The sequence below is a fragment of the Macaca mulatta genome, chromosome 17, assembly GCF_049350105.2.
Source record: "Macaca mulatta isolate MMU2019108-1 chromosome 17, T2T-MMU8v2.0, whole genome shotgun sequence".
NCBI lineage: Eukaryota > Metazoa > Chordata > Mammalia > Primates > Cercopithecidae > Macaca > Macaca mulatta.
This window is the reverse complement of record NC_133422.1, coordinates 84690541-84834719: the sequence shown is the minus strand read 5'-3', so window position 1 is coordinate 84834719 and position 144179 is coordinate 84690541. Positions and strand designations below refer to the sequence as shown.

The 144179-nt window shown below is 34.9% G+C and overlaps 1 long non-coding RNA gene across 3 annotated transcripts; it reads right to left on the bottom strand.

The window, feature by feature from the left end:
- Positions 1-46224: 46224 nt before the first annotated feature.
- LOC144336166 (uncharacterized) lies at positions 46225-113648 on the bottom strand. 3 transcript variants are annotated; one of them, XR_013407687.1, is made up of 8 exons: positions 113599-113648; positions 111597-111649; positions 92292-92363; positions 89358-91172; positions 84349-84456; positions 64835-64972; positions 63537-63684; positions 46225-46652 (listed from the first exon to the last, which is right to left on the bottom strand). It is a non-coding gene; the product is annotated as an uncharacterized LOC144336166 (long non-coding RNA). The 3 variants fall into 3 exon arrangements; XR_013407686.1 differs by lacking the exon at positions 46225-46652 and adding an exon at positions 58202-58800; XR_013407688.1 differs by lacking the exons at positions 46225-46652; positions 63537-63684 and adding an exon at positions 58202-58800.
- Positions 113649-144179: the final 30531 nt, after the last annotated feature.

The following is a 144179-nucleotide window of genomic DNA, read 5'->3' as shown; positions in this document are numbered from 1 at the left end:
AAATTAAAATCTGGGGATTTCCTTTTCAACATCGAAAAGTTTTAGTAAATTAGAAAACTAATCTAAACCACTTGAAGGTGTTCTATGTCTGTAAACACTAAAGAAAGCCTTATGCAAACTATCACAAGAAAATAGTATTCAAATTTTAAGCAAAATAATACACGATTTTTATTTTTTTACCAACTAACATTGATTTTAATTTTCTGTTTATAATGTTTATACTTTCAGCAAAACCCACAGCATATCTTTTTTGGACGACTGTATTTTCTTTTCATCCAGATAAGTTGCATTTAGCTCTAACTATTTCTAATGTGCTGCCAAGATATTTTAATATTTATTAATTTTGTAATATTTAGAAAATGTTTTTCTCCCGAACGAAGACTAAATTTCCCCATTAAGAATATGAACTTCAAAAATATATTTAACTTGTTACTTTTTCTCTTTTTCTCTATATGTAGTTTTTCCCATTTTTCACCCACAGGAAATGTTTATTAAACTTCTAGTATTATTACCTTTGTACATGCAACAGATATTGCTTGTTACTCATCACTTACAGCCTAGGCACTGATATTACAGTGATAAATGCAAGATACTACCCCCATGTTTGGCTTACAAAATTTGGGGAGCTACATAGAAAACATGAATATACAGTTGATCATGTAATTTTAATTGTGATTACTTCAGAGAACACATGCAGAAATTCCTGATGTGGCCAGACGCGGTAGCTCACGCCTGTAAGCCCAGCACTTTGGGAGGCAGAGGTAGGTGGATCACCTGAGTTCAGGAGTTCGAGACCAGCCTGACCAATATGGTGAAATCCCATCTCTACCAAAAATACAAAAATCAGGGCTGGTCGCGGTGGCTCACGCCTGTAATCCCAGCACTTTGGGAGGCCGAGGCAGGCGGATGACGAGGTCAGGAGATCGACACCATCCCGGCAAACATGGTGAAACCCCTTCTGTACTAAAAATACAAAAAAACTAGCCGGCGAGGTGGCGGGCGCCTGTAGTCCCAGCTACTCGGGAGGCTGAGGCAGGAGAATGGCGTGAACCCGGGGGGCGGAGCTCGCAGTGAGCCGAGATCGCGCCACTGCACTTCAGCCTGGGCCACAGAGCGAAATCACGTCTCAAAACTCCGTTTCCCAAAAACAAAACAAAACAAAAACAAAAATTAGCCAGGCATGGAGGTGTGCACCTGTAATCCCAGCTACTCAGGAGGCCGAGACAGGAGAAACGTTTGAACTTGGGAGGTGGAGGTTGCGGTGAGCCGAGATTGCGCCACTGCACTCCGGAGCGACAGAGTGAGAATCTGTCTGGAAAAAAAAAAGAACAGAACAAAACTCCCTTCTCTTGTGTTACATTTCAGGTACCCAAAACATAGTCCATCAATATTTTAAGACAAATGATTTTAAAAGGCAAAGTGCTGTTTGATTCCAAAGAATACAGAACTGAATCTTTTCTATTCAGAAAGAAAAGAAAACATCATCCCCCTATAGAAACAAGACAAATATACAAAATTAAAGAACAGTCTGGGAGATAAATTATATCAAAACAATAGCAAAATGTGAACAAAAGACATTTCCCAAGAATCGGTTCCACATGAATTAGTCTGAAAGTAATTTATCTGGCATTTATAAGATGAAGAGCTCTATTCAAGTTCAAGGGCTGAGGAACTGCTTGTTCCAAAAATTGACATATCTGAGTTGTAATTTGATGGCAGAGAAGAATTTATATGGGTGGAAAGGACATTTCTGGGCGTATTTCAGGACGGTGAAATGCAAGAAGGGGAAATCAAAGATAAATTGACAAAATAAACTTAAACAATATTACTGCGACGTAGCAAAGGGATGATTTTTCAGTTTGTTGCTCCTGCTGAAAGTGGCATTTCCTAAGAAGTAAGAATTACCTGTAGAATACAATAAAAATAAGCAGTTTTACATAGCAGTCAATATGTTTCTTACAAAAGCATGGGAAGCAAATTTCTTCCATCAGAGAAGCTCTGAAATAAGCAGCAAATGTGAAGATAATTCAGTAAAGAAGAATCAGACCTCTTCCATTTGTATATATGAGGTAATAGAAATAACAGAATATATAGCTAAACTTACAAAAATAACATTTGTAAAGGCCCTGTACTATAAAATCTCAATGGAGATAAAAGGAAAGCTGAAACATTGAAAACAATTGACTCTGATGCAAGACTAGCAGAGAAGACTAGTGGAGAGATACAAAACAGAGTAAACAAATAATGGGCAGCAAGGAATGTAGCAGAAATTTTCCAAACTACACTTAATTTATAAAACACGTGAAAACTGTTTTTAAGTGTGGATCACATAGGAATTACGCTGTTATTATATCTGATTATGTAAACTGTTAGTGTCAAACTATTTAATTATATCTGTTGTATTTCAAATTTGTCATAATCCTCAATGAAAAATAGTGGTTTTATAAAGTCTCAGGTTTTAAAAACACTGACTTTTTAAAGGAGCTATGTACTGAAGCATGTAGATTAAGTAACCGATGCTAAAATATTTCTAGTTAAATAATGTACACAGTAGCGTTTTGAAGAAGAAAATTATACATAACAGAAAGCAGATATATTTTGGGGTAGAAACACACATGTTTATCCTAGATGTTCCATTTTGGAAACTTCTTTGTTTTTGAGCCTTAATATCTTCAAAGAAGAAATATTTAAAATTGGTAATGCATACTTAAAAGTCTGAGGATCATATATAATATTTTTATCTTGAAACATAGAATATGCTGATATTGAAATACGATATTGAGTATATAGAAAATTCAAAAATTAATAATAGCAAATGGTATTAAGAAGCAACAGAACTCACAGGTTTCTGACTTTTGAACTGACTTACATGAAAGTTAATACTGCTCAAAACAGTATAAAAGAGAATGTGAATTTTATTATTTTAAGCCACTGCTTCTTAAGGACAAATTTGTCTTTTGATACAGTCTCTCAAACAAATGTAGAAATATGATAAATATATAAATAAACAAAACAAACAAATAAATAAAAGCAACAACAAGTTTAGGCTCATTTCTAAGCCTAAAGACAAACTTAAAAATTATTTTCATACAATTTTTGCTAAGCCTTCTAACCTAGTCCTGCTCTTTCATGTGACCTAGGTTATGAACTCAGCAAATATCCAAATTTTTAACTTTTCTCTATTTTTGGAGTATAGTTTTGCTAATGAAACTCAGGGGGGAAAGAGCTTATATTTAAGATATTTATTTGAGATATTTAGATTTTCAAAAATTTTTACAAGACAATTATCATTAAAGGTTATTTTTAAAATATAGCATCTAGCTATTGTCAAAGTAGTCTCTCCAGGATTACCTATTGAACTATAAACCGAAAGAAGAAAAAACTTTCAGTCTCCAACACTTAATTTTTATTCCTACAATTTTGCTGTTCCAAAATTTTGCTTGTGTTTATATACTTCTATATTTAAGTCATGTATTATTCACATAGGCCTTAAGGGAAAACTGCTCTATTATCATAAAGGCAAAGTCCATAAAAACTAATTAGAAAATAATTACCAAGAAGACAAAGACATAAGAAATGTTTCAAGCTTTGAAAAATACCCCTTCCATATTAGTCTTCCATTTAGTCTTAGTAAGCTCAGGCTATTATAATAACATACTAGAAGTTGGGTGGCTTAAACAACATACTTTTTTTTCTCATATTTCTGGACATTGGAAGTTAGAGTGTCAGCAGTGTCAAAGTTCTTGCTGAGGACCCAGTTCTGGTTTAAAAAACTTCTTCTTGTGTCCTCAAATGGCAGAAAGAGTCAGCTTACTCTATGGGTTCCTTTCATAAGGGCATTAATTCCACTCACGAAGACTCCATTCTCATGACCTGATCACTTCCTAAGAACCTCACCTCCAAATACTATCATACTGGGATTAGGGTTTAAACATATGAATTTGGGAAGACGAGGGTACATTCAGTCCACTGCAATTTGGTTATGAGTATGTCCTGGGAAATTCAATATTTAATGTTGATTTACTACAAGATTAAAATTTTAGAGTCATTTCCTCCTTTATATGAAGTGCACTCTAATTTTATTAACTTAGGAATTTGTCTTCCGTAATATTCCATTGAAGAAACAGGTAAGCCCATCATAAAAATAATCTTCCATTGTACTTTGTAAAGGCACATCCATTTTGATAATAAATTGAACAAGTGTTTTAATTTTAGAATGCTACATTTGTCTCTATTGCCAAAGACAAGTTATAGTTTAAACATAAGATGATAACATTATCAAAAAAGATTTGATAAACATTTGGACAAAGAGCATACATATAAAATTAAAAATATCATTTCTTAATTTATGTAACATCCGAAGTAATTATATTTGTTTTGGCACATCAGCAAATTCAGAACTATGGTAGTGCCAAATGTCTGAACATTTTATAAAAAATATAGTCTATATAATTAATATTAATAATACTATTAGTGATACCATATTATTATATATCTTATATAGATACTAAATATAAAATGTCTAAACATTTTATAAAGAATATCCTATACTCAGCCTTAAGCCAAAAAGTGAAAAATAATTTTGGCAAGTTTCAGAGCTTTTTTGTGTCTACTTTTTGTTTGTTTCTGTGTTTTATAAATAACCAATTTTTACATTTATTTCTGGTTATCTTAGTTATTTATTCTGATTTACTATTGAGACTATATATCCCTATTTGGTGTAATAATATTTTAATTATTTTAGTTGGAACTGGTAAAAACCTTTTTTTTCCAAATATATTTTTTGATTACTATTTTTCACATGGTATGTATGAGTTTAATATGCATGAGTTTAAGCTTCAAAAGCTACAACAGGGATTTAGTTTAAAATTTCTAACTACAGCTGAGGATGGTGGTTCATGCCTGTAGTCCTAGCACTTTGGGAGGTCAAGGCGGGCGGATCACGAGCTCAGGAGATTGAGACCATCTTGACCAACATGGTGAAACCCCGTCCCTACTAAAATACAAAAAAAACTAGCCAGGCGTGGTGGCCCATGCCTGTAATCCCAACTACTTGGGAAGCTGAGGCGGGGAAATCCCTTGAACCCGGAAGGCGGAGGTTGCCGTGGGCTGAGATGTTGCCGTGGGCTGAGATGGTGCCACTGCACTCCAGTCTGGCGACGGAGCAAGACTCCGTCTCAAAAAAAAAAAAAAAAAGAAAGAAAGAAATTCTAATCATGACATAATATGTAGACATATTGTTTCTACCATTCTCAGAATTTCCTCCCAGGAATAATGTCTCTTTCCCATTATTAAATTCATAAATTATAATCCCTGGTAAATTTTGGTATTATCAGTTCCCTCTATCAAATACATTTTTCTTTGGCTGTTTCAGAAGTATTTTACTTTTGTTATTTAGTGATAGAAATATTTTTAAAAGAGTTCTCTTTATGTCATAAAGCTCTGTATTTTGGCTCATTTTTGTCAAATCATGCTATTGGAAATGCATTACTTCTATGGGCATTCGAATGGGTTTCCACATCATGTATATTTTATGATCATTATGTATTTTATGACCATTCTCTTTCGTTTCATGTTTTAACATAATCACCTTAGCATTTCATATTTTAATTGAATTAACATTGATATATTTTAATGTTTATTTTTTCAACTTCCAAGGATTTTAAAAAAGGTATGTTGCATTTTATCAAATGCTTTTAATCCCATTTTTAAATTGTCTAATTTTTGTATTTTATGATAGACCAAATTTATGTAATCCTTAAATATAATTATTACTTGTATTTCTATGAAAAAAGTTATATGAAAAATTTATCAGCTTTGTAAAGCTTCTGCCCATACACTACTAAGCTATTTTAAACATTTTATTATTTTTTATCTATATGGATAATAAAAACTATCATTTTTTAAAGTGACTACTATATAGCAAGTACTTTCTCAAAAATCAGACAAGGAGTTACACAAATAATTATTAACAGGGCAAGCACTGGTTTGCATTATGAATTAGAGTTGGACAGGTGTGGTGGCTCACATCTGTAATTCCAGCACCTTTCCAGCATGGCTGTAATTCCTAGGCAGGTGGATTGGGGCAACATGGTGAAACCCCATCTTTAAAAAAAGAAAAAATTTACCAGGGCATAGTGGCATGTGCCTGTAGTCGCTGCCACCCTGGGAGGCTGAGGTGAAAGGATCAGTTGAGCCCAGGAGGTCAAGGCTGTAGTGGGCTGTGATTGCACCATCGCACTCCAGCCTAGACAACAGAGCAAGACTCTGTCCAAAAAAAAAAAAAAAAAAAAAAAAAGAAGGAAAGAAAGAAAATAAGAAAAGCAATTTAGAGTCTAGAAGAATGGTGTTAACCAGACTTCAGATGATTGAGGAAGAAACATATGTGGCAATTGTTCCATATTCTAAACTGAGCCACTAGGTTTTCTTCAGAGCATTAGGAAAGAAAAGGTAATTCTTTTTGTATTTATTTTTAAGGTAAAGAATAGAGAAGAAAATATATTTGGAAGGAAACGTGAGACATTTCCTATCATTTTTCTTCCCATTTTTTAGTGGAAGGAGTAGATAAAAATACCTCGTCACACTGACATATCCTTTTTGAATTTGGGTACAGTGGACACTGTCTATTTCACACAAGATTAGCTTGAGGTTTTGCTATCTACCTGAGATGGCAAAACAGGAGAGAGAAAATACTTCATTGGGAGCTAGCTACACGTACATAAATTTGGATTGTACCAGATATGTGCTATGCAAAAAGGGAGCCAAGCTGATACCATTTAAAATGCTCCTTAGAAATACTATCTGAAGGAATTACATAATGCCAACAACAGAGTAGACATCTGGAAGTCCAGGCACTCAGTCCGGCAAACTAAATTTAGACATCCTTTGAGCTGGCATGTCTTAAAGTTAAGAAACTTAAAATGTACCTTACTATAGAGTAATATTTGGCCAGATTCCAAGCTCCAAGAGATAGAAATCAAATCATTATGCAACCAAGCAAGTGAAAATGGTTTTGCCCTTTAAACATATTTTCTAATCTCCTCCTGGCTGTTTCCCTGGGAGGTCATACGCCATGATTAATAAGCAACGGAGAAAATCAGGAGAGCAATGTGGGGGATGAAAAAGTCTACCAAATGTCCATTTTCAGATTGGATCTCCAGCCTCATATAAGGCCAAGTCAGTGAAATGAGGAATCTTTAAATAAAACTTGGAGTTTCACTATTATACAGGATAATTCAATTTTTGATTAGATAGATCTTTTGTGAGACTGAAAGTAACTGGAAAAATGGTTATGTTGTCATTTTGTTGATTAACTACTGAAGTCACAGGAAATTCCTTTAATATCATAAAACAGAAGGGAATAATTAGCCCCTCAGAATGGGTTTAATCAAGAAGAGAAGAAAAAATGTTTCCTTGTTTATTTTGCATCATATGGAGTCCCACTCTAACTCTTGACTTAGAATACAGTGGAAAATATGACATAGTATTTCTAATACACCAAGATCGATATATTGCAAAATTATAATATGCTTCAGCAATAAAAAGAGGTGTCTGGGACTCAGATAGCTTATAATTTGAGTAAAAAGTGTGTCTTCAATTTATAATGCCATCCATCTTCTCCTGACTGCTCGACATGATTACTGAACTTACTGTGGATTTCACAAAAGCCTAGAAACTTTTAAAAAGTTCACATGCATTAACTAGTCTAATCTTCACAAGGATGCTTTTAGATATAAGGAAACTGAGATAAGGGAAATTAAATGGCTTTACAAAGATTACATAAGTGGTAAATGTTAGAGCCACCATTTGAGCAATGTAAGGGTGGACCCATACCATTTCTTAAACTCTGTGCTTTACTGTTTCATCTTGTGATATCAGATAGCCACAAATTGGTTCAAAAAATGATTCTTAACCAAGTTGGAATGTCTCTTTATGAAAATTTATTCTTTCGGCTTCTTTTCACAATATATTCTTGCAATTTGAATTCAAATAAACCATGGAGCCCCCCCTTCTCCAAAATAGCCTTTTCAGCACCATTGCCTGATATATTTCAACTAGATCAAGGGTGTCTAATCTTTTGGCTTCCCTGGGCCATGTTGGAATAAGAATTTTCTTGGGCCACACATACAATACACTAACACTTTTGATAGTTGATAAGCTTTAAAAAATAACAAAAATCTCATAGAGTTTTAAGAAAGTTTATGAATTTGTGTTGGGCCTCATTCGAAGCCATTATAGGCTGCATGCAGACTGTGGGTGGTGGGTTGGACAAGCTTGAACCAGACCTTCTTTAGACATATACTATATTTGTAAAACTCTCAGTGTCCTCAGGTGTTTGTTTGTTTTTTGCTTGTTTTATCTGATAGGCTAAAATATTTTTAAAATTATCTAACAAAATTTTTATTTTTGGTCAAATTTCCTTGTAGTTTGAAAAAAATATGTGATTATTGAGATGATAAGGTATTAATTGCTTAAAACTTCAAAACCCTATTGTGACTTTTTTTTTAACTTATGTATAAACTACCCTCTTATTCTACTAAATGCATTTTTACTTTAAGTATTGTTTAGTGGATATAATTAACCCCTTTGATTTATGTTTGTTTTTACCTGACACACTTTTAGTATCTTTAAAAGAAATTACTTATTAAATGTTCCTTACACATCTGTGACAGGTTAATGTCCCACTAAAGATGTGTATATCCTAATCCCTGTGAATATTTTAACTTCTTTTTTTTTTTTTTTCAGACTGAGTCTTGCTCTGCTCCCAGGCTGGAGTGCAGTGACATGATCTCATCTCACCACAACCTCTGCTTCCCAGGTTCAAGCTATTCTCCTGGCTCAGCCTTCTGAATAGATGGGATTACAGGTGTGTGCCACCATGCCTTGTTAATTTTTGTATTTTTAGTCAAGACGGGGTTTCACACTGTTGGCCAAGCTGGTCCCGAGTTCCTGGCCTAGTGATCTGCCACCTCGCCTCCCAAAGTGCTGGGATTACAGGCGTGAGCCACCGCGCCCGGCTGTTTTAACATCTTATGTAAAATAGGGAATTAAATTTCTCCATGAAATTACATTTGTTAATCAGTTAATCTTTAGGAAGATTACAGGGGATTATCAGGGAGGTCCCAATGTAATCCTGTGTTCCCTTAAGTGTAGAAGACAAAGGCAGAAAATGGCAACAGAGAGATTTAACAGAAGCGCAACAGAGGAGAGATTAAAAGTGTGAGAGGGACTCATCTCATCCTTACTGGTTCGGAAGATAAAATACTGGAGATGGGAGCCAAAGAACGCAGGGAGGCTCCAAAGGCTGGGAATGACCTCAGATTACACCTTATAGGAAACTGACTTCTACAACCAGAAGAGTGTGAAATGAAACTAATGTTGGCCTGAGGCTGTCTCATTACTTTGAGTTTCTACGGAGGAACTGCAACCTCAGTTTGTAAACAAACCGCAACCTAACTTGAGTACCTCTTGTAGCAAGAATCTCAGCCAATCACAGGAGCCAAGCTTCAGCCAATCACAAACTGCCAACTGCTCACACCCTGCCCACTAAGGGAAATGTCAAGTTGTAACCAATCAAGCTATAATTTTAGGTGACTTTTTAATCTTCTCTTTATACTCACTGTCCACCCACAGCGCTGAGTAGAGCTCTCTGTACCACTCCTAGTTCTGAGTGCTGACCAATTTATGAATCATTCTTGGCTAAAATAAACTCTGTGAATTTAATTTATTTACAGTTTTTATTTTAACAACAGGGAACTCAGCTTACATCCTATAACTCAATTCTGTAATTAGAGGGAATTGAATTCTTTCAACCACTTGAATGAGCAACGAAATACATTTTCTCCAATAGCTCCCAGGGAGGAATACAGCCTTGCTCTTGGTTTTAGCACTGTGAGACCCATGTGAGATTTCTAACCTATAAGAACTATGAAATAATAAACTTGCTATTTTTAAGTAATTTGATACAATAGGAACAAAAACTAATATAACATCAGCACACATGAAATGCAATAGAATTTTTAAATGGTACCCTTTTTGCTTCACTTTTGAATGCAGTATGAATATGATCGATATCAGATACCAAAGTAAGTATAACAATTATACTCATGTAGAATTTACAACTAACATTAATAAAAATTAATTTCATAATTCTTAGAATTCTCAGATAGATCAAGAGCATAAAAAGTAAGGCAGAGGGCAGAGAATAAAATTCAGAAAAGTTCAGGACTATTTCTTAGGAGAAACCTCTGCCATAATCCTAATTCCTCCTTCATGGCGGGAAAGTAGTGCTTACAGTGAGGCGGCCTTCAAACAATTGCAGAGAATACTTCATATATGATGCTTGTATTTGTAGAGAGCATGGGCTAGTTTTGCACGCAAAGCTGGAAAAACATTGGACAGAAAATAATTGGCCAGGTGCTTCAGCAGTAGAAAAGAGAAGGAGAGCTTAAAAGCACAGTCTCTTCAAGCTTGATCTAAGATAAGTAAATCCCCAAAACATGTATGGAACTTGTAGTGAAAATATTTACTTAGGGTCATTTAAAAAGAATCTTGTATCAAACAGGCTGTACTGGTGGTAAGGTGATTTCCAAAATGAAAGTTCTCATGGGGTAGACACTGCCGAAGCAGATCTTAGGGAATGTTATAAAGGAAAATATGATTTGCCTATGTTATGGTATAGTGTTGACAAGTCTCAAAGATATCAGTATTACCAAAAGTGAAAATAAAAAAAAAAATTAAAAGACGAAAACAAAAACTATACACACACACACACACACACACACACACACACACACGGTTTCCCACTAAAGGAAACAAGAGTTTAAACTGTCTTTGAGACCTAGAAACAGTGAAGAGACTCACCCATTTAATAAGTGTCCAGTCCCCTAAAGCCTTTCTTTTCACTCTGTAGGGAAGAATTGTTTCAAGTAGGAAATTGAGATTGAGAGAAACTAGGAGAGAAAGCCAAACAAACCAAAAACCTTTTCCAGATAAAAGGTGGTCACCACTAATCAGCTTAGCAAAAGGAATAGACTTATCTGGAAGTAAAGATTGAAGCATGCAGCATGGAGGTTTTAATTTGTATACTGAGACTGTGCTACAACATAAAGATCTTTCAGCGATGTATATTGTCTAAGATTAATGGAAAATTAATGGAACTTGCCCTGGAAAAACTACTATGGGGTAGGGGAGGAGAAAGAGGGGAAATTTACTAAAATTAAAGTATGACAAGAAAAGATTAATTTGCATTATGATTAAATCAAAAGATATGCTTCTTCATGCAAGATGTAATTAAGTAAAATATATTTTAATAAGTAAGAAAAAATGAAAACCTAAAAAAATGAAATTCCTTGTGGAGTATTGTTACCCAAGTGCCTATCCCTCTCATTCCACAGGGCTAACTATTACCATGGGTTTGCTTTTACTTTTTTTCTCCGTTTTTAATATTATGCATATGTGTGATATGGATTGGCTGTGTCCCTACCCTCTTGAATTGCAGTTCCCATAATCCCCACATGTCATGGAAAGGACACAGTGGGAGGTAATTTAATCATGAGGGTGCCTACCCCTATGCTGCTGTTCTTGTGATAGTGAATGAGTTTTCACAAGATCTGATGGTTTTATAAGCAGCTTTTTCCCCATTGCTAGGGATTTCTCCTGCTGTCATGTGAAGAAGGACATGTTTGCTTCCACTTCTGCCCTGATTGTAAGCTTCCTGAAGCATCCCCAGCTGTGTGGAACTGTAGCAGTTCAGTCAGGGTGGTGGGAAAAAGTTGTAAGAAGAAGATAGGGAAAGAAGCAAACCTTCTTGGAAGGCTGGAAGGTTTTGCAAAACCTTCAGAACGAGATTATGGTTGAAGGCAGTCAAATTTTCTTATCTGGAGCCTGAGAGCAAAGGGCAGATAAGAAGGTAATGTAAAGGAACTTATCTAGATACATTTGTTTACTCCTGTCTCCAGAAACCAACCTTTGATCATTCGTGTGCAGGACTGCCCTCTATTCAGGGGTTTGATAATGTTAATTACCTACAAATTGTGTTTGCTCCAAGCCTTTGTCGTTAAATCTGTACTAAAATAAATATGAGTGTCTCTGGCATATGGGAGCTGCACTGTCTCAGTGGCTGCTGTACTGTCTCATTGGAGGTGCTGTGCCATGCGGTCCCCTAGCTGCACTGTTAGGCAAAATACCTGTGTCAGCATACTTCTTTCATCTGTCACTCAGCCCAGGGTCTGTGGGACAGACTCAGCATGGAACTGTGAGTTCACTAAACCTCTTTCCTTTTATAAATTACTCAGTTTTGGGTGTGTTCCTATAGCAGTGTGAGAATGAACTAATACAGTAAATTGATACCACAGAGAGTGGGGTACTGCTATAAAGAAACCCAAAAATGTGGAAGCATTTTTGAAACTGGGTAACAGGGAGAGGTTGAAACAGTTTAGAAGGCTCAGAAGAAGACAGGAAGATATGGGAAAGTTTGGAACTTCCTAGAGACTTGTCGAAAGGCTTTCACCAAAATGTTGATAGTTATATGGACAATGAAGTTAAAGCTGAGGTAGTCTCAGATGGAGACAAGGAACTTGTTAGGAACTGGAGGAAAGGTCACTCTTGCTATGCTTTAGCAAAGAGACTGGTGACATTTTGTCCCTGCCCTAGAGATCTGTGGAACTTTGAACTTGAGAGAGATAATTCACGGTATGTGGCAGAAGAAATTTCTAAGCAGCAAAGTGTTCAAGAAGTAAATTGGGTGCTCTTAAAAGCATTTAGTTCTATGCATTCACAAAGATATGGCTTGGAATTGTAATTTATGTTTAAAAGGAAAACAGACCAGAAACTTTGGAGTCTGGAAAATTTGCAGCCTGATAATGAGATAGAAAAAAAAAAAAAACCCAGCAGAAATTTCTGAGCAGACATTCAAGCTGGCTGCAGAAATTTGCATAAGTAATGAAGAGCCAAATGTTAATCACCAAGACAATGACAAAATGTCCCCATGGCATGTCAGAGGTCTTCATGGCAGTGTTTCCTATCACAGGTCAAGAGGACTGTGAGGGAAAAATGCTTTTGTGGGCTGGGCCCAGGGTCTTGGTGCTTTGTGCAGTCATGGGACTTGGTGCCCTGCTTTCCAGTTGTGGCTAAAAGGGACCAATATACAGCTCAGGCTGTTTCTTCAGAGGGTGCAAGCCCCAAGCCTTGGTAGCCTACACATGGTTTGGAGCCTGTGGGTGCACAGAAGCCTAGATTTCAGATGTATGAAAATGCCTGAATGCCCAGGCAGAAGTTTGCTGCAGGAGCAGAGCCTTCATAGAGAACCTCTGCTAGGGCAGTGTGGAAGGGAAATGTGAGATTGCAGCTCCCACACAGAGTCCCTACTGGGGCACTGCCTAGTGGAGCTATGAGAAGAGAGCCACTGACCTCCAGACCCCAGAATAGTAGATCTACTGACAGCTTACACCGTGCACCTGGAAAAGCTGCAGACAATGCCAGCCCATGAAAGCAGCTGAGAGGAGCCTGTACCCTGCAAAGCCACAGGGGCACAGCTGTCCAAGGCTGTGGGAGCTTACTTCTTACATAAGTGTGACCTGGGTGTAAGACATGAAGACTGCTCTACAGGAGTTTGGGTTTGTATGGGTCTTATAGCCCCTTTGTTTTGGCCAATTTCTCCCATTTGGAATGGGTATGTTTACCCAATGCCTGTACTCCCATTGTATCTATAAAGTAACTAAGTTGCTTTTGATTTTACAGTCGCATGGGCAGAAGGGACTTATCTTGTCTGTGAGGAGATTTTGGACTTGGACTTTTGGGTTAATGCTGGAATGAGCTAACACTTTGGGGGACTGTTGGAAAGGCATGATTGGGTTTTGAAATGTGAGTGCATGAGATTTGGCAGGGGCCAGGGGATGAACAATATGGTTTGGCTGTGTCCCTACCCAAATTCCATTTTTAGTTGTAGTTCCCATAATGCCTATATGTTTTGGGAGGGATCTTGTGGGAGGTAATTGCATCATGGGGCATTTTCTTCCATGGTGACTTTCTTATGATAGTGAGTGAGTTCTCACAAGATCTGATGGTTTTATAGGGGCTTTTTCCCCTTTGCTTGGTACTTTTATCTCCTACCATTATGTGAAGAATGATGTGCTTCCCCATGCACCATCATTGTAAGTTTCCTGAGGCTTCCCCAGCCATGAGGAACTGTTAGTCAATTAAACCTCTTTCCTTTCTAAATTACCCAGTCTTGGGTATGTCCTTATAACACCATGAGAATGGAATATTCTATATATAATGTGTATTCTACTAAAAAGTCATTCTTATATTTTGCATATTCTTAAGATTTATGTAAGTTAACAAAACATAACTCATTTTATTATGATTTCTATATTTGTCTCTTCTTGACTACAAATTTATTTTTGACAATCATCAATCTTGGTCCCTGAACCTGTAATTCATTTACTTTATTTTATTTTATTTTTATTTATTTATTTATTTTTAGATGGTGTCTCGCTCTGTTGCCAGGCTGGAGTGCAGTGGCACGACCTTGGCTCACTGCAGCCTCTGCCTCCCAGGTTCAAACAGTTCTTCTGCCTCAGCCTCCTGAGTAGCTGGGTCTGTGGGCACCTGCCACCATGCTCAGCTAATTTTTTTTTGTATTTTATTAGAGACGGGGTTTCACCATGTTGGCCAGGATGATCTCAATCTCCTGACCTCATGATGCACCTGCTTTGGCCTCCCAAAGGGCTGGGATTACAGGCATGAGCCACTGCGCCCGGCCCATCTACCTTTACTTTCAAAAATATATATATAGTATTTTCTTGCTTAATTGCACCATACTAAATATAGTCATTCTTTTTTTAGTAGAAGTTTGGATGACATCTTTTTTCTTTCTAATGTTACAAACAAGGCAGTCATGAATATTTATATACACATCTCTTGTTGAAAATGTTAAGTTTTATTTAGAATGCCTGACATATGTTCATTCATTTTCCTTATTAAAAATATTAACACATTTTGTTTTAAATTTAATTATTCTATAAAAAATGTAATTAGACCAGTTTTACACTATTATATATATATTTTAAATGTATCAGTTTCAGAACACATGATTTTTTGTTCTCATAGTGGTCTTTTCTTCTCTGTGTCATTTATTTCTAAAAATAAATTTCTTTTGTGTACTTTTTATTGTTTAGACTATATTGTTCTGCTTTTATTTACTTAGAAATTATCATTATACATAAAGTTTTTAATTTTATCATTGTTACATGTGTAAAACATGCATTTAAGATTAACTGTTCTTGTCAAACAAGAGGAGTATCTTTTTATTTTCTCCTCAACAGTATAAGGATATCTTTAGGTTTTTGCAATTTCCAAATATCTTTCAATACAATTTGAAGTATTAGATAAATATCATGTTTACTAAATGTTAGACACTCTATATCTTCTTTCCTAAGACAAGTGATTTAAAGTGTACTTTGTCATTATGTTTTCACTTTATCATTTGTTTGGATGTATTTATCTATTGGTTGCAACTTACTTAACACTGTATGTGTGTGCAACAGGAAGAAGAAATGAAAGTGATCAAGAGCAGTACAATACCCGACTTTCTGTTTATTTGAAAATGCCTTGTGTTTGATTTTCTACGTGGGTGACTCTTCCCCTGAGCATAACATTCTTACTGTAGAATTCTTTAAGTATTAAAAAGATGCTATCACATTGCTGTCTGACATTTAATGTGAGTGAGTCTAGCCTGATTTTATTTCTTGGCAAATAAAGGAAATACAGGTCAATGCTAATAAAATACTGTAGTTAATTTAAATTTTTTTTCTGATATTTATTTAGATGTTATACATTATTTGTTAAACTAGATTAACTGGCTTTTCTTTCTTCCAAAAAATACATTAATATAATGCTCAAATATCATTACTTACTTTTTTCCTTTTTTATTGTTTGGTCTGAATACATATGCAAAGTTCAGTAAAATAGCATTTTACTGCCAAAGAAAAATAAAAAGCACTAGATGCAAACAACATTATTTTCCTCTTCATATATATAACCAAACTTCTATTAAGAAAAATTTTATTCAATTATATTTAGGTTATTTCTTCTAGTCTGAGAATTAAGTTTTTACGGCATGTATTCTTCAAATCAATAAAAATTATAATATACAGATTGATTTTTTTACATATGTATTATTATATATATATTATTTTCTTTTATTATTTTTTCTGTTCTTCTTAAACTATCTTGTGAAGATTTGCCTTTTTTAAACACTATTTTACTCTTCTAAAATTTCACATTTATAGCTGGGCATGGTGGCTCACACCTGTAATCCCAGCACTTTGGGAGGCCGAGGCAGGTGGATCACTTGGTCGGGAGATCAAGACCATCCTGACTCACATGGTGAAACCCCTTGTCTACTAAAAATACAAAAAATTAGCTGAGTGCGGTGTCTACTAAAAATACAAAAAAAGTAGTCCCAGCTACTTGGGAGGCTGAGGCAGGAGAATAGCATGAACCCAGGAGGTGGAACTTTCAGTGAGCCAAGATTGCACCACTGCACTCCAGACTGGGCAAAAGAGCCAGACTCCATCTCAAAAAAAAAAAAAAAATTCACATTTATTTTCAACTTCACTCAATGACTATTTTGACCTATTTAATTTTCAATTCTACTTCTATTGTTCCTTTGATTGGACAATATGTTATTGTTTTTACATTTATTATCATGCCTCTGTAAAATAAATATCAAAATACTTATTAATCAGCTGTTTGTTTGTAATTTACCTTCTTGTATTTTTAAAATAATTCTTGTAGATGTACTGATCCTATTACAATAAGACATTTGTCACCTCCCTATGAGTATACCAAGACATTTTTTCCTAATATTTTTATATAATTTTATAGTAAATTGTGTGATTATAGCATGATCTCATTTTCATTATTGTGACAGTCATCCTTTTCTGGAGACTTAGTTCATCTCCCTTTGTCTGTTTTATCTATTTTTTCTGTTTATTCATTGATACTATTATTTGTAATAATCAAAGGCAATATTGACCAAGAGATAAAATCTTTGAATTGTTCTTGATAATGCTCACATTAATTTTATTCTAGTAACTTTATTTGTCAGAAGGGGAGCAAGGGGAGGAGTTTGCTGTGAAAACTTGTGTTAACCTTCATCATTCAACCTCACAGTTTAAATATCTATACACTAATTTAGCGAATATTTTCAGAGGATTTGTCTTCTGATGACTTAGACACATGGAATACTAAATGCTGGACCACTTTGTAAAAAAAACTTCTTATGTTACAGTGCTCAGTTAGTATCAAATGTATCTTGTTTCCAGTAATATTGATGCTAGGAAAGGTAATATTTTACATAGTTATTAAAAAAAAAAAAGATGTTTTTGTGGATTGGTGACTATAGGAGTAGATCACTAACAACTTTTCAACTGCCCTCTAGCTAATTTAGAAGCTCCTTGAATTAAAAATTAGATAAATGCCTACTTATTTGTTGAGTAAAGATAACATGATTCATGGCTTATTCTGTTCAGGCTGCTGTAGCAAAATATTATAAAACAGGTGGATTACAAATAACAGAAATTTATTTCTTATAGCTGTGAAGGCTGGCAAGTCTATGATCAAGGTGCTGGCAGATTCAATGTTTGAGAGTATGATGAGCTTTCTGGCTCACTGACAGCCATCATCTCGCTGTTTCACCACTGGTAGTATCAACAAAAACAGGCGAACTCTGTAAAATATTTGAAGAGGTTTATTCTGAGCCAAACATGAGTGACTAATGGCTCACGAAACAGCCCTAGAAAATCCTGAGAACATGTGCCCAGGGTGGTAGGGTTACAGCATGGTTTTATACATTTTAGGGAGATACAAGACATCAAACAATACATTTAAGATGTACATTGGTTCTGTCAAGAAAGGTGGGATAACTGTAAGCAGGAGCTTCCAAGTCATAGGTAGATTCAAAGATTTTCTGATTGGCAATTGGCAATTGATTGAAAGAGATTTTATCTGAAGATCAAGAATCAAATAGAAGGGAGTGTCTGGAATTAAGACAAAGGCTCATGGAGACCAAGGTTCTTATTACGTAGATGAAGCTTCTAGGTAGCAGGCTTCAGAGAGAATAGATTGTAAATGTAAATGTTTCTTATCAGACTTAAAATGGTGCCAGACTCTTAGGTAATTCTCTCCTGGGTTTGAACAAAGACCTGAAAAGGGCAGGTCATTTTCTACATAATGTAGATTTTCCCAAGATACAGCTTTGCAGGGCCATTTCAAAGTATGTCAAAAATATGCATATATTGGGTTAAAATACTTAAGTTTCTTTCAGGGCCTGCTATTTGTCATGTTGGTATCTTATTGCTACAAATAATCTACTTTGTTAGTCTTAAGGTCTCTGTTTTCGTGTTAATACTAGTCAACTGTGCCTGAAATCTAAAGAGAGGGAAGTATAATGAGGTGTGTCCAAATACTCATTCCCATTATTATCTGAACTAGTGTTTCAAGTTTACTTTAGAATGTCCTTCAAGAAAAAGTGTCCATTCAGGTGACTGAGGAACTTAGAATTTTGTTTTTTTGTTTACAGTGGAAGGGTGAGGAAGCTCTCTCAATCCTCTTTTATAAGGGCTCCGCAATTATAATGTAATCCCCTCCCAAAGGCCCCACCTTCTAATACCATACCTTGAGGGTTACAACTTCAACATATGAATTTGGGGTTGGGTTTGTGGTTAAGGGGCACAAATCTTCAGACTATAGCAGCTCAGGACAAAACAAAGGAGATGTAAAAGTTTTCCAGGACTGTAACACAACAGTGCTACAGAGGACAAGTCATACACTGGTTAACAGTTTTGCTAATTGTTTCATTTTCATGTCCATTATGTGTCTTGCAGCCAGATTTCATTAATAGTTTGCAGTTTTGTCTTTTTTTTTTTTTTTTCTTGAGACGGAATCTTGCTCTGTCACCCAGGTTGGAGTGCAGTTGTGTAATCTCGACCCACCGCAACTTCTGTCTCCCGGTTACATGCAATTCTCCTGCCTCAGCCTCCAGAGTAGGTGCGACTACAGGCGTGTGCGACCATGCATGGCTATTTTTTTTTCTTTTTTGTATTTTTAGTAGAGATGGGATTTCACCGTGTTAGCCAGGATGGTCTCGATCTCCGGACCTTGTGATTCGCCCACCTCGTCCTTCCAAAGTGCGGGGATTACGGGCGTGAGTCATCGCACCTGGCCTGGAGTTATTTTTTTAATATTGTGTATTGTATATTTTTTTCTGTTTTCATAGATTTATTTAGGAGAATGTATGACATGACGAAACAGTGAGATAGTAATTGGTAGAGCTTAGTAGAGGCAACCTTAAATAGCAATCTCATTCTTTCTAGTTTTTCAGTCAAAGAAGAAAAAGTACAAATGAAATATTTGATCGCACTAATCAAAACACATAGGAAAAATTCTGAGCAAAAGTGTCTCTGAAAAATTAGAGAACATTTAAATTTATTTCCCAGGTGAAAGAATAAGTTCGATAGTACAAGAATAGTAATTGGTATTTGTTTACACAGACACACACGTCAGAAGCGTGTGAACAAGAACAACTCCATCTTAAATAGGAGCTGGGTAAAATGAGGCTGAAACACTGGGCTGCATTCCCAGATGGCTAAGGCATTCTAAGTCATAGGATGAGACGGGAGGTCAACACAAAATACAGGTCACAAAAGCCTTGCTGATAAAACAGGTTGCAGGAAAGGAGCTTGCCAAAACCCACGAAAAACAAAATGGTGAGGAAAGTGACCTCTGGTCGTCCTCACTGCTACACTCCCTTCAGTACTGTGACAGTTTACAAATGTCATGGCAACATCAGGAAGTTACTCTATATGGTCTAAAAAGGGGAGGGGTAAATAATCCACCCCTTGTTTAGCATATCATCAAGAAATTACCACAAAAATGGGCAACCGACAGCCGACAGCCCTCGGGGCTGCTCTGACTATGGAGTAGCTATTCTTTGATTCCTTTACTTTCTTAAGAAACTAGTTATCACTTTGCACTGTGGACTAGCCCTGAATTCTTTCTTGAGCGAGATCCAAGAGCCCTCTCTTGGGGTCTGGATCAGGATCCTTTCCTGTAACACATAAAGCACCATCATCACCCACAAAGCATTGCTTCTTTATAAAGATACACTTCCAGGTGTATACCTTGGTGTGGATATTTTTATATTTGGGTGGTCTGCTGTAGTAAGGTAATAATAATTAAGAAGTTCCAAAACAAAGAGATGATAAGGACTCAAGGTGACAGATAGCGAAAATGCCTGACTTGGACATAACATGTTCTATGCATGTAGAGAGCTCTTACATGTACCCCAGAAATATGTAAAACATTATGCATCAATAACAGAAAAAAATGTAAAATAAAATAATTTTTGAAAAGCAGTTACATACAAAATAAGACCCTATTGATTTTTATTGTTGTTGTTTTACGAATTAGACAAGCAAAGACCATCATTGGCTTATAGTAACACAACTAACTAGCGATAAATTAGAAAAAAAAATCTATTTTTTTGTCACAGATATCAAGTTGTTTATTCAACAACTACAATGTAAGAGGACCATAATTACCAAACATTTCTGGATTTGTGACAACCGTATGGCCCTAATTTGACATGCAGACATTTTAGTAAACTCCTGTTTTTAAAATCTAGTAAATGTATTTAATATGACAGTGTTATTAAATGAATACTTACAATCAACTGGATCTTAGAATCACAGAAAATTTCATTTGCTCAATGAACTATCAATAGAAACTAAAGTTAGGTAAGTAATTATTCTTCATTATAAGAAAGTTTTGGTCTACTTGAAAATATATATGCATGTATTATATTTAGATTCTTTATAGATATGTTTGATATATGTGTATATATACATATATGTATTTTTATATATGTATTTGTGTATATATGCATATATGTAATAATGAAAGAATAAAACCTAAAAATGCATTAAGATGAATACTTTAAAATGCTATCTATATTTTAAAGGAAATCTTTTCTACTGAGAAAAATATCCTGGTAAAATATTAGTCTATGTTCTAAAAATTCAAACTAAATCACTAAAGCTACATGTTGGGTTAAGATAAAATAAGCAGACTCTTTCTCTGAGTTTTATTAGACTGAGTTGAGATTGGTAACAATACACAAAGACAAATTGAGAAAATGTTATTATTTCAAAAATTGATGATTATTCCTCCAATAAATAATGTGATATAGATTCATTTAATTACTCCTCAAAATTTCATGAGACTATGAAGTACTTAATGACTGTCTTTAGATATCATTTCTTCTACTCCTTCAAAAGAATTTCCACCAAGATGCAATCAGTATTTGTAAAGTTATCAATCATTTTATCATTCCAATGCTTGTAAACATTTGAACATTATATCATATCTCACTTAAATTATTTATAAAAATGCTTAACTTGAAGAAACTGTAGATATTACATTATATGTTTGTCAACGAATACTACATTGTTGACAACTTAAATTTTATTATTTAATTTATGCTCTGTAAGATCATTTTAATTGTTTATAAATATTTATTTAGGAAATGTTTTTGGCTATTTAGAGTTTTATTTACTTTCTCTTATTTTAAAGTTAGTACTTTTCTCTAAAATATCATTTTGAACATAATATCTATTAATCATGGAATCAAAATGTGTGTACACATGTACATTGATTTATCATCAACATTTTTAGCAGTTCCTCCCTCCAAGATCCAGACAATATGGTATTCACTAGGAAAAAAATTGAACAAAAATAAAATATAGGCCATAATATTATTAAAATTAAGATGACTGGTAAATGTCAGTGTAGTTAAAAGCCTAATCACGTTACACTCGATATGAATAATATTTATCAGATTATTTATTCATTCAGCAAAACAAATTATTTGACATGTATTACATATCAGGAAAATATTGTATATTATAAAACCTGTTCATTAATTGTCTCTTTAAGAACAGATTATTCTGTTTTCAGGATCGTTCTACTAATCAAAGTATTATGCTGGAGAGCAGAAAGAATGCATATGTCATTTGCAAATAAATGGTTAGTGATTCTCAGTTCCCCACAATAGAAAATTATTTACTATTATCACATAGTTACTATACATTTTGCAAGGAGAGAGTAACTCCATCTGGGACAATCTTCAGCATCTCTGCAGCTATTTACACACATTCAGTAAAAAAAGTAGAGGACTTCCAATATTTTCCTTCAGAGAGATATAATGACTGGCATTATCACAGACTGGGATATCTTTTTCCAAATGATTATTGATATTGTTTGGATCTGTGTCCCCATCCAAATCTCATGTTGGATGGTAATCCCAATGTAAGAGGTGGGGCCTGGTAGAAGGTGATTGGATCATAGGGACAGATTTCCTCCTTTGGGGCTGATCTGGTGATACGAGTTCTCATGAGATCTGGTTGTTTAAAAGTCTGTGACACCTACCCTCTCACTCTTCCTTCTGCTTCAACCATATAAGCGCTTGACTGCTTTCCCTTTGCCTTCTGCCATGAGTAAATGCTCCCTGAGGCCTCCTTAGGCATGCTTCCTGTACAGCCTTCAAAATCATGAGACAATTAAACTTCCATCTTTTTAAATAAATTACCCAGTCTCGGCCATTTCTTTATAGCAATGCAAAATCAAACTAATACAATTATAGTTTACTATGTAATCCACATTTACTGATGTTCCCATTGTTAACTATGGTTTCAAGGATGATGGAACTAGACATTAAAATATAAATTTTTAACTTTAAAATTATGAATTTCTCCGATGAAATGTTTTCTTCTCTTCAGTATATAGTTATCAGATAAGTAATCACATAATTGGCATTATTTCAAAGATGTACAATGGAACAAGTGTGATTGTAATACTTAATGAGGAAAAACAAGTCACCATCTAATTTTTGACTCTATAAGGAAAATCAGTTTTTAAAAATGCACATTCCAATATCCAAAACCGTATTTAATTTTATTTTTGTGCTTATTTTTCAATATTATATGCTTTAAAGATTTTGTTAACTTTCTAACTAGAGTATTACTTCTTTTAGAATAATTCTTTCCATGCAGTATTAAACCTAAATATAAAAGAATAATTCTTGTTTGAACATGTTATATTATTTAAATATAGATATATTGGTTCTTGCACTTACTGGCTTTTGCTTCATTAATACATATCAAAGTAACATGTAAAATTCATATATTATTGTCTCAGTTTAATAAATTATAGAGCAGAACACTTTTAATGACACAAATCCATTAATCTATATCCACATCTACAGTACTTCTTACCTAGTAACTTCTCTGTCTTTTCTTACATTTCTAATATATAAAACTCCACAGCATCATTTTCACAAAGAAAACATTGCATCTATATTTTTGGATGCTGAGTTTCACTCTTAAGTGGTCAAAAATAGTGTTTTACTTTAATCAAGGAAAATAAAATCTAGATAGACAGGGTAAATATCTAGGTAAATTAAGACACAGCCATAAACGTAAAACTTAAGGCCAAACTACTAAAAAAATTCCAGTTAGCATGTCTGGAATGTAAAAAATATAATTTAGATATGTGATAAAATATGTTCATCAAATGAAATTAATAAATGATCATTGTGTTATGCTAACTAACAAGGGCTTATGAATTATATTTACCACATGGAAGAAGAAATAGAAAATGTGTTAATTCTAACTGTATTCAGAGCTGCACAGTTGGACACATTCAATAAACATCTTTCACATCTCAGTCCATATGGAAGGCAGTGTCTGAAGTTGGAAGACATAAAGTTTGTAGCTGCGCACAGTGACCTTCTATACTAAAAAATTTGGGTGCAGTAGATCACACCTACGAGTGCAAATGTAATCTAAACTCCTCAATTTGCAAACACCTGTTCTTCCCCGAAGTATTGGTTTAAGATTGAGCAATACATTTAACCACCACAAATTAGTTCATTAATTTGCAAAATGGAAATAAAATTAGTGTAGTATTACAAGCATTCTTGTAAAAGTTAAATTAAATAATGCCTACCAACTACTTGATTCAGACCATATAAATAATTGAAAGCATAAGTGTTAATTTGTTACCACTAAATTAATTAAATTATTTTAATTTCATATAATTGTTATTCAGTGACATAAGCCAAAAGTTTTCATTGCAAAATGAACCAATATGCTTTATATATTTATAGAGTGATAACAATTTTAAAACATATTTTAAAATACTACTGGGTGCTCACAATAAAGAAAATATTACTTCAAGGACCCCAAACAAATGATTGATGTGCAAGCTGAAGAAAAACACATTAAATCATACATACTATTTTATTTTCTTAAATATTGAAGAGTATGCAGAGTATGCCTCTTTTGGAAAACAGAATGTAAACAGATTCTTGATGTGTCATCACCAAGTCATGTCGGAACAATGTAAAATCAGTCCAGAGTGTTTCAGAGCAAACCTCTAAAAGTAATGATGTGTAATTCCTATACAGCATACACAGCTTACTCCTAGGAAATCTCATTTCTCTTTATCACAAAAGAAAGAATTCGGAAAAATAATTGTCAGTGTCAGTAAGATAACCTGAAGCTATAACAGAAAAGCGGTTAACAGGCAGAGGGGAAAACTTTAAAAAAAGAGAAAAAATGACTGATAAGAATATATATGAAAGAATGCAAATGGTTCATTATTAAGAGGACATAAGGATTTCTAAGTAAGCCTGATGTATTTTCATTGGTAAAATCGCATTTTATATGTCAAAATGCTGTTTGATCAATTATTTTTACAGTACAACTAATTAGAGTTAAAGGTACACCAAGAGACACAGACATTATTTCTTCAAAATGAATTTCACTGATTATGTCACAGAATTTTATATTTAGAACCAACCAACTCAATTAGGTTTCTCAAATTTAGATTTATCTGTCTTAGTAGTTAAATGCATTAGTTCATTTTCACTCTGCTATGAAGAAATACATAAGACTGGGTAATTTATAAAGGAAAGAGGTTTAATCGACTCACAGTTGGGCTGCAGAGGCCTCAGGAAGCTTACAGTCATGGTGAAAGGGGAAGGAAGCATGTCCTTCTTCACACAGCAGCAGGAGATTAAATTGCCAAGTAAAGCATGAGAAGCCCCCTATAAAACCATCAGAACTTGTGAGAATCCACTTACTATCACCAGAACAGCATGAGGGTAACTGACCTTATGATTAAATTACCTCCCACAGGGTCACTCCCATGACACATGGGGATTATGGGAACTACAATTCAAGATGAGATTTGGGTAGGGACACAATTAAACTATATCACTAAATGTATTTCATTTCTCTCTATTTTACTCCTTCATACTTTAGCATTCAGGAAATTTAAAAGAAATTTGGCTGATTCAGAAGATACTTATTCAATTTTTATTCATGTATTTAACAGACATTTATTGAGCCTTCATTGTGCTAGGCACAACTTTAAACACTAGGAATATACTGATGAGGAAAACATACTCTTTCATGAAGCTTGCTTTCTACTGAAGGAGTTTGAAAGTAATCAAGATAAATATATTAAATATGCAACATGTTATATGGCCATAAAAACAAAAGAGAAAAGTAAAGCAGGAAAAGGAAAATATGAAATGTTGAAAAGGTTTTGCAATAGCTTCAAATCTGGATCCTGAACTACTGAAAGATCATTGTCACCATTTACCAAAATGAGAAAGACTATGAAAAGACAAGGCGTGGCGGGAATATCAGAAGCTCAGTTCTAGATGCATTGTTTTTGATGTTTGTTTATTATTCCTTAAGATTCAAGGTTCTGTGATTCCTGGGAGAGATCGAGGCTAGAAAGGTAAACTTGAGAAAAATTAGTATATGTATGTATTTAATATGGAAAACCAGGAAGCTGTCTGACATCACCGAAGGAGTAAAATGGATAGAAAGAGACTCAGTCGAAGGACTGAGCCCTAACACACTCCAGTATTAAGAGGCTGGAATATTTAGATGAAGAGAATCCAGCAAAGCATACTGAGGTACATCGTTTAAAATAGAAGGAAAACAGGATGAGTGTGGTAAACTAAAAACCAAGTGAAGAAAGTGCTCCAATGACAGTTGAATGTGCTAAATGTTGTTGGTATTAAATACAGATTAATATTGACAAATAATAATAGGATTCAGCAACATGCGTATCATTAGAAAACATGATGGGAAAAAGTCTTGTGGTTGGCTGGAATAGGTGGAGTAGGTTCAAAAATTTCAAAATGTTAAATGAAATGAGTGAATGGGTCCAATTCAATCAGTTGAGGTTAATCAAGCCAGCTTTCACACAAGTCACAGACACAACCATGACTGTTTTTTTCCAGAGGTTCTCAGAAGGTTTAGTATTTATACATTTTCCTAAAAAGAGGGGAGGATGCAGTGAGACAAATCCTTACATACTTGTGAGACTTTAGTTAATGTGCAGTAAATCTACATTTTACATAAGATAAAGTGAACATTTGAAGAAAAAGGAAATAGAATAAGAAAATAATTATGCAGATTTCTGGGTAGGGAGTGAAGGAACAATTGATCTCATCTTACCTTTGTTTTGCACCAGAAATATAAACTAATAATGGACATCTATCAGTGTGGAAGCTAAAAGACTTTGGTTTTAGGAGCTAGACATCTGTTGCAGATCTAGAGTTTCAATTTACGTGACCTTGTTTTGTGGGAAGATATACATTAGAAGGTTTTGAGGCTAGTAAAGAATTTACTTATGAGTGTTTTTGTGGTGAGTAGTCAGCAGGAAATGTCTGAGGTTTTTGCCTTACTGTGGGGTCTGTCTAATATATAAAGGGTTTTGCTTGTTTGTTTGTTTTTTTTTCGAGATGGGATCTCCACTAGAGTGCAGTGGCATGACCATGGCTCACTGCAGCTTCTGCCTCCTGAGCTCCAGCGATCCTTCTACCTCAGCTTCCCGAGTAGCTGGGACCACAGGCACATGCCACCACACCCAGCTAATTTTGGTATTATTTGCAGAGAAGGGGTTTTGCCATGTTGCCCAGGCTGGTCTCACACTCCTGGGCTGAAGCCATCTAATCACCTTTGCCTCCCAAAGTCCTGGGATTACAGGCATGAGCCACCACTGTATAATGTTTTGACACCAGATTGGGAAGTAAAAGTTATTCATGTTATTCATCAGGGAAGATGATGGCAACATAGGGTGACTCAGCCTCCAAGCTTAACTTTCCCTTTGTCATAAGGAGTTTTGGTGTCCCGTGATTGTATTTTCCAAGAGAAATTGGAAGCAGTTTTAATAGACAAATCTTTATAGAGTCTTGAGCAAAGTGAAGGACTATAATCGTAAGAGGATGGAAAGACAATAGTGCATCATAGTTTGTGTTTTTATTTTTTGGTTGAGACAGAAATTATGGCACATTTATATGTTTATGGAAACAATCCAGAACAGGAATATTTGATGCTAGAGAAGAAAAAAAGAGAGAGTATTGTAAGAGTAAATACAAATCCGAAGAAAAATAATAATAATTTTTCCTTTCTGTAAGAAAGAAAAGAAACTAGTCCTTTCTTTTTTCTTAGAGCAGTTTCTTTAGAGAGTTGGTCATTGTAAATTCTTTTTCTGCTTCTTTGATATGTATGTAAATCATTATAAATGCCAAATAAACATCTTGCTGGTTTTATGGCCCAGGGATGTTTTTCTCAAGGACCTGGGAGGTATGTCTTTGAAATGCAAACATTAAGGAATATAGAGCCTCTATCTCCAGTTTCTCTGGGAGTGTGGGAGCCTACCTTCAGTGGGTACCTTGCTCCAAGTTGCAAAACTACTATCCATCATGAATGTATTGTTTACTTTTCCTTTAAATAAAGTCAATTAGGTGACACAGTCACCACAAGTACCAGGTGAATTTAGGATGAAGAATGTGTAACAAATGTTGCTGTCACATCCTCTTGAAAACAAGTATAGCTTGATCATATGTATGTAAAGAGTTGTATCTGCTCGGCTTAACAAAGGATAAGAGTTCTTTCTCCCTTTGTATTCTCTTTAGCAGGCTGCCTATGATATGCATCACATTCTGATTTAAGGTTTATTCCGTAATAAAACTTTTCTTTCTGTTCTTTTGTGAGGGTGTTTCTGAGTTGGCAGGAAATTTTGTTTGTAATTATATTTTCCTGACAACATTCAGTGAGTCAGTACAGGGGATGGTTTCAGCTAGGAGCTCAGGTAGTTCATCTTTGGAAAGCTGGAATAGAACAGAAGGTACAGTACATCGTTACAGAAAAGAAAAGCGTGTAGGAATAGTGATGGAAACTCTTTTGATTGCTCCTCTTTTCTCAGTGGAAAAAAGGAAGTGATATCAACAATAAGAGATAGGATGTGGTTCGTTGTTTGAAGTGCAAAAGGAATCTAAGATCACAAATTCTCACCTAGTAGAGTAGAGCGATAAAGGTGATGGAATATAAAATTTATTCTAGGCATTGCTAAGGGCCAGAGAAGAGTAGTGTTGATTAATTTAAACTTAAACCAGTCAGGATAAAGGCATTTTCTCCATATATCTTGAAGCACACTAGTTCCTGCGCTAACTTGGGGAAGAGTTGCTGGGCTAAGTTTTAGACAAGTAAGCCTGAAAAACAATGAAAAGAAGAGGAAATAATTGAGAGTTTTAAGTAAGTGAATAATTCTAATGATTGATCGTAGAATTTACCTGATATACATAACAAGCAGAATAAAACATCAACAACAGAATATCCCTTATGTTCCATGACAGACAGCACTGTGAATTTATGTAAACACATTAGCAAGTGAGCATTTATCAGAAGTATTAAGTGCAGGGAACAATATAAAATAGAAGGCTATCATAGAGATAGAGCTGAAAATGGTCTTTGATCTTAATGGTCAGGGTAAGTCTGACTGCAGGTGGTGCATTTGAATTGAGACCTGAACCCAGAAGGCTACACTTGGAAGATTCAAGGGAATTATATCTGCCCTCCCTCCTGGCCAAATAGGCAGTGAAAACAAAGGTAGAATGAGTTTGACATATTTAGGGAGATCAAGTGTTTATAGCATAATCAATGAGGGTTAGCTGGTGTAGGACGAGGGGATTGGAGGGGTTGGTGGGAGCCAGATTAGGGAAGAGACTAGCTAGGATCTTATTCAGAATACAGTGGAAAGACTTTGGATACATTTAAGCCGGAGATACATGCCTTAAAAAATGTACCCCTTAACAATATCTCCATGGGTGTTACATGGTAAATGGATGTCAGAGGCTAGAGTAGAGGAAGAAAGACGTGAACAGGATTCTTATGCAGTGCAGGTAGGAAATAATCCTGTTTCAGACTAGGGCTTTAGGACTAGAGGTGATAAAAGTGACCAAATTCAAGAGGTTTCCTGGAAAGTGACCTGTCAAGTATTCCTAATGAATGGGTAATGTGGGTAAAGTCAATAAGGGGATGAATCTAAGATGAAAAATGAGTGTTGCCTTCAGGAGGTGGGTGTGGGTTAGTGCTATTTCCCTGAGCTCAGCAACAATTGCGATGAAAGCCAGTTAGATCCCCAAAATGATTTCATGTGACTTCTCTCAATTTCATACTTAGGCAGACATTTTTTTTTTTTTCTGTGCTCCTTGCCAAATGCTCACCCCTGATTGCTACTCTTGAGTATTTTCTTAAAAGTTGTAGGAGCCCCTGTATAGCATCTAAGAAAATATTAAATGTACAAGAAAATTAAACATCTAGAAGAAGTCCTCGCCTGATGGATAATGGTTGGGGTGGGCAAGTATCCCAACCTCTTGTCCTTCAGATGAACAGTCATAAAAGGCATTTTCTTTCAAAGGTTCTGGTAAAATTGAGCACCCAGTGGCCCATATGAACAATCTCACTAATATACCCTGTATTGCCTTTCCCCTTTCTGTCTCACACTCTGTGTCCCCTCATTCTTCCTTCATGGTGTCATCTTCCAAATAAACTAGCTATAATTAAATCATTGTAATCATGTGGTTTCAGGGTAAGCCAAACTAAATCCTATTGTTGCAGGACTTTTCCTTACTTCAGCTAAAGATGGGGTCCTTGTCCATTCCACGGCCACAAAGATTTAGGTGTGCAGACGGTTTGAAGGGTGAGTAAGGTAGCGTTTTATTTCGTGAAAAGGAAGAAAAGGGGGAAACAGGGACTCTCACAAAGCCAGAGTCCCTGCTGGAGAGCTTCCCACCCGCCATTCAAATCTCACGTTCCACACAGGAAGGGAGGGAGCCTGACTCCTGCCAGCTGCAAAGGGTGTCAACTTCTGTGGCTCTGCCCCAGCGTGCAGGCTGCTTGGAGTTTCTCCAGGGACACTTTCCCATCTTGGTGTCTCAATATACTTTTATAAAAATTCCAATAATAAAAAAAAAAAAGTCCAGAGATTCAAATGAGAGGGAGAAAGATAGAAGAAAATCAAATGAGCCTCAGAAAAGCAATTAGATGTAGAAAATGTGGGACCTGGAACTTTATGTTTAGCCTGAGTATACAACTAATATGAAGGAAAAATCCTTTTTTAGACATGCAGCACTTCAGGATATGCAGTTTTTTATCATCTGTCTGAAATATGGATGCATTCAGCAAACCATCAACAAAAATTAGTTAAAAACTATGATTACAAAAGAGCATCGATGTGCTCTGGTGGTATTTAGGGTCTGGTTGCGACTGCTTATAACTGTAGAGTATCTGAGATATCTTAGTAGCGGTACAGGATACACATTTGAAGATCTGCTTGGAGGAAACTCAAAGATCAAAGATGTCTGCCTATATTTAGTGAGGCTCAATCTGTGGTCAAGTGTTCATTTTGCTTCATTTTGCTTACGTCCTGAGATAAAAACATAGCAGGAAAAAAAAATAAGCTTTTGAGTCTTAACTTTTTAGTATTTTCCAGTAGTAACAAAAAAATTAAGTATGTTTTTTTCAGATACTATTCCAATATACAGTGCATATTGCAATATTGATTTGAAAGATACAATATAAATTACAAGATAAATGCTAAATAGAAATAATAAGCTGGGGGTGGTAACTCATGCCTGTAATCCCAGCCCTCTGGAAGGCTGAGCCCAGGAGTTCAAGGCTGAAGCGAGCTACAATTGCACTACTACACTCCAGCCTGGGAAACCCTGTTTCAAAAAAAAAAAAAAAAAAAAAAAGAGAGAAAGAAAAAGAAAAGGAAAGAAATAGTAATCCTTTTTATTATTAATTTCAAAACAGCAATGCACTATCATATGAACTCTGCTTTGGATATCTCTGCTACCCAGTATTAAATTTAAAAACAAATTCCCAAAGTAGATTGGGTCGGACAACTTTATAGTGCAAAAGAGTTTTTACATATAAAAATATATTTCTTCTTTGATATCTTCTTTATCCATAGGCAACATGCTGCCCAATAGGCTAAGAATGCAGCTCTGTGCTTCTTAACATTTAGGAAAATTTTTTTTGACAAGTACATTGCAAAAATAGTATCTTAAGATAATTTATCTTCTGTTTTTTTGTTTGTTTGTTCCCCAATTATACAATGTTAGAGGAGAACAGGGCTGAAGAAAGAGGGAATACAGTGATGGAGGCAGGCAAGGGGAGAAGAGGGAAGCCAGGGGGAGCACGAGGATCAAGAAGGAAAAGAAAAGGAAGAAAGAGAAAGGGAAGGGAGAGGAAGAGAAAGGAGAAAGACTGTTAGTTTAAGATGTCCTCAGACTGAAAAGAAATTTTTCAGAAACACCCAGAGATATTTAGAATTCTTCCCTAATTCTCAGCTGCTCTCTGAAGGCCTGGCAGGACTGCAAAGTGTTCATGTGGTACAAGGGAGGCTCTCAAATGCTGGATTTTGCCAAACAATTTGGTAACCCATGTGGAACAGCAGAAGAAAACTCAGGGGCTTTAATGAAAGCGATAATATCTGTAACTGTTCAACTAACAACAACTGACGGGACATTCAGACACTGAGGACCCAAGAAATCAGGTTCTGCCCTTAAGGCTAATGAAGACTAATGAAAGTGAAGATAAAATGCCCCATTCCCCTGTTGGGAATAAATGCTTAAAATCAAGATCTACTCGTTTTATCAAAAATACATAGATGAGGCAACCTAGAAAGACCTCTTCTCTGGAAAATAATTTTTAAAAACGATTAGCTGGGCATGGTGGCATCTACCTGTAATGCCAGTGTTTTGGGAGGCGGAGGTAGGAGGATTGTTTGAGGTCAGGAGGTCGAGACCAGCTCAGGCAAAAAACAAGACTCCAAGTCTACAATAAATAAATAAATAAATAAATAAATAAATAAATAAATAAAACAAATTAGCCAGGCATGGTGATATGTGCCAGCTCCTTGGGAGGCTGAGACAGGAGGATCGCTTGAGCCCAGGAGTACGAGGCTGCACGAGCTAGGATCGTGCCACTGCACTCCAGAATGCACTCTTAAAAAATAAACAAATAAACACTAAATAGGTAGATTAAATATGTTTGTACGTAGAGTTTATAAGCTAAAATTCATGCCAATTTTACTGATTGCCTCTTTTCTGGGCATTTAGGCATAGGAGTGAAAATAAAGTCAAATCCAGGATATATGAGCCTAAAAGTGATTTTAGTTTGAGTAGAAATTAGGCCAATGTGCTTTAACCTCTTCTGTGACAACAGTTCCAAATGGAGTCTGCTAACTGAACCATGTGTGCAGGTAGTGACTAAAATGTTTTAGTAACGATGTAAGAAGTGTAGCAAAATGACAGTAAGTGTGCATTTCATCTTGTCCTTTATAAGTTCTTATTTATTTTAAACACATTTAGTCAGATATGTACGTTCTCAGTTCTTCTAGAAGCATATGCCGAGGCGAATATATGAATGGAAGTAGTTTATTTCAGGAGTGATCCAAGAAACACTGACAAGGAATAAGGAAGTGAGACAAGGAAGGATAAAAGACCAACATTATCGCATTAGCAGACAAGCTACTGCAGTGGGTAATTGGAGCTTAATCTTTCAGGCGAACTGTGAGAGCAGATACAGAACAAGCACTTCAGTTGTTCCTCCCACAGGACAAGGGAGCTGGGATGTCAGTGCTAGGGCTGCTCCTGGGATGCCTTAATGTGAGCACATCTGGTTGGCTCTGTGTGTGCTGAAAATTGGGCCCCAATAGCCAGAGAAAGCCCTCAGGCAAAAACAATGAACACTGACATTTGGAAGTCCAGCTCAAATACACTGAAGTGATAAGTGTAAAGAATTAAGGAGAGCATAGGCAATATTTTGTGTCATAGACCCACCAATGTTTATTTTTCAATGCCTGCCTGCTTGATTTATTCATATATACACTAACTGCATGGCCTTAATACACCTTTGAATTCATAACTTTTGACATCACAACTCCTCGAGAGTTGTGACTACAAATTTCTCACTTGTAAAACAATGCTTAAATGATGTCTTGTAGGAATTTTTAAGGGAAAATCAAATTCAAATGAACTTGTGTTAAGTTACCATTCTGTAAGCATTTGCAGGCAATCCAAACTTTATTTGTGTGGAGGAAGAAATGTCTCAGACATTTTCAAATGTGAATAAGTAATTGATGACTTAGAAAACATAAAAAAACTTTTTTTTTTCATTTTTTCACATTATGAGTTTATTTGTTTAAATAATAAATTGGAAGGTTTTTATATTCTATTTTTCATCTTAAGGTTTTTATACTACTTGTATAATTGACCTAAAATTATAGGTTATTCAGAAAGTTAACAGGAGAAAGAAAGAAGTAATTCAAATTTAGTAGTCCTTGCTTTGATGGTTAATTGATTTGGAACTTTGTAGAGCGATAGACTAGGGAATAGTTCTTAAGTCCTATGCTCATTCTAGTGCCATCTAATACAATTAATACTCAGACAAGTGAAACAAAACTGGGTCAAATCATTTATTTATTAAATTCTTAACAATAAACCCAAAAATCAAATCAAATGAACAAAATGTACAACATGAATCAGGGCTAAATCTATCATCTATTTATTACCTATTTTTAAAAGTCCATTATTTACCAAACATGTACTTATTCAAAACCCACACATGCTTACAACATTATAGACCTTAAGAATGTTGTGCCTTCTTTGGCTAGGCCATCTAAATGCAAATTCCAGGCATGTATCCTAAAAATCCATGTGTGATGTAATCATTTCTTTCTAGCGTTTTAAAAATATGACCCCAGTTATCTACATATTAATTTGTGCTGGTGTGTACATAAGTGAATACTAGAAATTTCAACATTTGAATTACAAATAATGGGCACAATGATAGTATTTAAGCCTCACTGCTTCCAAAAACAGCTTGTTAAGAAATTAAGATGATCATTTAAAGCTAAAAGTTCTGATTGTAATTTCAGATCTTAACCTTGATTACGGAAGATAAAAGAATGCCACACACTTTTATTGTATGTTGTTCTACAACATTTATTGAAATACACTGCAAAGAAAACATAATTAGAAACAAGTAATTCATTTTACAATATTAAATAAAAAAAGAAAAGTCACTGAATTTTAGAATTTGAGTAGATTTTAGAAATAATGTTTTTGGAATTATTATTTTTGCAAGTGATAAAAGCGACCCTTCGTTTTATTGATATACCAAGCTGAAATAGTCACAATCAGTAGCAGTGCTGACATTTGAGCACAGGAATATGTCCTTTCTCCGGAGTTTATGCACAATATGTCATTACTTCATTAAGCATGACAAGGAATCTACTCTTCTGCAAATACCTTTAATTATGTTTTTCAACTAGGAGAGTCAACATCTCTGTATTCCCCGAACTATGCGGTGCTGGTGATCCTGCATCTACAGCCCTGATTACAGTCCTATTGTAAATGGAGCAGACTATGTTAAAAGTTTATTGGGAACACAGCAGGGATTTGAGCTGTTTGTGGATGTGTATGCTCTAGATTATAAATAAATCCCTGCACAGCACAACATAGCAACATAACAACACTCAGCCCTCGCAGTGACCTTAAATGAAAAGCCCCAGGCATCTCTGCCCAGCCAGTTACTCATTCCACTTGATAACATTTTGGCTGATAGAATGAAAGAGGAAAAAGCTTTTTCTGTGTAGTCCATGAAAATATTATAAATGAAAAGTAGAGAAAACATGACTGTACTGGGAGTGAAATAATAGTGGATGATCCTTCCACTGAAAATCATGAATGAACAATTCTCCTAGAGAATTATTTGTTAGACTAAATGTCAAAGATGCTAATATATGCTAATATATATTATATGGAGCCAGTTATATCCCAAATTCAAGTTTCTCTCTGAGTTTGTTGTTCATCTCTTAAACATATATTAATCAGTTGAGGGTTTAATTTGATACAATTTTTTGGTTTTAAATTTAGTTTGAGTACTGGGCAGTGACTTTTGTACTACACAGTTATTGCATTCTATATGACTAAGTAAATGCATTCTATACCCATAATAGTACCTTAAATGTACCAGTATAACATGTGATAAAATACATGACTTAAAGATAGTTACTTCGAAACATGTGCATACTACAAAGATAATTAAATGTACTTGCATTTATAAAACGATTCTCAATCGTCTGTACAAAGCTAACTTGTTAATATCTGATGTGAATTTTAAAAATACATTATAAGTAGTCATAGTCCTCAAACATTGTGTTGTATTTCAACAAAAGAATCATATTGCAATGTTTGATTTGAGAGGAACTTGCCAGTAGCTGCAAGATATAGTTTTTATCTAAACCTCGTTCATTAAATACCAGTGAATACGTAAATATTTCACATACATTTTCTCTTAACATATCAAAGTCAGCACCTGCAAGATGAAGTTAAACCTTATTAAATGTAACTCAGAGTATTATAAGAGAATGGCATTAGGTGAAACACGTGAGAGCATTTTGAAAATAAAAACTAGTCTGTAAATGTTACCTCTATCTAAATGCTGAAGTCATAGATAGTTAAAAAAAATATATATATATCAAATGTACTTGCATTTACAAAAAGATTCTCAATTGTGTGTAAAAAGTTAACTTCTTAATATCTGATTCGAATTTTAAAATTACATTATAAGTAGTCACAACCCTCATTGTGTTATAGCTCAACAAAAGAACCATATTGCAATGTTTGATTTCAGGGGAGCTTGCCAGTTGCTGCAAGACCTACATATATAAAAATATATACATTTATAGTATAATATATATTATAATTATATATTATATTAATTAATTAATATAATTATATATTCTATTATATATTTATAATTATATATTCTATAATTATATTTATAATATATTATATATCTTATAACATATTTATAATATATATTATATGTCATATAATATATAATTATAATATATATACTTAAATCTCTTGATTTATTTAACCTTACAGTTCAGGTATCAAATATCATCTCCAAATCAGAATGAGCTAGGAACAATAAGACATAGATTTCAAATTTATCCAAACCACTAGGAAACTTTGGATTTTAAATGAGATCACAACAATTATGCATAGAAAGGTTGTTAATTGAAAAGGCACATTACTTCTGCTAGCTCTATTCCAGCAGACATGCCTAATGGGAGTAATGTGGCTTTCACAGATTTGGAAAATCAAGATTTTCTTAGTTTACATAAACATTAAAACTTTTTCAGAACAATACAAAACAAATGTGCATATGACATGATACGAAATACAGTGTTACAGTCCAAATTGCTTTTAGAACACCATTAAAAATAACTGTTTTTAGGACTAACATAGTGGCTTATGTCTGTAATTCCAGCATTTTCTGAAGTTGAGGCAGGAGGATTGTTTGAGTCCAAGAGTTCATGACCAGTCTGGGCAATGTAGAGAGGCCTTGTATCTCCAAAAAAAAAAAAAAAAAAAATATTTTAAAATTAACCAGAGTCGGGTGCAGTGGCTCCTTGCAAGGCCAAGGTAAGGCAATTGCTTGAGCTAAGGATGAGTACTTCGTGGCACATGCCTGTGGACCCAGCTACTTGGGAGACTGAAGTGGGAGAATTGTTTGAGCCCGAGAGTTTGAGGCTAAGTGAGCTATGATCATGCCACTGCACTCCAGCCTGGGCAACAGAGCAAGACTCCATCTCAAAATAAATGAATGAATAAATAAATAAATAAATAAACAGACAAACAAATAAATAACTACCCAGATGTAGTGGGTAGTGTAGTGGCACACATATGTATTCCTAGCTACTCAAGAGGCTGAGATGGAAGGATTGCTTGAGCTTGGGTGTTTAAGGCTGCGGTGAGCTGTGATCATGCTACTGCACTCCAGCCTGGGGAACAGAGTGAGATCCCATGTGAAAAATAGTCGAAAACAAAAACAGAAAATAATGCTGCTGTTACAAGCAAATAAATGGTTTTATGTAGGAACTTTTCCATGCAAAACTTTTTGGTGCAATGTTGTGATTTGGTGCAATATGCTACGATTGTGAACTCGAAATAAATTTTGGCATATTTCCATTTGGGGAATTGCACACTTAAACAATATTATATAGCTATCAATTTAGCTTACAAAGAGCTGCCAGATAGAATTTACATAATGTTTCCAGAGACATCCTTGTCAATTAATTCTGGCAAGCAAACCAATTAGGTAACAAACATGAACAGTTCAGCCAATGAAGAGAAAAATGATTTTTCCCATGGCAGAATACTCATCTTAGTAAACAAAATGTATAGAAAACTTGATATCAGAAAGATTACAAGGTTAATGATTTCTCCATTTTTAACTCACATTCATATTTTCTAGAAAGTCATCGTTAATATTACTTAAATTAGGAAACCAATTGTTTTTAAATGTACATGAAATGTACTTTTAAATAATATTTAAAAATTAAAATAATTTTCATTCCTTAGTAAATACATAGAAATGAATAAAATTGGAAAAACTAGAGAGAAGCAGAGTCAAGGATAACAAAAATAAATTTTTCTATAGTTCATTTAATTGATAAAAATGTATACATAGTTTTATACATATTAATGTATGGCTGGTCAATAAAACATAGAAAATCAATACTTTCTAGAAAGATACGTATTCTGGTGGAGAATGAGAAATATGTCAATCAGTACAAACATGCACACACACACATACATGTGCAGATCCATACCAAAATATATACCACATATATACCACATATTTTATGCAAATATATCTGGCAAATATGTGGTACATACTTTTGGCAAATATATCTCATCAGCCAAAAGTATATACCACATATTCTAGGCAAATATATCTGATAAGATCAGCTAAGTTTAGCTAAATCTACTTAATAAAACTTAGTTTTGATAGAATTTCCAAAATAAAAATACAACAATTTTTGTTGTTAATTTATTTTTAAAAAAAAAAACAAAATAAGAATATGCCTTACACCTTACACAACACACAATAATCCTTTCAAAATGTCATTGGTTCTTCTTGGCATTCAGGCTCCCAAGTGAGCATGTTCAGCAATGAAATAAATAAGGACAATGATCCCTCATTATACATGTACTTGAAAGTTCTAATCTAGTGGAATAAAAGCCTTGTACTTAAAATATATATCTATATGCCTTCATTCATTATTACAGGGAGATACATGTTATTTCTATCTTGAGTTCAATGTTTCACTGCACAAATAGAAACATCAATGCATATGAAAGCTATCATAATAGAAACTCATTTACATATAAGATGGTTCCAGAAAATTAAAAATGTCATGAGGAAAAGACCAAGCTTAAATTCCTTTACACTGAATTTGAATAAGCTCATACTATTCCTCTGATTGTAATTATATATTATTGTCTCTAATGTATCACAATTTCCAGTAGGATTACTTTTTTTTTCCATTTTACATTTGTGTGAATTATACTGTTTCTGAACTTTGATTTTGACCTTCCTTAAATTATAATCAGAAAGAGTGGAGTTACATCATGAAATATTCATATTTACATTGGGCAGCATCATTGGATGAGCAGATGAGCTCATATTTACTAGTCTCCTTCAAACACAGTTTTGTTTTGTAAACAAAATCTAAAAGTAACTGGAAAGTAGGGTATCACTCTGGTTAAAGGTCTGGTAATTAGAGTCAAACAAACTTACTTTCCAAAGTGTGCTGTGATCCTTAATGACTATGTAGAATTTTTCAATGTAATTGAATTTGCCAAGATGTATAACTTCATCAACTGTTCCTTATATGAAAATATCAGGATAATGACAACTATTTCCATTTAATAATCTTGAAAAAAAAGAACAAAGATGGAAACATATCACATCCTGACCTCAAAATATATTACAAAGCTACAGTAATGAAACAGTATGGCACTGACATACACACAAAAGACAGACATAAAACCAATGGGACAAAATGGAGGGTCCAGAAATAAATTCATGCACGTAATGTCAGCTGCTCTTAGACAAAGGTGCCAGGAACACACAATGGGGAAATGACACTGTCTTCATCAAATGGTGTTTGGCAAACTAGATATCTACATGCAAAAGAATAAGTTCAGACCCTTATCTCACCCCATACACAAAATTCAACACAAAATGGAATAAAGACTTAAACTTAAGACCTGCAACTGTGAAACTCCCACAAAGAATAATGGAGGAAGAGCTTTATGACATTGGTCTTGGCAATTGTTTCTTGGATATGACACCAATATCCACCAATATGCTCAGGCAACAAAAGGAAAATAGCAAGTGAGACTACATCAAACTAAAAAGATTCTATACAGTAAAGTAAACCATCAACAGAATGAAAAGGCAACCTATGGAATAGGAGAAAATATTTCAAGCCAAATATCTGATAAGGAAGTTAGTTTTCAAACTATATAACGAACCTCTACAACTAAGCAAAACAAACAACCTGATTAAACATGGGAAAAGCACATGAATGGATATTTCTTAAAAGAAGACATGCCAATGGCCAAAACATATACCAAAAAAAATGCTCAACATCATTAATTATCGGGCAAATATAGTTGAAAACTACAATACAATGAAGTATCACCTTACATATGCTAGGATGGTTATTATAAAATAGAAAATATCAGAACTGGTGAGAATGTGAAGAAATTGGAATCCTTGTACACTGTTGGTGGGAATGTAAGATGGTTTGGCAGCTATGGAACACAGTATGGATGTTCCCAGAAAAATTGAAAATGAAACTATGGTATGATCCTGCCATCTTTCTCCTGGGTAAATATGCAAGGGAATAGGAATCAGGATCTCAAAGGGATATCTTCATGCCAATGTTTACTGCAGCATTATTCACAATAGCCAAGATATGAAAACAGTCCATGTGTCCATGGGCCAATGAATAAAAATGGATAAAGAAACTGTGGTATCTACACATCATAGAACATAATTCATCCTTAAAGAAGAACGAAATCTATCCTTCCATTAGTAGCAACATAGTGGGACCTGGATGATATTATGCTAAGTGAACTCAGTCAGTCACAGAAGAAAAATGCCACTTACAGAAAACATATAAAATAGTTAAAATTATAGAAGCCAAAAATAGAATGTTGGTTTTTCAGGGGCTGGGTGGTGGGAGAAATGGTGAGATGTTATTCAACCTGTATAAAGTTACAATTATACACCTGAGTATGATCTCAATATCTGTTGTACAAAATAGTGCCTACAGTTAACCAAGATGGTACTGCGTATTTCAAAATTTGCTAAGAGCATAGATTTCATGTCGTGTTCTTACCATAGAAACAAAACAAAAAGACACAAGGAAACAAAAAGAAACAAGAATACTTTGGGAGGTGTCAGATATGCCTGCTTCCTTGATCGTGGTGATGTTGTCACAGTTGTTTGCATATGTCCAAACTCATCAGTTTTGTACACATTAAATAAGTACAGTTTTTGTACATCAATTTTATCCCAATAGAACTACTAAAATTTTTTAAAATGTGTCTATGAAAGTAATCACCTTTTTCCATACTTAGAGAAATGTATATTCAAGATTTAATGATCAGGGAGATGAAATGGCTCAGATTGAAGTAAGTGAGACAAAACCAGATATTAAATAAATATAAATAATAATATATTAACTAAATAGAAAAGGCAAACTGTGGGATGGAGGCTGGGCAGGACAATGAGAGTAAGAGGATACACAAATTGAGAAAAGGACACAGTTGAAAACGGAGACTCAAACAGTAGAAAAGAATCCAACTATTCGTGTGTATCAGATGTAGCAGGATTTAACAGAAATACAGCTCAAACTTTTGAGTTAGACAGATATGAGGTCTATTTAATTGACTATTCAATTATTCAATTAAATTCTTATTTGTGTAAATGTGGTTACCACTCAGTCCACTCAATTGTACAATTGAAGAAATAATATTCTCTATGGTTCTTAACAAACGGTAATTATTAGCATAGATACTTTGCAGAGATATAGGCAAGGGACGATCTAGAGTTTGTGGTTTCTGAAACATATGCAATTTGTGGAGTCCTCTTAGAAAAATAATTCAAAATTAATGTTACTAGCTTACATAAGAATAAAAGTTTTGCATGAGAAAGTAAATCACCACCAATTACAAATACCACAAATTTCATGTAGTTCCAAAAAATAACAAAACATTTTTATTAATTAACAGCTCAACACAGCTGTAGAATACATTTTTCTAAAATATTGGTGGCATATTTCATGACTACTTCATAGGACAATGATTTCATAATATAGTTTCCTATATAAATTACAGAAAACTAGTTTTCTCTTTCCTCTGGCATGCTTGTAAAAATTTGTTACATTTATTACTATTATTATTATTAAAAGGAAGCAAGTTTAGAAAGTGTTTGATTCAGGTTCACAGCTTAATACTGAAATTATTATCAAATATTCAGAATTATTGTTAAATTTGGGAAAACTATTACCAGGTTTCTTCCACTTAGAATACAAAACTACAAGTCATTGAAAATTTTCATTTGGGGTGACATTTTATATACTAGCTGAATTGATGCTACCAATTAGCCAGTTTGTCACTGATGCTCTTATAATGTTATTTGTATTATGAATTGTCTATTATCTTTGTTAATGTCAGTATTTTGTGTCAAACAAACAAGAAACAAATCTTTGGCTAATGAGCTGACACAACACAATAATAAGTTGTAATATATAAAATGTGTGATCTCACACGCAGACATACTCAATATTTGTTTTAATGATACAAACTTGTGCCCTATAAATACGAGGTTTCTGATAAATTCTACTTTATGTAATGCCCCCACAAAGAAAAATACCTATTTTTTTTTCTTATCTGGCATATGATGCATTATAGTGTATATGCCTGACAGAACATTTCTTCCTTTTTGATTAGACATCAATAAGAATCAATCTTTTGCATATTATTTTATATTCCTGATGATTAGTATAATTTTTCACAGACTATCTTCTGACTCCAAACATGTGGAATCTTGTTTCTTCTATTTAATCAACTCCTCATAACTGACGCTAGGCAGTTTTTTGTATCATGTTGATGTTGTGATACTTCTTCTAGACCTACTTCTTTTGCACTATAGTGACGGACTAGGGATTGTGGGCAGTAGAATGACTTCTGCAAGCACTCCTAGATTAAACAGAGAGTAAAATTTGACTTTCTGTGTGTCTGTGATACAGAAAAATATTTTTTTCCACAAAATCCAGACTATCTCAGCTCAGCTTCTTCTGAACCAGATCCTAAAATTGTCTGGAAGCACTGTAGCAACATCGACAGTAGGAAAAGTGGGATGGAAAACAAATAAGAGGTGTAATAAAGTTGGTTGAAGCAAATGCAAATAAAATATTTTAAAACGTAGAAATTGTTATGTAAACATAGCACCATATATATTAGTCAGCTCAGCATTCCATAACAAAATATCACAGACTGGTTGACTTCAAAAAATTAATTTTCTCAAAGTTCTGGAAGCTGGAATTCCACTGACAGAGGTGCTAACAAACTCTGTTTCTGGTGAAGGCCTCTTTCCTGGTTTGCAGATGGCTGCATCTCACTATGTCCTCATGTTGCCCTTTCCTCAGTGTGGGTGCGTGGGGAGAGAGAGCTCTCTGCTGTCTCTTCTTATAATGACATTATTAGATCAGTGTCCAACCTCATGACCTCATTTAACCTTAGTTACTTTCTCATAGGCTCTGTCTCCAAATAGAGTCACATTGATGGTCAGGGCTTCAGTGAATTTATGGGAGGTGAAGGTAGGGAACAATTCATTTTATGAAACCATTCTTAATACCTCTCCTAGGGTCTTGTAGGGAGTTTGTGTAAATGAAGGTCTTTAAATCTTAAAATTCTTCAACTTTATCTAATGCCACTGGTCACCCATGGGTTCTACCATTTCACGAGCATGCTGCTCATGTGCCTATCTTAATATAGTATTGTTATTAATAGTGCCACTTTAATTTTTATTAAGTTTATTATTTTAAAAATGAAAACTCTAAAATGCATAGTATTTAAAATAGAAAATCTATTAGTCACTTTGCCTATTTTAAAATATATGTTTATACGTGTTTAAATACATACATATATATGCATTTCAAAAGCTATATTTACAAAGAAACCAGTAAATTAGGTAATAAATTATTCAACTGCAAACTTCCTAAGCTTAAAGTCATGGTCTCTGTCATGGTTTCATATATAAAGATGTAGTATTTTCTACATGTGCATAGGATACTTCAAAAATAATCAGACTGTATAGAGAAAATATAATTTCATAAAAGTCTGTAATCAAATCTAACACTAAAAATATTTGCTACAGTTTAATATTGTTTTCAACTATTTGTAATGTTTTGAAAAAGTTATTTTGATAGTTACAAATACAGAAAATTGTTTTTATATATGTCTTATTTTAAATAAGTTATGCTTAGAGGAGTCTATAAACATAAATAAAAATAAGTATTCTATAGCAAATTTTTTCTATAAATAAGTAAAAAATGAATTTTTTTCCAGATCTGATTTTCAAATTATAAGTTCATTTATTGCTGCTATTAGTAGTAATATTAGGCAACAATTTAAGGAAAGTCACTAGAAAAATCATCCAGCTTTCATAATCGAACTGTGAGTAAATAAGAAATTAAGTGACAAAATAAATAGAAGTGAGAAATTGAAGAAGCTGAAGAAAACAAAGCAAAACTTAATAGAAGAACAAGTGCTTTAGACTTCTGTGCAGAAATCTTACTAAGTATATAATTAGAATAGCAAATCCATTTGGCATTTGACTGTCAAAGTAAATAAAAGGGTAACATTTAAAATTGAGTGCCTCCAATAAGTGTTTAATTTAGATTTAATATGATAGTAAAAGTTGAAAATGAAAAACAAAAATGCTTTCAATTAAAGAACTGACAGTTCATATTTAATTCAGATATCGTGACTAAATAGTAAAACGGCTGTTCTCTTAAATTTGTTTTCCACAGATATCTGGAGAGGTTTATAATTAGAATACTCAAAAATATTTTTAAAGTATAATTCATTTATAAAATTTTTCTTCCATAATTATTAATGAATACATATATTAAAATATATTACTAAATTTTGTTGGAGCTATATGTGTGTAGATATGTATATACATGTGTACATATATTTATATGTATAGATACACAATTCCCCATTTTTTTATACATAGAATTTCAGGTTCTTCAACAAATGAGTTAATTTTTCTCTTTTCATCCTCTAGAGACACTTATTCATAAGTATTATTTGTGTCAAGTGTGTTCAGAAGTTCTTACACACTTTAAATAATTTAGTTCCTTCATTAAAAAGTCTATGCTCGGCCAGGCACGGTAGCTCACTCCTGTAATCCCAGCACTTTGGGAGGCTGAGGCAGGCAGATCACCTGAGGGCAGGAGTTCGAGACCAGCCTGATCAACATGGAGAAACCCCGTCTCTACTAAAAATACAAAATTGGCTGGGCGTGGTGGCACATATCTGTCATCCCAGCTATTTGGGAGGCTTAGGCAGGAGAATCGCTTGAACCCTGGAGGGGGAGGTTGCAGTCAGTCAAGGTCATGCCATTGCACTCCAGCCTGGGCAACAAGAGCAAAACTCTGTCTCAATAATAATAATAATAATAATAAAAGCCTGTGCTCCAATTTTATGCCAAAGAGATTCTTCATGTTTTCAAATTGTAACTTGGTATAGAGCATACTACCATGTAGTTGCCTACCCATGTGTGAATATTCATAGAAAATAGTTTATATTTCTCACTCTGTGTGTGTGTGTTTGTATATATATAAATACATAGTTCCCCCATGTTAAATAACCATAGGGCTATTATAAGTAGCATCTGCCTATTTTAAAAATTACTAATTAAAAGCAGTAAGAGAATCTGCTACTGGTATGGAAGAGTGAGGGCTTCAACAAAGAAAAGCTGAAGGAGAAATGCCTTCTCTGTTTTAATCAAGGCTTTAAAAGAAATTAACATCATTACTTCTCAAACTATTCTATAAAATAAAATGAGAAAATACTTTCCAAATTATTTTATGAGGGCAATATTACCCTGCCATCAAAGCCAGACAAAGACATCACAAGAAATAAAAACTACACACCAGCATACCCTATAAATATAGATACAAGTATCTTCAACAAAATACTAGCAAACAAAATCCAGCAGCATATTAAAGGATTATACACTGTGATCAAATGGAATTTACCCCAATAATGCAACGTAGGCACAAAATATGAAATCAATCAAGGTAATATCTGATATTACTAAAATAAAGGAAAATAGTTATTTCAATTGATTTTTAAGAATTGACAAAATACACACTTCAACATGATAAAACATTCATCAAAGTAGAAATGGAAGGAAACTTTCTTGGATCTCCAAAATCCCACAGTTAACATTATATATAATATTGAAAAAAGCTTTCCCCACTAACCAGGAATAAGACAAGAGTGTCCACCCTTGCCAATTCTATTCCACATTATACTAGAAGTTCTAGCCAGATAAGACAAGAAAAAGACATAAAAGGTATTCCAATTGGAATCAAAGAAGTAAAATTATCTCAATTCACAATTCATATATAACTTTATTGATAGAATACCTTAATAATACATGTACATGGAAATCTATACGTCTTAATAAAGAAGTTCAGCAAAGTAACAGATACAAGCTCAATATGAAAATCAGTTTAATTTCTGTACAATGATAATGAACAATCTATAAAAGAACAATTTCACCTATAACAACATAAACAAATGTGTAATTATATAGTCAACAAGGAAGTGTAAGATATAAAACATTGTGAGAGATTAAATAAGACCAACAAATGAAAAGTCATGTCTTATTCATCGATTGGAAGATATGATGTTGTACGATAGCAAGTCACTGAATTGACCTACAGATTCAATGCTGTCCCAAATCAAAATTGCAACAGGCTTTTTGGCCTACAAGCTGCTCCTGAAATGCATATAAAAATAAGGGACCTGAAGAGCCAAAACAGTTTTTAAAATAGAAACAAAATTGTAGGACTCCGATGTCCGATTTCCAAACTTACTGCAAAGCTGCAGTAATTAAAGCAGTGTGGGATTGGCATAAGGATAAACATAGAAATCAATGGATTATAATTGAAAGTTCAGAAGTAAACACATCAGGGACGTATGATTATTCAATAAGGGAAGAATAGTCTTTTCCACAAATGGTGCTGGGACAACTGGACATCTGCATGGAAAATAAAAATGTGGATCACTATCACATGCTATACACAAACATTAGCTCAAATGGATGAAAGATTTATACATAAAACTCTTAGAAGAAAACATAGGTGTAAAATTTTGTGATCTTGAATTAGGTAATGGCTTCCTAAATACGTCACCAAAAGAACAAAGATAAAAAGAATTTAAAAATAAATTGGATGTCATCACAATTAGAAAACAAAACAAAAACTTACGTTATTCAGAGGACCCTATCAAAAAAGTAAAAATGACCACCAACTTATAGAATGAGAGGAAATATTTTTAAATTGTGTATCTAATAAGTTTTTAGTATCTAAAATATATTTCTTTTCTTTTCTTTTTTTTGAGATGGAGTCTTGCTCTGTCACCCAGGCTGGAGTGCAGTGGCCGGATCTCAGCTCACTGCAAGCTCCGTCTCCCAGGTTCACGCCATTCTCCTGCCTCAGCCTCCCAAGTAGCTGGGACTACAGGCACCCGCCACCTCGCCCAGCTAGTTTTTTGTATTTTTTAGTAGAGACGGGGTTTCACCGTGTTAGCCAGTGGGTGTACTAAAATAATAAAATCATTTAAAAAAATAAAATAATTTAACAAATATTTCTGCAAAGAAAATACACATACGGCCAATAGACACAGGAAAAGATACTCAACATCAATGGTCATTACAGAAATGCAAACAAAACTGCAATAAAACACCACTTTATGCCTACCAACATGAGTATAACCAAACCAAATCTAACCAACTGAGCAACCAACAAAAAATATAAAAAATCGACTGGAGGCAAAGATGTGGAGAAACCGCAACCTTTATACTACTGCTAGTGGAAATGCAAAATGCAAATGCGCAGCTGCTGTGAAAACCTTTTTGTCAGTCCTTCAAAAATGTAGGCAGAACTTACAATATATCCATGCATTTCACTGCCAGTCTGATATCGTAGGGCACTGAAACCATGTTAACATGCAAAAAGTGGCGTACACACTTTTAAGAGAATTTCACCAAGTTCTAATATTTACATGATTTGAGTCACAAAGGGAGAAGAGAAAAATAAAATTATGGCCAACATTTTCCAACTCTGGCAAAAGACATAAAGTTACAGATACAAGAAAATCCCCAAATGAGAGGAATTCAAAGAGAATCATCCTAGGCACATCATATTTAAACTTCTAAAAACCAAAAATAATACGAAAAATCTTGAAAAGAATCAGTGATTTTAATTACCACAAATGTAGAAACTATGGTGACCACAGAGAGAGGGACAACAGCTTTAAGAGACAGAAGAAAAAAATAAAAATGAAGACTTTCAACTGGTAATTCTGTATTCATTTAAATCTCCTTCAAAAGTGAATTTAAAATAGAAACACTTTCAGATAAAGAAAAAAATAATAAAATTTGCTGTCACTAGATATGTGATACAGGAAATGCTAAGTGAAGTTTTTCAAGCTGAAGGGAAATACACAGGAGTGAAAATCTGGCCATTAAAATAAGAAAATGAGGAGCATCAGAAATAGTAAATACAGTTTTATATATACAATAATATTTTTAATCTTCATTTAAAATTTACACGACTGTTTAAAGTAAACATTTTAACCCTTTTTTTGTGGGAGTAAGATATATGTGGTAGCAATACATATGACACCTATAGTATAAAGATTGATATGGTGGATAAATGAATTTACATCATTGAAGGTTATCAGTAAACATATTACATAAAAAGGTACACTATAAATATTAATCCCTAAGCAAATCCCGAAAAGATATAATGCAAAGAGATTGAGCTGAAAGGTCAACAGAAAAGTTAAAAAATTAAATTTTAGGGCCGGGCGCAGTGCCTGCCTCACGCCTGTAATCCCGGCATTTTGCGAGGCCGAGGCGGGTGGATTTCGAGGTCAGGTGATCGAGACCTTTCTGGCTAACACGGTGAAACCCCGTCTCTGCTAAAAAAAAAATACAAAAAATTAGCCAGGCGTAGTTGCATGCTTCTATAGTCCCAGCTACTCCGGAGGCTGAGGCAGGAGAATCGCTTGAACCTAAGAGCCGAAGGTTGCAGTGAGCTGAGATCACGCCACTGCACTCCAGCCTGCGTGAGAAAGCGAGGCTCTATCTAAAAAAATAAAATAAAATAAAAAATAATTTTAGGAGTGTCCAAATAATTTAAAATAGCCAGAAGTGGGACAGAAAGGAACATAAAATAAAAACAGCAGTCAGAAAAAAAAAAAAAAAAAAAAAGGCAGACCAAAATTCAATCATATAAATATTTTCATTAAATGTTAGTAAACTAAGCACTTCAAATGAAAGGCAGGGATTATAAGAACTCATTTAAAAAAAATCTTATAATTTGCATTCGTTTAAGCATTTCTTATTCTTTGCATCACTTGAATATCCACCAGCTTCTTCATTGCGTCTTCTAGTATTTGGTGGTCAGAACTGAGCCCTGAATTCAGAGGCAGTGTAACTGAGCCAAAATGGTTGAGTAAAAATTAACAGAGGACAACAGCACTCAGAATGGGGAGGCAGCAAGTTAATTTATACGTGTTGACTCTCTCTGAAGAAATATATTGGAAGTTGTGTTTTTATTTGTTTTCATACTTACTTTTATGTTTTTCCTCAAAATGTGTTCAACCAAAACAAAAAAGAAAACTTTGTTAAATAACCAGATTATTCAGCTAAATTTCTTGACATAAATTGCTATGACTATAACTTGAATAACAAAAATTATTTACTTTGTCTGTCTGAATGAAGCCTATCATTTAGAGTATGTAGAGATTTTTTTTTTTTTTTTTTTTTTTTTTTTTTTTTTTTTTTTTTGAGACCGAGTCTTGCTCCGTTACCAAGCTGGAGTGCAGTTGTGCGACCTCGGCTCATTACAACTTCTGCGTCCCGGGTTCAAACAATTTTCCTGCCTCAGTCTCCCGAGTAGCTGGGACTATAGGCATGTGACACACGCCTAGCTAATTTTTGTATTTTGAGTACAGACTAGGTTTCACCATGTTGGCCAGGATGGTCTCGATCTCTTGACCTTGTGATCTACCTGCCTTAGCCTCCCAAAGTGCTGGGATTACAGGCGTCAGTCACCGCGCCCCACCAAGAATATGTAGAGATTTTTAAAAATATTTTTCATTGAAAATTAAACAAAACATACACTAAAATCACATCCTGTTGGTAAAGAAAATATTTCTGGGGAAAAAATACCCTATGCCTCAGACATTGATACATTGTCAAGTGGAGTTGAACCTAGGAAGTGATTTACTACTTCAATGATAATTTGATCACATCAGGAGATCATAAGTATGTATTTTGGTAAATAAGAGAATTTGGCTCTTAAACTTGCAAGCCAATACTGTGATGACAAATAACAGACCTTGTATATCCAAGTTCCCATGGAGAATTCAATTGCTTTCTATTCATTTCTGAATAGTAATGGTATATTGAAAGTATTTTATTTAAATGAACAACCAAGTTGCGAATTCTATAACATGGTGATTTTGTACAGGGTTAAAGATGCACACTTTACACTCTAATAATTTCAAAAACTGTTCTATAAATACTCATTTTCAGTTAGCCACTATTCAGAGAATTATAGTCACTCTAAGAATGTGTTTGAAAAACCATTGCTGAATTTAGCAGTGAGTGTTTAGTTATGTTATTAGAGGAGTGCTGAGTTTTAGTCATTGAAATTTAACACACTTCTGCAACCCATTGCTGGGAGTACTTCATTTCATTCCCATAGAAACTGATGCTTCTTTGACAAATAGACTGTAAGTAGCTTTTGACAAATGAGCGTTAGAATTTTAAGTCTTTGCTGTTGTTGGAAATTTTAAGCATAACAATATAGTTTCAGAAGATATTTTTCCTATTCTAAATTTTGTTTCATTGTAACTACTAAAAACTAAGTTTTATATGTCAACTATTTCCAATAAAACAAATTTTTAGAAATAAATACTTGGTATTTTATGCTGTACGTGAAATGGTGTAATACAATTGATAGGTAGATCGTAATAAAAGCAAGATGCCTTTTGTAAACTCTAGGGCAATAAATAAAAGATATAAAAAGTTTTCAAATAATAAGCCAATAATGTAGGTAAAATGGAATCATAAAAATTTAAATAATAGAATACAAGCGGAAAATGAGGAAAAAGTAAGAAAAAAACATGGGCCAACCAGTAAAATCACAAAAAAATCAACTAGTAAGGCTATAGATATTCTTTAATAGATCAATAATGACATTAAATTTAAATGTTGGAAACATCCTGATTAGAGGACATTATTGGAAGATATCCTGATTATTACCAGATTGGGTAACAAATCAACATCCACTTATAAAGGAGGTCAATTTGGCAAGAGGATCTACAAATCCAAAATATTTATTCACTTAAAACATAGCTTCAAATATATGAAACAAACTGATAGTCATATGAAGAAATAAAAGAATCCACAGTCACAATCAGATATGTCAATACCCTCTCCCTGTAATATATCCGTGGCCCATTATAAAAGTCTTAACATATTTAAATAGATAAAAGTCTACATAGTACATTATCTGATCACAGTGGGATTTAATTAGAAAAAAAACAACAGAAAGATATCAGGAAAATTCCCTAATCTATAGAAATTGAACAAAATGCTTCTAAACAGAACATACATCAAAAGAAATAAAAAATAAAGTTAGAAAGTATATATTCTGAACAAATAAAACTGAAATGCAACATACCAAAATCTATAATACTAATACTGTAAAGCAGTATTTAGGGAGATATTTATAACACTAAACATTAGAAAACAAAATTTTTTAAACTCAATGAACTCAGCTTCTCCTTTAAGAATTTAAAAAGACACAAGAAGAAATAGGAAAATAGCAGAGATCAAACAAGTAATTAATGAAATAGAAAAACAGAAAATTAACATAGAAAAACCAACAAAATAAAAACGTTGTTTGAGAATATCAGTAAAGTTGATCAACCTCTAGTCAGACTAATACAGAAAAAAAGACAAATGGAAATTTATTATACCAACAATAAAGGGTAATTAAGGAATATAAGAAACTTATATGCCAAAAAATTGACAACTTAAGTAAAATAAAAAATTCATTGAGATAAAACCTACTAAAATTGATAAACTGGATTACTTCAAAATAACTTTTGTGTATTAGGGACTCAATTAATAGAGTGAAAGACCACCCACAAAATGAGAGGGAATATTTGCAAATTATGTATCTAATAAGAGGTTATTATCTAGAATATTAAAAAAAAAAACCTGCAGCAACAACAACAACAAAAACACACAAAGAAACTAACTGGAAAATGAGCAAAGGACTTGCATAGATGTTTTATCATAAGAAATATTAAAACAGTCAATAAGTGTATGAAAAGCTGGCTGATACCCCCAATCATTAGGACAATTCAAATGACAACCACAATGAGATATCAACTTATCTATGAGGGTGGCTACCGAAAAAATGAAAGCAAAACAGAAAATAACAAGTATTGGTGAGGATGTGAAGAAATTGTAACCCATTATGCACAGTTGCTGGGAATGTGAAATGCTGAAATATCTATGTTAGTTCCTCAAAAAGTTAAAAATACAATATGATCTAGTAATTCTTTGGGGTGTATAACCAAAATTATTGAAAGCAGGTACTTGAAGAGATACTTGTACAACAATCTTCAAAGCAGAATTATGTGTAATTGTCAAAGGTAGAAGCAATCCAAACATCTGACTATGAATGAATAGATAAGCAAAATGTGGTAGGTGTTTACAAGAAAATATTATTTGGATTACTACAAAAGAAGGCAATCCTAACACATGCCACATGTTTGGACTTTCAAATTGATCAAATTTATGAAGCGATTGTTCCAAAGAAGATGTCACTCTACTTCAGGATCACACAAATATATTGTGAAAATAATAGTGATATAAGTAGTAAAAACCTGCTCTCAGTTTAAAATCTCAAAATAGCCGGGCGCGGTGGCTCAAGCCTGTAATCCCAGCACTTTGGGAGGCCGAGACGGGCGGATCACAAGGTCAGGAGATCGAGACCATCCTGGCTAACATGGTGAAACCCCGTCTCTACTAAAAAAACTAGCCGGGCGAGGTGGTGGGCGCCTGTAGTCCCAGCTACTCGGGAGGCTGAGGCAGGAGAATGGCGTAAACCCGGGAGGCGGAGCTTGCAGTGAGCTGAGATCCGGCCACTGCACTCCAGCCTGGGCGACAGAGCGAGACTCCACCTCAAAAAAAAAAAAAAAAAAAAAAATCTCAAAATAGTCAAAAAATTGTAAATCACACACACTTCAAAGAGAAGTTGGCAATGTAAATCACCATAATTCGGGTAAAGTCACAGAAACTACAGGGTAAATATAAATGCTAAGAGTGAAAGAAAATGAAATGTTATTTCAAATACTGTAATATATTGCTTATTTATTAATTCTAAAGTTCCATTCTTACATTTATCTAAAGCTAGTTAAGTCATTGACATTTTAGAAGAGTTACCTTCTAAATAATTATAATTTGCAATTTAACTAGTATATACATACATACACTGAGAGAGAATGTACTCATAATGATCATTATACAGTCATGTTAATTGTATCTGTCTTTGAAGAGTATGAATTAATATTTTACAATGTTTTAAACATTGTATCAATGATTTTACTCACAATCTTCTGGTAGAAAATCATTATTTTTATTGTGTAATCCAGGTGAAGAAACATACAGGTTTAATGCCTCAGCTAATGATATACAGAAAGTTGCGGCAGGGGTCAACGATTACAATTTATTTGGGGATGTCACTTTCAAACTGCTGTTACACATTGACCTCTGAAAGAAAATCAATTATATAGAGCTTACTGGCTTAGAGAATGTCAATGCAATGCAGTTTAATTCATCATTAAACCTGTACTGTCTGTGTTACTAGTCTATTGTTTACTGTGAGCAGTAATGCAGCATAAAAACAACATCTGGAAAATAAGGAAAGGTTTATTTATTGACATATCTACTAGACATTAGTAGTATGCCTGCTGAAGTGCTTCCCTATCAGACTGAATACATTTTTCTAAAAGATTTTAATTTATTGAATGAGACTGAAGCAGAAAGTAGAAGAGATAATCATTCTATTGTACTAAATGTAATGTGTTATTGTTATAACTTCTGGAATTGCGTTAAAACACTCAGGGAAATAAGCTGTCTCGATGAAGAATAATGGATTCAAAGGCAGCTGGATGACAAAAAGAGGTAACTAAGTTTTCCATTTCTAAGCAATTTACTGTCTGACAAAAAGGCATGCATATATATATATGTGTGTATATATATATTATATATATATAATGGGAATTGTTTTGTTCTGTAACTACATACAGAACTCCAAATCCAGTAAATCCTCTTACCAACAAGAACATATGACAATAGGCCGGGCACGGTGGCTCAAGCCTGTAATCCCAGCACTTTGGGAGGCTGAGACGGGCGGATCACGAGGTCAGGAGATCGACACCAACCTGGCAAACCCGGCGAAACCCCGTCTCTACTAAGAAATACAAAAAACTAGCTGGGCAAGGTGGTGGGCGCCTGTAGTCTCAGCTACTTAGGAGGCTGAGGTAGGAGAATGGCGTAAACCCAGGAGGCGGAGCTTGCAGTGAGCTGAGATCCGGCCACTGCACTCCAGCCTGGGCGACAGAGCGAGACTCCGTCTCAAAACAAACAAACAAAAAAGAACATATGACAATAAACACAATTCAGTCAACTAAAAATATTGGCTAAAGACATAAAATTTATTCTCAAGAGAGTACTTCTTGTGAATTTTGACAAAATGTTAATAAGCTAGAATTTTTCTTTTTAATTCTTCCTCCCAAAATTCATATCATTTGCATAGTGTTAACTTGGATTTCTCACTTGTACATGGAACAAGTTCAGGGATTAAATTTTTTGTAAGAGACATTTCTGCTACCACAGCATAGAGGCATAGGACAGACTTTCTGGTACCTTCTTAAATACATAGGCAGATTTTTCTCTAGTGTAAGTTTTATTAGAGGACAACTATTATTGGATTATGAAGTTTTTTGGAGTGATTTTGGTTTTAGTTTCTGACCTCATTTGGTTCCAAGGTAACTTACACCTCCTGCCCTCTATAGGAACTGTATTAAAAACTAGCCATAGCAATTTGGTGATAGGGCTTACAATAAGTAATATATCTATCCTGTCTTCAAACTAATTCATGGCATTATTTTCTCCTGCTTTAACTTATCATATTTGTTTTCACTATCTGGGACTTAGGTTTAGCTTTATGTTATATTACAAAATAAGAGAGTATATGCATGTGTGAGGTTCAGTATATTTTTAATATATAAACAACTTCCTATTTTTCTTCTGAGTGTGATTTAAAGATGTCTTTTTGAGAGAATCTGCATGACTGCCTCCTTGGTTCACACATTCCTATTCAGCCTACTGAATTTTCCTGCCTCACCATGTCATAGTCACCTGGTTATGTGTTTAAATGTATGCACACATTCATACTGAATATTTTTGGTGAAAATAAAGCATCGTTATTTCTTGTGGTAAGGGATATTAGATGTCATGCATTTCCACTTCCTTCAGTTGCTTAGAAATAAAGAAACTCAGACCTAGAAAAGTCAGGCCATTTCCTCAATATCATTCATCACAAAATATGTTGCACAGTTCTATTTAAAAACATCCTGATTTACTATCTTATTTTAAAACTTTGTAAAATTAAAAAAAAAAAAAAAAACTTGTGAATCATTTGCAAAAGACCTGATACTCACAAAATTGGGAAAATGCTGCATCTCTTTAACGAAGTAACACCAAAACTACCATCTGTGTTTGTGTTTGTATTAGTCCATTTGCACACTTACATAAAGATACCGCTGGAGACTGGGGAATTTAAAAAGAAAAGAGGTTTAATTGACTCATGGTTCTGCAAGGCTGAGTAGGCCTCAGGAAACTTACAATCATGGTGGAAAGTGAAGGGGAAGGAGGCACCTTCTTCACAAGGCAGTAGGGGAGAGAAAGTGTTCAGAGGAAACTGACATTTTTAAAACCATCAGATCTCATGAGAATTCCCTCATTGTCATGAGAACAGCATGGGGAATACTGCCTTCATGATCCAATCACCTCCCACCCGATCTCTCATTAGACATGTGGAGATTACAATTTGAGATGAGATTTGGGTGGGGACACAGAGCCAAACCATATCAGGGTTCTTTAAATACAGATTTTCATGAAAGCGAAATAGAGGTAGTGCTAAGAAGCATGAAAGTGTTTAAAATTATTTAGAACATTAACCCAAATTTATATGCCCATTCTTGGCTTTTAATAAACATAGTGAATGTTGGAAAACAGTTGTGTTCTTTTTTTATATTTCTATTTAATATTCCTAAATAGTTCTGGTTATATTTACTTATCATTAAATATATTTTCATTTATGTTTTAAATTATAAATTTTACAGTGGTCATTTAACTTAAAACTTAGTTTAATATACGAATAAATCTATCACATATGTACTTCTTTCAATTTACAAGCATTATTTAATCAAGTAGTTTCCTGATTTCTATTCTAGACCAATGTATAACAAACTTTGAGAATATCTACTACTCATTTTCTATGCATTATTTTATATATATATATATATAAATATATATATATATATATATATATATATATATATAACTAAGTGCCACTGAGAATGAAGTACAAAAATTCTTAGCATGTCATGACAGGTTGATTACCTTTTGGGCCATGTTTGCTTTCATCTTCATCTCCTGACATTCCAAGCTAAACCCTCCTTTGCCCTCTTCAGGGAATTTCGTGTATCTTAAGTGTTCCCAAAGTTTCCATATCATCTCACACATACTTCCATCTGCACAACTTTCTTTCTGTCCATTGAAGTTGTTTAGAGTTCATCTGACAATATTTGACTCATCCCTGAACCTTCAATTCAGATATTACTAATTTATGAAATTTCACAGCTCAACCCTAGATAGGGTTAATACCCCGGGAGAAAATGAAGTATATTTCCAGCTGTTAAACTATGTTAGGTACCTCATTTAATAATTACAACAACAGTGTAAATGTATATGTTGACCCTTTGGTGCCACTGATAAACACTGCTCTTAAGTAGGTAAAAGGTAGTCAGAGAAGCTCCCTGTTCCTGCATGCCTCTCATTCTCTGAAGCATTCGCTCTGCATGGTGTGACTTGACCAGTGAAGATTGGTGGTCCACTTACAAGACCTAGGGAATTATGCATTTCTGTTGATTATTTCTTATTCCTTTATAGCCAGAGAGTTTTGTGAGATAATGAATGTTTCACAATTGATGAAACTTTTATCATATAAACCTTTTTGTTTTTCTAACAAGAGACAAAAATGAAATAAAAACTAAATAAATTATTTTTCCTACCTCAATACAACTTTCTCTTAGTTTCTCCCTTCTATGGAATAAAAAATCACATGATCTCTTTAAGAATGTTTAGTCACTTAGTTTCCTTACCCAAGAATAAAAAACAAATTTAAACTAAATTATATTTAGTCACAAAATAGGTGCATATTTAATGCTATTAAACAATTTAGTAATATATTCTAAAGTCCTATAGAGAACACACATTAATAATATAATTTCCTGAAAGACTTCTACAATTCATGCTTTAAGCACTACTGTCTATGAATTTATCTTTTAGAAGTGCTCACAAAATTGCTCACTGATACATTGTTTGTAAGAGAAAAGGAAAAAGGAAGAGCAAATTTAAACAATATAAAAAGCCATCAATCAAGGATTTCTGAGAAGAGCTCATAATCCTATTCCAATCCTACTTCTTAATGCTAACTATTAATAATATTAAATATATCCTTCTAAGAATTATCATTTATGTCTATGTAAATACCATTATGCCATAAACATGTTTTAACAAAAAGGAATTATCATACGAATAGTACTGTTAATTTACTGCTTTACTTAACACTACAATGTAAACTAGGTATTTTTCCTATTCCAAAGGATAGAGCTCATTTATTTTAAAAGACATAAAATAAAGTTGAATAAATTATTCTACAAAATTTCCAATGAGTAATTTCTTTTACTATGATGTATTTAACTGATGTTTTATAATGCCTTACTACTTCAAACATATGAAATAGTGAATACAAAAGCAATTTTAATGTATATGAGCTTAAAAACAAAAAAGAGTGATACCTAGGTGCCAATTAACATAAAGGAACTCAAAAAACACAGTGGTAGACTGAAATCAAAGTTGCATTATCCCCAGGGTATATTTTGACTGGATATGGCTTAGAGGCTTGGATTTTAAAACTAGTATGAAGATCAGAGTCAAGGCCTTAAGACCAATGCATGGCTACAGCTAAACCCGATAAATTCTATAACTCAAGGAGCTGAGCAAAGCCTGTCTTACCTACGAATGGAGAAAATAAGGCCCTGGTTAATGAGCTCACATGCAGTAATCACAAAGCATACATAGAAACTTATTTCCAACTCTCAATTAAAAAACAAATCTAGACTTAAGGAAGGAGAGATTTTATTTGAAAAGACTACTACAATAGAGAAAGCACTCTGACCTCAGCGTCTGTAACAAGCTTCTCAAAATCACACAGAAAAAGAGCTTTCTTGTATAGGGAGATTGAAACAGGGTATACAGGAACTTTGTGGGGAAATTCCTGCAAATCCTGCCCATGTAGGGGTGAAACGTAGGTATGGGAGTGAATATGAAGCATCAATGGAACAGTCTAGTAGAAAATGTTCTCTGTTGTCAGTTGACTCTTGAAAATGAGTTGTTAAGGGAGGACGTTCTGCACATTAGTGTTTGCTTAACTCTGGATTGAGCCAAATTTTAGGGGCCAGAGAGGGAGACGAGAAGCGTGACTAAAGTGTGGACAAGCCAAGTCACTGGGTAAGTTACAGTATGTTGTGAGCACTTGGTCAGCACCTCCTGTTGTTAGACACAAAGCGTGCCCTTTAGACACTGATAGGAATAGAACAGGAGTCACTGCAAGGCTGAGATTAGTCAAAGTAGTTTTCAGAGGTAGACTGGCTTTTATGAGTTTGTTGGCCTTGAAGGATGGACTGTCTCATCTCTGGAGTATTTGCGAGACTGGCAGTTGTCGGAAGGTCTTATATATCAGGCACTAGAAAAGATAAGCCAATAATATAATAAAAATAATAATTATTAAAGGCTAAGTAAGTGAATAAAATCAATATGTAAGTTTTGAAGGGAAGTTTGTGGGAAGATGAGAATATTTCAGGACTGAAGAATCCTTAGGTTGTGGAATAAGGAGGACTGGCAAATCATCAAATTTTCAAGGTTGTGGTCTGAATATTTTTGGTGATGGCACAGACATCAAAGAGATTGTGAAAAAAAAAATACATACAGTAATTGCTCTGACCGCTATGCAAATGTCTTTCTAGAAAGCACAAATTATGTCCACTGACACATATTTTGAAGCACCACTCCATTTTATAGTTCTCTGGTGATGATGTTAGCGGTTTTGGTAAGATTGCCACATAATCCTGGTTATTCTCTTAGCAAATCATAGCAAAGATTCAATGCATTTCTCGAGTTGCCCACGCAGCAGTAGCACAAGGCACAAAAAGTTATTCATGATAGAACTGCAACAATGATGAGTCCTTCAAAGTACACATCAAATCGTTGGTGTACTTTTAGCTTGCAGTACTTTTTAGATCCAATAAGGTGCTGGGGAGTCAAGTTTTAGTTCTTGGTGACACCAAGTCAGGAGAGAGAGAGAAAAATTGGACAAACTTGTTTGGAAGATTTTAAGAGACGATGAAAGAAAATGGAAGAATTAAACACTTGGTAATGGTTGACAATTTGTGTTAGGTGACAGGACATAGCCCAATTCACAGTTAAGGGACAAAGCTGTTTCATCCATAGTGAGAGAGGAAATGTAAACCAAAAGTGTGTCTTATAATTTTCTGATATATAAAATGTTTATTTTACAGTCACCCTCCCTTTGATTATAGATAATTTCAAGGATCCATTATTCTTGACAATAAAGTAAGACTAGCCTTGTTAGGTTTGGCCTGATTCTTTATATAGGTGCTACAACAATGATAATTTACCTTAAAGCCTTGCTTAACTTGCTTTGCTAGTAGTTTATATAAAATGTATCAGATTAGACTTTTAAAAGCCTCTCGAGGCTTGAAGCTGAGCTGAGAGCTTACTGTACAATTTTGTGTGTAGTACTTACAGATTTGAGTGAATTTCACTTTTCTCTTTGTAACCAAAATATGCTAAGATTCCTGGGTCTGACCGGAAGTGAACTTACCCACTCATTTGAAGGACTGGAAACCTTATAACCCAGTCAACAAGCCAATTTTCTCAAAAGGTCTTTGTAAGCATTGGTTCCATTAAGTTAATCTTACCTCCTTAAAAGTGTCTTTTCATATTTGACTAAATGAGTAATATTCTTAAATATGATATTTCAGTCAAATCCTTGGTTGCATGACCAATGTATTCCTTTAATAAGGAGGGCAGACTCTTACGGAATCTACGCAAAAATTATATTGCCATGAAAGTAATAATAATAGATTTCAAAGAGGAGCCAGACAGAGAGAAAAGATAAATATGTCAATCCTGTTTACAAAAGCATAGTCGACTAAGTTTTACGGTTATAAATAGCTTAAAGGAAAAGAAAGATTTCTTAAGTCCAGGAAATAGAACGCGGCAACAATTTTGTTTCAAACAAAACCATAATTATCCTTTTTTATCTCAAAATTATACACAAGTTTATTCAGTCTTATGTATAATAATCCAAACTTATCCACATGGCATACATTTCAAGGTTCCCAGGAGATACATGAAACCATCGATAGCACTTAACACTATACTATATTTTTCCTATACATACCCTGATAAAGTTTAATTTGAGAATTAGGCAAAGTAAGAAATCAACAACAACTAAAAACAGAACAAGTATGACAACTATAGCAATATGTTAGCAACACTACTCTTGTGCTTTGGGGCCATTATTAAGTAAAATATGGATTACTTGAACATAAGCACTTGTCTACCAGGGCAGATGATATGATAAGGGCTATGATAATCCACACCAAAGATGCTATTTATTGACTCATGAGTGTTTAACATATATAATATGGAGACTGTGGACAAAAGGACAATTCACATCCTGGGAGGGACAGAGTGGGACAGTACAATATCTTATCACACTACTCAGAATGGTGTGCAATTTAAAACTTATGAATTGTTCATTTCTGGAATTTTTCATTTAATATTTTCAGACCATAGTTGACTTCACATAATTGAAATGGAGGAAAAGGAAACCACAGATGAATGGGGACTATTGTAATTAATTTTTTGTTCTGCTCAGTCTTGGGATAGCATCTCTTTATCCCACCTGCTTTATTGTTTACTAGAATTCTTCATATCCTGACTCAGTCCACTGAGATGGTCTGTTATTTAAATTATTCCATCAGAGGCCTTGCTCAAAACTACCTGGCTGACACAGTAATTTTTATGAGTCTGTAAGAAAATCTTGTTTTTTTGTTTTTTTGTTTTTTTGTTTTGACAAATCTGACCTGTAGTTGACTCAAAAGTGCTTTCAGGCATGCATGAGGGTTAAAAACCACATGTAGGTGATAAAAGGCTTAAAATGTTTCTGGCAATCTTGCTAATAATTTTTGAAACTCAAATATCATATAAAAGTTATTATAAAAATAATGTAAGTGGCAATGTTGTTTCTGTGGAATGCAAAACAAAACAAAGTAAATCCCAAATGTTTTAGAGAAATTGTCTAATAAGTTCAATTATTAATTTTATTTTCAACAAAGATCGAGTGTATCTAATTTATGAAAAGAGATTAACATAATATTTACAGAAGAAATTTCAGATACACAACAATTCTAAGACATAACATACTATAAAAATAACAAGCCAATAATTAAAATATATAAAAATACATTAAGACTATTAAGTAAACACATTCAGTAAGCCTGTAGTAGCATCTGTATATCAATGAAATGAAAAAGGAGTTATTACAACCAATATGACAGAAGTACAGAAGATCATTCAAGGCTACTATGAACACCTTTACATGCATAAACTAGAAAATCTAGAGGAGATGGATAAAGTCCTGGAAATATATGACCCTCCTAGATTAAATCAGGAAGATTTAGAGACTCTAAACAGACCAATAACAAGCAGCAAGATTGAAATGATAATTTTAAAACTGCCAACAAAAAAAAAGTCCAAGATCAGATGGATTCACAGCTGAATTCTATCAGACTTTCAAAAAAGAATTGGTACCGATCCTCTTGACACTATTCCACAGAATAGAGGAGGAAGGAATCCTTCCTAAATAATTCTATGAAGCCAGCCTCACCCTAATACCAAAATCAGGAAAGGAGATAATCCAAACAGAAAACTGCAGACCAATATCCCTGATAAACAAATATACAAAAATCTTCAACAAAATACTTAGTAACTGGTCAAGTGCGGTGGTTCACGCTTGTAATCCCAACACTTTGGGAGGTCAAGGAGGGCAGATAACCCGAGGCTAGGAGTTAGAGACCAGCCTGGCCAATATGGTGAAACCAGGTCTCTACTAAAAATACAAAAAATTAGCTGGGCATGGTGACAGGTGCCTGTAATCCCAGCTACTCAGGAGGCTGAGGCAGGAGAATCACTTGAACCCAGGAGACAGAGGCTGCAGTGAGCCAAGATCATGCCTTCGCACTCCACCCTGGGCAACAAGAGTGAAACTCTGTCTCAAAAAAACAAAGCAACAACAACAAAACCCCAACAACAAAATACTCAGTAACTGAATCCAACAGCATATCAAAATGACATTGCACCATAATCAAGTTGGTATCATACCAGGGATGCAAGGATGGTTTAACATACTCAAGTCAATAAATGTGATACCCCACATAAATGGAATTAAAAACAAAAACCACATGATCATCTTAATAGATGCAGAAAAAGTATTTGGTAAAATCTAGCCTCTCTTTATGCTTAAAACACTTAGCAAAATTGGTATAGAAGGGGCATACCTTAAGGTAACAAAAGCCATCTATGACAAACACACAGCCAACATTATACTGAACAAGACAAGAACTGGAACAATACAAGAATGTCCACTTTCATTACTTCTATTCAATATAGTATTGAAAGTCCTAGCCTGAGAAAACAGACAAGAAAAAGAAATCAAGGGCATTCAAATCAGTAAAGAGGAAGTCAAACTGTTGCTGTTTGCTGATGACATGATCATATACCTAGAAACCCTAAAGACTCATCCAAATAGCTCCTAGAAATTTAAATGAATTCAGCAAAGCTTCAGGATATTAAATTAATGTACACAAAACAGTAGCTCTGCTATGCAGCAAGAGTGACTAAGTTGAGAATAAAATCAAGAACTCAACCCCTTTTACAATAACTGCAAACAAAATAAAATACTTAGGAATATATTTAGCCAAGGAGGTGAAACACCTCTACATGGAAAACTACAAAACACTGCTGACAGAAATAATAGACAACACAAACAAACGGAAACATATCCCATGCTCATGGACAGCTAGAATCAGTATTGTAAAATTGACCATACTTCCAAGTGAAATCTACAAATCAAACAAGTCTCATCAAAATACCACCATCATTCTTCACAGAACTAGAAAAAAATAATCCTAAAATTCATATGGAACCAAAAAAGAGTCCACATGGACAAAACAAGAATAAGAAAAAAGAATAAATCTGGAGGCATCATATTATCCGACTTTGAGTTGTCCTATAAGGCCAGCGTCACCAAAAACAACATAGCATTTCTATAAAAATAGGCTCATAGACCAATGGAACAAAATAGAGAACCCAGAAATAAAGTCAAATACTTACAGTCAAGTGTTCTTTGAAAAAATCAAACAAAAACATAGGTGGAGAAAGGACATCCTATTTCATTCATGTAGAAGAATGAAACTGGATCTTCATCTCTCAACTTATGCAAAAGTCAACTCAAGGTGGATCAAGGACATAAATCTAAGACCTGAAATCATAAAAAAACATCTAGAAGATCACATTGGAAAAACACATCTAGATATTGGCTTAGGCAAAGACTTCATGACAAAGAACCCAAAAGCAAATGCAACAAAAACGAAGATGAATGGGTGGGACCTAATCAAACTAAAAAGATTCTTCACAGCCAAAGAAACAATCAGCAGAGTAAACAGAGTGGGAGAAAGTCTTCACGATTTATACTTCTGGCAAAGGACTAATATCCAGAGTCTATATGAACTCCAACAAATTATCAAGAAAAACAAACAAAAACAAGCAATCTCATCAAAAATTTGGCTAAGGACATCAATAGACAATTCTCAAAATAAGATATAAAAATAGGCCCAGAAACGTATGAAAAAATGCTCAGCATAACTAAAAATCAGAGAAATGCAAATCAAAACCACAATGCAATACTACCTTACTTCTGAAAAGGTTGCCACAACAACAACAAAAAAATAATAGATGTTGGCATGGCTATGGTGAAAAGGGAACACTTTCATATTTTACACTGTGAAAAATGAACACTTTTCCACTGTTGGTGGGAATGTAAACAAGTCTAACTACCATGGAAAACAGTGTGGAGACTCCTTAAAGAACTGAAAGTAAAACTACCATTTGATTCAGTAATCCCATTACTGGGTATCTGCTCAGAGGAAAATAAATCATTATACAAAAAAGATACTTGCATACTCATGTTTATAGCAGCACAATTCTCAATTGCAAATATATGGAACCAGCCCAAATGCACATCAATCAATGAGCGGATAAAGAATATTTATAAATATATATTTATAAAAAATACATATATTCACCATGGATTACCACTCAGCCATAAAAATGAATGAATGAAATGATGGGATTCACAGTAACCTGTATGCAACTGAAGACCATTATTCTGTGACGTAACTCAGGAGTGGAAAACCAAACATTATAAGGTCTTTCTTACAAGTGGGAGCTAATCCATGAGGGCGCAAAGGCATAAGAATGATACAAAGGACTGGCCAGGCTTGGTGGCTCACACTTGTAATCCCAGCACTTGGGGAGGCCAAGGTGGGCGGATCACGAGGTCAGGAGATCAAGACCATCCTGGCTAATACGGTGAAACCCTGTCTCTACTGAAAATACAAAAACAAAATTACCTGGGCGTGGTGGCGGGAGCCTGTAGTCCCAGCTGGTCGGGAGGTTGAGGCGGGAGAATGGCGTGAACCCAGGAAGGGGAGCTTGCAGTGAGTCGAGATCACGCCACTGCACTCCAGCCTCGGGGAGAGAGGGAGACCCTGTCTCAACAACAAAAAATAGAATGACAAAATGGACTTTGGGGGCTCGGAGGAAAGGGTGGGAGGGGGATGAGAGAGAAAAGACTACAGGTGATGGGTGCACCAAAATGTCAAAAATCACCACTAAAGAATTTAGTCATGTACAAAAATCAGAATAAGAAGAAAAAAACTTAAATAAATAAAAAAACTCCATAATAAGGAATGTTAATTCTTAATTGAAAACCACTGACCTAGACTCTACTGTATTCAAATGAAAGACATTTAACAGTTACCAATATGTTAAAGGTTACTGAAATTATGACTGATAACACTATACTTTTTTGCCTAATAAACATCAGGCAAAACAGGACAGAATTTTGATGAATACAAATATATCAGAACAGTGAGAGCATTGATACATTACTAGGAGCCTTATACAGTCTCTAAAATATTTATATTAATAATTTATTTATACCTATTTAATCTAGGAAGGGCCAAGTATTTCATTTGACTTGACAACATTTCCCATAAAACTTACAATATATCAAATAACCCTAATCATTTCTAGCACCTCTGTCATTACAAGGTGAAAGAGCAAATCCTTTGTGATTTTCCACGGACTCTCTGGAAAATCTCAAAGACAGTTTTATGTGGAAAATATATCTTTAATTTAGGACTTGCTTTGAGGAAGAGAAAAATGTTAAAAGTTGTTGGAAAGTTTGAGCATTTGATTAAGTAGAATCGTGGGTTGTGAGAAACAATACTTGGCTACCTATTTAATCAAAGTGACAAAAAATGATATCAAAAGTCAGCATAGCAAACCACTTCTCACTTGACAGCAGGAGAAGTTCCTCAGCATAAATAGTGAAAATTTTTGTAAGGTATTTTTTAAAGTATCTGGAAATATCCCTAAGGGCATACAACAAATGAAGAAATATTTATTCAAGAAAATCTATGAAAACTCATTAAGAATTGTGAGTCTGCAGTATCTGACTGCGTGCCCTCCAACCTTCCCCCAGCTGTGTGAGATGAAAACTCCACTTTGGACTGGTACAGCCAAGAACACAGGGCTCCCTTTCTCCCTGCAGGTCCCAAGAAGAAGGCCATTCTCCAAAGACAGGCAAGACAGCATTTCTCATGCTTCCCCCAGCTACCTATTGTGGAGGCTAAGTTCCTAGTGAGTGTGGCCAAGAGGCAGAGACTACTCTTCCACTGAGCTCCTGCTCCTGAGATGTGGTGTTGGGGGTCTAACCCATGCCTCTGAGAATTCTGGGGTCCTGATTGCCTTTACTGTGACTCATTGCTGTGAGAGGCAAGTCAAGTAGACCTAGTGCGGCTGCCTTCCCTATCCACTGACAGCTCAGTTCCTAAAGGGGGAGTGTCTTCAGACAGAAGCACACCATCGTCCTCACCCACAGCAAAGACACTGTGGCTCAGAGAATTTGCCCTGGGGGAAGCAGGTCACAGTACAAAACTTCCATCCCTCCCCTCAAAATTGACTTTACTTGCAACAGTGCACGGAGGTGTTCAAGCCTATGAAAGCTCTTGAACCAGTGAAAGTTGTGATGAAGGGAAATTGGGAAGAATTGGTAAGTTTGTTTAAAACAGAGTCTGAAATGTAAGCTGGTTAATTTGCCAAAGATTAACAGGGAGAGAGATGGCTGGAAAAGTCCTCCTGTGGTCAGAACAAATCTAAAATACTGACTTCAGGAATTCTCCCTTCGAAGTGCTGGTATTTGATTAGATTAGTCTGTGGGGCAGGTTATGTCCCAAGTCATTATTGAAAACATCAAAGCTATCACCTTGCAATTAGTGGAACTTAACACCTATGAATGGTCAGGAAAAGTGACGGTCAAAATAACAAACAGACAAACAGGGCTGGCAGGAACTTTGTAGGTAAGTAGGATAAGCAGGTAGGGGTGAGAAGACACCATGATCAGGTTGTCTGTTCACCCTTGCCTGCTAATTTAGCAGGAAATGTTCTTCTCTGTGGCACCATATTGATTGCTGAAGCTTTAAGTCAATCCAAAATTTAAGAGACTATGGGGAGGAAAGAAAATCCACTAATGTTCAGTCAAACCAAGTCATTGGGTAAGTTATTAGTAATAGTGAGCACTCGGTAGCAACTGACAATTTGTACATCTAGGAGCTGTCAAATTCACATGCCAAGAGCTAAAGATAATAGAGCAATCGGAAAGAGACTCAAACCTTTATGTTTAAATGCCCTCAGGGACATTAAAGAAAAAAAAGAAATAAAAATATAAGGATATAGAATATTATGGCTAGACTCTAACAGATACTAAAATGTAAGAATTAGCAATAATATAAATAGAAGCTAGATTTGGTAAAGAGTCAAATATAATTTCTATAAAATAAAATTTACAGTTACTATAATAAAAGAATAACCTGAAATGAGTAAGTTATACAATAGTAAAGAAAAGTTAATCAATTGTTTTAAAAATAATAACAATAACAAACCAAAAATTGGAACATGAACTGGGAAAAGATTATAATCTATAATACATAAAGTTTAATAAAAACATAATATAGAAAATGGTACAAAAAAGTGACAACTCAAGAAAATAAAAGCACAATGTCAATAAATATGTGAAATTATACGAAACATTAAAACTAATTTCTCAATTACTATATTTCCATTTCTCAATTACTATATTAAAGAAGAATTAAAATCATTGCTTATAAACACTGGTCTAGATTTAGGAAAATTAACCATGTATAACCTTTGATTGAAAGATGATTGTGGTCACTTTTGGGGAATAATTTGGCATTGTTATCAGAAAAACAAAACTGTCAAATATTTAAAGTGGTTTATTCTGAGCTAATATGAGTAAATATGGCTCGGGGAACAGTCTCAAGCAGTCCTGAGAAAGTGTATCTGAGTTATCCAGGGTATGGTTTGGCTTTATACCTTTTAGCTAAAACCGTTGAGTCAATACATTTTAGGTAAGTCATAAGTCAATACATGGAAGATGTAAATTGGTGTAGCCTAAAGAGGCAGAATACCTTGAAGTAGGGTGATTCACAAGTCATAGGTGGATTCAAAGAGTTTCTGATTGATTGGCAGTTGGTTGAAAGAGTTAAGCTTTGCCTAAATACTTCAAGTAAAGACTTGAGTTATGATAAGGGGAGGTTGTGGAGGCCAAGGTTCTCATAAGGTAGACGAAGCCTCCAGGTAGCAGCCTTTAGAGAGAATCAATGATAAATGTCTCTTTTCAGACCTTAAAGGTTAGACTCTTTTAATCTGTAGTAGATCTGGGAAAGACATATACCTACAAAGGGAAGGCCTGCTGCATTAATGGAGATTCTCTACAGATGCAAATTTTCCCCACAAGAGATGGTTTTGCAGGGCCATTTCAAAATCTGTCAAATTTATTTTGAGGTAAAATATTTTTATTTCCTTCAAGGTCTGCTATCTTGCATGTGATGCTATACCGGATTCAAGTTGGAATTTGGTAACTTATTGTCACAGAGACTATTTTGTCAGTCTTATACTCTCTATTTCAATGTTAACGCTGACCAGTTATGCCTGAACTCCAAAAAGGAGAGGATATAATGAGAAATGTCCAACCCTCCTTCCATCATGGCCAACAATCCAGGTTTTTAGGTTTCTCTGGGGTCCTCCTGGCCAAGAGGAGATTTCATTCAGTTGGCTGGGGGGCTTAGGATTTTATTTTTGGTTTACAGCATTATATACTGACATTTTATGTGTGTGTCTTTGCCCTGACATATCTGCTTCTGGGAATGTATTTAATAAAATTATCTTAAAGTGTGTAAAAATATACACAGAGGTTATGATGACAAAAACATTAAATGATCTAAATTTTCACCCATAGAACAATTTCATGTAAGTACTTTTTAGAATATAACTTCCCAATAATATTTACAAAACTGGAGTTTTGCAATGTATTTTGACCTATAATTTAGCTGCTTTTCTCTAAATGTATACTTATTAAACAAGAAAATAAATGGGTTTTACTGTGATTCTTTTGTATCAGCGAGCCACAAAATGCATCTCAACTAGAAAACATTTAATTATAGTAATAATAAAATTATTAGTTTCATGTTAAATTATCACAGACACTTTGACAACCTTAAATATTAATGTAGTAAACAATGTTTTATCTACTATGGCAAAAAATTAAAGCGTTCATTTTAAGATATCTGGGTCTAATCATAAAACCCAGAGAAGTCAACTCTAAACCTGGAGAAGCCTTTAGAGTCCTGAAAACTGAAATATTTTTTAGCTAAAATAAAAGACATATTTTAAGAATGCGGAAGTCAAATTGAAAGATTCAGTGTAACGTAAAGTCTAGTATGAAGATATTTTAAAATATTTTCTGATTTTTTCTGTTTCTTGATGGTTACTGCATTCAGATGACTAGATTATAAAGACTGACTTGCCTTAGACAATAGACATTTAAAAAGGAAAAACTATCCCTTTTGTTTTTTTTGGAGGGATAGCAAGGCTGAGGGAAACACAAGGCATGATATTTATCTGATAGATACAATGCAACCTAAACTTTACAAATCTGCTCATATTTCTCTAGGTATGTGGAGCTAGAAAATCATAAGGAGAACTATAAAGACTTCAATATTGGTAGATTCCTGGGTGGGTTGAAATTTAAGCAATTCACCCAGTAGTTTAGGAGTTTTGAGAGTGTAGAGGAGACTTGAGCCCACATTATAGGTAAAAAGAATTCCAGGGAGATAAAATGTGTAAAATACACAGTGGATAGTATGTTACGTATGTTACATGCTTTAGACACTCAGTAAGTTTCCTGCAAACCAATGAGATCTTGGAGCAGCCTATTAATCCTTGGTGCTCAAATACCAACTGAAGTATTCAGAAAAACTGACATATCGATATAAGCTAAATAAGTTGAAAGAGATCTTGTTTCATACAATGAGTTAGTAACCTGCCTATAACTATAGTTGAGAACGCGGCAAAAAAAAATGGCCATATATGGTGTTGGCATCACATAGGCAGACAACAAACAAAACCACATCATTCAACCTTCTCTCCACACCACCAAGTGCCTCAAGGCTGAATAATATTTTAAGACAGTAATTGGACAGATGGTTCTCATTAAATTCTCTGAAAATTATTTTTTAACTTAACTGAGTAAGAAAAAAACAATGTATCCATTAGAAGATACTTCATAAGGACTAAAAGTGATAATAGTTTATAATTTGTGATGGTAATTGAGAGGTAAAGAAAATAACATTTGTAAAAGTCAATTTTTTTTCCAGAAAGCAGACGATAGATTGATAGATTGATGCATACATAGATACATGATAGATAGATACATAGATAGATAGATGATAGATAGGATGGATGGAGATAAATACATACATACACATATACATACATAAACAGATAAATGATAGATAGATAGATAGATAGATAGATAGATAGATAGATAGATAGAAAGAGATAAGAGGGAGGGAGGGAGGGAGAGAGCAAGAGAGAGACAGCGAGGAGGGAGGGAGAGAGGAAGAGAGAGAGAGTGAGAGGGAGAGATAACGAGAGAGAAAGAAGAGAGAGAGAGAGAGAGAGGCAGAGAGAAGGAAAACAAACCATCGTCTTTTCTTTCTGTATTAAGGATATTTTCTTGTATCCTACTGCTGACAGTTCCACTACTTTTCCCATAAGAAATTTGCTTTGATTGCTTTGTAAGGTAAATGGACTAGTTTCCCACATGCAAGATTTGCTTATTCTTCTTAACTAATTCAGAGTTAATGATCCCCCTAAATAGTTCAAACTTGTTCAGGGACCATCTGCCAAACCTAAAGAGACATTTCTTCCTGGGAATGAAAAGATGTCTGTATTTATGTTCTTGTATTTATGCCTTTGGATACATGTTACATGGGAGGTTAGTAAGAATAAACTTTGGTCATATTTTACAGTTCAAGGGATCCAGTATTTTTCTGATGATAGTAATTATTGTCACCATTTCAGAGCACATTTTATTAGGTCCTATACTAACAATTATATGAGAAAGTATTAGAGCTTATTTTCAAGAAGAACAAATTGTATTTAACAGAGATTACATCATTTCTTAAGCCCACCCAGCTAATAGGTGGTGTCGATAGAATCAACGTTGAGAGGGTGCTCACAGTCACTATACAACACCATTTACGTGTACTCTCAAACTCCTGGCCTCAAGTAATTCTCCTGCCTCAGCCTCCTCAGTTGCTGGAATTAAAAGTATGAGCCACCGTGCCTTTAATACATTCAGACAATATAATATAGTTCTATATAGTACAATGGATGGTCTTCTGTGCTGAAAATAATCTGTAAGGGAGTAACAGCAGAAGAAACACTGGTTGAGACTATGACAATAATCAGAATTCAGACAACTGTTAATAGACCATTGTGGTGGTAGTGAAAAAGTAGTGAGACAGTCAGATTTTTGTGTATTTTTAAATAGAATATACTAATGAATTGGGAATGGGATGTGAGAGAAATATAGCAATGAAGGATAGTTATAATAGTCATAGCTGAATCACCTAGATAAAGTTTTTATGGACTGAGCTGGGAATACTTTGGAAGGAGCAGGTCTGGGGTCAGAAGAGAGGACAGCAAAGGGCAGGAGTTAGTCTTGGGCATGGTAAAGCTGAGATGCTTATTGTGCTCTTTGGTTTTGCTTTGACTTTGTTCAGGAAAATAAATTTGAAAAAGAAATTAAAACTCCATTGGATAAAGAAATTAGGATTCATACCAATGTTGGATGATTTGGGAATCCAGGTACATTGATCAGGGAAATCATTACCGAAGGTCAGGGAAATCATAGCTAGAGGTGAAGCAGACACCAAAGCACTGAAGCCCGTAGTTCTCAAGTGTTCTCTGGAAATTTTCAAATCTTAAGACTGACTGACAAACTTCATATTGTCTCAGTATGTAGCAATGAATCAGGTGATTCTCAAGTTCTCATGTATCGGGCTGTGACTCTCATGCCTACCCACACGTCTGGCTGCTACTTCCATTAGAGAATAATGGTGTTCCTTTCCTTTTGCTATCCAGATACTGAAACCTTCCCCCTGACAGTCCTAAAAAGAACCATAGAGGGCAGTAGACACCAGGATATGCTCTTAGTTGTTCCTCACCATGCAGAAGGGACCTCCAAAGGGGGTACTGGGCATGCCAGATCGGGAAAAATATAATCCAATATAAATTCGTGATCAAAATATCTAGTAAGCAATCAGATAGAGAAGTTTGTTTCTGGGAATGAATGAGCAGTAGCATCATAGATGGTTTCCTAGGGCTGCCATAACAAAGTACTACAGACTAGATGGCTTGAAACAAACAAACAAACCAACAAACACAACTTCCTCATAGTTCTAGAAGCTAAAAGTCCACGATCATCGTCTCATCGTGGTCATGTTCCTTCTGAAAGTACGGGCAGAATCCTTCCTTGTCTCTTTGTAGCTTCTTGTGGTGGCCATCAATCCTTGCTTCTCCTTGTCTGACAGCTGCATCATTCCAATCTCTGCTTCTGTCATTGCATGCTACTCTTCCTGTGTATCTCTCTCTTTACATGACATTTTTCTCATTTATAAGGGCATTGGTCATGTTAGATTAAGACCCGCCGTAATGGCAGCATCTTAACTCGAATTAAGTTGATTAATCAAGTTAATCAAGTCTGGAAAGGGACTGTAAAGACCCTATTTCCAAATAAAATAACATTCGCTGGCACGGTGGGTTAAGACTTCAACTCATTTGGAGAGGGAGAGAGCACACTTCAACCCATAACACTGGTCTTCAAAGTTCTGAGACTGGACAAAAAATAAATAAATAAAAATAAGTGAATTTAGGTAAGAAAGAGGAGAGCTCCTAAAATTCCCATCTGACACATAGAAGAAGAGATCAGAAAGATTAGCCAATGAGATTAATAAAATGTGGTCATTGAGATAGAAGGGTTTATAATTTTTTAAAAAAATTGTTGCTGTAACAAATCACCACAACTTAATGGCTGAAATAATACAAATAAAAATTTGGAAAAGTCAATGAATGATAGAAAAAATGAACAACCCTTTAAACAGAGAAAATGTTTGAATGTTGGTACTTTATTTGAATAGCACATAATTGCTTCTGAGCTAGGAATAGCACTGGGTAGTCACAAGAGGATGGAAAAATCCAAACAAGAGCTAAAACAGGAACTATGCAAAAATAAATCCACAGGATAACAGAAAACCCAAAATAAGAGAGAGTAAATGGCCAAAATCTCAGTCAAGGTGACATGTCCATAACTCTTCTGGGCAAGCCCAAATAAGGAGGAAAGGGGATAGCAATGAGGGGCATCCTTGAAATCCTCCGTTGTTCCAGAATATCGAATGATTATTTCACCCTCTAATTAAAGAAACACCCATAAAATGAGAAACCCAAACTCTGTGGTGTGTGACTCGTTCTCATGAGCATGCCTGCACTTCTCTCTTCAGTGTGTACTTTTTTTGCAGTAACAGTCCTTGCCTTTTACTTCATTTTGACTTATCCCTGAATTCTTTCTTGCAAATATATCAAGGGTCTGGGAATCAGCTGGGGCTGAGGTCTCACCAGCATCCTGAGACCCTGCTGAGTCTCTGACAATATTTCTACAAGTACACATGTTTTCATATGGGTTGATGAACATTTAGTTTTAAAAATGTATTTATTTTTCTACAGTTGACTGTTCATCCTGGCTTTAATAAATCCAAAAGTTCTTGTCTTTTTGGAAAAAATAGAATTTTTAAAATGTACTGCTACCTCTATTAATCAGTGTTCTTCAGAGAATCAGAACCAATAGTGTGTGTGTGTGTGTGTGTGTGTGTGTAGGGTAAGAGAGAGAGAGATTTATTATAAGGAATTGGCTCAAATGATTTTGAAGGTCGAGAAGTCCCAAGATCAATAGTCAGCAGGCTAGAGACTCAGGAGAGCCAATGGTGTGGTTCAAAATCTGACATACTCAAGACCCACAAAGAGCCCATGTATCAGCTTGAATCAAAAGGTATGAAAAAGGTGGATGTTCCTGCTCAGTTAGGAGGATTTTCCTCTTATTTACAGGAGAGTCAGCTTTTTTGTTCTATTCAAGGTTTCAACTGGTTGGATGAAGGCTACCTCAGTAGTGACAGCAATCTGCTCTGCTCAGTCTGGCAATTCAAATGTTAATCTCATCCAAAACATCCTCCCAGACAAACCCGGAATAAGGTTTAACCCAGTACCTGGGCACCCTGTGACACAACCTCGTTGATACATAAAATTAACCATTGCAGTCTATACCCAAAATATTCTTTGTGAACTCAGTAAGTGCCATGCACTATTCTAGAAATTGAAAATAAATTACAGCAGAGAAAACAACCGAACAAAAAATTCTGCTTTGCTGTAGTTTACATTCTATGGAGGAAGATTGATTTTGTGTACAAAGTAGGCATGTATGTATTTATACAATAGGGTCTATTTAATATGTGTATTTTTTAAATAGATTTAAAAATATTGAAGCTAAGTCTGATATTTTTAAGGAGCTATTACAAGACCATATTTATTCCATTTTTAATAAACTTTTATTTCCATGTTTGAACATCATGGTTAAGCCAACTGAAAATTTGACCAAACAAAATTGAAACACATTTAGAACTCTTCAAATGTGCTTTTAAACATTACAAAAACATATGGGCATATTTTGTTTTGATATGCATGTTATTTAAATTATTCTGTAATTGTGATCACAAAACATAAAATTGGAGTTCCTCAATATTTATAAATACATAGTTAAGTTGCTGGTTTTGAAGTGAAAACATACATGGCTTTCATATACAAAAATAAAATACAAATTATACTGTTTAGGATTATATCAGTATGCTTTTGTTTTTCACAAATGTAATTATCATGTTTTTAAGGTATCAAATGGTTTTCCATAAACATGTACAAAGAATTTTTAAAGTATTATCCGAAAATCTATTATTTATTCATCACTTCTACTTTGGATTTTTTTGAATATCAAATGAATTTTTACATATTACTATTCCCTAACACTTTAAAGTACTGTAAAATCAAACTATTATGAGCTTCTAAACTCTATCAATGTATATATATCTGTGCATGCAGTTGTGAGCTTAGTGAGAGCTTTTCATATAATGTGTAATTGATGTTAAAAATTGCTTTCTGTCTCTGAACATACTATTAGGATGCAACACAAAAATTGTTACAAAATTTCTCTAAGGATTATTCTGCAATATTTTAGCACTGAGTGATTGAATGCATTAGCAGTCTAGGAATTTCAGCTAGAATCTGCATTAATCCCTAGCAAGCCTGAGTTACACTTACAGTAGAAACCCCGAAGCATTCTGTGCTTTTAATTACTGCTCCCTTCTTTCTAGATATATAACTCCCCTGGTGATGAGCAACTGAATAAAAATCCATCATTAAGGCACTCAAAGTGTATCATTGTTAGCAGTGACCTTTCCATGAACCTAAGTTTAAGGGCAGGTTAAAGGAAAGGCTGTGTGAGTACAACATTTAAGAAGCTAACTTTATTAGAGTAAACATTAAGATAGTTAACTTGCTTGGTGTAGTAACAATTCTTATTAGGAATCTGGTCAACACAGCAAAATAATTTGTTTTTGTTGTTCTTAAACCGAAGATCTGCAACAAGTACTTTTTATAAATCAGAGCTAATTTTATTTTAAAGACATTTTTAAAATACAATAATGACAGACCTGAAATTTATTTAGTTAGAAATTAACTTTTTTAAAGGCTTCTTAAAAATTTAATATAAACACTCATATTTTCAAATTCTTTGAAAAATATTTATAAATTTAGACATTCTTGGATTTGGTTGCATGTCCTCACCTCAGTTCTTCTTGATTCATTTTATTTCCAGAATATCTTTGAAATATTACAATCCAGGAATCTCCAAGAATCCCCAAATTATGAGAGTGCAATAGATTTGATATTGCTCAATCAAGACTTAAAGACGTCTAACTTTCTAATGCATCATTTAAGTCAAATATTTTTCATTGACTTCCATTCTTCTGTACCATCAGCACTCTCATACTATTGCCCATATTGTGCACAATGATATTTCAATCTTCTTAAAAATGCCTCTAGTTCAGGAAGCCTCAACTGCTATGAACAATAAGTCTAACAATTAGTTGATATTCATCAGTTTATTTCAATGTTTGTCAAGGTTTCTGGTGCCTAAAACACACTAAAATTTTGTCAACATGTATGTAATGCCAACTGAGCTCATAATATTTAGGAGAGAAAATAAGACAAAAATGACTTCCAGTTTCTTCTCCATAAAAGTATAAAGTATATTTCTAATATTTTTCTTTTTGGGTCCCAAAACATCACTGAGACACTTTCATAATGCCATGATTTCATTTCGCTTTCCCATTTTGTTTTCACAGCTTTCTCCTTTGGTGTTCTAAACTTTCTATGTTGAATCTTGTCAAACTTCCATGACATTTTATGTGATCTTTTTTCGTAATAATCAAGATACTTCTGTTTCTAATAGAAGAGATTTATACAGCACCCCGTACACAGGTAACTCCATCTTAGAAAAAGGCTCCATCTTACATGTCAATAGGCACCATGCCAACAGAGACAAGATGCTTTACCTAATCAATAAAGACTGCATCCAACCAGATAAGGACATAACCAAGCACACTCTTCCACTATCAGCCCTCACCAGAAGATTCTGTGGCCATAAAAAGAGCAGGACTTCTTCAGCTCTAAACATACATTTTACTAGACAACGTCTTGCTGCCACTTGTGATAAGCACCTGGCAACCCCAGCCTAAGGCTCTGCTACAACATCAAAGACATTTCCTTGCAAGTCGCTGATGCTCATGGTCTGTACAGGGCCAAGGTAGGACATTGTTTTTGTCCATGCTGCTTTCCATGAACTGATTCATTAACCCTTTTTCCTAACCCTTTTCTCTGGATATTAAATGTTAGTATACTTTGTTTGCTGTGGATTGTTTAATTTATAATATTTTTATATTAACTATGTATACTATTGTATATGGATTACAATATTGACTGATTTGTGGAATTGCTTGAGCCTGTGTGCTCACAGCTCCGACTATTGTGAGCAGGATGAACTAAGAAGAACTACATCCTTGCATACCCCATGAGGCTTGCTTTTAGGATTGAAATTGCATCAATAAAAGTGTGACATTGTGGAAAGACACAAGGCTGCCTGGACCTGGTTATCTCTGACTTTGTGCTGCTCATGGTAAGAAAGTTAAATCAAACACACTTTAAGAAAACAAAAGGGAAGAGGGAATTGAATGGCTTAGGTCATTGAGCCACTGAACCACCAGAGTAGGGTTGACCATAGTGACAACTGCAGTGAGGGACTTGAACATTGTACACTATCTTTACACCTTGTTTTCACACATCTCAGATGTCAGAATCATTTTCTTAGTAGAATTTCTCCACAAGTCAGGAGATATGACTGCGTGATATACTGTAGGTTTCTTGTTTAAAGAGAACTTCGGAGGACTTACCAAAGTATAGATTAGAGAGGGGACTAATCTTAGTCTATGTCTCCCACATATTTGCTACAAATACTGAAACATACAATTTAAGTTTATATTGATAAAGAGATTATGGTACTAGCAACTAATTGTAGTAACTAAGTTTTGGCTTTATCTTGTCTTAAAAAAATCACCCTCATGAGAGTAATATATTTACTTTGCTTGCTTAAGGCCTTTATTACCTTACAGCAAAATAAAGCAAAAGTTTGACATGTACTCCTGCCTAAATTATTTGCAAAAAAATTTTAGCTTTCTTTTTTTTTTTTTTAACACGAAGCAAACCAACATATTATGATCACACTCTTTTTTTCTTCAACATAACCACCAGTGTCACTTTACTTTAGATCCTTAAAGCTATCTTGTATGAGTGTGGTAAGAAGTAGGGCCAAGTGTGACTACTGACCGTAATGATGGAGTTTGATCCCCTTAGCAGATACGTCAATTTTTTATTTTTATTTTTTTAATCATGGGACCAAGAAGAGGATATATTGCAGATAACTTTTGTAAATGGATATCTGATTTATATGAATGTGTAAAATTACTTTTTACCTCTTACATGTCATAATTATCAGTGAAAATATAATTATATTGACAAATAAATAATTTCTATATTTTAAAAAATAATATATTTTGAATATTATATTTTTTAGACAAGCTACAAAGGCAGAGATAACATTTCAAAAAATATTACATAAACATATGTAGTTAACACTTTTCTTTTTTAAATGGATATATAATAGTTGCACATATTTTTGAGGTATGTGTAATATTTTGATATTTGTATAATATAAAATGTATAATAATCAGGCTAATTGGGACATAAAAATTAGATGAAATAAGTTACAAAATGAAAAAATGTTATACGGCCCATACATAACTTATCTTGTGTGAAAACATTGGTATGAAAAATGATTTAGAGTGCTAACATTCCTCAACAAAAGGGATTATTGGTGATATCTATTATCCTATCAAGTCCTTCAATACTTTCAATCTTTTTGTCAATGTAGTCTTTATTGTTAATATAAGTGGAGCATATTTTGTGTTCTATAGTATTTTCTGAATCAATTAAAATTCCCCTGAGTGAAGGTCATATAAGTCTCTAATATCTACAATAGTACCTAGCACAGAGTATCACAACTATATACTGAATTTGAATCTATTATTACTTTTTCTTACTATATTTTTATAGAGGGCAGAAGGATGTCTTAAAATATACTTCAAATTAACATAATTAGATAAAAGGTAATAATGATCGTTTTCACAACCACGTAATACACATCTCAGTGAGAAGTATTAAAGGTGAAATAACTTTAAATACTGTATTTTTTAAGTCCTTAGTGATCTTTAGACTGAGATAGTAACTAGAAGTCTCTACAAAGAACTATTTTTATGTTGCATTGTTCAAGGCTGAGACTCTAGGACAAGTAATGAGTCAGATGTTTTACAAAATGCTAGGCAGCACCAAAAAGATGTGTGTCTACTATAGAATGTGCAGAACATCCTTATTTATCATATATTAAAAAGTCTGCATTTCTGCCTTGTGATTTATTTATTAAGCTGTTTTTCCCATGTGAATAATGCAGCACTTGAAGGATGCATATTTCTTCAAGTTACCAGAGGAGTACTTCTCTTGATAACTGAAGTGCTCGTTGAAACATTTAGTAACATTTTACAAGTTTTGAATATCTTTCAGGAAAGTCACCTTCCCCAACTATTTTTTAAATTCACTTTATTGATATGTTTCCATTTAACTTTAGCATTCATCTAGCTTCCATGATTATTTTCTTGAAATAATATTCAAAATTTTCTCAGATCCAGAGGCAAGACTTACACCAAATAAGTTCCCTATCAGCAAGGGAGCAGCAGAGATTACAGAATGGTGTAGTATAATTTTACTCATCTTAATCATTTCATTCACCCAATGTACATATATTAACTACTCTTTATGAATGAGGACTAGATAGACCTTGGTGATAAAGAAAAATATTAAAGTGTGGTTCTGAATTGTAAGATGCATATGCTTTACTGAAATAAATAGTTAAGCAAATAGTGATGATAAAACAATGCTAGATGTACAATGGGGTTGTTGCTGATCACAGAAAGGAGAGAATATTCTGGTCAAAAGAACAATGCAACCATATTTGAAGATTAGTTTCAGTGACATACATCACCATCAAAGTAAAGGTCTGAAGCATTACTGGCCAAGGAATCATTTTAAAAGCCTGAACCACAATCAGTCTAATATAACATGTAATCAGAAAAGAATATTGACAGGACATAACCTGTTAATGAATAAGATCTCACCGAAATGGCTGCCTTCAGAAAACCACTATGAAATTTGATATGATACAAGACAGCACTGGTTAACAAAAGAATTTGTCATATTTTGGTGCAGGTACATGGTAAGAGAAGGGGATTTTTATGAAGTACGATTCAATTTTTTGTGGATTTTATCTGGAGAGTCTGCATGTTATAGTATACCAGGTGTCAGTGGAAATCCCATCATTGTTGCCTGGAAAATTAGAGAACTGAAAATGGGGAATCAGTGGTTGCTGCAAAAAGAGGAAAAACTTGTGAAAATTGAAAATTGGAGAAAAGAAAAAAAAAAGATGGCAAATTATCTCTACTATAGCTCTATCTGACCCTTGAACTATGCATGTATGGAATAGATTTAAGAAAAAAATTCAGCAAAAAATTATATATCTAAAATGAGACAGTGGATGGGGCCAATAAACAGGTTTGATTTGTGTCCAGTGAAGATAGTTGAATGCTAAACAGAAACAACTCTCAAGGGAGAAAAATGACATAATCTTCTGTCTTTCCAAGTTTCTATTCATAATTCTGAAGACTCCATCTAAAATTACTCTATATAAGAAAAACTGGGAACATGGGAAACATTCTCAAAAGGAAAAAAATGACACCAATGACAAGATAGCTTCAATATTGTAAATAGCAGACATCAATGTTAAAATAGCAGCTATAACTACCATAAAAAAAGATCACCACAATATGCTTATAATTAAGGAAAGATAGGAATTATTCATATATCTACATATTATAAGGAGAAGCAAATGTAAAATGTAACTTAGATGTGAAAAGTACAATCTCTGAAATAGTAAACTCGCTAGATGAACATAAACCTTAATGGAGATTACAAGGGAAAGAGAAAGTGACCTTGAAGGAAGAGCAATAAGCGAAAAACAACCACCGCCATCACCACCACACACACACACACACACACACACACACACACACACACAAATATAAATGGAAATGAACAGAGCCATAGAATCAGTTAGATAATATTAGAGTCTGAAATCTGTGTAATTGGAATTCAGAATGAAAGAAAAGAACTGGAGAGAAGAAAAAATATACATGAATACACATATGCACACACACATACACACACACGTACATATACCATATCATTTGAAGATGCAACTCTTGAAGTTTGCCCACACTCTCTTAGATATATTTTCAGACTCACATCATAAAATTTGCTCAATTTTGGGGTTTGTTTTCCATTTTTGGTTTAAAAAAACTGTTTCTCCCACTTTCATTGTATATGTATATATACATATATATATAATACAATGAAATGAAATGAAATCATGAAATGAAATATATGTATATACACATATATATGCATACACAAAGCAGGTTTACTACTGTTAATCAATTAAAAAAATACACCTTACAAGAGAAGCATGAGCATAAAATGTGGATCAATTTTATGATTACATGCTCCACTTGCCATTTTCTTACTTTAAATAGCCCTCTCCTTACCATTGATGCATAACTATTGAGCATAAAGCATCCACTCCCACCATCACCTTGTATTATGGTCTTAAAAGGCAACTCAGAAGCTGATGCTCTGATTAGGTAATGTCATGTGGAATAATCATTTTCAACATGATGGTATCCATTATTTATCTTTGTTTTTTAAAAACAATAGTATAATTTCCTCAAACTTAAAAAACTGTTAAAATAGTTCCACATTAATTGATCAATCTTAATTATCATTTACCACTATTGATGATACTGTTTGACAACTTGAATGAGATACTAAGTGCCATAACTAGCTCATTGCAAAAGTTCATTTCTTTCTTTTAAATACATCATTAATCAGTAAATTTACACCCAAAAGTTTTGAATCCATCTATTATCCTGACTTTAGCCAGCTTTTACAGTACGTTTGCATAGTTGGGTCTTTCTTGTTCTAGTTCTATCTTTGCTTCTAAATATACTTGCTATTTCCTTCTACAAATAAGCAGTTTTTATAAAGGTAAATTTTAAACTTATAATAAATCTTGGAGTGTTGCTAGAAAACAGAGTAATATGGAATAGATCGAATAAGAGAGAAAGAGAGTTTGTAAACAAACTGAAAAGTCTTTCCCAGAAGTAGCTCTGATGAATGAAAATCGACAGAACTTTTTAAAGCTGCAGTGGCAGAATCAATACTGAGAGTTGTCAGAAAACCATTCAGCATGGATATGTCTAGATTTGAAGGCATCAGCACAGACTACTTTATGCCTTATTAGGGGAATTTAAAATGAATTCAATGATTCTAGTTTTGGAAGGATAAATAGCTCTTTCTGTAATCCACGTGTCTGGCAAATTTATAGACTTAGGATGCTAAAGGAAGGAATATAAGATGAAACACTCACTACAGATATTAGACAGAAAAGAAAACACATCAAGAATTGAGTTGTATTTTGGACTGATAGATTATCTCTCTATGGGAATCACACTAGTGAGTGAGAGGAAGTTGTTGTAAAAGATTCTTAAAACTGTTGACAATTTGGGAAACCTAGAATATAAATTACATTATTAAAATGAAGGAATCTACAAGAAAGTACCCAAAGGAGTATATTATCACAATCAATGAAATTATATAAATTAAAATATAAATCAGGATTCCAACTTTTGCCTAAGAAGTAGTGTAGTGTAATGATTAATATTCATTGTCAACTTGATTGGACTGAGGAATGCAAAGTATGGTTATGTCTGTGAGGGTGTTGCCAAAGGAGATTAACATTTGAATCAGTGGACTGGGAAAGGCAAAACCACCATCAGTCTCGGTGAGCGCCATCTAATCAGCTGCCAGCGTGGCTAGAATAAAACAAGCAGAAAGAAGTTGGAAGGATTTGACTTGCTGAGTCTTCTGGCTTCCATCTTTCTCCCATACTGTATGCTCCCTGCCCTCAAACATTAGACTCTGAGTTTTTCAGCTTTTGGATTCTTGGACTTACACCAGTAGTTTGCCAGAGGTTCTTGGGCCTTCGGCCAGAGACTGAGGGCTGCACTGTCGGCTTCCCTACTTTTGAGGTTTTGGAACTCAAAGTAATCCACCACTGGTTTCTTTGCTACTCGATTTGTAGATGGACTATCAGGGGAGATTATCTTGTTATCATGTATGTCAATTCTCCTTAATAAACTCCCTTTTATATATACATATATCCTATTAGTTCTGTCCCTCTAGAGAGCCCTGAGTAATGCAAGTATAAAGCTGGAAGGGGTATTATTTCTACAGAAATAACATCAAAGGTACGATGATCTAAAAAAAAAAAATTAAAAATAAATAAATAAATAAATAGTAATAGATGCATGTAAGGAGAAATAGACTGGCTCACTGATGGCAGAGGGTAAGGAAAATAATACTGTCATTAAAGTGTTATCTAAATGCCAGGGTTTCAGCACAGAAAGCCAGTCACTGAAATGTTGTTTCTCTCAGCACAGAAAGCCAATCACTAAAATGATGAGTATTAATAGGGAAGCAAGCAAATCAGGTTCTGCACCCAAGGAAATGGGTGTTAAGTCCATTTCACTGATGAACGAAAATTATGGCTTTATTTAGCAAAGAAGAAATGTAACTATGCATGAAAAAAACAGGAACTCAGGTGGGGTAAGGAAGCAATCATGGATGCGGGGCCCAGCATATTATTGCCTAGATGCATGTTTCAGTTCTTTGATACTTTTTAATAGTCCTGAGGGTCCATTTCTCAGGAAAGAACCCAGATAAAACTGGCATAAGTTTCAAGATTTAAGACCAGAAGAGTCAATTTCTATGTTTATCAAAATAAAAGCAAAGAGTCTATGGGACATTTGGGTTGGTTTCAGCCCCTTTTTTCTATTTATCCATTCTTCAATCATGGTGAATCTGTTGTCAATTTTTCTGTCTTCTTCATGCTGAGGAGGGGAGTCATGGGAAGCTCCATAGCATGGGTGACTAGTTTTCTTCTGAAACACAATCTTTCTCTCTCCAGTCCCCCACTTCCACCAAAGGCAGATCATGCAGGATCAACCTACCTGCAAAGTAAGCTGCAGTCCCATATACTTGGCCTAATTACCCACACAAAATGCAGCAAGACTAATTGTCCACATAGGTTCTCCTAAATTGGCCTTGCTAGACCTCTCACAAAACCATTTCAGTTAAAGCCCTGAGCAAATAACCAGTACCTCCACTTGTGTCCTGTTAGAAAATAGATTCTTATTGAACTTATTCAAAGAAGTTGTATGAATTCAAAATATTCATAAATACAAATAATTTACAAATTCTGGAGAAATTAGGCAGATGGAGAAATGTGCCTCAAATTATGTTTATCATAGTATACTCAATTGTTAAAGGTTATAAATAGCTCAAAAGGAAAAAGTTATATCTCCTTGGACTTCAGGAAACCTAATATCCAAAATAGTTATTCTGAGGTAAAAAAGTCTGGCTTTAGAACTTGAAATTTTGCTCTTGGGAAGATTGACGAATATAAAAGTATTAAGACACTTGAAATCACAAAATAGGATCACAGGTCACAATAAAATAGTCATTCATTTAGCCAAAATGATAAAATTGAAATGTTTACCTTTTGATAGAGAGGAGACTCAGGTTCCCAAACAATAAGACTTAATAAAGACAGTATGAGGCCAAATGAATCTGTCTCTCCCTCCTCCACTTTTTCCCTGCAGTTCACCTAAAAGGTAAGCAAAAATATTTTCTCTCAATAATATTACACAACATCATGTTCAAAAGTGAAAATTAAAATGTTACCTTTGTATGATATATTATTAATGTGAAAGTTATTTTAATAAATTTTATAAGCATGTCTATTTAATTAAAATCAGTTTGATCATAAGGTAAGATATCCGTAAACTTTTTATAAGCTTTTACAATTCTTCATTAAAGAGTAGATCAATACTCCAAGAAAACCCTATCATTATGACACATGAGCCCAGATTCAGGCCTCGCATCAGTGTGCTTTTGATATTAATGTTTAATTCATAGAAAAATTCTGAACTAATCTTAGCCCTCAATCGGTTCTTACAATCTCACATGCCCACCTTTTCTACAATAGTCCTTGGGCCTCAACTGAATAGTTTTAATTTCTGACCCTGTGTCTCAAGAAAACTGTTCATTTTGATTGTCATGTTTTCCCAGGTCTGAAGACAAGGATTCGACTACTGTCAATGCTCAAGATATAGCAGTGACTTTTTCAGACCCCGAAGTCAAAGCCCTGTAACTTAATAGCACAAGGATTAGTTCATAGGATATTTATACTACAGAAAATCCTATCATTCTGTCGATTATATTACAAATTAAAACACTATGATTTAGTGTCCTGTGGTGACTGCCTGCAGCACTTCATTGTATTAAAGTGGTTAGATTACTCCTTGCATATGTCTAACTGCTAGCATTTTAGTGACAGAACTGTAACCAAAAGCATCAAAAATTGGCAGGTTCTTTGCCCATCTTATCAAAGTAATGATAGAGGTAAGAGGCAGAGAAATTCTAGGCAGACAAGGTTGGGTCCCCAGTGAAACCCTACCTTCAATCCATGCCTGAAACTGAAACATCAAAGTGAGAAATGCTATTCCTGTTTGCCCACTATATCCCTAAATAGTGTACTTTTACCAATTGAATGTTGCCTTTTCCAAAACTACCTACAGCCCACCCACCCCCAACCTGTGCCTCTGAAGACCCCAGACTCATTTGGTAGAGGGGAAGATGGCCAGACTTCAGTGAAATGGCTGGGCTTCAGGGAAGAGATGGCTGGGCTATGGAAGAGACAACCTGACTATGCGGGAAAATGACCAGCCCATCCAGTATCCTCTGCAGCTTGCCTCTCCATGGAGAGCCATTTTCATTGCTTAATAAAATTCTCTGCCCTTCAATTGTCTGTGCAACCTCATTCTTCATGGACACCAGACAAGAGCTCAGGAACTCCTGTGTCTGGCTATCCAGAAAGGCCAACACACCAGCCCTTTGTCCTTGCTGGTGGAGGGTGGCCACCCCATGCAATGAGGCAAGTGGCCTACTGACTTTCTAACACACTGCTGTCCATGGATGGTAGAACTAAGAGAGCACTGTAACGCAAAGAGACAAATTGGTTGGGCGTGGTGGCTCATGCCTGTAATCCCATCACTTTGGAAGGTGGAGGCAGGTGAATCATGAGGTCAGGAGATCGAGACCATCCTGGGCAACATGACGAAACCCTGTCTCTACTAAAAACACAAAAATTAGCTGGGCATGGTGACGCATGCCACTCTAAATCTAGCTGCATGTTTAATTATATTAAAAAAGAATGCCAAACTGCCAATGTATTTATTTATTTATTATATTTCTTATTTTACCTTCATCAAGACAAAGAGCCTTAACTATAAGCAATATTAATCAACCAAATTTATCCAATTTTCTATCAGGCTTTAAATAATATCTTATTACTTAAACTTTTTCCACTTTCTATTTTCTTTGTATGTGCATGAATACAGACACATGGAGAAACAGGGTAAAAACTGCATATGACTTACACAGACCATCTATGATATGCTTGAATTTTCTGTTTTGTCCTAAATTTTCTTTCTTTTCTTTTTATTTTTTTCTTTCTTTCTTTCTTTTTTTTTTTTAATAAACAACCAGTCATCCAGTCATTTTAGTTTAGGAGAATAATTCACCACACATGATCTTTTCCCATGCAAAACTATAAGTTTTTCTTTATAACCTTCCTTACCAAAAACACATCTTCATATCCATAACTATGTTTACATCTCTCTTCAATATTTACTGGTTCCTTGCTACCCTGTTTTGTAAATAACCTTTTCTAATACATAATTTGAATTAACTTTTGATAACTTACAAATTAGTAAAATGATTCTTTTTCTCTATAAAAACACATCTTTGGCATATTTTATATACATAATTATATATTAACCAGAATATATAATTCTTACCCTTAGTAACCTCAAATTTTAGTGAAAACCTAGGAATTAAGAAATCCTGAACTGACTATTCAATATTAGCATTTTATTGATGGGAACCATTCCACAATTTTTAGAAACATATTTCCCAATATCATAAACTTCTCTTAATTGTAAATGTCCCAGATATCCAGTGAGCATCTATCATAAAATCCAAAACAGGCCAGGCGCGGTGGCTCACGCCTGTAATTCCAGCACTTTGGGAGGCCGAGGCGGGAGGATCATGAGGTCAGGAGATTGAGACCATCCTGGCTAACATGATGAAACCCCATCTCTACTAAAAATACAAAAATATTAGCCAGGCATGGTGGTGGTCACCTGTAGTCCCAGCTACTCAGGAGGCTGAGGCAGGAGAATGGCGTGAACCCAGGAGGCAGAGCTTGCAGTGAGCCGATATGCCACTGCACTCCAGTCTGGGTGACAGAGCGAGACTCTGCCTCAAAAAAAAAAAAAAAAAAAAAATTCCAAAACAAGTTTAAGAACTTATATTACACAAAAAGTTTACCTACAACATTTATCTCACTTACATGTACTCATTTTATTCATTTTTAAGTTCTAGTTACTTTTGAAAACTGTGATACTAGACACAGCTTGTCCTCATTTAAAGTTAGCTATTTCCTTGTTAACCATTTTTTTTAATAGTCAGTGAACATCAAATACTCACCTAGTTAAGAACTTTAACATTAACTACACAGGTATTTTTGGCAATAACGCAGAAGATTCAGCTAACAGCATTAAATTAGTCTCATTTGTCAAAGAAGTGACATACACCAAGGTTAGTTCATTTTGGCTGGGTTTATCATTTTATAATGTTCTATGCCAAACCTTAATACCTCAAAATATCTAGCAGAGACAAATATAAACCCAGACAAAGATGTATGCTGACAATTCTGAAGATAGTTCTATTTATATTTTATCAATAATTTTAAAACCAGATTGTTTATTAAAGGTTTACTTATGTCATGGGGACTTGAAAAATACTTTGGACTCACTTAATTTATGAGTGCTCTTTCATTTGTAAGCCAATTTGGTAGATACAACATTTAACATAATAAATGTACATACATAAATACATACAGAATGTATACACACATAAAAACAAAGATCCAATGGCTTTTATTTCAGAACTGTAGCCATGAGATAGCTGTACAAACTCACCAGTTTACATAGCTACATATTTTTTTTTGCCCCAGTAGGCAATCCAATGAAGGCTGTGAACCAAACTTTTTGGTAAAGCCATTTCCACTTTTTAGTAAAGCCATTTAATTTTTGATGACCAAACTTCCCCAGACTCTAAAGAACACTGGAGCCAAACAGCACCACAGAAGGATATCACTTGGACCCTAACAAGGAGGCCCAACCATGCTTAGAACAGCAACATAAAAACCTGAATACATAGAAATTCATCTCACTTTTTAATTCAACAGCAAACTCCAAACTCCAAAGAATACTGGGGCCAAACAGCATTGCAAAACAAATATCAGTTTAGCAAATTCTAATTTCCCATAACTTATATTCACACCCACCCACCCACCCACACACACACACACACACAAAATAACCAAAACACAGTTCAACTTCTGCAGCAACAGACAATCCCCAAGAGTGTCCAAACTGTAACAGTCACGGTGCATTCCTCTCAATATGTTGGGCTTTTTCAACCTTGAAATGGAAATTCCTTCAGAATTTTCCAAATTCAGAGAAGCAGATAGCACTATGTGGTAGCCACAAAACACACTCACTTGTCTGGACACACACACAACACACAATTACGAACAAGCCCCCAAGTGTCCATACTGAAACAGTCAGAGTGCTTCTCTCTGTCAGTCAGCTGGGCTTGTTAGCCTGCAAGTGGAAATTCCTTTAAAATTTTCCAAACTGAGAGCAGCAGATCTTGTCTGGACGCAAAACACTGCTCAGGAGGGCTTCTGAGGCTCCCAGCCCATGGCAGCTGAGCCACAAGCAACAGGTTTCTGTCAGGGAACCAAAATCTGTTACTGAAACCCAGGGGTTCAGTCTTGGTCCCGCTGCTTGCAGTACAGAAAGCCAATCACTAAGACAGTGATGATTGCCAAGGAAGAAGGCTTTAATCAGGGGCTGCAGTAGAGGAAATGGGATATCAGTCTCAAATCCATCTCTCTGACTGACTAAACTTAGAGGGTTTATATAGCAGGGAAGAAATGTAACTATGTGTGGGAACATAGGCACTCGAGAGGGGTAGGAAGGAATCATGACAAATGCAGGGCCTGGCATCTCACTGTCTGGATGTGATAAGCTGGTGAGTTTTACTTGTTTGATACCTTTTGAGAGTCCTGAGGGTCTTTTCCAGAGGAAAGAACTCAGATAAAACAAGTGCACTTTTCAAGTTTTAAGACTAGAAATGTCGATTTCTATGTTAATTTAAAACTTTTTTTGATGGCCTTAATAGGTCCGTTTCAAAAGAAAAAAAATTTCCATTACAATTTTCAGTTTGTTGCTAAAGACTGACTGTAGCTTTACATGAGAGCTGCAGACATGTTGGAGATTTTGTAGGCACTCTTCTGCTATTCATCATGAAACTCCATAAGGCACACAGAAGTTAGTCTGAGCAATGAGTAAAAGGCAGGATAAGACCACCTACCTGGTACAGGCCTGGAAGAAGGTAGCAGCCGCCACAAGGGAAGAGGCAAAAAGCCTTGACCAAACTCTTTGCTTCTGAAGACAAAAGCCTAAAATAGAAAGTGAAAGGGCAACAAATACGGAGGACAACAAGGTATAGTGTTATTGTTTTTATTTTTTAAAGTATGTAAAGGTAAAAAAAAGATAATAAAATAAAGCCTGGGCGACAGAGTGAGACTCCATCTCAAAAAAAAAAAAAAAAGGTAATACAAAATGAACTATATAGGTACAAATCCAACAGAATGTGTTCAAGAGCTTCATACTAAAAACTATAATAGGACAATAAAGCAAATTAAAGGAGATTTAAATAAAAGGAGCTATACACCATTGTCATTATGAGAAGTAACACTGTCAATTTTTCCATAAATGATGTAAAGATTTAACACAATTTCCCTAAAATCCTATCAGTATTTTGGCCAAAATCAATAAGTTGGTTCAAAATGTACATGGAAATGAAAATAAACTTGAATAGCCAATATAATTCTGAAAATAAAAAAATGATGTTTCTTGCCCCAGGCTGGTGAGGCCAATACCTGTATCTTTCAAAGTTTTTAGCCATAGCTGCCCAGAAAGTTGTCCAGCCCTGGGAGGACTCCATGTCAGGCAAAGCAAAGGGAGGACTTTGCACATGGATTTGAGGAGTCACCAGGCAGACTGACGCTTCAAGTACAATTCTTTCAGAATATGGTCTATTTCCTGGATTAAGAAATTATGACATATATACACCATGGATGGAATACTGCATGGAATACTATGCAGCCATAAGAAAGAATGAGTACATATCCTTTGCAGGTACATGGATGAAACTGGAAACCATCATTCTCAGTAAACTACCACAAGGACAGAAAACCAAATACCACATGTTCTTACTCATTGGTGGGTGAGAACAATGAGAACACTTGGACACAGGGTGGGGAACATCACACACCAGGGCCGGTCAGGGAGTGGGGGCCTGGGGGAGGGATAGCATTAGGAGATATAACTAATGTAAATGACGAGTTGATGCATGTAGCAAACCAACATGGCACATGTATACCTATGTAACAAACCTGCACAATGTGCACACGTAACCTAGAACTTAAAGTATAATTAAAAACAAACAAAAAAAAGAGTCTGCTTCCTCTGGCACTGGTTGAGGAAATAGAATTCCAGCTGCCATCCTCACTGCTGCTATCAACCTTGTGCGTGGAGTTTGGTAGTCAGGCTATTTAAACCAGGACAGCGCACAAAGCAACAGCTTCTGTTTTCAAGACATCCCCTGTTTGTGGTAAGGTTTCAAATAGATTCCAGTGTTCTGGAAAGTCATTTCTGTTGATTCTTGCCAGTTCATTAATTACATTTGAGGAGGGACTGAGCTCTGGACTTTCCCATTTTGCCAATTTTGGTAACATTACCTCCGTAATTAGCTTTCTTAATCACCTTATTCTTCTCTTTTTATACCAGTAATGGTAAATATGTGTTGGTTTGTTTATGTTTTACCCCTCCATAAGCATAACACAAGTCTTGTGACTCTGTTTATTTTTCTGTTCTGTCTTCAACTGTGCTTGGCAATAATAATGTCAATTATGGATATTTAAAATCGATAAGAAATGAAAATAGGCAACGGAAGATCATAAAAAACTGTAGCACTAAACTTGCTTGGTTGTCCATGGAAGATGTACTCTTTAAGGTGTGGCTTTCCTCCATTCAGTCAGGACTCACTGATCCGGTTTCCAAGTGATTCTGCAATTCTACTGGGCCTTGTTTTCACATGAATCCAGGGAGAGGAAAATGAGAGCTGTAAGAGACACACTAGTTCATAAAAGCCTTTTCCCTATAGTAACACGCATCCCTTCCATTTCGGTTTCACTCAGTTACATGTCTGGCAAATAGTTCCAAAGAGTCAATGGATTTTGGTAAACAGCTAGCAATTTCTGCCATGGGATGGTTTGAGTCAGCTTTTTTTCAGATCATTCCTGAGAAATGGTGAGTAGTTTTCCCAGAAGAGAGTAGGATGAAGTGAAAAACCAGAGAGAGAAAGTGCATGTGCAAAGACCTGGAGGCAGGAAACAGATCAGAATGCTTCATATCTGAATGAAGAGTGGTATGCCCGAAGGGAGAGTAGTGGAAATTGATGTTGAAAATGTATGCAAGGGTCAGAACAAGCAGATTATTTGTACAACATTTTATAAAAGTTATAGCTTATATTTGTGCTACAAAGAAAATCTGTTTATAGAGGCTAACCAGGGAGAAAATTTATCAGCTTTGCAAATTCTAGGGATTACTTTCCTTATTGAATGGATAATTAGAGAACCTTATGTATAAACAAGAATAACCAGAAAGCTTTCACTAAGACTGTGGAGGTGAAGATAAATAAACACATGAATTAGTGATGTTTAAGAGGTAAAATCAATAGAATATGGTTGGCAAACACTTTCAACTTTAACATGAAAAAATAGGCAAATACTCGAAAAGATGACACGTAGTAATGTTCTCTGTCAGTATTTGATGTTGTTCTTTAAACAGCACCTAGTATAGAGTTCATCTTTGATAAATACATTTGAAATGAATGAGTGCGTTAAAGTACAACACTAGGGATAGAAAAGAGAAGAGTAGCTACTGTGTGTGAGCTATTTCAGCACAATATAAGAAAGAATCTTCTGAAAATTTAGAAATGTCCTAACTATTAAACTATTACTATTAAACCTTCATAATATCACCAGAGGTTGGATTATCAGAGGTTAGAAACTGAAGCACAGAGTAAAAACAACCAACTCAGAGGAAGCACTGGGAAGTTCTGCTCACAATTAATGAACAAGGAAGTTTTGTTCTAAAATGAGAATTTGAGAGCAATGAAGGCTAAATCAACACAACCCAGGGAGCATGTGCTTAGAGGTTTCCACCTCTCAGTGTTTACCTGAGTTCATGTTCAGTGCACAGTGGCCATGGCATGGTAGTGGCATATAACGCATGTAAGAATCTGATATCCCTACAACAAAAATAAAACACATCTAATTTAGCATCCTGTATAGGTATTCAAAATTCTCCTTAAAACTATAATATTTGAATATACTTTAATCTAAAAGAGGCTGTGTGTTAATGATTCTACTATGACTCATTTGATGAGCAATTAACTTTTTACTTTAAAATCATACACTTTTGTATCTAACTCAACCTGAAAATTGATACACGGTATAAAAACACATTTATAGTTTAATAATTTTTTGAAAGAGTTATTAGAGTCATGATTGAAACTATTACCCACTGTGAAAATGAGAAAGATTTTTAATTAGCTTTATTGAAACTGCTTAGATTGTGATACATGATGAAAATTCTTTTTTCACTTTTGCTTGTTTTTCATATCAGAATTTGTTTAGTGGAACTCATTATATAACTAGTTCACCTCAATTGTTTAATTTTCAAAGTACATTTAACTGAAATACCTTCAGTTAGAAAAATTCTACTTTTCAAAATGAAAAATCCCCTGAAATCCAAATGGCAATTAAATAAAATAGGTCAGGCTGATCCTCTGCCTTGAGGGAGAAGAATGGGTCTGAATCAAAATATAATGGGAAAGGAAGAGATGTGACATAAAGTCAAGCAGAAGAATGTGACATGTGCTCATAACGGTTTTATCAGAAACTTAAGAGTACATTTCTTTAAGTTAGTACTCAGATACATAGATGATTAGTATTTGCTTGAACAGTAGATATTATAGCAGAGTAGTTCCATAAATTGGCAAATGGCACCAAGCATTTTCTATGTTTTTCATCTTTTTCTTTCTGCTGCAATTACAGAATTAAATTGAGCTCTTCCAGACATTGTTTGGATCAGCGGTGGGTGTGACAACTGTCAGCACATACAGCCCAGGGGTACAAACTTTGACTAAAGAGGAGGACTGGCCCCAAAATGAAACAGACAATCTTAAAAGTGGCATTTTTGTATCTGTTGATAATGGATTTCAAGGAAAACGGCTTTAATCTAAGCATCTGTCTCCTGTCAACCTCAACCACCACCATCACCTCTCTCCTGATACACATTCCCTTAGGTATAAGAAATCACAGACTTTCAAGGATTCTTCCCTTCCTAGAATATTTAGAGAAAAGAGTTACAATTTTTGCCTGTTTCTGAGTCAGCTCATTGAGGTGCCTAATTCTCCTATCTTTTCTGATTCTGAATAAGCTGCTTGGATTACTTTTGATTTTGCTTCTCTGCAAAGTCTGTATGTTGCAGTGACTTTTCTCCATAGCTCATATGCTTCCATCCTTTCAATGGCCACATTGGAGAGTTGGTGTCGAAAAACTCCCCACTTAATTAACAAATTCTAGCTCATTAGAACACCACCACCTTTAGTCTATTCTAAGTAGTAGGCTTTCAAAGAAAGGTAGAACTCGATAGATGAGAATTTCAGCATTATTCAGAATATGGCATACTTCCTCTTTTTTTGCTAGTTGCTGGAGCACATCTAGTTCTGCCATCCCTAGGCTATCAGCCTACCACTGCATATCTCCACATTACTTGGGTGACCTGTTGAATCATTCAGGCCTTCTGCTTCTTCATGCCACCCTGAGAAATACAATACAGACATTGTGAATTACACATTTTCTGAAATCTCAGTACCAATCTCTTTAGTATATCTACTTCAGCTCAAATCCAGAGCAATTCTCAATTAAAAATGCATATTAATATATATCTTAGTTAGGCTTCCCATGGAAACTAAGAACAGGTATTAATTTGGATTTCAAATAATTAAAAAATGAGACATTTTCATTTTATTCTGAACTCTTTAGTATTGTCTCATACGGAAGTCTGGACTCTCTTTTGACTACCCAAGTAGTCTGTTACAGAAGCAGGTGACATATGTTGTTATGCTTTTGCTCTAAACCAACAATGTTCAACTGGGAGTATCAAGTGGGTAAAGGCTAAGGATGTTGCTGAACATCCAACAAAGCATAGGACAACTCTTTAAAACAAAGAATTATCTGGACCAAAATGTTAGTAGGGCTGAGGTTGAGAAATCTTGCTGTAATTAACATATGCATCCTCTGTTATAATCCTCCATATAACATGTCTAGATGCAGACCCATGTAATACAGTTGCAACTTTATAATTTTATGTATTACTTATTAGTATAAATTGATAATGAATATTTTGTTCAATTAATGATTATGTAATTAGAAATATTTTGCATATGTATACAACTTAATAGATTAAATGCTATCTTTCACATCATGATCTTATAAGTTCATTAAAAGAAGACTTAAGTAAGGTACTTTTTTCTCCATATTGAGAAAAAGAATGTTAGATGTAACTAAGCCCTAGCTAGCATTCAGTCTGTTCCCCTACTTTCTAGATACAAGAGCTAAAAAGAAGTAAAGCAGTTTTATGTTACATTGCTAGATAATATAAGTACAAAAAAAATAGAATTACATGTTTAAAATATTTTTCTTTTAAGGATCTTTTTTAAAGGATAACTGCATCCAACCCCCAGAAGCTATAAGAAATGAATATCATATCCAGCTCCTCATCCTCTTCCAAACCTATCCTAGCTTCACTAAAGAATTAGCCACAACTAATGAGAGTCACCTTAGTCTGGGAAGTTTTGTTTACCCAACCCCCACTCCTTGGATGAGGGATAGCTAATGGCTCACTAATATGGACATACAAGAGCCTAGATTTCCTTTCTCAGGTGGGGGCAACTCTAGCAAAGCTTTACCTGAAACTGAATCCTTGCCAAGCTCTTTTCCCTTCCCTATTTTTTTCATTTCCTCGGTTGCAGGTTTTTCTGAAGCACACTTTATTATAAAGTGACAGGCACTTGAATACTTTTCTCAATTTGTTTCTTGGAAACCCAAGCTAAGACATTTGGTACTCTCTCCTTCCCTCTGCCACACCAATATCTAGGGTTATGTCACTAGGAAGCAACTGGGCAAGATTAAGGAAATAGATTACATGGCAAAGGAGCTGCAAAACTGATCAACTTGTAAAGGCAGGAACTGGGAGGGTAGGACAGGAGTGGATTCCAAGAGTGCTGGATAAAGGAAGGAAAAACAAAATTGGTTTTCCAAAGTAAGCTCTATGAATGAGCTTCTAGAGTTGGGTTACTTACTGGCTGATGAACCCCATCTCTACTCATCGCTCATTATGGAGTGTAGCTGCTAAGCCTTTACCTGTGTTAATCTGGAATGTAACACAGGTGGAAAAGAATGCCCTGTCTCAAACCATATCTCTAACATTTAAAGAGAGAAAATGACAAGATTAGGGTATCGACAACATCATAAATATTAAATCAAGTTTAGATGCATTTGCATAAAATCAATGATAGAACAATTCACTTAACTGTTTCCCTTCCTCACTTCAAATGTAGAAACTTGCCTTGCTTAAGAACTATACAAATGTCCAATAAGAAAGTATCTTGTAAGATAATGCTTCCTTCCTTGGAATCTACCTTCATCTCTTCTTTCTTAGACCAATAACTAGGGTTAAATCTCTACATGATTTTACTAGGCAAGTTCTGGATTTGCTAAAGAAAGATAAGGATCGTATACTGAAGAAGCTGTATGACCTGGCTATCATGTGCCTGAGAGAGTAGAACTAGGTATGCCTCCTAAGGAAGTAAAATGTAAAGGTGAATGAGAGAATGTTTGTTAATATAGAGTCACTCTGCTGTGACATAGGGTTTAACGTCCTTGCAAAAATCCCAAGGTGTGTTCTATTACAGGTGGAGTAGCTCTGGGAATTTTAAGAAAAGCAATGGCTCACATTAAAGAAGTAGAGGTATGAGAACTGTCATGAAAGACTATGGAAGAGCACAAAAGGTTCTGATCGTTTTGACTGCTATCATGGGGCTACTCTGTAAGGAAAAGCCTCCAACTTTGCTGAGATTATTTTATTTATTTATTTTTTTGAGTTGGAGTCTCACTCTGTCACCCAGGCTGGAGTGCAGTGGTACAATCTCAACTCACTGCAACCTCCACCTGCTGGGTTCAAGCGATTCTCCTGCCTCAGCCTCCTGAGTAGCTGGGAATACAGGCATGCACCACCATGCCCAGCTAATTTTTTTTGGTGTTTTTTAATACAGACGCAGGTTTGCCTTGTTGGTCAGGCTGGTCTCGATCTCCTGACCTCAGGTGATCTACCCGCCTTGATCTCCCAAGTGCTGGGATTACAGACGTGAGTCACCATGCCTGGCCGAGATTAAAATCTTTTATGCTAGAAAATTGTATTTATTAACAGTTAAAGGGATATCAGGAAAGCCTTAGGTGTTCTTTACCTAAGGTAAAAACAAACACAGTGGCGAGAGAAGCATAAACTTCCTTGAGTAGGCTTGTCATGCCTATTACTTGGTAGACCAGAACTAATGGTAGGAGATGCTATTACAGAATTAGTCATCTTGGTAGCAAATGGTATGATCAGATGTAGCAATTCAAAGGCGAGGTGGCAGCATTTGCAAATAGAAATAAGGTGGGTATAATTACCATAATGAACAACAGGTTCAGAATGATAGCTGGGGCTTTTGACTTGCTAGACTCTACAGAGATGGATAGTATAATTTGGTGTTCCAGTAAGCAATATAAATAAGTAATCAATAACAGTATTGCTTATGTATAATCACAAGTGGTTAATAATGAATGAGAGTAAGACTGCACTCAATTGCTACAATGGTAGTCTTAATTCTTTCTCCAGTTTTCAGACCTATTGACTGAAAGAGAGAACTAGTCCAAGATTGGGTTCTCATGAAGAAACATCCTTTAAACACTGTAGCAAGTGCATGCAGTATTGATTATTCCAATAACTCTCCAAATGTAGTAGAGATGCAAGAACTCTGCTGGAAATGGACCCAAAACTATATTCTTAGGTAACTATACACTGAGGAAAAGGAACTTTCCGGATCTTTTGAGAACCCTTGACTACAAGGGTAGAGTTGATACCAATAACTGGAAATCCAAAGTGCTAGCATAGTTTCCCTATTGGACTAACGATATATGGGAGTCAGGTATTAAGGGAGTCTTTATGCAGGTTCATCTCACAGTGAGTCCACTAGATCCATGGACCTACCTGGTAGTAATTTGCTGAATATATAATTAGAATGCATTTACCTAGATATCGGAAAATGACTGAGGTTTCTTTCCTTACCTGAAGAGTTAGATCTATCGTAATAGAAAAAGCTAAATAGAGTACCTTACTAACGTACTGTCTTCACTATAATATGAGTAAAATAAAAATAATTGCATTCTAGGGGAATAACATAAATTAGGTTCACCCAAAAAGTCCTAAAAGATGCATGAATCTTGTCTTCTCATATTCTCATTTTGCTCACCAGTTTGGCACTTGCAAAAAACCAGATGGACAATGACAGATGTAAGTGGGATACCACAAACTTAATCAAATAGTAGTCCCAATTGCAGCTGCTGTGCTGGATAAGGAATTTTTACTAGAGCCAACCAACACAATCTTGGCCACTAGAATAAAACTTTTTCTGGACAAATGTGTTTTCCATACCCATCAGTGTGGAAAATTACATGCTATAGCATTCACATTGTAAAGACAACTCTATAGTCTTGACCCAATGCTAAGTTTTCACTCTGTTACAGTACAGTGTGACAGAATCTAGACCATCTGGCATTCCTATGAACACGTCATAGATCCACTCTGTCAATGCCATCATGATAATTACATCTGATGAGAACAAAACGGCATCTAATCTGAATGTCCTGGGAAGATACATGCTCTCTGGATGTTGGATATAACCCCTCCAAAGATTCAAAGGCCTGCCACTTGGGTTGAGATTTTAGGAGGTGAATTGCTGAGGACATTCCAGGACATCCCCTTTAAAGTAAAAAAAACAGGTTGTAGTACCTTGCAGTCCTTGTCTGTCTCTAAGAAAGAAGCTGAGCGGTTGGTAGATCTTCTTACCATTAGGATTTAGAATATACTTTTGAGAATACTGTTCTTACCTACTTAATAGGTGTGCAGAAGATGGGTAATTTTGAATTGAGTTCAGAGTAAGAAATGGCTCTGCAGCAGGTCTAGCTGATTATGCTGGCAACTCAGCAGTTTAGGCTATGTGATCTGGCAGACCCAAACTATGATAGATATCTATGGTAGAAGAGTGTCATTTGAAATTTCTGTCAAGTGCAAAAGAAAAGCCACATTACAGACCTCCAGATTTCTAGGATAAAACATAAAATAGCTCTTGACATGCTACTAGTCCCTTGGAGGTTGCAGAATATCTGACCATGAGACGTCACACAACCATGCAGCCAGACCTGTCTGTCATATGCTGGCTGCTGTCAAACCCACCAACTCTCAAGCTCAGAAAGTAATCTTTCGTAGCATGGAAGTTAGTTTGCCTGCATTGGACAGAGGGCATACATAAGCTGTGTAAAGTGAACTAGCCCCCTATCCTGTGTCACCTATCCCTGCTATACTGACACCTCTTCTTCAGCTCTCATCTGTGGCCTCACAGGGGATCCCAATGACCAAGTTAGCTAAAGTGAAGGAATCAGAGCTGAGTTCTGAGATGAGACAGTTTAATATGCTGTACATGCCACAAATGGGCAGCTGTATCTTTATCCCCTCACCCAAAGATGACTCTAAATTTATTTTAGGTAGTGCACTCAGTAGTCTACCTTGTGGGAAGAGAGAAGTGGTCCCAGTAAGAATAGATATGGAATTACAAATTGCAGGAAATTGCTTAGCTGATTGGATGGTTAGGGATATGTAGTGTAGAGGCATGTGCAATGACCAGAGTGTGAAAACTTTATAGTATTCACCAGCACACACAAGAGAACACTAAGAAAAAGACATGAGATACCCAACGGTGACTTGATCAGTTGATGTGAGCATGACTCTTTCCTTGGTCATTTTGTGTGGTAGGCCTAGGTACAAAGTAAATTGAGTAGCAGAAATGGAAGCTCTGCGTGGGACTAAAGTATGAGATCCTGCTTTCCAAGGTTGCTCTAGTGATGACTGCTGAAAAATGTACTACTTATAAGCAATAAAGGCTGTTGGTGAGCCCACAGAATAGCCTCACGCTTCAGGATGCTCAGTAGCCATTGGGTGGCAGGTTGATTGTATCAGATCTCTTCCATTCTGGAGTGGGGAGCTATTCATTCTGTGAATATCTACAAGATTCACACATATCCTGGCTATATATTTTCTCTCCCCTCAGGACTTCCCATAGCACACTATCTAAGCACTAATGGAGTGTGCAATTAATTGAAAAACAATGATGCCAAGATAATAGTTTTGCGGAAGAGGACTTGAGACAGTAGTCGCAAGACCATCAGGTGCATTGGCCATCCTGACAGGATCGTGAAATGATTTTTTTTCCATATTAACAATTTTTATTTGTTAAATTCAGTGGGATCACGTATAGTCACATTGTTGTGCAACCATTATTACCATCCAGCTCTAGAACTTCAGTATCTTTCCAAGCTGGAGCTGTATTCCCATTAAAAAATAATTCCCCATTGCCCCTTCTCCCTGTCTTAGCAGCAACCATTCTATTTTCTATCATCACAAATTAGACTATACTAGATATCTCATATAAGTGGAATTATACCATATTTGTCTGTTTGTGATTGTCTTATTTCAGTTGGAATAATGTTTTCAGTGTTGTGCCATATTGTACCATGTGTCAGAAATTCCTTCCTTTTTAAAGTTGAATAATATTCCATTGTATGCACAGGTCACATTTTGTTTATCCATTCAACTGTCAATGGGCATTTGGGTTGTTTCCAACATTTAGCTATTTTTTAAAAAGCTGCTGTGAGAATGGTTATACTAACACTATCTTTTTGAGTTTCTATTTTCTTTGGGGTATGTATTTCCAGAAGTGAAAATCTAAATCATATGTTAAGTCTGTGTTTAATTTTTTGAGGAACTGCCATAAAGTTTTTCATAAACATTGCACCATTGTATATTAACTTCAGCTATCACAAGTGTTCTCTACATCCTCAACTATACTTGGTATTTTCTCTGCTTTAAAATTATTATTGTTTTTAATTGGCACATGACATTACACTTGTACATAATTATGGGGTACAGAGTGATATTTCATTTCATTTATACAGAATGCAATGATCAAATCAGGGCAAATAACTTACTCATCACCTCAAACATTTATAATTTCTTTGTGTTGAGAATATTCAAAATATTATCTCATAGCTATTTGAAATAAACCATAAATTATTGTTAACTAAAGTCACCAACAGTGTTTTAAAACACTACAAGTTATTCTTCCTATCTAGCTGTAATCTTGTATCCTTTAGCAAACCCTTCCCTATCCCCAACTCCCTAATCCCTAAAAACTCTCTACTTCTACAACATCAACTTTTTTAGCTTCCCCAATATCATGTGATATTTTTTTTTTCGGTACCTGCTTTATTTCACCTAACATAATGTCCTCTAGGCTCATGCATGTTGCTGCAAATGATATAATTTCATTATTTTTATAGGTGAAAAGTGTTCTATTATGTACCAAATTTCTTTATACATTCCTCTGTTGATGGACACTGAGTTCGATCCTGTACCTCAGTTATTGTGAATAATACTGCAATGAACGTGAGAGAACAGGCATCTCATCAACATACTGATTTCCTTCCCTTCGAATACATATCAATGACGATAAAGATCATATGACAGCTTGAAGATGATACCCTTTAAGAATGATGTTTTACATGGTGAAACCCTGTCTCTACTAAAAATGCAAAAATTAGCTAGGCATGGTGGCACACGCCTGTAGTCCCAGCTACTCGGGAGGCTGAGGCAGAAGAATCGCTTGAACCCAGGAGGTGGAGGGTGCAGTGAGCCAAGATTGTGCCACTGCGCTCCAGCCTCGTGACAGAGTGAGACTCCGTCTCAAAAAAAAAAAAAAAAAAAAAAAAAAAAGATGTCTTAGGCCATTCTTGTATTTCCATAAGAAAATATCTGAGCCTGAGCCTGAGCCTGAGCCTGGGCAATTTATGAAGTAAAGAGGTTTAACTGGCTCACAGTTCTGCAGGCTATAGAGGAAATAGTATGCTGGCATGTGCTCAGCTTCCAGAGAGGCCTCAGGGAGCTTTCAATCATGATGGGAAAAAATGTGGGAGCAACCATATCACATGGCAGAAGCAAGAGCAAGACAGAGTGTGGGGGAGGTCTCTCTACACTTTTAAACAAACAGATTTTATGTGAAATCACTCACTCTCCTGAAGACAGCTCCAAGCCACGAGAGATCTGCCTCAATGATCCAAACACCTTACACCAGGCCCCACCTTCAACATTGGAGGTTACATTTCAACATGAGATTTGGGGGGATAAATATCCAAACCATATCAGATGGTGAGTGACACTTCAGAATCCTTTTATATTTTAAACTGAAACCCATTATCTGGTATTGTGTCTGCAATAGGTAGAATGGATCTGGGAACTAAGGAATATAAATAGGAATGACACTATCAATCATCACTCCTTGTGACTCATATGGTAACTTTGTACAATCCATCCCCAAACATTTTGGCTCTGTGAGATTAGAAATCCTGGTTTTCTGAGCAGAGGCACCACAAACACATTAATTCTATCTCCAAACTTAAAACCCCAGCTTTCACTTGGTCATTTGATGCTTTTTGTATCAGTAGATCAACAGGCATGAAAGAAATATCAAGCTGGAAGAATTATTGGAAATAAACTTATGAGAAGTTAGTACTGTTGCAATGGTATAGGAAGGGAATATGCCTGGAACTTAGTTTAATGTGCTAAGGTGTATCTTTTTGTACTTCCAGGTTCCGTTTTAATTATAAATGAACAAATATAGCAACCACAGCTGGGTAAGCGCATGTGAAACCAGGGACACAGACAATTCAGAAATGAAAGTCTGCTTTATCCCAACAGACAGGGTACCTAGATCAGCAGAAGTGCTATATATAACGGGAGGGAAACATTTTGAATGGATGTTCCAGGATGGAGATGATGAGTAATAGTCCTGAAACTAGAAATAGCTTTAGCAACAAGGAGTGCAATTCATTCTGTTATGCCTCTTCTTTTAAGTTTCTCCAGAAGCAAAAAAAAAAAAAAAAAAAAGAATTAAATGGTACAAAGGTTGGAGACAGTAGATTCAAGTTGTCTCCTCCAGATCCCTTTTGCCAGGTCAGTTTATTTGTCTTCTAGTTGCTATTGAGTGTTGGCAGTTAATAACTCACAGTTGCTTCGGTTCTCCAGAGAACTGACCTAACTGGCACTGCCTTGCAAAGAGTAGCATGCTTTCTTTCTTAAGAGTTGACCCACAGCTAATTATGAATTATAAGAGGTACAAACAACTATATCCATTGATTCAACTGAAGTACATTTTTATGTTGCAGAATCTACCCTTAGAGTAGCCTAGGCTTAGAATTTAATGGAGAGCACAACCATGCTAGTCACTTTAATTTTCTCTATTCTGCTTCATTTCGCTCATTACAAGTTTTTCCTAAACAGGACTTAAAGCTGCATGTGCATTTCATTTCTTTTCCTTCACATATATACCCATAAATCCTTGAAGTTTTATGTGCACTTCAATTTCTGACTCAGCCTCTACCTCTAAGGCATCCATCACAAGACCACCTGACTTTAAATCTTTATATTAACCCCTATTTCATTAGTACCCTGAGTCCAAAATGATCTAACTTATGTCTTGACTATAAGTTAAAATTTTTATATTTACCTTCCATTATTAAATTAACTTATATGATATAAACATTTAAATAGGAGATTCATGTCAGAATATTTTAAAAACTCTAAATTATTCACTTCTTTTGATCGAATTGCCAACAATGACTGATCTTGTATATAAACACATAGATAGATGATTGGTAAATGATAGAAATAGACATGTATATTAATATACCAAATGCAAATCATAATTATAATTGCATATTAAAACTATTTTGGGAAAAATTTCTGCCTTATGTTTAAAATTAAGTGTGTATGGACAATCCAGTTGATTCAACTAAAATAGAATTTCCTTGTAAAGTTCTTCTTGGAGTAATCCTTAGACAATGCTTAAAATATATTTAGCATTTAATGTTCTATTTAGGTTTTCTATTTCTTGGTTTTACTGTAACTCCTAATTTTTACCAATATGTATGCCACTACAAAATTGTCAATTTCATCTTGTTACTTTGAAACTTATTTTAGCTTTATTATATTTACTTCTATTTCTTCATGGTGGATGTGTATTTGTGGGGTGTGTGTATATGTGGCTATATTTGTAATGTTTTGTATGTGAAAGTATTAACAGTTCCTGTTGAATAAATTGGTCATTTCAAAGTCTTCGATTTTTAGTTTTTTTTGAATTTTGACTTCATAGATTTTCACTTTCATTATCAATGTTTTTCTTCTATCTCTTAAGCTAACTTTTAATTATTTTTCAACTTTTCACAGTGGTGGTTGGTATACACAATTCTATTTATTAATGACAAAAAATTAAAATAATTTTATCTAATGATGAATGTATTTATTATGCTATACATATTTGCTTTTATATTTTATCTGTGATTAAGACTTATTTAGAAGACTGAATAAAATAATAAAACCAGATTTTTAAAAATTCCTTATTTATATTCATTATAATATAGTTTCATTGCATTCTAATTATAGGTTACAGTCTGTATGATTTCTGATTTTGGAATATGTATATATTTATAGATATTTTTCTATTTTGTAAGCCAATTCTTACTTTTGCTACAATGTTTCATTTATGTATTTTATTTTTTTACTTGAAGGGCGCAATGCATTTTAATTGCATACATAAAAATTCAAGTGATATTAATTTTTAAATTAAATCAACCTTGTTTTTAATTTTATTTAAAACTGTGCATTTCTATTTTTAGGCAACAAATGGGTCAAGCTCTGAGAATAATGACTGTGGATATTTCTGTTACTAGTATCACTATGCTTGGCCTTTGTTAACATTAACTCATTAAAATACATATTTTTTCTTCCTTTCAATCTTTAGATATAATTTTATTTTTAGTTAAAATTTCTTGTAAATAGCGAAAAGATAAGTTTAAATTTGCTAAATTTGATTCCTTAACAAGGAAAAAGAACACATTCATGTTTAAGGTGGTAAATAAGATTTTAGTTTTTATTTTTGCTATTTCATAAAATGGTTTATGCTTGTTAGGCATTTTTTTTGTCAATTGTATTTTTTGTAGTATGTACATCATATTATATTTGCATTCTATTTTTAGCTACCCTACATTTTTACATGGACATATTTGAAACTATGTAATTTTATCGATATCAAGACTTAGTTTTACTATGTAATTCCATTCCCAGCACGTTTTATTATAGCAAGTTGATATGGTTTGGATTTGTGTCCCCACCCAAATCTCACCTTGAATTGTAATCCCCTTAATTCCCATATGTCAAGGACGGAACCAGGTGGAGATAATTAAATGATGGGGGTGGTTTCTCCCATGCTGTTCTTGTGATAATAAGATAGTCTCATGAGATCTGGTGGTTTTATAAGTGTCTGGCATTTACCCTTCTTGCACTTCTCCTCCTTGCCATCATGTGAAGAAGAACGTGCTTGCTTCTCCTTCTGCCATGATTGTAAGTTTCCTGAGGTCTCCCCAGTCATGCAGAACTGTGAGTCAATTAAACTTCTTTTCTTTATACATTACCCAGTTTCTGGCAGTTCTTTATAGCAGCTTGAGAACAAATAATACACAAGTTCATGAGTTAATGGTCTTTGTCAGATTGTGAACTCTGGGAACTTGAATTGTGCATTATTTGTCTTTCATTCCCCAATGTCAGAACAGTTTACCACACAGGCTCAACTCAAGGTGATAATAGTTGTGATGGTTAATACTGTGTGTCAACTTGATTGGAGTGAAGGATACAAAGTATTGATACTGGGTGCATCTTTGAGGGTGTTGCCAAAAGAGATTAACATTTGAGTCAGTGGGCGAGGGAAGGCAGATTCACCACTAATCTGGTGGGCACAATCGAATTAGTTGCCAGTCAATATAAAGCAGGAAGAAAAATGTGAAAAGGAGAGAGTGGCCTAGTCTCCCAGCCTACATCTTTCTCCCATTCTGGATGCTTCCTGCCCTCGAACATGGGACTCCAGTTTCTTCAGTTTGGGACTTGGACTGGCTCTCCTTGCTCCTCAGCTTGCAGACAGCCTATTGTGGGACCTTGTGATCATGTAAGTTAAAACTTAATCAATACCCCTTTGCATATACATACATACATACATACATATATATATGTGTCTCCTATTAGTTCTGTCCCTCTTAAGAACCCTTACTAATAACATAGTAAATAGATTATTTCCTAGATTCTATTGCACTGATTTTCAACTCTCTTTCAGAGACATGTCTGCTTTAGTGCCCCTTTTGACTCACTAATGTAAGGCTTCTCACTAACTGATCTTGCTAGGGAATACATTACCATGATTACTCATTCTTTCCCTGTATTGTTCTTATTCTTCCTATAATGTTTCCCTAGTTCAACTATTATTTGAATGACAGACTGTCACCTCATTTGTAGTTAGAGTCTGTTTATCCATTGCAAAAAATTGGATATTTATGTTGCCCCCAAATTCATATATTGGAATTTTAACCCCCAAGGTATTAGGAGGTGGAATCTTTGGGAAGTGATTAAGTCATGACGGCAGAGGACTTATTGATGAGATTTTAGAGCCTTTACAAAAGAGACACCAGAGGGATCCCTTGCACCTTTCACTATGTGAGGTTACATTAGAAGACTGCTATCTACAGGAAATATGTCCTGCCCAGGACTTCTCAGCCTCTAAAATTGCACTTAATTAATCTTGCACTTCTTAGCCTCTAAAATTGTGAGAAATAGATTTCTGTTGTGCGCAGTCCTAATTAGCAAAAAGGAGTCAGGCTGGTAACACCAAGGAAAAGAAAAAAAGAATGCAGATAAGCTAAGTCTGCCTTTCTTCATGGTCCAGAACGCATAGCCCTCCTGCACAAATAACTCACAATCTCCCAGACCAGTTATTGCTAGCCCCTCAGGTGATATAAAAACTGCAAGTTAACTTGCTACAACCTTGGCATTATCAATACTGCACATAGCCCTCCTCAGCACATAGCCCTCCTCAGCACATAGCACAGACACCATCCTATAAAAACCCCAGCAAGCCTTTGTCTCTTTGCAGTCAGCTCCTCACTTGCTGGCCTGCCTGTTGCTTCCTTGAAATGTATGTTTATACTTTCTCTAATAAATCTTCCTGAGATAGTTGCTGATTATCCATGACATGTTGTTTAAAAGCCACTCAATCTATGATATTTTTTTTTCTTGCAGCCCTAACAGACTAAGACACCCATTGTACACATTTTTACTACTCAAAAAAATTATCTGAATCTATTCAGAGTTTAGTGAATGGTTAACTTTCAATTTTATTAAATATGCGTATACAAACATGGACATTTTGAAATTACATTCAGTAACTTACCAAAGTTGTGAAATAATCAGAATGCAGATAATTCGAGCAATGGTTATATTTCTGAAGAATATTCCAAATTTAGAATTGTCTGCATTAAAACTAAAAGTGTGCTTGGGCTGATATAAATATGTGTCTTTACTTTAAACAATTTTAATTAAAGATGATATGCAGTCAAAGAATGTGAGATCCCAATTGACTCAGGATTAAATTCTCACAGCTGCAGCTGTATGTTTGTTCCTGGACACTAAATTGATAGATAGATTTCTGTATATTCAGAAGTATGTGTTAAGACCATTCATTATGAGTTTGTGAAAATAATTAAAGAAGCTGGCAATGTTTATTCTAAAAAATAGAAATACTATAGGGCCTATAATAATTATACTCAAGTGTTTGAAGAAATTTCCTTGGAAAATTAGACCATACTACCTCAAAGAGATGAGCTAGTGATAACAATTAAAGTCCCAAAGCGGTAAAGCTTAGTTCACTACGTGGAAGTATTGTTAGTTGTCCATGATTCAAAGTGGGCAGCTTGGAAGTTTTTGGATCCCTGGTCGGTGGAAGCGATCAGAAGCTGAATGACCATTTATTGAAATGATTCAGGAATAAGAGGTGGTGTTTTCTTTCAGGTCTTTCCAATACTAAAATAAAAAACATGAGTCTATAAAATATCTTGATTCTTCTTTATTATTTTTAGCATTTTCATCTATTATTTTAAAAATTATCATAGATTTATAATATAATTATGGAGTTCTATTGAGATTACATGCTCATAAAACAGGTGAGTATACTGAAGACAGAAATACAAAAAGACCCATAGGGAGTTTTTGATATTAAATAACTTGTCCTGCTGATGTTTTTGTATTTTAGTAATGGAACATATGGTAGTTAGAACTTGGGTGACTGATGCAATGCAAGATAGATAACGCAAGTCCAATTATGTAACTTAACATTTTATCATGATTAGTTTTAACATGATTTTAACATAACCATGTTAAAATGTCAGTTACAGAATCAAAAATATGCTGTGATACACACACATATAAACAGAGAGCTCAATATAATAACAGAGGGCAGGTATTAAGGTCCTGCCTTATGGAGATATGCAAAGATACTAAAGATCACATATTGTAGCACTCTATCATTACACATTAGTAAATTTTAAGTAATTTAAGCAAGGTTACAAAAGAGAAGGTAGCAGAGCCAGAAGTAGTACCTACTCTTCTAAGAAGCAATCTGCTTTTCATTTATATAAAGAGTTCACACATTTCTCTAAGCTACATGAGAGGTAATTTGCTATGCATGAACAGATAAACTATTACTTGCAAGAGGTGGTAAGGAGATATTAAACATATATTTTTCAAAACAGGAAAAATAACCTGAAATTTTAAAGTTACTTCTCTAAAAGTTTTGCCTTTTACTCAGTGTTCTACTTATCGTTTGCTATCTACAAAAATTTAGGCAGGTGATATTCAGAAACAATCAATAGTATATCTCCATTAAATCCTCTTTCCAAGGTCATATGATTTGACCCTCTTGGAGTTAATCTTTTCAATTCCACTAAGCTAAAACCGAAAAGTGATTTTGAATCTCTAAGGGCATACAACACCAAGAACAAATGAAAGGTAGCCCTCCCACTGCAGCAGTGCCTTGTTTTTTCAGAGTGTCTAAAGCAAGAGAACTAAAGGACAGGCCCCTAGAGTAGCTTCCAAAAGAATATTCATAGGCGTAGAAAAAAATACAACTTGCACAAACATTAAAAATCCAATCTAGAAAATCAAATTCATCAGAGTTTCAAAAACCTCAATACAAATATGATATAATGAAGTTATTTGCTTCATTGAACAGGTGAATGGTTCAATTTATAGAAATGAAAGCAATTGCTACAGGAGAAAACATCTAATGTTTTAGCAACGAATGAACAAGGTACTGTGTCTTGGCACTTTGTGAAATTATCTTCCCAGATTGTTTTGTTGTTGTTCATAAAAAGGTAGAATTAAGATTGGGGTCAAATTAGTTTCCTAAATTGGTAAATATTTATTGATATGTATTAATGGATAGGTAAATATTTATTAATAACCTATTCTAAGTATGTCATTGATAAAATGACACACTGTTTATATTAGCAATGCACTGAGGAAGAAATTTTGATCCTTATAAAAAGGGCAACAATTATGCATCAGAAATATTCCATGAGTGTTTTTGTAAGGAAGGTAATGCAAGAAAATATCACACTTCCGTGATATGTACATAGAGGGAAACAATATAATAGAACAATTTGCCTCTGGCTCATTTAGTTCAGACAACAGGGAAGAACTCAGTGTTAGTATGTGGGCAGTCATTATGATATTCGAAGATAAATGAAAGGGTAAAGGAGGAGAGATGTGTTACTCTCAAAAAAGCACAGTGATAGGACAGCGGGAAAGAATGATAAATTCCTTTGTAATTGTGAGATTTGGAAAGAGGAAAGTGTCTGCAGAAGAAATCTCAGAAGTTTGCTGAGAAGTATGTTAAGTAAAAGTTCACGAATACCCTTTAAGGAAATCTTCATTAAATATATATGAAGTCTTCATTAAATTACAAATATATATGTATATACACACATACATATATAAATTATTTAATTTTTGAGTCAGATTTGTACTTATGTTAAATTATATTAAATGAACCTAAATTAATATAGATGTTTCATTATGCAGTGACAGAACCAAAAAGGAATCTAACATTTTATAAGTGATTTTCTTTAAATATAATTGTGCTTTCAAAGTACAAGTTACTTTCACAGATTTTATTTCATAATTTGTTTTCATCTAGATTTTCCCACGCAAAATAATCCCAAAAATTATCTTTAGAAAATAATTGGGAATGTTGTATCTTTGAGCAAGCATAAACATAGGTTGGATTCTACAAAGCAAAATAAATGCAAAACAATTAACTATACTCGCTCAACAGGTGAAGTGATTTAAAATCTATTATAATATGTTAGCACTAAAAAGTAACTAACTTAGGAAACATGATCTATTTTTTAAAGTTCAAAAAACAACATAACTTGAAGCAATTGCAGGAAATCAACCTCTATTTGATAATTGTTCCCTTCATCACACAAAGAAATGTGCACAGGTGAGAACTGCATCTTTGTTTTTCCCATAGCTTACTGACTCCCTGCTGTATACCTTCACCTAAAGTAGCGTTTTAGAACAATTAGTGACTGTAGAGATGATTATAATGCCACAAATGTGAGATTATAACTTTAGCTAAAGAATAAACAGCAGGAGGAGAAAGGCTATTAAGGAGTAAATATACTATTTCTCAGGAAGAATGGTTTGCAATTAGAAAGAAATGGGAACAACAGAGAATAGAAAGATTCAGTTATAACCATTTATGATTTTTTTAAATTGTTGCTAATTTTAGCAAGAAAATAGTTTTATGAAGTAAGTCATCTGTTGAATTTAAAAAAAAATCACAGAGGACTATAATTTGGAGAAGTTCCCCTTTGTCTTGGAAAAAAAATCAAATACTTTTAGAACGGAAAACACGACAAAGATCAAATCAAAACATTGCTAATTAAGTATGACAGATAGTATGTATGAATGTGAGTGTTAATTTTGAATGGTTATAGTTACTTGAATGAAATGCTCCACCAGGATATGTGAAAACTAGATGTCAGAAATCTGAATACTTCCACCTCACCCATCTCATAATATAAACTAGATTAAACAAGAATGAGTAGAATCCATGGCCAGGCTGTGCCAACATTTCTCTTCTCAGTTAGATCACTGTTATTTTTAAAAATAATGTGCACACAATAGAGATAGATACATAGATACACATATACACACAAGAAGATAAAAAGGCAACTGAGGTAATAGACAATATTTTTGAGGAACTTTGCTTCAAAAATGTGATTTATTTCCCAAATCTTTTGTATTTTTGCCCTGAGTAAAATATATATATATATCACCAGCATTCTAAAAGAAAATGTTGAAATAAAATATGAATGACAAATGAGGTTACTAATAAAGCAGAAAGAAAATCTGAAATTTCTAATTCCATATAATGAGAAGTAAATTCTATATGCAATAAGGTTTTTGGCTGACAGCTTTTAGGAAAGAAAATGGAATCCTAAAACAGGTGAAGAAATGTAATAAGATAACGGCCAAATTAGGACACTGAGCACCAGAAAAAAAAAAAAAAAAAACCACCACCCTTGGTTCAAAAAGATTAAACCCAAGAAAATTGTGCCTAGAGTAGTCTCAGTAGGGAAGACACTCGTGGGAAATGAGGCTGGTGAGATAGCACAGAGATGGACGATTGGTGTCAGTCAAGGTTCTCCAGAGAACAGAACCAACAGAATATGTGCATGTAAGTGAGTGTGCATGTGATTGAATGAAAAGTATGTTCATGTGTGTGTGTATATGTACATATGTGTACATGTAAAGAGATTTATCTCAGATATTATCCCCATTTATTAAATGATTTCACTGCAATATCTATATTAGTGTTCAACTAAATAACTAAGTACTATAGCCTAGCTCAGTTGACACATAAAACAAATCATGACAATGATACAGAGTCTTCTGAGCTATGACAAGGGATTTGGAGTTGACTCTAAATAAAATGAGAAGCCTTTGATGGGTACTAGGCAGATGAAAGGAGCTATAACAATGTAAACACAGGGCCTAACAGCAAGACATTTATGTTATCTGTTTATAATGGTGGTTTTGAGTAGAAATGGCAATACTTATAGAACTATGAGCAAGTAAGTAGAATGTAAAACTCACTTACCTAAAGGAAACTTTCCAAGTATCCTAAGAAAACTGTCAGTCACAATTGCAAGGCTGCCAGTAAGGATAAAGAGTTTATTTATAAAACGTTTACAGAAACAGTTTACCAAAATACTCAAGGAATAATACAGATATTTCCTTAGTCTGTATTTTTGCTTTGTCTGCTTTTCAAATGTTCAAATGATTATAAAAAAATTCAGAGACAACTAATATATTCTAATTTTTAAAAATAAATTTGCATTGACTTTTTCAGTAAAATCAAATTTATTATAGTGTTTAATCAGTGCTGAAATGCTGAATATATATTTTTAATGGCTAAGACATAAATTGAAGTATACTGATACGAGGAGAACATCAATTATATTCCAAGTCAATTTATATGATGGATCATCCGCACTGGGAAACTAGACTTAACAATTATGGAACACAGGGATAGAATAACAATGTAGGTGCATTAAAATATGCTTTTATGAAAGGTCTATTTTATATTGTTTTTCTTAAGCAAAAAATATTATCTTTCTTCTCTAATAAGCATAATAAATATTTTCTCCTTTCTAGCTATACTGAAATTATGTACTACCATCACCACTATATAAAGCTCATAAAATATTTTTAATTCATATAAATCGTTTCCTTAGTATCAGTTATCTGGCTTATAATAGTCGTAACTCAGCCTTCATATTGAACTTCTTCTCTAAGAACTCAGATGACTTAAATCATTAGCTAATTAAATCGCCAACTACTACATCCTTGTAATTTGTAAGGCATTTAATGTTTTCCTTATTCCCCTTCTTGGATGCTAATCTTTATTTGGATTGGAAACATTATATTTTGATAGCATCTCTCTATTATTTGGAGTGCCTTAGGTTAAAGTACTTCCATTGATTCTTTGCATTTAGTTTTTAAATAGCATGTTTTCTGATAAAGAAGATGTAGGGTCTGTTTCCAGATTCAGACAGGCCATTCAATATCAGAATTTTATTTTATTTTTTTAATTCAAAATCATGATTCTATAGCAGGCAATTGCATACGCTGCAAAGACTTGGTGAAATGGGCATTCCAGAATGTATAACATGCAGAGTATGATTCCTTAAAAAGACTGTAAGTGCATCTAGCCAGTGTATTTTCATTAGAAATAGATTAGATACTATATAAATGGGGTCAGTCATTGGAGGAACTCATAATGACTTCTTTATTGGGAGTATACATCACTGCTAAAGTCACAGGGGAGCTTGGTTTGTGTGATGGTCGTTTGACATTAACACTGTACTCCAACCTGACCCAGAGAGAGTATCCGTCTTCAAAAGATGGCTCCAGGGTATCATTCAACTCATTCTGTGCAGTTGTTCCCTACAGAGTCCATCTATAGCTTTTATCTTTGCTTTTGGAGACCTTTGACTTCAGAAGGTACTCTGAAGAAAAATCACAAAGGTTCTAAGAGTTATAGATGCTTCATAACCTCTACTTAAAAAAACAGTACTTGTTATAGTATTGCTAATGTAGAACTCATCAGTTATGTAAAGTGGAAAAATCTATAGACAGAATAAGTCATAATAAATATTTCAAATAAATAAGTTTCTGTTATTTTTAAGGGCATTTTCAAAGCATAAGTCAAGTTGTAAATATGTGTAACTTGCAAATTATGTCTGTACTAAGTATAATATTTAAGAATTATTTAGAAGCTGCAATATTGTAAACACTACCAACAAAATTCAAAGAAAGTATTTATATCTTTTCATGTCCTTCTATTTGAAAATGAAATTATCTCAATTTTATAAAAGCAATATCTTTCTAATTAATCCAGAGTTGCAGTAAGAAGTTACGGAAGCTTTTCAAAATAGTTTAAATTGTTTTCATAAAGTACCAGAGGCAGACTTACGTGTTTCCTCACGCATTTCACAAATTTGAGATTTCCCACTGAAACTCACCCAGTTGCCCAATAGACTATCCTTTTTGATAAACATAGAAATTGACCCTCCTGGTCTTAAAAACTTGATACTTACAGTTGTTTTATCTGAGTTTCTTCCTCAGGAAATTACCTTCAGGCCTCTCACAAAAGTATCAAAGAACTGAAACCAGATTGCACCCCTCATTCCACACGGTTGCTTCCTTGCCCCTCCCAAGTTTCTGTTTTCTTACACATTGTTACATTTCTTGCCTGCTATATAAACCTCTGGTTTCAGTTAGTCAGGGAGTTGGATTTGAGACTGACTGAGCTGTCATCTCTGACTGCAACATCCAATAAAAGCTTTTTTACTTGGCTATACTCAATGTCTCAGTGATGGGCTTTTTTTTTTCCCCCCTCCTGATGGACTCTCGCTCTGTCGCCAGGCTGGAGTGCAATGGTGTCATCTCAGCTCACTGCAACTTCTGCCTCACGGGTTCAAGTGATTCTCCTGTCTTAGCTTCCCGAGTAGGTGGGACTGGGACTACAAGCACTCGCCACCATGCCCAGCTAATTTTTGTGTTTTTAGTAGAGACGGGGATTCACCACGTTCGCCAGAATGGTCTCCATCTCTTGACCTCTGGTCTGCCTGCCTCAGCCTCCCAAAGTGCAGGGATTACAGGTATGAGCCACCGCGCCTGGCCAGTGATGGGCTTTTTGTGTGGCGAACAGCAGGACTGACACCGAATCCCTGGTGTGTCAGTAACACTACTGTGTACTAGGAACACGGCAAGACACTGGGAATAAAATGGTGAGCAAAAAGATATATAGTTCCTGCTTGCTATGGTTCTTTTGGTATGATGAGTACACTAGCATTGGGAAAAAAAAAAAGAAACAACAATAAATGTAGAAATACAGATTGAGATGTGTTGTAAAGGCAGACAAATGGGTTCTGTGAAAAATAAGTTAGAAAAATACCCTGTATTTGAATGGAAGATTAGGAATAGTATCTTGGAATTTATAGCTATCCTAAATTCTTTTCTTAAGTCTTTTAATGTATTTATTTTTAGTGATAAATAAAATTTGTATCTCTTTATGGAGTACCTGTAGTATTTTGTTATATGCATATAATATATAATGATCAAGTCAGAATATGTCCTAAATTCTGACGTTTGAGTAAAGATAGCATAATACTGATTAGGGAAGTTCTGATTATAAGAGAATGGAATAATACAGGAAGAAGGGAAATAATGTGCAAAATGTCAATGGTAGGAGAAAACATGGAACATTGGTGAAACGGAAACAAGGTCAGGAAGGTTCGGGCACGAAACCCAGGAGCAGATTAGTTGTAACCAGGTTAGAAAGGGAGTCAGCGATTACATTAGTGGGTCTTTAAACCTCTTGAAGAACTGTGCTTTTTTTCCAAAGAGCGATAAAAAGTTAAGAGAAATATTAACCAAGTGAATAAAATCATCAGTTTAAAAAACATTTTGTGCTACAAAATGAATAAACCTAGAGGATATTATAAGTGAAAGGAGTGAGACACAGAAAGACATACTGCAGGGTCTCAGTATTTTTATTATTATTTATTAAAGTCAAATAAGCTATAGAGACAAATCTCTGAAATTAAAATAGTTTATTTGGGAGAAAATAATTGCAATTCAGGGCATACACGCAAACCGAGTTGTCTTCAATATGTTCGAAGAACAGGAAGGGTAGAGGTCATAAAAAGGATAAATATTACATATTGCTCTTTGAGAAAATTCACTGGTGCTAGTAAGGTTCTGAGGAGGAGGCAAGTTGTGACTGGTAAGTGATGGTGGTGGGCAAAACTAGTCTTAGAGTTACAGCAGATCTTTTAGGAGCCATTTGACGAAACTAGTTTAGGGTTACAGCAGGCAGTTTTAGCTTCAGGGCTTGCAGTCAATTATATTTTTTAGAGCAATATTCTGCACCCTGAGTGTTTTTCCCCCCTGACTTCTCATCTCTGTTTTAGTTAGAATGACAAGAATGGCCCAATTTGAATAATCACCTTTCACAGATTCAATATGTGAAATCTTTAAAAGAAAAGGAATAGATTGAAACAGAAAGTGGATTGGTGGCTAGCAGATGCTAGGGTGGGTTGGGTGGAGCTGTGGGTGAAGAACTGGGAAGATATAGGTTAAAGAGTACAAAGTTGCAGTTATATTGGCTAGATAAGTCTAGAGAGCTACCGTAAAAAAAAAAGTAAGACTCTAGTTAATACTGTATTGTATACTGTACAATATTATTATTGGTAATTTGCCAAGTGAGTAGATTTTAGGTACTCTTACCAGTTACTTAAAGTTGGAAATGGTTATATAGTTTCAAATATATGCATAATAAAAGAATAAGTAAAAGGGAAAGAAAGAAAAAAGAAAACTATATGAGATAATAAGTATGTTAATTTGCTTAACTGTAGTAATCACCTTACTATGTATATCTAAACATATACGTGTGTGTGTGTGTGTGTGTGTGTGTGTGTATGCTGGTCTCTATGAATCTACTCTGGTCCTCTCCAATCCATTTTACACATTAAGGCCAAATATATTTACATGTAATATATGTATTTTTTATAATCATTGTATTTTATATGTACATTCACAGATTTAGGCAAATATATATATACACACACACATATATATATATATTTGTCCTTAATGTGTAAAATGGATTGGAGAGGACTACAGTAGATTCATAGAGACCAGCATATGTATATATATACACACACGTATATGTGTATATATAGTGTAGAATGTGATGTTTATATATATGTATTTTATATATACATATATTTATTTCGTATATACATATATGTATGTATTTCATAGCTATACATATGTATATGTGTGTATATATATTTGGTATTAATGTGTAAAATGGTTTGCAGAGTACCAGAGTAGATTCATAGAGACCAGCCAAGAGGAGCATGAAGAGTTTAGTAATAGAAATAGAGAAAAATCTAAGACATTGGCTGTGGCTAGTGAAACAAAGGAATGGATCAAGAATGACTTCTGGTTTTCTGACTTGGGCTTCAAAATGAATAGCACCTATTCCAGAATTTTCATTTTTTGGGGTCAGGGGCTAGTTTCACAGGAAAGATCAGAATTTAGTTTAAAAACTGAGGTATTGTTGAGACATTCAGATGGGTAACTCTGGTAGCTAGTTAGGTATATGAGCTAGTATTCTAGGAAGTGTGTAGGGAGACCCCCTGAAACTATTGCTACAGAAGAAAAGATGAAATGCTCCTGATTATTGTAAATACAGAACTGCATGCAGGATTGTGGAAAGACAATGCCAGGTTGGGCTGCCAGAATGAGCCAACAGCATGTGATCTGCTTCCCCCTGCAGAGAGCCTATGAGCAGACGTGCAGTCAGGGAGGTTTCACATCGCCAAGACTCCTATCCCAGAAAAGCAGATGTTCATAGCTCTGGGAATGGAATGCGACCCTTGTGGAGAGCCTATAAATGGACGCATGAGGGGTGCCAGTTCCTATGGATAAGATAGGAATATAAACGCCCTCATCTTGCCATGGCTCTTCTAGGCCTCTTCAGGATTAAGGCATACTCCCTTCTGAGAATTTCTGGTCTAACCAGTTGTCTAGCTTCACGTCCTGTTTCTATTGATTGTTTGTAACTAGCTTTTGCTGCAACTGCTACTGCTGATTAATATCTTGCTAATCATAGGTTGTGGAAAGACTGTTTCTGTTTTAAGGCTCTGTTAGAAATTACTGATGCACACACTATATTGTAAATTCGTATCTCTGTATACTGTACTTCTGCATACAGACGTTATGTGAAAGAATTACTTCATCCCCATGTGACCATCTCACCTCATAATCAAACGACCCTAAATCCCTCACTAACCTACGTCCGCCCTCACCAAAATTCAATAGTAAATGCTGGTATAACCAGTGCATTGGCGGCATCGCGGGACCAGAATGCGGTGACCCCCTGGACCCAGCTTTCACTATCTTGTGTGTGTCTAGTATTTCTCGACCTGCCGATCCGCTGGGGACAAAGAGAGAGCCCCATTGCATTGCAGGCTACTGCCAGATCCCACAAAATAAATGCCATTGGCGAGTATATAAATGTGAATGTCATCTGCCCAATGAGGATTCCTGAAGCCCTGAGAGTGAATGATTTTCCCAAAAGAAATGCAAAAATGTAAAATATAATGTATAAGAGAGCCTTGGGAGATACTGTTAAACATCAATTTTTAAATGCTACAAACGCAGCTTTAGGGAGGAAAGGTGTTCAGATTTGGGAACACAGTTTTCAGGGAGAAAGCAGTTTTCAGAGTATTTTCTGCAGATGCAGGATATTATATGTAGATTCTCTTTGGAAAAGATAGGCCTATTAATTCTAGTTGTAGAACAAAATTATTGATAGAAAAAATATATATTCCCCAATGTAATGCATTCTTGAAGCCCCTCCTCCTACAACAGCATACACTCCTATTCAGTATTTTTTTTACTCCTACCACCTTTCACTTTTTTTTTCTTTTTTGAGACAGAGTCTTGCTCTGTTGCCAGGCTAGAGTGCGGTGGCATGACCTCGGCTCACCGCAACCTCCACTTCCCAGGTTCAAGTGATTCTCCTGCTTCAGCCTCCCAAGTAGCTGGGATTACAGGCACACGCCACCACACCCAGCTAATTTTTGTATTTTTAGTAGAGACGGGGTTTCACCATGTTGGCCAGGATGATCTCTATCTCTTGATGTCGTGATCTGCCCACCTCAGATTCTCAAAGTGCTGGGATTACAAGCGTGAGCCACTGCGCCCGGCCCTTTCACCTTTTAATATACAGTGTAATATACTTATTTATCATATTTATCTCCTGCTTTCTCCCACAGGACTGTAGACTTCAAAATGGCAAGATTTTTTCTTTCACTGTGTCACAACAATTTTGACAATGCCTTCCACGTAGTAGATGCTCAATAAATATTTATGGAAAAAAGAAAGGAATTAGAGTGAATAAATTGGAGGAGATCTATGGTATGCTCAGAGCAATTACAGTACCAGGTTAGGTTGTCAAAGAGGCTGGAAATAGTATGACAATGTAATCATTGTCATAGGACCTTTTAGAATTTGTTTCTTTTTCAAAGATTATCCAGGTCACTGGAGGTCACTAAAATGTGCAAAAAATAAAAATGATAACAATAATATTCTAGAATGATATTTCTGGTAATAGTACGAAAGCTTTATCAGATAATAGCAAAATAGTGATAAATATTATCAGGAACATGTCTTATTCCATAAGATTTTTGACAAGGTAATAGCAGCTTGAGAAAGAGATGGATGTAAGTCAAATCATTGTAGTATTGCTGAAACAAATAGTGGACAAAAAAACAAACCTAGAGTTAGAAAGCAACTTGGTACTCTGACAAAATAAGGTTTTGTGTGTTTGTGTGTGGCGTATGTTTTAATGTACCACAAATACTAAACTTTAGGAATTCAACACTGTTGTTTATGTAATTTTTTTGTGGATTCCAAATACAAAATCCTGGGTTGTCCTTTAGTGGCCTGGTTCTTCTCTGTATCCCAAAACTCAGCTTGGGAGCTCACAGCATCTTTGTTTGTCTGCCTCTATGTCATATTAGCAACGATTCATCAACTTATTTCATCTGTTTAGTCTTTGAATGTTTATATTCTGCAACCAGACTCAGAGCATCTATCTGTGTTTTGTCAAGTTCTCTCTCCAACTTCTTTTTTACACTGAAAAGACAAGACAGTGAAGAAAAAAAAAGTGCTCTTTTTCTTCAATCAACAAAGGGGACTTTGACATTTATCAGTTTTCATGGAAGAATATAAACTTATTCACTAGGGAATAGAGATGGTGTTCTATTTAAATTTTATTCCTGTGTTCCAATGTAATCCCAGCACTTTGGGAGGCCGAGACGGCGGATCACGAGGTCAGGAGATCGAGACCATCCTGGCTAACACGGTGAAACCCCGTCTCTACTAAAAAGTACAAAAAACTAGCTGGCCGAGGTGGCGGGCGCCTGTAGTCCCAGCTACTCGGGAGGCTGAGGCAGGAGAATGGCGTAAACCCGGGAGGCGGAGCTTGCAGTGAGCTGAGATCCGGCCACTGCACTCCAGCCTGGGCAACAGAGCGAGACTCCGTCTCAAAAAAAAAAAAAAAAAAAAAATTGTGTCCCCCTCACACTGGCTCAAAGGACATGGTATTGCTCAGCCTGATTCATCAGTGTATTGCACTCAGAGTGCGTAATAAGGAAAGGAAAAAAGCACTATCAACATCCATCTATGCTTAGCTGAGGACTTGGTTATAAAATAATGGTGATAAAACCAGACACTTTAAACTGGAAATAGCCATTATATGAATAATATACTCTCTTATGCCCACTGACAAATAAAACTTTCAAGCTACTGCAGGAAAAATTAAGTGATGGTGCTTCCATATAACCCCCATCCCACCCCAACTTCTGGAATCCAAGTCAGCAAGTAGCAAATCAAAGTAAATTTGTTGCAATTTGGCATCTTTTATGTTCATGTGTATCACCATGTTTATTTATTTGGCAGTTTCTAGTACCAGTGAACCAATATCAATAATCTTTCTTATAGGTGTTTTTTTTTTTTTTTTGGTAGGTTGACCAAACCAGTTCCCTCTCTCACTGTCCCTATGCACATTTCCCCAACTGTTGAGTTTTCCTTATGTAGCCTTCTGCTCAATTCTATGCCAATGTTGTGTGACCTAGATGTGAATGTGGATATGTTATGTAGGTTAAGAGTATGACCTTTGGAATCACAGCGAGTGCATTTGGACCTCATCTCAGTCACTTATATTCTATACACCTCAGTTTTCCTACTTTGAAAATACAGATATCATGTGCTAAGTAGCGTGCTTTTGAGGAGTCAATGAGATAATCCAGGTAGGGCACTTAACACGATGTGTGGTTTGTAATAAGCCCTCAAAATGGTTTGCTCTTATTACTGTTAGCCTGCCCAGTGTTTATTTTCAAGAACACTACATTGGAAATGCATCACTAACTGTAGGTGAATATATAGTCACCAACTGTGATTCAGTCAAGGGAGGTTCAGATAACACTTTTATTTGCTATTTCTTTATTCACTATTTCTAGAAAATCTGTTACTTTGCATATATAGTGTACATTTAAGTGTATTGATGTCTTGCCATAAAAAATATTCTGCATTTGGTTTGCTGTATTGACTGAAATTTCTTCCACTTTTTAGGTACATACATTTTCTCCAGAAACATCTGAAATACAGATGCAATATGGTCTATGTAATAGATACAAGATCTTAAAAATCATTTCTTTCACTGATTTTTCAGCAAAATGCGAGAGGCTAAGGAGCAGATGTAATAAACTTTGCTCGGAATAAGGGAGAAATATAGAGAAGGTAACACTAAGCAGTGACCTATTGAAAAATATCTTATGGGAACCCCAGTCATGGAGCACAAAGTTTCTGAAAAAAAAAAGTTTAGAGAAATGAACTCAGAGGTTCACAGGTTAGCCCTAGACCACAGCATGCACATATCAAGTGGCATATTCAACAAAAGTGAACAGAAGTAAGTAAACAAGTCATATCTAGAGTAGAAATACATACCTTATGGTGACTGATGTTTTCATAACTCTGATTTATTCCTTCAAATAGGGAAAATTATTGAACAACATTTAAAAGGACTCCATGATGAAACATATTGGATAATTATGATGCACACTACAAAGTTCTATTTTGATAATTATATTATTAGGTGTCAAATTACTGATAAATAATCTATTTGAATTTTTTAAAATAAGTGCTTATAAGTAATATGTAGCTCTATTTTCAAGAATGGTAACATTTGTGGCCAGATGTGGTGGCTCACACCTGTAATCTCAGCACTTTGATAGGTGGAGGTGGGCGGATTACTTAAGGTCAGGAGTTCGAGACCCCCCTGGTCAACATGGTGAAATCCCGTCTCTACTAAAAATACAAAAATTAGCCGGGCATGGTGGTGAACACCTGTAATCCCAGCTACTCAGGAGGCTGAGGCTGAAGAATTGCTTGAACCTGGAAGGCAGAGGTTGCAGTGAGCCAAGATCATGCCACTGCACTCCAGCCTGGCAACAGAGTGAGAATCGGTCTCAAAAAAAAAAAATAATAATAATAGCAACATTCAATGAAGAATAATTTCATTGTATACTCAAAAAATATAAAAATTATAATATTTATATCTTTTCTCCTAGACAGGGGAACACGTAAACTCTATAATATGTATATTATTAAATCATTTTAGTCAAAAATAGATTATTACAAATAAATCATTTTGGAAGGCAGAAAATTTGATTTAAGATCACTGAATATAAACAGGTGTAAACAAAGAACGTGTGTCATATTTACATTTACTTATTTATATTTATGTCTATATTTCTGTCATCACTTTTTTATAGCTTTTAGATCATATTGCTTCTTACCATATTTTCTATTTTCTGTTTTCTATTTTCTTCCATTATTCTTGAAAAATGTTCAGCCCTTCCGCTATGATTTATTTCCTGATCCATAGATTAAAAGTGAACAATAAAATTAATTTTAAAAGCACAGAATATAAGTATATCATTCATCCATGTGACTTTAACGTCATGCCCTCAGAAAAATCCTCATGCAAAGTGACACCTCAATATCCTTATCCAATTAAGTTTTTCTCAAAATACTTATCATATACTGACATTTACATATATAATATATGTATATATGTGCATGTGTATATACAAATTTACTGAAATACGCACACACATATCCACGTTATTTCATTAATTTACAAATTCTCACTAATTAAATAAATTATTTTAGTCCCTTTTTGACCACAAGATAGTTATATTTTCTTTACCATCAGAAAAAGCAGTGTGCTGAAGGAAACAGGAGCCATAATTAATAGGGGCTTCAACTATGCAGAAATTTATTAACCCACTTACCAAGAAGGCTAGAGGGTGGTGGATGCTGGCATCTATTTGTGCATAACAAAAATCATACAGGATTTTGTTTTACTGTCGTCCTATATTCATCACCTTATGGTTACCATAGAGCTATCACAATCCTTAACATCAAATCTAAATATTAGATAGAATAAAATGGTAAAGGTAAGAAGGCAAAACTCTCTGCCTTTCACTTTTGTGAGAAAGTAGAAATTTCACCAAAAACATCCCAGGAGACTTCACCTGTGTGGGCGGCAAGCCATCCAGGTACCGAGGCAAGAGACCAAGGGCACGAGCCGCTCCAGTATAATAAAATACATAAAACAACAAGAGTTGTACCAGATCTAGATAATAGACATGATTATATATGAATATCATTAATCATTAGCTTGTAGCAATTACTTCTTATTCCAATAGTATAATATTCCTTGCTCTACATGTATAATCTAGGAAAAACCAGACCATACATACAGAGATAGGAGCTGAAGGGACATAGTGAGAAGTGAGCAGAAGACAAGAGTGCGAGCCTTCTGTTATGCCCGGGCAGGGCCACCAGAGGGCTCCTTGGTCTAGTGGTAACGCCAGCGTCTGTGAAGACACCTGTGGCCAAGCAGACTGTGGTCTAGAGGTAGCTTCAGTGCCAAGGAAAACCACCTGCTACTTAGTGAACCAGGAAAGGGAGTCTCCTTTTCCCCGGGGGAGTTTAGAGAAGACTCTACTTCACCTCTTGTGGAGGGCCTGACATCAGTCTCCCTTTGATGCTGCGCTTCAGTGGTCACGCTCCTGGTCCATTTTCATGTTCCATCCTGTATACCTGGCTCTGCCTTACAGATAGCAGTAGTAAAATTAGTGAAAGTAATAAAAGTCTCTGATATGCAGAAACAATGCTGTAAGCTCTCGCTCTCTCTCTTTTTTTTTTCTCTCTCTCTCTCTGCCTTGGCTGCCAGGCAGGGAAGGGCCCCCTGTCCAGTGGACATGTGACCCACGTGACCTTACCTATCATTGGAGATGGTTCAAACTCCTTACCCTGTCTCCTTACCCTGTCTTGTGTCCAATAAATATCAGTGCAGCCTGGCATTCGAGGCCACTACCAGTCTCCGCGTCTTGGTGGTAGTGGTCCCTGGGACCCAGCCGTCTTTTCTTTTATCTCTTTGTCTTGTGTCTTTATTTCTACAATCTCTCGTCTCCACACACGGGGGAAGAAAACCACCAACCCTGTGGGGCTGGACCCTACAGACCTTAAGTTTTACTGAGTGAGCAAAGTTGACCTGGAACAAAGTCAATGGGAAAAGAGGGGTTTGTAAACCCATGTTGGCCAGGCAGTGTACTGAGCCTGCCATGGTGTGTTATACTCTTTCTTGTATATTTTAGTATTTCTAGCTCCTAGACTCTGTGAGGATTCTGGCACATTAATTTACTTTTTTATATTATTTTACCTAGTACTGTTAAATAGTTTGAAAATTGAATTAAATTGAATCATCTTTCCTGTGCTTTGTTATAAAAATTACCCTCCTGTTCTGGTCATAGGCACTAATAACAATTGATTTAAAACAAAGGAACAAGAAGACCGTGCCATTAGTCTGTCTTAGTAGTGGTTCTGGATCATGTGTTGAGTTAAGCTGTATCTAACAATCCGCTATTTATTTACCAGGTTTTCCTTTCAAATCTAGTAAGTGATAGTAAAATTATTTATCTTTTTGTTACTAAATTCACAGAGATTTTTCATACTATCAAAGACCCTAAATGAAGCACCAAATTTATCAGATATTTAAAAAGTGTTAAAACTGATAAAGCACATGAAACCAACTTATTTCACAAATATGATAATTATAGCACATCTGGCATAATTTCTGCTGGTCCTCCCTGCTGTTTTTTCTCGTTGGAGATTTGGGCTCCAGATGTTGCTGATGCAGTTGGATGGTTACCCACAGTCTATCACCCCAAGGCACAAGAGCTGGAGCCAAAACTGACTTAAAGTTCCTGATGGCAAAAATTTTCAGAACAGCAGAAATGTCTTGAAAACAAATGATCACGTCCTAAATTATCAAAACGATTTACAGAAATCGTTTTATTTATAGAAATATGCAAAGAAGTTTTAAATTGCTTGATTTGCTTCTATAAAAGATCTATAGAATTTTATTATGAAATTCCTTACTCATTAATAAACTACAATATCATGAATATGATTTCTTATTTTATCCTCTAGATATCTAAGAGAAAATTATTTTAAAATGGTATCTATACTCCTGATACATACACATACATACATATATATATAGAGAGAGAAGTTGTGATTGCTTAAGATATCACAAATCACATTTACCATTTTTCTCTGACTTGAGAGACTTATTCTGATATATATGTGTACATATATAAAATACATATTTAGACATATATATCAGAACATATATATATCTACATCGTAATACTGTTTACAATATCTTTTTGACTTGAGATTTTTAAGGAATAAAATTTCTGTAAACATTTTAACATATATTTTATATATTTTAACATATTATTGTGAATGAAGCTACTTTTTCAGTATTGTGCACCCTCTTCTCTCACATCTAGAGAAAATTTCATATATGATTGTTTCTGGAGAGGTAAAGTCTAAGCCTTGATACTGGTCACATTTCCTGCCGCTTCATTAAAATACCATCAGTAACACTTCTCTATTCTTTTTCTTTCTTTCCTTTTTTTTTTTTTTTTTGAGACAATATCTTTCTTGCTTTTGTCACCAGTACCAGGATGGAGTGCAGTGGTGAGATCATAGCTTGCGACACCCTCAGACTCCTAGGTGATAGCCTCAAGCTCCAAGCTCAAGCGATGCTCCTGCCTCGGTCTCCTGAGTAGCTTGGACTACATGTGTCCCATTATGTCTGGCTATTAACACAAAAAGCGTAGAGATGAAGGTCTCACTGTGTTGCCCAGGCCAGCCTTAAACTCCTGGCCCCAAGTGATCCTCCTGCCTTGGCCTCCCAAAATGCTAGTATTATTGGCATGAGCTATTGTGTCAAGCTCCTGGAGTCTTTATAAAGGCACTAATTCCATACATGAGGGCTCTGACCTTATGATCTTATCACCTCTCAAAGACCTCACCTGTAAACACCACCACTTTGGGGAGAATTAGGTTTTAACATATGATTTTCAGGGGATATAAGTATTATCTATAGCAACTAATTCAATTACTTATGCTATAATCTGATACAGTAATGTAAAAGTGAAGTTATTTTCTAACATATTTATCTATTATAATTTATTTCATATTTAATCCACCCATATTTTCTGTATTAGTTTTCCATTGCTACTATGACAAAATAACACAAATATAGTGATTTAAAATAATACAAATTAATGTTTTTCATATCCTGGAGTTCAAAAATCCTAAAAAAAAAAAATTTGGCCAACAGGGCTGTGTTCTTTCTGGGGACTACAGGGCAGAATCCAACTCTGCCTTTTCTAGCTTCCGGAGATCACTTGCTTTCCTTGGCTCTTGGGCCCTTCCTCCACGTTGAAAGCCAAATTTAGCATGTTCAAGTCTCTCCGTCTCTCTCTCTCTCTCTCTCTCGCTTTCTTTTCAATCTCTATCATTATACTTATTTTTTTACCTTGAAAAAACACTAAATATTACATCAAATATTACATTAAAAATCTCAATATTTTGACTCTAACCTTCCTCCCTCCCTTTTTGAAGAACTATTGTGATTACATTTGGACTTGTCCAGACATTCAAATAATCTCTCTATGTCAAATTTCTTAAATTAATCACGTCTGTAAATTTTTTTTTGCTATGGCAAGTAACATATGTAGATTTCCACTATTGGGGCAAGAACATCATTAAACTCTTACTAAACCTACCAAAATTCCCTTTCAATTATTACACAAAAAGGCCTACCTCACATAACTGGCTGCCACCAACTTAATGTCAATGATCTAGAAATGAGCTAAAAAAAATGTAAGTACAGAAAAATACATAAATAATGTGGATTTAGTCAATTTTACATTTTTTATTCATGGATGTACATATTGATCCTTACTTCATTAATAATTCTTCATGGTTTGATTTTCCTGAACCACAGAGCTTTAAATGTAGAGGATTATAAGAAGAAAGTTCCCATACAAAGCAGATTTATTGGCAATTATAAAAACTAGAAACTTAGAACCTGATATTCTTCCTGGGCCAAGGGTTGAATTCCAAGAGGTCAATGTACTTTTCACCTCATGCAAAATTTAGGTACAAATAGGAATATTAAAACTTAGTTTCTTTTTATCTTGCTAATGAGGCATCTAGATTTCTAAACCAGAGTCAGCACTAATGTGAAACAAAGAAACATAAAGTTATCATAAAGCTTCAATTTTTTACCCTATTTAAAAAACTCAGCAGGATGACTTACATTTGGGAAATATTACTGTGCAAAATTTTTAAAGTAAATTAATTATTTTGCTTGAAGCAGTAAACATTATCTGAAACATTTACTGTCATAAAATGTGGCACTAAAGATAACAAATAATTGCAACTTTTCTTTGATACAAAACCAGCAACTTTATCAACCCCTTATGGGACTCTTTGTAGTACACTTATTTGACTAAGACGGTACAGAAATCTTGTTATACTAATCATTAGTATCATTCTTGTCTTAAAGTATCAGCAACCATAATTTAAGACTGAAATTGCCTTTTAATTTGTAGTTGAAATGAGTTAAGAATATGGAGTGGGATATTTAATAAAATGGTAAATTTTCATCAGGTTTAGGATTTATGGAATTTATTTCTCCTGATACATATAGTAAATTGTATACATTATTTTAATTATGTGCTTTATTTTATGTTTTACTTCAGATAAACTTTTGCTGTTTGCTGTTTCATGCATCTTTAGTTATGTTTCTCTGCTTACTTTTGATAGGAGTCATGTTATGAAAAAAAATCTAATTTGACAATATCTTTTTCTTTCCTAGAAATTTGGGATATAAGTAATCAATCTTTACAGTACATTGTGGTGTCGTGAATGAAATTAGTTGTCAAATGAGAATACTATCAGTTCAAGTGGTTGATTGTGCAATATGCACATTATAATAGAAGAATTATCTTAGTTGCTACTCATCTATCATTTTCAAGCAGTCTTTTAAAGACATAAGAAGACATTGGACATTTGGAAGCTTCAGGTGACAGATCATTTTAAGAGAAATAATTTAAACTTTGAAGGTAGACTAGAAGTGTCTGGTTACCGTCTATCATGAAATTCTAAAAAAAAAGAGAAATAAAGATGTACCTTTTCAATGTTTTTATATGTTTTGTGTATAAAGTCCTATATATGAGAGGCTTTATAGGTAAAGCAAGGCGAAAGTGAGTGAATGAGAGAGGTAAAAGTAATAACTGTTTAAACCATGTATGTTATTCTTAATAATTATACTAAATTTCCTGAAACTAGATGAGTGAACCAGATGCATTGGTTTTGGAAGAATTGCACTAATGAAAGTAGAATATATTAGAATATATCTCTCTATTATAAATGATAAAGAAGGATAATATTAAGCATAGTTGGAATAGGAGACCAGAATGATAGGAAAAAGTCATGGGAGCTAAAATTGGTTAACTGGCCTAAATGGTTTATATAGTTTATCTTGCATAATCCTGCTTAGAATTCTATGATACTAGGGTCCAGTTTCATTTGAATTTCAGAAGTAAGATTACTAAGCCTAGACCTGTTAAGTAACATATCAACAGTTACACAGGTAATAGGTGCCAGAGATTTGGGATATGAGTACATTTATTCATTCACCAAATATGTTAAGCCAGGCCACTGAGGATAGGAAGTTCTATCATCACTGATCATAATTCTACAGGAAGTATCATAAAATAAATGGGAAAACAGCTAATATAGCAAGTGGTAATAAAGAGTAAGGAGTAAAAAGTAAAGAAGGGATAAGGAATTAAAAGAACAAGGCTTGTTGATACCTGAGTGTCTTATTCTATTTTTGCTGCTATACAAGATATCTGAGACTGTTACCTTTATTTATTTATTTACCTATTTATTATATTGTATTTATTTATTTATTTATTTATTTAATTATTTTTCAGACAGAATTTTGCTCTTGTCGCCCAGGCTGGCGTGCAATAGCGTGATCTCAGCTCACTGCAGCCTCCACCTCCCTGGTTCAAGCAATTCTCCTGCCTCAGCCTCCCGAGTAGCTGGAATACAGGCACCTGCCACCATGTCTGACTAATTTTTATACTTTTAGTAGAGATGGGGTTTCACCATGTTGGCCAGGCTGGTCTGAAACTCCTGATCTCAGGTGATCCACCCGCCTCGGTCTCCCAAATGGTATATGTATTTTATTTTTTAATAACATTTATTTCTTATAGATTGGGAGAATGGGGAATCCAAGGTTAAGTCACTGGCAAGTTTGGTGTCTTGAGAAACCCTGGTCTCTGTTTCCGTAGTAGCATGTTGAGTATTGTGTCCTTACATGGTCGTAAGGGAAAGGGCCCCAAAATTTTGGAAGCCTTTTTTATATGAGCCTTAATACCATTCAAAAGGGAAGATTTCTCATGATGCAATCACCTGTTAAGGGCCCCACGTCTTAACATTATCTCTTTGGCAATTATGTTTCAACACGAATTTTGGAGAGGATACAAACATTCAAACTATAGCACTGGGGGAATAACATTTCAGGCAGATAAATAGCAAGTGGAAGACTAGGGTGTTCAAGCAAAAGCTAAGAGGCCAAGAGACCTGCATTAAACCTCTGGTGATGATAGGTTCAGTAATAGATGAGATGCGACACCAGCGAATGTATGGTCAGGTTTTATAGGCTATGTAGAAATTTTAAGTCTGCTCTGGCATATTAAGACATCAAATAATTTTGAGTGGAGAAGGAACATGCCATAACTTAAACTTTAAAAGGATCACTCTGCTGACCATTGATAGAAGTGATTGATTGGTATGAAGGCAGGGTGGAGAGTAGAAGAAAGGAAGCCAGATAGGATGCAAATTAACTGTCTGGGAGGCAAATTACGTTTGCGTTGACAAAAATAATAATGGTGGTAGTGTTGAAAACTTTGCAAGTATGTCTCTATAAGTCTTTGTATTGTTTTGCACATAGATGACAGGCAAATAGAGATGTCAAGAAGTTTGATACCAAAATCTGGAGGACTCATATAAAAATACCTGTGGTTAAGATAGACATTACAACTGGAAATTCCTCACCCTTGGGTCCTGATAATATTGTCAGGGAAATGGTGCAGATATAGGATAGAGTCAAGGAGAAAACACTGGAGAATGCTGATAGGATCAAGTGGAAAAGTAGGGAGCTGGAAAACAAAATTAAGGCGGGGTGGACAGTGAGTTCACATGAAAACAAGTAGGAAGTGCTCTTAAAATCAAAGAAAGCTGATTTTGTACTACTTGGCTAAGTAAGACAAGAGAATTTAGTTTATTTCCATTTAGTATCATTAAACAAATGGTGGGTTTTCTTGATTGTAACATAAATAATATCAGTAGAAAAGTTGGGCACGTATGTCAGTTTGAGGAAAGTTGAATGAAAGGGAAGTAAAGAAGCACAATAGCATGAACACACAATGCTCGAAAAGAGAGTAGATGATAGGGGCAGTATCTCTAATGGGATGTGTGGTCAAGAGAGTTTTGTTTTGAAATTTTCTGTTTTATCAAGGAAGGATTATTTTTATATTAAATTTGGTAACTGATGAACTAATTCTGTGTTAAATAGTGATGGCTGTTGCAAGGAAAATAAGAGTAAATTAAGGAGCAATGTCCGTCTGAAATTTGGAGGAAATGTGATCCAAAGTAGAGAGTGGAAGTGGGGTGACTGTTTTCTGATAGGTAAAGGGACAATTTTTCCCCCTATTATAATAGAAGGGAAGAAAGAGAGATGGTAAACATGCATGTTGTCTTGTAGATATGGTAGGCTGAATAATGCCTTCCCACCCCTCAATGGTGCTCATGTTCTAATTCCTCAAACCTGTGAATGCATTACCTTAGATGGCAAAAGGAACTTTGCAGATGTGAGCAAATTAAGGATTCTGAGATGGGAGATTACCCTTCATTATTTAGATAGGTACAGATGTGATCACAATGGTCCTTGCAGGGAGCCAGGAGAATCCAAATTAGAGAAGAACACATGAAGATGGAAGCAAAGGTAAGAGTGATCCCCTTGCTAGAAGGGGCCCTTAAACCAAGAGATGTAGTAGCCTGTAGAAACTGAAAAAGACAAGAAACAGATTCTTCTCTAGAGTCTCAGAAAGAATGAAGTCCTGCTGACATTTTAATTTTATTCCATTTAGGCCCACTGTTGAAATTCTGATGTCCAAAACTGTAAAACAATAAATTTATGATTCTTAAAGCCATTATGTATTTGGCAGTTTGAGGCAGCAGGAAAAGGAAACTAATCCAGTAGTCTTGGGTGTGGGAAGACAAACGAGGGCAAGACTAGGCTCATCTTTTTTCTTAGAGAAGATGATATCTTCTGAGATGTAGTGGATAGAGAATGGGAAGTAAGGGGATAGAAAAGCTTGTATAATAATTTAATATCATGAATTGGAAAATGGCAAACAAAGTAATAGAATTTCTCCTGAAATAAAAGAGGAAACAGTCTCTTCACTTGTGTTATCTTCCCTAACCAATATAAATTCAAATACAGAATAGAGAGGCATTTGTTGTGACAAATCCATTTTTTTTTCAATGTGGGGAAAGGGAATGAAAAATGCACAGGTGATTTGAGGGCACTGACTGATGAGTGAGTCGTGCGATAGGCAGTGAATCACGTCTGGACAAGAAGAGTGCTGAACACAGGAAGGCTGATGAATAGTGACCAAAAAAAGTGAAGTCAAGTAGTTTAGAAAAAATAAGTTAAGTTAGTGGTTTGTAGAAGGAAAAACTTAATGACAGACTATAGTAATCAGAGAGTAATCATAATAATGATGAGCTCAAAAAGCAGAGTCCAGGATATTGGATGATTTACCGTGTATATTTAACAGTGTAAAATCACTAGGAATGATGCAGAATTAGAAAATATGGAGCATTTGACTCAGGAATAAAAGTCTTCATTTAAGAAGAGTAGTCACAAAGAAGTTGACACGTGTCAGAAATACGTGGGGAGCATAGTGTAAAGTGTCTTTTTCAAATGGAGCTAACGGCTTTCAAATAGAGCAGATTTTCCAGAAACAGTCAATGATTTGGAAAGTCATAATAGGAAGCAAGGATGATACTATTAGTACCTACGTAGATGAGAATATATACATAGGTTTAAAAGATATGTACAAAACCCATTGTTGTAAATAATCATTAGTGAGATAACAAATGATTTAAAAACCTCTTCATAAACAGGACATACCTTAGCAATAGAGCAATGACAATATAACATTACTCACACTTCCTTATGTACTAGTCATTTATTTTAGAAATTTCTGAAAAGAGATATAATGAAAAAATTATTCTCTAAAATCTGACAAAGATCTGCCTTAACCTATTAAATACATAAAATTTCCTAAAGCTATTATTACAAATAGATGTTATGGTGTGGTTGATCATTTAGTTTTACTTACATACTAAAACATAAAGGACCTCTGAATACCTCTAGTTTCAATACAGGAATTGATGATAGAGTAAAAAAGAGAGCACTCTGAGGAGAGAATCTAAGCCCACAGTGGAGTCTTTTCTTACTTACTTTCGTAGACTAGCTTTGGACAGATAGGCATCCTAAAGTACTAAAGGAATCCTCGGGTAGCAGGGCCTCCAGCAAAAAAAAAATTATTTCTATTACATTTTGGCAGCTCACGATTTGAAACATGGGGGATTTCTGGTAGACCATAAATTTCCAATTAATTCCATTAATTAAGGCACTTTAATTAAAGTGATAATTAATCCTTGATTGAACATAAATCAACATCTCTTTTCTAAGTTCAGAGAGTGTTTACGATAAGAGGAGAGAAGATTAAGTTCATAGCATGAATTGAGACAAATTTTAACCCTAGCTTCTATTTTGTTCACAACTAAAGTGAAGCTACCTTAAATATGATGCAACAGTTGTGAGTGTAATTGTGTCTGTGGGCATTGCTTTATGATTGATATAACTAAGCATTTCTTTTCCTACTCTGGTGTTGCTGCAGCTCCCAGTGGAAATTTGTTTTGCTATAATCATTCTGTTTAAATTGCACATTTATTTATGAGGATACATGAGGATTACTTTGATGCCATGTCAAGAAAGACACTTACAAAGCTATTTTTAGAATTCCATATCAGAAGTAATTTATTTCAACTTCAGAGGCATTTGTTAAAATTTTATTCAGTGCTTTTAGGAAACAATGGCTCAAGGATAATATGCTTTTGAGAGGCTTATTTAGCAGAGATACACTGCCTTTATTTGGAGTTTACTTGGTTAAACAAAGGCATTATTCATAAAATTCTAACTAAATTTGATAATTATAACAAAATCAAAGTGAAATAGATCAGAAAATAGATTTTTAAAATTACATGAAGGGTACAAAATGGCAGCAAGATTCAAGTAGATCCACATTTTGTTCACTTCCCTGAACATAAGGATCTTGCGCCAGTTTCCCTGGAGCATTTCAACATCTCTTTACATAAGAATTTATTTCATATCTGTATAAAGGATGGAAAAAGGAGTAATGAGGAGGTCATGGCTGACTCATCACCCTACCTCTCTGAAATTTAAGTAAAAAGTTACAGAATTAAAAAAATGTTTTATCTTAGTTTAGGTAATGATATTAAAGACATCTTATTTTATTTTAGTTTGGGTGACCTATATTACACAAATATAACGAGCATTTTTGTTACAGAAGAGTGAATGTTTTTCATTTTTATATTGGCTACCTCCTAAGGCCAAAGTGATGATGATATGCCATGGCAATCAGTGGAATGAGAGGAAAAGATGGAGTTATTGCATGACATCCCTATGGCATTTTCGGGAAAGATTCTATTAATTGCTATTTTACCTGAGTAGTAAGTTTAACTTTTTTTTTTTACTTTTTGATGGAGATAATGTAATTTTTAGATAGTATAATAGGCTAGGAGCATGCAAATATATATATATATATATATATATACACACACACACAATTATAAATATATATTTGTATTTATATACATATATGTAAAACTAAAAATAAAATCCTAAGCCTCTGCCCCGTCAACTGAACAGACACCCTCTTGGCCAACAGGACCCCAGACAAACTCTTAAACCTGACTTCCAGCCATGACGAGATGGGAGGTCAGATCCGCCTAGTTATACTCCTGCCTTTTATAGTTTAGGCACAACTGACCAGCATTAATGTTAAAATAGAGATCCTAAGACTGACAGAACAGACTCTGTGGCAATGAGATACCAAATAAACAGGACCTAAGCCTATGCCAAGCAAGGATTAAGTCACGTACCTCTACACTTAACGAACAAAGTATATTCTAATAATCACAGGAAGTTTTCTTTTTTTCTAGCACTTAAACAAGTACTGGCCACAAGATAAGCAATATTAAAACAATTACAACTCATCCAGCTCATAGACACTGACTAACTGACATCCTGTTCCACCAGCCGGAACTACAACTTTGATTGGACAAGAGACTGATTTCAGTAACCTTCTTCTGATAAGAAAATCACTAACCAGGGACTGGTTCTAGCTGGTTTACAGAGGCTGCAAACTTGCACGTCTTCTTGTCCTGACAAGGTCTTTGGAGATACAGGGCCTAATTGTAATATATTTAAATGTTAGGTCTCTGCCCCGAAGTGAACATAGGGTATATGTTACATGTGTGTTTGTTCAATACACATGTGTCAGGACCACGTTCATGTATAGTCATAGCTCCTCCTACCATCTATTAAATATGTATATTTAGCCAACTCATTCAGCATAAACTCCTACCTGAAACCCTCCTCCATCAAAGCGCCTGTGTTTGGTCTTAGCAGAAGGTTGTGCTTCCCAGTTTATGGAATGGCCATCTTGCAGCCCGTAATACTTTATTTTAAAAAAAAAGAAAAGTTTCGTTTCATTTTCGAAATTAATCACACTTTTTTTTTTTTTTTTTTTTTTTTTTTTTCATACAGAATTTCCCTCATGTTGCCCAGGCTGGAGTGCAATGGCACGATCTTGGCTCACCACAACCTCTGCCTCCCGGATTCAAGCGATTCTCCTGCCTCAGCCTCCTGAGTAGCTGGGATGACAGGCATACACCACTACACCCAGCTAATTTTATATTTTTTAGTAGAGACGGGGTTTCTTCATGTTGGTCAGGCTGGTCTCAAAATAAATCACATTTTTTTAAGTTAACAAAATATTACCTTTCATCTGTACTGCTGCTCCAACCCATATGTGGTATTAACTACAGGAATTAGGTATCTTTCTCCTCAGGGGGAACTATGATGGTAGGTCTACAGCAATCGGTCTGTTTCCATCTTGGTTGATCAACATTCCATTATGTCTCCCACTAGTCTGTGTCACAGCCACTTCATCCAAATCTTATCTGCCTGTTTTCTGCATGTCCTATGATTTGATCTAATGCTCTATTCCTCCTTCTACTTTGTTCTCTGCAAACTTCCTGATGACTTTGTGTCTTTATCTTAATTTAAAACTGATTGTCCCTTGAAGGCATAGTTTTTTTTTGTTTTGTTTTTTTGCCTGTAGTCTTTTCAACAATAAATTGTACCCTTAAACCAACTGAATGTGTGGACTTTTTGAGTTCCAGTCTCTTCTCTTGCCAAACCTATCAGCTTCTTGGAGACTGATACTGCTGGCTTTGCAGTTTTCTCATTGTCACTATGTTCATCTGTTGAGCTCCTGATTCCTCACACTCACCTTCATGGACTGAAGATTTCAGCTGCATTTCTTAAATCCTTCAGTTGCTTCCTGTCATTTCCAAACAATGTCTAAAGCCTAAAGCCGGTGGTACACAGGCCTCTATCTTTACAACCCTTTCCTACTACGCTTCCTCTTCCTCACTGAGCTTTAGACATACTAGTTGTCTTTTAGAACCTGGAATACATCCATTTTATCTCACTTCTGATTCTTAACGCTTACTTTCTTCTCTTCACAAGCCAGCTACTTTTTTTTTAAGCTCTCTAATGAAATATCCTTCTTTCATGCTTGGGGTATTAGGGAGTCCATTTGTTCACTACAATAGGACTTTCCTTAATACTAAAGTAATTTCATTAACACTAAAGGAGACTCTCAGAAAAGCTGAGTTTCTGTTATAAAATTCGATACAAATTGTTCCAGTATTCAATTATTCATGGTGATTATGCCTTAACACTGTGCTTTAAAAAATGTGTTATTTGTTGAAAACTATGTCTAACCTAACACACATCCAGGTGCCTTTTCTCCTAAGTGTTCATTCATGGTCAAAATATTGACTTATGTCTTTTCATAGTAGAGAACATTCATTTGATTTTTACCAACAAATTTCCACAACTGCGAGGCATTGGCAACCTTGAGACAACATTTAACTACTAATGGCAGTCTCAGAAACTCTATCAATCTCTTTCGTCTGTTTTGCCTCCAGGTGTGAAACTTCTCTACTATTGCATGTTGAACCACAATTTAAAACTTATCCCCATTCTTTGTCACTGCACTTTCTAAGAATATTGCTTGTTTCTGATATATTGCAACCTCTAAAGAAGAAGCAGTGTTTGTATGATCACCAATCGCACCGTGGGAGGCTGGTCTTCAGTGGATTTTGTCTTGGCACCTGAAGCAGGTGGGGCATCTAGATCAGCCTAAGCATATCCGATTTGAATTTCATTTTTATTTCCAGTAGATTGTTGAAAATATATATTTAGACACATATTTGAATCCCATTTTTTTGCAATTCCTCCTATATTTAGCATTCTTGGTTTTTGTTTAAACCAAACATTGTGTAACAATGCACGGTCCATATACACTTACACCTATATGATATACATAACATGCGTCCACACAAGAACTTCTACCCCGGGACAATTATACCAATCTAAAAGAATAATCTAAAAACTTTCCCAGATTCAATGTGTTTAAAGGATGGCCCAAATCAATTTAGCATTAGAACTCTTCTACTCCCACAGAGTTCAAGGGTTTTGACTGAATTTTATATGCAGCTGGTAAATGTACCTAATGATAATTCAACTGACACATCATGAGATGTGTACAGAAATATATAGCCTAGATATAAATTTGATCCGGAAATACAAGATAGAATTTGCTTGAACCTCAGGTTATTCTACAGTGTTTCAGAGTCAAGAGATTTGGATAATTCCTGAGGAGGATCTATGTAATGATCTTCTACGACTCAAGTAATCTTTCCATTGTGCTGTGTAAATTGAATTCCCACACACACTTCCTTCAGAGCATTATAAAATGTGTCTCTTTTTTATACTTATATTTTTCTTATACTTGCTCATATTTTCTTTTAGTTCTACATACACTGAATCTTTTGAGGTATCGTCTTTTCTCCCAAGTGATTAAATCACCATTTTCCCCAAATAATATTATTTTACTCCCAAAAGAGCAATTTAGCAATCCCATTAATCTAATAAGATGTCTCGAGTTATTTAATTTAATTAGTTATATTAAATATTGTAGACTTTTCAATTATTTTGGCATGACTACATTTTTGTCATAAATTATATTATCAGATTTTATTACTGATCTGTTGCTGTGTTTGGTAGTATTTTATTTATGAAATTAAAATATCTATTTGTGAAATAGGCTTATAATTCTCTGTGAGATTGTTTACATTTGTTTTCCATTTCTGCTTTTTATAGATAAATATCACAGGCTGCGCTTGGAAGCTCACGTCTATAATCCCAGCAATTTGGGAGGCTTAGACAGAAGGACTGCTTGAGCCCACGAGGTTGAGGCTGCAGTGACCCATGATTGTGACACTACACTTTAGCCTGGTTGACCGGGCAAGACCCAGTCTCAAAAAGAAACAAAAATACATATGATAGACTTAAATAATAAAATATGGAGCTTTTATCAGTTTTATATGTCCATTCAATTTGAATATTATAGGAATTATTCTCACTTCCAAATACATTAGCACTCATTGCATTGTATTCATTCTAGATATACAGAATATATATTTATTATAGCAGACATGTTGGCTATAGAAACATATCACAGCAGGACTCATCAAGCCAAATGAAAATCGTGTTAACAAGCATCTACAATCTCATACAGCTATGCTGAGTGAGGGGTTCAAATTCTTGCTGCTGCTGCTGTAGCCCATTATATGCTCAAGTCTGTAATCCCACTGCATCTACTGAACTCAACACCAAGGCACCTGGAGATTGCTGTCAACTACAAATACCCGCCACAGCTCCTGCCAGGGCAAGAAACAGGAAAGAAAACATGTAATTTCTCTTTTTCTTTCTCCTTTGAATGCCTCTCAAAGGCAACACTTAACTAAAAACTAACTGTAGAAAAAAGAGAGATGAATGTGCACCTAATATCCACAAAGCAAAGGAGAAAATATTGGTAGTTAATATTGCTCTTATTTCCATATCTTGTCACTGGACTGTACATAAAATTAGCAACAACTATCTTTCATTACTTTTTTCCATATTCATTTTTCTTATTTGCGTGTTCCATTGTCCTCAGATGTTCTGAGTTAAATGCCAAAATGCATCTTAGGTAGTCAGTGTTTGATATGTTGTAGCATGACTCCAATCTTTATTTAGGGATAATCAGTCTTCAGTCACCCTGCTTACATTGGGTTTCTACGGTCTTGCATTAACTTTACGGCTAGACTAGCAATACTGTGAGGTACAATGGAATACATGACAAGTTCCTGGCATAACTGTGCTTACATTCACAAGGTAACAAATTTGTATAAGAAAAATAACATCTCGGTCTCCACTGCATTTCTCTTCTTTTTGCCTACTGGTCCCATAATATGATGAGTATATAATGGCTGAAAGTCAACGTAGGCTTCTGGAACAGTGGAAGCATTGTAAAATTTTTTTGTCAAAGCAAAAATCACAGAGGACTAAGTTAAACAGGCAAAAAAAAGAAAAAAAAAAAAGAAAAAAAAAAAGACATTATTCGAAAGTATCCCAATAAGGGAGAGAGGCCAGAATTTAGTCTAAGCTCAACTTCACTAAAAAAAAAAAAAAGATGAAAGTTTTTAAAAGCTAAGGTGAGTGGCTTACTGGCCATCTGTGCTTACTGACTGGCTTGACTTAAAGGAAAAGTGAATTTTCTGGTATCTTCATGACAGGAAGCAGCTTCACAACTTGAAGCAAAGGAACCCATTCTTAAGCTCCCATAGAAAACAGAAGATAGAGATCCTATCTTCCTTGATGATTACAGTTCAAAATGATGACTCCTAGGTCCTCGAGAAAGAACAGTAAAGGCTCCTAAAAAAGATTTACATTTCAAAGCTGTGGAGTAAAGATTACAACTTATGTATTTTCCAAACTAAATGCTTTAAGGAAATTGAGTTCAGGGCCTAGAGTCAGAAAGATGATTTTCCAAAGTTTAGTCTAACTGAGGAAATGTCGAGACTGTCTTGGTCACTCCTGCTGAAATCGTTTTTGCATTAAACACTAAGACTCATAAACAACACCCACAGTTTGTGTGCCTCTCTTGTATCTATTCTTTGGTTACCTGACCTCTCCATTGTGGATATGGGAGGAAGAAAATGATTTGTCGGTGACTAATTTAGAACAAGTGCTGCATCCTGAAGGGCAGCCCAATAGCTTCATGCCACAGTAATCTCCACTCTGTCTTGCTGTCCTCTATAGTCATAACTGTAAGCACTGGTCAATGATTAGTAAAACTGGGTTCATTCTATCATTCCCATTGAGAACTCAATAGCTACAACTCCCCATCTTTACTAAGGGATTCTATAATATATCATTTGAGCTTTTTCCAAGGATATTAGCTCTTTCTTCACTAATGAACTGTTCAAGTACTGGTTAAGGAAGTGGCTTCCAGGACTGCTAGGGAGACATAGTTAAAACATGGGTAAACCAAAAACACATAAGTCCACTTGAATACCCCAATCTTTTAAAGTCTTCAGATCCTTTCTTCTAAAAATACTGTATTGAATACAAATATAGTGTTAAATTCATATGTGTCTTACAAATTTTTTAGTTATACTAAAAAAATGCAAAATATTTTAATAATACATTTTATTTAATTTAATATAGATAAAATATCACTTTAACATATAATTAATATAAAATGCACTAATGATATTTTACTTTTATTTTGTATTAAGCCTTCAAAATATGGTGTATATTTTACACTTAAAACGCATATTGATTTGGAGTAATCACATTTCAATTGCTTGGCAGTCATATTTGGCTAATGAATGAATACTGTACTGAACAGAACAGTTCTTGACTATAACCAGAAATTTCTAGTGTTTTAATCGCATGCTGAGTATAAAATTATTGAGTCTGCTTCAGACATGTGACAGAGAGAGAAAGCGAGAAAGAGACAAAGAGAAAATTCCTAACTGCTAGATAAAATACTTTGAACTCAGCATCTTTTTCCTTCCTTCTTCTTAGTTTAGCAAACTCACAAATTACCCACGGTTTTGAAGGTATAGATTTAAAAACCTTGCAATACTTTTGCCATCCCAAGTTCAACTTCTTAACTGACACCCTGGGATAGCCTGGGATGTTAACAGGATTACAGATCAAGACCCATTCAGGAATGGTAAGGATGAAGCAAATTGACAGTCCCTTAAAAGATAGCTACTTAAATTGAGGTCTGAATGGATTTCCAATTAATGCAAGTCAAATTTCATCAGACAGTGAAAGAGTAACCACCTTTGCTGACTAGAAAGGCTCAATGAATTTCGAACTTTTGCTTCTCAAGATTATCTAAATACTTCTGAACGTCATTATTCCAGCTATCAGGTTCCCATATTCCTAATGAACAACTTTGACAGAAGAAATCTGGAAGTCTGTCAGTTCAATCAACATCATAATTCATATCCACCGGTCACAAAGTCTTTGTATGACTTTTGATGATAAAAACTTATGGACTCTTTAGATATTTCTTGAACAGGGAACTGAAAATGTTGTTTTCTTTCTTCAATTTTTCAGTATTGTGAGAAACATTTATCCCCCTCACTCTATAACCTCTGTCTTTTGTGTGCCCAGAACAAATGCTATGTTGGTCAATATTTGTTCCTCCATAGTTATGCTGCCAGTAGGTATTTTATTCCAGGTCACTACAGGTGATTATTTAAATGACAGTTTTGCCACTGTGCACCTTAGACTACTTAGGTTTCATTCTCTAATGTTAAAGATGTTAAACTTCATTCTTTTGCCTTTAAAACCTAGAGGAGATTACATAGCCAACCTCAAAATCCCATTCTTCTAGGGTTGGCTATTTGCAATTATGTATGTTACTGATTACTTTATAATTTAGGTTTCAGCTGCACTTCATGTTTCATTAAGCAAAAGGGAATTTAATACAATGGAATATAAAAGTAGAATCTGAACTATGAACTATCTGAGCAACTCAGAGAGAAGTAGAAACTAGTTGTACATAGCATAGTACAATTTTGAAATAAGTAGATTTCCACTGATAATTCTATTTAGTGGTTTTATTTCCTATTTTATTATGAATTATACATTATTATTTTTAAATTAATGCAATTATATTTATGATTATTTTCAATGTGCCATGCATCTTGAGATGAGATGTGCTTTATTTTCGTAATTACATTACTTGCGTGAGAACCATATAAGATTAGTAGTATGACAATGAGCTCTTTGCCAATAAAGACATGAGAAACAGGGTGGTGAAGGCAAATAACTGTTAAGAGCGAGCACTAAGGCTCAAGTACAGTGTACATCTCTATCTGAAAACCTCATGTTTTCAAATATTGTGTTACACAGTCTCACAAAATATAAACTAACAAAATTATAATAATGACTAATTTTTACTGGAATAGCAACACCTGTCAAGCTAATATTTAAAAGTTACTAAATTTTTGTCTCTTCTCGTGACATGTGTTGATTAACCTAAGAAGAAAAATAAAGTTTGGAAGCCTGCATTAGTGTTTTGACTTACAGCGTAGTAATTACTTCATAGGTAAATCTCAGTGAATATTCTAGATAATATTTAAAGGACATTTCTAGTGCCCATTTCTTTGCTTGTAAGATATGCAATATCTATGGCATATTATATTCTTGAGGATAATTGGTTGTATTTTTTTTCAAGGAGAAAATTTAAAAAGTAACTATGAGTTCTGTTAGCATACTTTGAACGTATTTCTTTCTTTCCTTTTTTTTTTTTTTTTGAGACGGAGTCTGACTCTGTCGCCCAGACTGGAGTGCAGTGGCGCAATCTCGGCTCACTGCAAACTCCTTCTCCCAGGTTCATGCCATTCTCCTGCTTCAGCCTCCTGAGTAGCTGGGAATACAAGTGCCCACCACCATGCCCAGCTAATTTTTTTTGTATTTTTAGTAGAGACAAGGTTTCACCATGTTAGCCAGGATGGTCTTGATCTCCTGACCTCGTGATCTGCCTGCCTCGGCCTCCCAAAGTGCTAGGATTACAGGCGTGAGCCACTGCACTCGGCCCTACTTTGAACATATTTCTAATCAATAACATTTTAAAATATTAAAACCTACATACACAAAAGTGCAAATATCATAAGCATGACTTTCAATGCATTAATGTAAAATGAACCTAAGTAAACTTCATCCAGGTCATGAATTATAATATGACCTTCATCTCAGAAGCCTCCCTCTTAACTTTTCACAGTGATCACCCTTACATTTTCTCCAAGACAACCTTGTGACGACTTCTAGTTCATTATATATAATTTGCCTGCTTTTGAAGTTTATATAAATAAATTGTAGAATGTATATTCATTTGAATTTGACTTTGTTGGCTAGGCATTATGTTGACTAAAATCATTTATGTTGTTTACATCTCTAGTTAGTTGGTTTTCTTTGATGTGTAGGATTCTATACCATTATGTATCCATTTTAATGTTGATGAACATTTGTTTTTTAAATTATGAATAATGGTGGAATAAAACTATATTCATAACTTTTGATGAATACTTACATTTCCATGAGTTATTTACTCATGTTTTACATTCCTAGAAAATTATTAAGAATTTTAGCTAGTGGTAGATTTTGACTCCCATTGATAGTACATGAAAGACCTATAGACCTTCACAAACACACACTTAGCATTGTCAGTCTTTTCCTTATAATAATTCAATTGAGTCAGTAGCAATGTCTTGTTTTTTATGACTGTGCATTTACATGACTGTTAATGTAGTTGATTATTTTTTCATATTTTTGGCCCAGTATCTCTTCAAGTATCTTATCCAGTTTTAGTTTACCTGTCTTTCTTGATTTATAAAAAATCTTTATATATAGATACACACACATATACATGCATACATATGTACACATATACATATACACACATATGCACATACATATACATACACACACATACATATTAAACACCAGTCTATCAGTTTTATGCTTTATAAATCTTATATCACACCTAGTGACTTGTATTTCCATTTTTTTAATTGTGTCTTTTGAAGAAATTGTGATAAAGAACATTTCTGAGTTATATTATTACTCTTGTGAGAAAGGAAACGTGTTCTCTGAAGAGTAGTTTGCATGAATTACTCGTCTAATAAGTATTCTGACTTTGACTTTTCCATTTTATGTAAGAAAATTACCCACTAACTTCCCAAAGTGGCTGAGTTTCTTGACTATAATTGAGAGGTCACAAGGCTTTAAGTAGCAACCCTTATAAAATACAAATTGAAAAGAAAGTACTTCAGGTGAATAACAGTATTTAATAATCTTCTTTTACTGTGAAGACTACAGTTATTCATACATCGGTACTTCTAGTGGAATTTTTTGTTAAAAACTCTCCCGCACTCAAGAGGAGTTTGTTCACATAGCAACGGCATCATATATTTTGTTCATTCTCCTAGCCTGATAGCACTTCAGGCTTTAGGTTCTGACTGGCATTGATCTATTTTATTCTTCTCTGTAAGCTGGGGAATATGCATTACTCAATTTCACAGGAGACTAGACCCTATCAATTTCTACTATTTTCAACATTTCTAACATTTCCATGTGATATTTTAAAAGTATGTCCATTTTTGAATTGCTTCTGAGCAATTCAGTCTTTGTTTCGTTACAGATTTTAAAACTTTGTTTTTTTGTAGTATTATGAAATGTTATTCTTTCCTTTGCAAAACACAAATAATAAAAAACTTTGTCTCTTAATCTACTTGAATGCAGGTCTTCATATTTTGAGTTTTATCCTTTTTTCTGGTCATTTTATTCTAGCTTTTAAATTTCAATGTGATGAGGAGATATATGTTGTATGAGTTTGTGTGGGTATCTACCTGTGTGTATGTGTGTTTTCACTCTAGATGTTAGCTCTAAGGCTGGTCTCTAAAACAAGAAGTGAAAAGATGTTTCAATTTCTCAGGGTGTGCTGTAGTTTGAATATCTGTCCTTTCTATAGCTCATGTTGAAATTGAATGCACAACATGGCAATGTTGAGAGATGAGGCCTTTAAGAGGTTATTAGTTCATGAGGTTTCCACCCTTGTGAGTGGATTGATCCAATAATAGATAAATGGGTTATCATAGGAGTGGGAGTCGTGGCTTTATAGGAATAAGAAGACCAACCTGAGCCAGTGTGCTCAGTCCCTTCACTATGTGATGCTCTGGGGCACCTAGGTACTCTGTAGACAGTCCCCACCAGCAAGAAGAGCCTCACATT